At 42.5% G+C, this 144,179-nt stretch overlaps 1 protein-coding gene and 1 pseudogene across 2 annotated transcripts; one reads left to right on the top strand and one right to left on the bottom strand.

Moving 5' to 3' along the window:
• Positions 1-84,243: 84,243 nt before the first annotated feature.
• Positions 84,244-140,157, bottom strand: NDFIP1 (Nedd4 family interacting protein 1). Of its 2 annotated transcripts, none has more exons than XM_042938070.1 (8): positions 139,890-140,157; positions 108,335-108,422; positions 103,395-103,525; positions 98,963-99,050; positions 97,944-98,068; positions 95,947-96,013; positions 92,932-93,037; positions 84,244-85,368 (listed from the first exon to the last, which is right to left on the bottom strand). In XM_042938070.1, exons 1-7 carry the CDS (start codon positions 139,950-139,952, stop codon positions 92,934-92,936), a joined length of 666 nt encoding a protein of 221 aa, XP_042794004.1. In that variant the 5' UTR covers positions 139,953-140,157; the 3' UTR covers positions 84,244-85,368; positions 92,932-92,933. The 2 variants fall into 2 exon arrangements, with proteins under 2 accessions (XP_042794004.1, XP_042793993.1); XM_042938059.1 differs by lacking the exon at positions 139,890-140,157 and adding an exon at positions 117,896-118,297.
• LOC122225661 lies at positions 118,234-119,384 on the top strand (annotated as a pseudogene).
• Positions 140,158-144,179: the final 4,022 nt, after the last annotated feature.

Here is a 144,179-nt window from a genome sequence, read left to right as displayed (position 1 = left end):
ATGGATCTTACACAGCATGCTTATTTAGGAAAACTAACAGCCACAGATGGGGATTCTCTCTCCGTCTCCCTGTGAGTTAGGTAGTGAGAACATCGATAGCAACAGCATCAACAAAACATCAACAATAAGAATATCACCTAACATTTGCTGAGCACACCTGAGAATATTAACATCTTGAGAGCAGAAGCACTGCCTAATTCTCTATTTTATTTCCAGCACCTAAGAAGCAGGTGCTCAATAAATATTTAGGATTGAAAGAAGGCATTTTTTATTTGAATGTTACAAGAACCTTAAGAGGTAGACACTGTTATTGTTCCCATGCTACAGATGGGAAAGCTGAGATACAGGGAGATTAAATAATATGCCAAAGCGACATGGCTAACAGTAGTAGAATTAAAATTAGAACCCAGACTGTCTGACTCCAAACACCACCGCCAATGGCCAGAGAGAAATAGACTGACAACTTGCAGTTACCGAACCAATACCGATAACAACAGGTTGACCTGGCCTCATGGAAGGAAGAGGAGGCCTGTATTAAAACAAAAACACTGAGGGCACCTGGGTGGATCAGTCAGTTAAGGGTCTGATCTCACAGTTCGTGGGTTTGAGCCCCGCACTGGGCTCTATGCTGGCAGCTTAGAGCCTGGAGCCTGCTTTGGATTCTGTGTCTCCCTCTCTCTCTGCCCCTCCTCCACTTGCACTGTGTGTGTCTCGCTCTCTCTCGAAAATAAACATTAAAAAATTAAAACAAAACAAAACAAAAACAAAAACACTGGAGGAGCACCTGGCTGGCTCGGTCAGTATAGAATGCGTCTCTTGAACTTAGGATTGTGAGTTTAAGCCCCATGCTGGGCATGGAGCTCACTTAGGAAAAAACTTTTAAATAAAGGGAAAAAAAACCCTGCATAATCCCAAAACCTTCATTTGGCTCAGGCATATAGCCAGAGACATACTCTTGGAGAAGCAGCTACATTCAATCCATCTGGACTTGGCCCCAATCTGTAACCAAGCTTGACATTCTCTGGAAGAGGTCCTCAGAGGATCTAGCCCCTGTCCTCCAAGCTGCCCTGATAACCATCTTAAAGTGCATCTTTAAGATTCTCTAGAAAAAGAATGTCCACACACACCTCTGGAAGCCGTGTCCCTGTTTTTAAGTCACTTATCTTACTGAACTCTCATGACATGTGTTTGGCAAACAGAGTATTTCTTCTTGTTGTGGCCTTATGGAGGAAACATATTCTTGAATTTGAAAAAACAACCTATGATTCACCCTGGAGCTACTCCACGTGAGGACCAGAGAAAGGTCTGTTCCCCAACACGTGCTTGAAGGGCAAGCGGAGAGCTGCTCACGTCTCAGGACAAGATCCCAGCTCGGTGTTCTGACTTATTAAACGTATCCAACTCTTTTGGTTTGTCAGAGCCCCTCCTGCCAACTGTAGCAACCACAGGCGGATACCACTGCGAACACAGCCCAGATGTGGAAGAGTGAATGAGCAGAGAAATGTATGAAAGGCCGGCTTCAGTTTGGGACGCGTCAGTTTTCAAGTAGAAACCAGGAGCCTGAATGGTTGCAGCTCAACTCTGGTTCTGACTCAGGGAGTAAAAAGCAAGGCACCTATTCTTTCTGGACTCCGTTTCCTTCCCAAGAGCTCAAACACACATGCCGGGCCTTCCTTTTCCAAGGGGAGAGGCGAACGTGCCCAAGGGAGTGCAGTCCAGCGTGGGCACAGGGACAGGCACAACCTGGCTCTGAGGACTCCAGGGGCTCAAACTGACTTGTAGACATTATTCAATAACAACAATTTTTCTTCCCAACTTAAATTAGCTGCTAATTGTAAAAATCTACATGTTTTTACATTAAAAAAAAATTCTGATACCAAGAACTGACAACTCAGGCAATGTCAGATGGCTTGCATTTCTCAAGGGAACAGTGAACTAGAGCTGAGTACTGGCTGTCACTGACTTTAGAATGGGCAGTGTCTCTTCAGACCAGTTTGCCAGTCTATCGTTCCCTTTTTTAATTTTTTAAAAATGTTTATTTATGAGAGAGAAAGAAAGAACATGTGCATGAGCGGGGAAGGGGCAGAAAGTGACGGGGACAGAGGATCCAAAGCAGGCTCTGTGCTGACAGCAGCAAGCTCCATGCATGGCTCCATCTCACCAACTGTGAGATAGTGACTTGACCTGAAGTTGGATGCTCAACCCACTGAGCCACCCAGGCCCCCTAGAATAAAAATGTTTTAAGCACTATGCCCAACGTGGGGCTTGAACTCCCAACCCTAAGATCAAGAGTCACAGGCTCTACTGACTGAGCCAGCTGGGTATCCCAACCATTCCTTTCTTTTTAAAAAAAATTTTTGTTAATGTTTATTTATTTTTGAGAGAGAGAGAGAGAGAGAGAAGGTGAGGGACAGAGAGAGAGGAAGACACAGAATCTGAAGCAAGCTCCAGGCTCCCAGCTGGCAGCACAGAGCCCAATGTGGAGCTTGAACCCACGAACCACGAGATCATGACGTGAGCCAAAATTGGATGCTTAACCAACTGAACCACCCAGGAGCCCCTTATTCCCTTATTTTTTAAACTCTACTTCATGTTAGTAATTATGGAAATGTAATTTAAATATTTTATTTGATTTTTCAGAATATTACAACACTCATAAGTATGTTGAAATGACGAGGTTTCCCCCTAGATTTTCATTTTGTAAAAATTTGCATAGTTCGCTGAAGCTGAGTCTAGGGAGCAATTGCTTTGCAGGTCCCTTGAGCATATGCTTGGTCTGCCAGTTGGGTAATCCTGACTCCTACAAACTTTCGGGGTCTGGGGTAACTGGCCAGCCAGGAGAAGTGACAGAGCACTATGAGTAAAGAGGGTACACAGGGAATATGAAGCCCATATTGCATTCACTCTTTAAAAAAAAATTTTTTTAATGTTTACTTCTTTTTGAGAGAGAGAGGGAGAGCAAGGGAGAGAGAGCGTGCACACAAGCAGAGAGAGGGTACAGAGGATCCAAAGTGGGCTCTGCGCTGATAGCACAGAGCCCGATGCAGAGCTGGAACCCACAAACCCCAAGACCATGACCTGAGCTGAAGTCAGACGCTTAACCAACTGAGCTACCCAGGCACCTCTGTACTTACTCTAAATCCACAGTCAAAGGAGACCTGGGTTGAACTCAAAGGGACAAGGGGACATTTTCAGTCTTTATAAAGAATTAGATTCATCCACCCCAGGTCTATGTGACGCTAAATTTTTTTTTTCTTCTTTTTTTTTTTTTTTTTTTTTTAACGTTTATTTATTTTTGAGAGAGAGAGAGACAGAGCATGAACAGGGGAGGGGCAGAGAGAGAGGGAGACACAGAATCGGAAACAGGCTCCAGGCTCTGAGCTGTCAGCACAGAGCCCGACGCGGGGCTCAAACTCACGGACCGCGAGATCGTGACCTGAGCTGAAGTCGGCCGCTTAACCAACTGAGCCACCCAGGCGCCCCATATGTGACGCTAAATTTTTAATCTAGCACAGGAGTTTGGCAACTTCGTCTTGTGAGCTGGTCACCAGTTTTTGAAAAAAAGTTTTATTGCAACACAGCTATCCCCATTTATTTATATATTGTCTATGACTGCTTTTGCTCTAGGAAGGGAGCAGTGAGGAGTTTCAACAGATACTGTGTTGCAAGACTAAAATTAGGATGGCAAACTGAAAATATTTACTATCTGCCCTTTACAGAAAAAGCTGCCAATCCCTGATCTAGCACCTTGAGTTGCAAAGAAAAGAGGCCCACCCAGGTTAGCTCAAGCAAAGGATGTCTGTGGTCAGGACATAAGAGGGAATGTGCTGGATGCCAGGGATAGAAGTCACAGAGAAATCAGGCCTTGGTAGAACTGAAATTACAACTGCAGATCTTTCTTAGGGGTCTCTGTTTCTCCTTGTCTCTTCTCTGTTCTCTCCACTGCCTGCTGTCCTCAACTTACTTTGCCTTCCCTCAGCTTGCACATGGTTCCTCAGGGCTCCCTAGACTTCTACATCATGCAATCCCAAACAGCCTTTCAGCTTCGGTCCCCACTGCTAATGGCTTTGGCTTCTAAGTTTTCCAATTCTGAACTCCCACGGAATCAATCTGACTGGTTCAGACCATCTTTTCAAGTCTATGACTCTTGGAGATTCTTGGCCAGCCTGTAGTTGCCCCCTTCCCTTCAGCCAGAAGCTCACTCCTGGATCCTTTTCACGACCATGGGATGCTGTTATATGGAGCAGAATGTGTCGTCCGCTCAACAGAAGGGACACGCACAGAGCCCTCCTTTAGAAGAAAATGCAGTGGGGCAGGAGCCAGAACTTAGCTAACTTAACTTGTGAAGAACCTGGTCTTTTCTTTTTTTTTTAATAAATGTTTGTTTATTTTTGAGAGAGAGTGTGTGACGGGGGTAGGGACTGACAGAGGGGGACCAAAAATCTGAAGCAGGCTCTGAGTTGACAACAGTGAGCCAGATACAGGGCTTGAACTTATGAACCATGAGATCAAGACCTGAGCTGAAGTCAGACACTCAACCAACTGAGCCATCCATGCTCCCTGGGACCTGGTATTTTATTAAAGTCAGAGAGCATTCTTCTAGCTCTCTTATTCACAACACTGACCAAAAAGCCAAAACCTGCAATCTGAATGACTGACATGCCTGAAAGAAGAGGAAGAGATTCCACCTGGAGTTTGCTGATGGGGATAAGGTCAGCAGAGGACCAAGCCCATCCCAAGGAGAGATAAGCAGACCAACTATGGGAAATGATGAGATTTGAGAAATTTCAGCCTCTCCTACCTGGACCAGCAGGAGAAGGGACAGAAAGAAATCCAGCCTGACAGAACTTGTCCCGATTCTGCCACAAACAGACTAGGTGACAGTATACATGTTACTGTCTGTCCTCCCAATCACGCCTGGGCCTCAGCTCTCCCACTGATCAAATGACTGGGCTGAATTAGGCCACTGGTTCTCAAACTACCCCCTACATCCAAATCACCTAGAGGACTTATTACAACACAGATGACTAGGACCCACCCCCAGAGTTTCTGAGTCGGCAATGACTGGGAAGGGGTCTGACAACTGATATTTCCAGCAAGTTCCCAGATGATGCTGCACTGCTGACCTGGCACCACACTTTGAGAGCCATTGGCCTGCTCTTCACTAAAATTCCTTCCAGCTGTAACAGGCTACGAGTCTAGCCTACTCCTTGGCTTACATTGGACAGAGAGTTTGGACTGTGGGCCAGGAAACCTCTTGTTTGGGGAGGAGGTCTTTCCCGAGCCTAGCCGAGACCAGACTGTGCCCCCTCAACCACCTTGCTGCTTTTGCCACCACAAAGACCCTTTTACCAGCCAGTCCTGGGCTCCAGAGATGCCCAGCTGCTTCCCAGCCTGCTGGAAAATGTTGACTTTCTAATTTCTCTCTTGGCCAAATTCTGTGGGTAGCGTGGCTCCTCGACACGTAGGCCACACAATCGGCTCTCACAACCCACTTCCTCAAGGTGATCCCATGTCGTTCTGCTGTCCATGATAAACAGCTCCAGACTGGGCAGCCCAAACGCGGGGGAAGCCAGCCTGCCGTGGATCTGGAAAGTTCCCCAGAGGCAGAGATGGCAGCTGCTTCTTTTGCCCAGGCTGAGGCCAAGCCACAAGCTGGGAGGACATCTCAAGCACAGGCTGCCAACCAGTGATGCAAATTGCCCCTGCAGGGCCTGGCCAGGTCAGAGGGGGCCGGGGAGCTGGAACTCTGAGTGACAGCTGAGCAGGGAGACACTCTTCAGCATCCTGCTAAGTCACTAAGAGGTTTCTGAAACAGGTGGCTCAAATTTCCTTGAAAACCCAGAATAATCCCCCATTTGAAGTGTGCGCGAATCTTGTCACCACCTAGTATTAATGGGCAGGCACCGCAGAAGGAAAAAGGGGTTTTCGGCTGCATTTTTGCACACTGACTGGCCTGACAAGCTCAATAAAAGCTTAAACAAATATTAAAAAACACACAGAGAGTCAGGCTGGTTTAAATTAACTTCCCAAGCACTTCACCTACTGTAGGAAGAAATTATAATAAAATGTCAGTGCAAAAATAAACCGCGCATGGAAATAAAAATAAAACATAAAATGCCCTCTTACAACTAACTGCTCAGTATGATTTAGTTCATAACAACATATCATTGTACATGAAGTTTTCATAGTCCTAAAGTGTATTTGGGCATTAGGAATGTTGACTCTGAAAGATTCCTATTTTACACGCTGGGAAACTGTACCTTTCCCAGAAGCCTTATGGATGTAAACCATTACACACACACACACACACACATACACACACACACACACACACACACAAACTCTGTTAACTCTGAAATAATAATTTGTCCAAGTGGAATATGCTGTTTGACATATGACCCCAAATTCCATTTCTCTTAGGTATCCTCATCCTTAGCCTGCTGCTTGGGCTCCACAGTGCCCTTTTCCTCGCTGCAGAAGGACAAAGCTGGAGGCTGACCATGTGACAGGTTCATCTCCAGCCATCCTGAAGTCTCACCCAGAGGTGGACTTTCTGAAGGGAAGAGACACTTTGTAGTCCTTGGGTTCATGGGCTGTGGCCTGTCACATCCTCCAACCATGGTGCTCACACTGAGCCAGACATAATGAGAGATTAAAAGGGAGGAGGGGGGCACCTGGGTGGCACAGGGGGTTAAGAATCCTACTTCGGCTCAGGTCATGATCTCATGGTTCATGAGTTCGAGCCCCGCATTCGGCTCTCTGCTGTCAGTGCAGAGCCTGCTTTGGATCCTCTGTCCCCTTCTCTCTCTGCCCCTCCCCCACTCGTTCTCCCTCCCTCTCTCTCTCAAAAACAAATAAAAACATTTATATAAAAACAAAACAAAACAAAACAGGGTCGCCTGGGTGGCTCAGTCGGTTAAGCATCTGATTGAGGCTCAGGTCATGATCTCACAGCTTATGGATTCGAGCCCCGCATCGGGCTCTGTGCTGACAGCTCAGAGTCTGGAGCCTGCTTCAGATTCTGTATCTCCCTTTCCTCTCTATGCCCTCCCCCACTGGCACTCTGTCTCTTTGTCCTTTAATGTTTAAACAAACATTAAAAAAAATTTTTTTAAAAACAATAAATAAAAGGGATGAGTGCTTGGCCCTCTCTTTCCAAAAGAGAATAAAGAAAAAGAAAGAAGGCAGGAAAAGAAAAGAGAGAGAAAAGAAGGGAGGGAGGGAGGGAGGGAGGAAGAAAGGAAGATGGGAGGGTGGGAGAGAGGGAGGAGGGGAGGAGAAAAGAAAGGCAGGCATTGGAGCACCTCTTGCTCAGTTAGGTGATCCTGTAGAAGTTCTTTCTCAGGCTGGTTACTCCCACTTGGTTTGTTCAGCCAAGCTGACATACCCTCACTTTCCAACCGGAGACGGTGTGGGGGCTAAGAAAGACCTTGTGGGCCTACATGCCCTTCGTTCCCCTCCAGGTTTCTGTCACACCTCAAAGGTGGTTTTCTGGGAAAGCGTTTTCCTGGCAGGGCCTGTGGAGCAGCCTGGTCCAGTCCTCAGTATCTGGCTCCCAGCAAGACTTTCCGGTGGGGGGGTGCGGGGGGGGGCAGGGGGGACCTATGCTAGCCTCCCCTTCCTCCAGGGTCCTGACGAAAACTCTCACAGAGGGCTCCTCCATCAGAGAGCGGAGCCAGAGGAAGCCGGGACGGCAACGGAAAGGAAACAGCCATCTGACACACTTAAGTATACGCACGTGTACATCTGTAACTGGGACCCTCCATATGTAGACACATGTATAGAGGCATGTATATCTTTCCTGGTGAGTTAATTACGACCTTCCCAAGACACTGGGAGTTGACCCACCAGCTGGCAGAGTTTGGACAGCCATGCCAGGGATGTCAGGCCTGACCATCTCTCCAGGACGGACTGACTGGTGAGCCGTGGAGGGCCACACAGATGGAGCATGAGGAGGTCCAGTCCAGAGGGGGAACACAGACTAAAAAATGCAATTTATTCCTCTAATCTGCTTGTGCTGATTGTGCCAGAAACAAATACCAGCAGGCCTGGAAAAAATGTTTCTTTCGTTTGCCTCGGCTCTGAGCCATCCACCCCAAACTGGAAGGAAAGAGAAGAGCAATAGACTCCGGAGCTGTTTTGTCTGGCTCACTGGACTCTCTTGCCCCCTTCACCTCTGGAAGAGAGAGATGGGGAGTTCCTGGAGCCCCCCACACTGAGGACCTGAAACAGCCCCTTCAGTTTCCCACAATCAAGTTTCAGAAGCGGAAACGAGCCCTGGCTCCCCAGGGCAGAAATTGAGAGCTCCACTCTAAAACACTTCCTCTGCCTGGTAACAATGTGCTGAAGAATTTCCACAAATCCCCTTAGCTGTCATGGCTTCCGCTCCTCAACTTGGGAAAAGGCAGCCTGGGACATTCCAGGCCCCACCCCCACCCTGTTCAATCTGCTTGGTTCCTGGATGGGCCTGCAGAACTACAACATACATTTACTTTCCCTATTCTTCCTCCTGGAGATGAGAAACATCCAAGACTGACCAGACTGTGGAAAGAGGCCCGACCAACCCAGGAGCATCATCCAGAGGCTGTTCTCTCTTTTCAGAGAAGAAGGGAGGGATGGGGAGGGGCCAGGCAGTGGAGCACAGCATTAGGGCATAAACTTTGGAGCCAAACGCAAACAGCCCTGGCAGCCTCCCTGCCCCCCCCCCCGCCCCCCGCCACTACTAGCTATGTCACTACTAGAGCTGACTTGAGCTCCTATCTAACAGGGTGGGCACAAGGTCCCACAAGTTAAGTTTATAAAGCAGCTGGCACAGGCAGCACATGGCCAGAACATGATAAATGTGAGTGGCTGCAGCCAACCCAAAAGGTCTGCTACCTTGAGACTCCCCTGTTCTTTTTTTTTTTTTTTTTTTTTTTTTTTTAATTTATTTTTGAGACAGAGAGAGACAGAGCATGAACAGGGGAGGGGCAGAGAGAGAGGGAGACACAGAATCGGAAACAGGCTCCAGGCTCCGAGCCATCAGCCCAGAGCCTGACGCGGGGCTCGAACTCACAGACCGCGAGATCGTGACCTGGCTGAAGTCGGACGCTTAACCGACTGCGCCACCCAGGCGCCCCTAGAGACTCCCCTGTTCTGCAACAGCAGAGTCGCAATGCTCCCTGGTCCCTGTGAATGTCTCCCAATCCCAAGTGCATGGACCTCAGTCACCACGTGGGATCCCTTCAGCTCTTCTGCTTCAGCTCACAAAGCCCCTTGTAAAAAATGCCCAACATCCATGCCAACGTCCATGCCAACAGTGCTTCAAACAGGTGCTCCTGGAGCTTCCCACCCATCTTAGGACACAGGTGGAGTCCTGGGTTCTGAGCAGAGGCCAGGAGGTCCCTGCTAAGCTCTGGACTTCACTTAGCCACCAGGTCACCAGAGTATCTGTGCTTGTGCCCAGTGCTACAGCCTCTGGTCTAACCTTAGCTCCTGATTTCCAACATGTGCCTGAAGGAACCATCTACTTTTGAGGAGCTTCCATTACTCCATTTGGAAAACTGGAAAGTGTTATGAACTGAACTGTGTTCCCCACAAATTCCTGTTAAATCCTTAACCTCCGGTGTGACTGTACTCGGTCACAGGGCCTATAAGGAGGTAATAAAGGTTAAATGAGGCCATAAGGGTGGTGTCTTACTCCAACAGAATTAGCATCCTTGTAAGAAGAGGATGAGACACCAAGCTCATTCTCTTCCTGTGTGCACACAGAGAAGGGACCATATGAGGACACAGCAAAAAGGCTCAGGAAGAGAGGTCTCACCAGAAGCCAACCCTGATGGCACCTTGGTCTGAGATCTAGGATCTCAGCCTCCAGAACTGTGAGAAAATACATTTCTGTTGTTTAAGACACCCATTCTGTGGCATTCTGTTAAGGCAATATAAGCAGACGAGTATGGAGGAGGCAGACAGAATCAATGCTGTGGAGGCAGGGGTACATCAGAGATGCCTCACATGCTGTGCAGAGACTGGGGAGATGGGACTCCTGATCATGCATTCCTCACTTTGTTGGAACCAGCATGAACTTTAGCTGTTTTTTTCCATTGCTGTTCAAGTTTTTTTGTTTTGGTTTTGTTTTTGTTTTGTCTCAAGGAAGTTTCCTTGTTGAATAGTTTTTTTGAAACCCCAGGACTGAAGGATTTCTAAGCTCAGGCTTGCCATCCTGATAGTATTCTATCACCTGTGCTGAAGGCTTATCAACTGACAGGACTCAAGGACCTGCCTAGTTTGAAGGGTCCAAGGCTTGGGAGCAGTTCTGGTTGCCAACATTAATGGTGCATTTCCCAGGAACCAGGCTGTCTTCCAGGCTTTATATCTATTGACCCATTCAATCCTCCCCCAAACCCTATGAGGAATGTTTATCATCATCATTTTACACATGAGATGACGCTTTACATCATCATTTTACATCAATTTTACAAATGAGCCGTCATTATAGCTCAGACAAATTAAGCCACTTACTGAGGGCCACATAGAGTGATCTGCTTGATTCCAAACCCCGTGACCATCCTCCACCATGCTAGAAGAAAGGAGAGGAACTTGCAAGGCAGTCATTCTGTCAGCAAGTATCACCGCCAACTTCACTGCAGCACAGACCTGCTCTATATAGTGAAGGATCTGCCGCTACAACCTCAGGACCTAAGTCAATGGGCTGTTTGCTAATTCTGCCCAGAATTCTATGTGTTTCATAAACGGGCATTCAGATCTGTCGCTCCAAATGATTTTGGCATTGGATGCTATAAATCTGGATTAGGTCCTCTAAAATACTAAGGTGACTTTATATAAAACGGGAAAATGATCATTTTGAATTCAGCGTTACTTAGTATTTTCTTACTAGACCTGCAGGACTAACAGTGTCTCATTACACATTCCAGATACTGAAGAAAGGGTGAATGGAGTAACAATGTCATTATTTGTAGACGAAAGAATAAATGATTGGCTACATTACAATCCCAAAATAATATGCAGATATAATATTTGAACTAATAAGAGAGGTCTGTAGTATTGCTGACTATAAAAATCACACACAAAAAAATCACACATTTCTATACATCAGCAATAATCAGTTAGAAATGTAATTGTCTTAAAAGATACTCATTTCTAAAGGTCACCAAAAAAAATTTTAAGTATGTAGGAATAAATCAAGATATGTAAACCTTCTGTGGAAAACGATCAAATTCCAAATGACATTTACTTTTTTAATATTTATTTATTTTTGAGAGAGAGATAGAGACAGAGTGCAAGCAGGGGAGGGACAGAGAGAGAGGGAGACACAGAATCCCAAGCAGGCTCCAGGCTCTTAGCCGTCAGCACAGAGCCTGACGCGGGGCTTGAACTCACAAACCATGACATCATGACATGAGCTGAAGTCGGACACTTAACTGACTAAGCCACCCAGGCACCCCTCAAATGACATTTTAAAAGGTCTAAATAAATGGAGACAAATACAATGTTCTCAGGTAAGAAAATTCAAAATCATAATTACATCAATTCTTGCCAAACTCATTTATACTTTTAATGCAAAGCCTATAAAAAACCCAACAAGTATTTTTAAGGACTTGAAAAGTTGTTTCAAAAATGTATATAGTAGAACAACTGTCCAAGAAAGCCAAGACACTTTTGAAAAGGAGTAGGTTGGTGGGGACCTACCCAACCAGATACCATGATTTACTGTTAAAACTGGGATAATAAAGATAGTATTCACTGGAACAAGGACCGACCAATGAACCAACTGCATAGAACAGAGAACCTAGAACAATGTCCACGTGTATATGGAAGCTTGATTTATGACCAAGAAGTTGTATTAGATAGTGGATAAAGCCTGGACTAATAAATGGTGCTGAGAGAATTAGTTAATTACATAGAAGTAAGTGAAATTGCATCCCTGCCTCACACCATACACCAAAAAAATCCATCCTGGGACTTCAATATGAAAGAAAAAAACATAAAATCTGTATTTTTAAAAAATTTTTAAAACATATTTATTTTGGGAGAGAGAAAGCATGCATGAGAAGGGGAGGAGGCAGGAGAGAGAGAATGCTAAGAAGGTTCCATAGTGAGAACCCCAAAACCATAAAATCTTTAAAAGGCAACATAGAGAGAGGGGCGCCTGGGTGACTGACGGTTAAGTGTCTGACTCTTGATTTCAGCTTAGGTCATGATCTCACGTGGGATCAAGACCCACACTGGGCTTTGTGCTGAGAGCGAGGAGCCTACTTGGGATTCTCTCTCTCCTAGCTCTATGCCCCTCCCGCACTCGTGCTCTCTCTTTCTTTCAGGAAAAATAAATAAATATAAAAACAAAGGCAACATAGAGATATATTTTTATATGCTCAAGGAATGAGAAGATTTCCTAATCAAGAACAAAAACCCCAAACCATAAAGGAAACTGATAAATTCAACTGTTTTAAAAGGAGAAAAGATATTTGGAACAATTTAACGAAGGATTAATATAGAGAATACATAAAGTAGTCCTGTAAGTCAATTATAAACATAAGCAAAGGCCTTAAGGAGGTATTTCACAGAAGACGAAACACCAATGGCCGATCAACATGTGAGAATATGCTGAACCTTGTTAGTCATCAGAGAAATTTACATTAAAACCTGGATGAGATATTCTCTCACACCACATCTTATCACTCCAAATCCTTCACATCTACCAGACTGCCTACAATCAGGAAGGTGCTCAGTCCAGGTCCTGGAGAAAACATGGAGCATGAGGAATTGCCATCCACTGCTGATGGTAACATAAATTCGTACAACAGCTTTGAAAAAAAGTGTGGCCATACCTGACAAAAATTAATACGCACATTTTCTACCACCCAGCAATTCCACTTGTGTTATGTATCCCAGACAAACTCCTGCCTGAAGGTTCCAGGTAATGTGCACAGATATTCATAACAGGGCTGTGAGGCAGATCCAGGGCCTGAAGGAGGAAGAGAGGCTATGGGGCCACAAAAGCTCAGGCTGCTGCAATCACCCCAAGGGTTGCGGCTGTAGGCTGGTGCCTCTAATATCACACCTGTACCTATGGTGGCTCCCCAAAAGACATGCACTTGTCTTGAAACCTGTGAATGTGAGCTTATTTGGAAAAAGGGTCTTTGAAGATGTAATTTAGTTAAAGATCTGGAAATGAGATCATTCAGGATCATCTGGGTGGGCCCTAAATTCAGTGGTAAGCAACCTTGTAAGAGACACAGAGAAGAGAGACACAGGGAAAGAAGGGGAGGGTCATGTGAAGACAGAGGCAGGGCCTGGAACAAGGGAGCCATAAGCCATAAGCCAAAGCAACACCTGGAGCCACCAGAAGCTAGAAGAGGCAGGAAAGGATCCTCTCCTGACCCTGTGAAGGGAGCGTGGCCCTGATGACTTCTTGATTACAGGCTTCTGGTCTCCAGAACTGGGAGAGAAGAAATTTCTATTGTTTGAAACCATCCCATTTGTGGTCATTTACTAAGACAGCTACAGGAAAATAATAGTGTCTCTCCTGCCTGACTGTAGTCCAAGCTCTGTTGTTTGAAAGAGTAAAAAGAGGCAATAATCCTAATTTCCATTAACAGTAGAACATGTGGTGTTACCTCACAATGGAACATTATAGCCGAATGAACTGTAACCACATGGGTCAATTTGAGTGAATCACAAATGCTGAGTGAAGAAGCAAATCAACGAAAACTGTACATATGATTCCATTTACAAAAATTTCAAAAGGAAACAGTGGATTATGTAGGTTTTCATGCACCAATAGTAAAGCTATAAAGAAAGCAAGTGATTAACAAAAACAGTGATTATTTCGGGGGGACAGGTGATTGGAAAGAGGCACTCAGGGTGTCTAACATTGTGGGGTTTAAGCTGGGTGCTGGCAACAGTGGTATTTCTACTATTCTTCTTTCCACTCTATATGTACCTTGTATAGATTTTATGATATCTTTGATATCATTTATAATAAAAACTAATTAACGAAGTTTAGGCTTATGGAAATTAACTGTGCCAGTGTGCTGAGTGTTTCTCCTCAGATGAAAGATTTCATATGATATGGGCTGGCTAGGTCAAAGCCATTCAATCAGTCACAGACACATGCTCCATGCTCTGAGGAGGGCTACCACTGTGCTGGGCTTTGGGCTCCAATGTTTTTGTAGGGAAAGATGTTGAGAGCTGAGAGAAGAGAAAGAACGTGCACTGACTTGTTTGCAAAATTAATTTGCAAACTGAAATGTGTTTAAGGGCCAGGACTTACAACATTTTTGCTACCCAAAGCCAAAAAGCTTTGGATGATTGATAAAGGGATAAATCTACCAACTGGATAAATCCCACCCAGTAAAAGATGGAGGACTGAACACATGTATTTAACATTCCAAAGCCCACTCAAATAAGATGGGATTTTTTTTTGGAAATACATAAAGCTGAGGGACAACCGCAAAACAACACAAAACAACATCCCAGTATCAACAAGAAAAAGAAAGCTGGAGTACATGCATCTTGATGAGCACTAAGTAATGTATAGAAGCGCTGAATCACTATATTTTACACCTGAAGCTAATATAACACTGCATGTTAACTACATTGGGAAAAAAAAAAAAAACAAAGAAAAAGAAAGATGGAAAGCAGATGGATGAATGGTCACCAATTCAGCAGGACCCAGAAAGCTGACTCCTAAGCAGGCAGCTGGGCAAAGGGCTCAGAGGTAACAGCACCAAGTATCTCTGCAAGTAGGGGCAGAGGGGGAGTCTAAGAACTGGAGAGTGGGTTGAAAGGCTGTTGACAGTGCAACCAGACTCCATTTCCCCCTTTCTCCTTGTAGTCCAGGGTCTGCTCCTCCCTGAGGCTCCTCCTGCTCAAAGGACATTTGAGGTTTATTCTCTGAAGAGGGGAGCACAGAGACAGCAGTTCAGCTGACAACAGAGGGATTAAATGAATGTTTGCATACTGTGTGCAGAGACACCCCCCCCCTGCCCCCCATCGGTTCCCCATAAGGCTGGAAGCCAGGCAAACTAAGTGTAGTAATTAGTTCCCTGAAGAGCTCAATACTTGTCAGCTCTCATTACTGTGTCATTACTATGTCTCCTTCCCTGGGTTCCATAGCTGAAGGCCAGCACTGGAATCCAGAGAGCCACCAGACCTTCCAAGCCCATGTTCTTCCACATTTTCCCATCGGTTCCCCCAACTCACGCAGACACTCCCCTCGACCTCACCCCTCCACCCTCCCCCACCCCCCTTTCTCAATTCCAACAATAAAACACACTGGTTTAATTAGCTGGCATCCCCTTAGACAGGTCATGGGCCTGGCTACCCCGCCCTGTCCTTGGTAAGCTCAACTCAAACTCCTTCAGACTCCTAAGCCCATGCTATTTGGGGCCACAGGGGATTCCTCCCTCACCCTCTTCCAGCCTTAGAAGTCACTTAGAAGGGAACGTTTGGGGGAAATTTGGGGGAGATATGAAGAGTCTCCAGGGGTCCTGAACCCTGGAGTGAAAGATGGCACCAGAGAGCACAGTCTGATCTTCAGCAGCCACTCCTGAAAGCTTGCTGCTAATACTCAGGGTGTAGGTGAATACATATCCACTCCCCCAAACAAGGGTCAGATCAGACAAAAGCTTCAAAATCATCAAAGGAGAAGAGAAAAGGAAGCAGCTTCTGTGTCTTCTAAACTTGAAATGAAAACCCCAGCCTTGGCTGCTCATGCCACCCCATTGCTTGCAGAGATCAGGGCTCAAGTGTCTAAGAGCCTTTTGAGAGGTGTGGCAATGAAGCCGGTTCACACAAAACACAGTAGCTTCCAGACTACTGGGAGGAAAGGAATAAAGGGTTTGGATAGTTCTCAAGCCCGCCCAGGATGGGGGGCACCCAGGCCCAGCTAACCTGTCTCAAAGGGCTTCCCTGGGACTGTTGGCCCCTTCCCTGTGATTCACAGATCTGCCTGAGTGGTCTGCTCCAGAAGTCAGCAAGGGCCCTGACTTAATGCCTCACAACAGAGACCCCATAATGAGTGAGGAAAAAGAGCAGAAACACTCGTTAGAAAGCCAAGAGGAATGAAAAGATCCTCCACACCCACCCCCTCCCTGCTCCAACCCCAACTGTCATCAGCTCAAGCCACAAAGCCTTCATCCCTGGGGAGCCCCCAGTGCCATTCTTCCCTGAGGGTCCCACACAGCCAGGACAAGAAAGCATTCCTTTCGGTGGGCCAGGAGGAAGTGGGCCCAGCCCTGCCAGGCGGGAGGGGAAAAGGATTCCATTCCCATTGTTCTCACCCAGACTGCCCAACAATGGAAGAAGGAGCAGGAGGAAGGAGGCGCCTTGAGAGTCTGTCTGACCTGCTGGAGCAGCACTAACTGGGGCCTTGCAACCGCCCAACCGGTAATTCTCCTGTTTTCTCTCTCTCTCTCCCTTCCCTAGATTTCCCACACCCCTCTCCTTCCCATCCCTCCCTCCCAAGTGCTTTCAGTCTGCAGGCTGGGGGCCGAGGGGCCAGGGCCCAGCCCCAAGCCCGCCTCCTGTGACCCTGATTGCCTCGTGGGCTCTCCACGGCATTTCTTCTCCCAAAACCACAGCCACAACCAAGAGTCAAAATCTGAACTTGTCCCCCGTCCTGAGACCCCGCACCATAATTCCCAGGGCCTCAGCCACACAGTGTACACTGCTCATCAAAATCAGTTTCTCCCATTATAGTCCTCACCCCCACACACAGGCCAGGAGGGCGATAGCTACAGTTAGGTGACAATGACCAATACTAATGTGTGCCAGGTACTGGGGATGCACCAATGAACAGAGATTCCTGTTTCCTTTCTTTCTGCTCTCACCAGTGTGCCAAATCTGTGTATCAAGAAAATGCCCCTCTCAGCAAGGTAGACAGGAGCGTGGCAGTATGGGACAATAGTTAGGAAGAGGGTTTTTGTCACTAACTAGACCCGGGTTCAAGGCCTGTTTCTACCTATTTGCAAATTGTATAACCTTAGGAGAATTTTTCTTAGCCTTCTGAGTTTCCTCATCTGTAAAATGGGGTTTTATTACTGAGATAGCCAATACTGCAACAGTTAATTACCACGGGGGTTGTTATGAGGATCCGCTAAAAAGATGCAGGTCAAGGGCTTGGCCCAGGGCCAGGCATGTAATAAAGAAATGCTCCGTAAATATCAGGTGCCATCATGCGGCCGTTTCTTCTAGGGGAAGCTGTCTGTAGGAGGGAATCTCTGTCCTGGTTTACAACGTACTTACAAAAGTTCCACTTGCCCTGACTGCTCCCTTCTCTGCAACATCTGATTGTGAGCCAGCCTCCAAGCCAGAAATTCCTTGAGCTGTTTATTTTCCATGTGTCCATATGCTCATCACAAATGCAGAGGAACCTCTGGGTGAGGCTTGTACTTAGGAGTTATAATCACAACTTTGCAGCCAACACATGGAGCCAGGGGATGGGACCCAAGTGCAGACAGATTCTCCATATGGTTCAGATTTCTGAGGTCCTTGAGAAGCCCAACCCAGGAAGGTTTTTCATTAAGTCACTGCACTATCTGAGAGAACCCTTTCCGAGCTACCAAACCCACAGGGCTCATCAGCTATCTCCTTGGTGTTAGGACAAAAATACAGATCCCACCCTGAGGAGCTTCCCAACAGGGAGAACACAAGGATGTTTGAAATCATTCACTGAATACAGTACACGAGGACCAGGGTGGGGACTGTTTACCATACCGCTGCAAATAAATCTTGCCCGCAAATGATGTCCACCTCGGCACGTTTGCAGTGAGAGTGCGAAAACCATTCTCAGAGCAGATACAGAACGAGGCCCTGAGTTTATACACCCAGCTTCCCCAAAGGTGTTAAATCCTCATCTCATTTTGGGGTCATTTATACAGATATTAGAAGACTCAAGGAAACACTTGATGAGAACATGATCTAATCCTATTGTCTCACACAAATGTGCTTTCTGAGTTCTTCTCACCACAAACTTGATTTAATGAAGCCTAGTGCTGCACACAGCTTCCTGCTAAGTGTTACCACATTTGTCTCCCTGTTGTCAGTGTACCTCCGACATTTAAGGAGGCTGTGTCGATCTTACTCCTAGACACACAGAGTAGAGAAAAGGGGGCACAGCCAACATTTGTCTTGGTTTGCTGGTCTGAGGATCTGAGGCAGGCCAAGATATCCCTGGGTACAAGTCAGATTTCTCCACGCGTGTGTGCGGTGGGGTGGAGGTGGGGCAGCGGTGCTTGCCTGTCCTTCTGTGTCCACTAGTCCACTGGAACGGGGGACCCAGTATCACCTTGGAAATCCCTAAGGGGACTGGTCCGAGGTGAACACACGACGCACTCCAGAAGGGATAGGACTACGTCTGTTTTACTGATTCTGATACCCGTCAGAGTCTGGCAAAATAGTTGGCACATAGTAGCCCCTGCATCAGCTGCGTCAGTCAGAATTCTGGGAGGAAACAGGTAATATACTCAAATTGGATCAATGAACAGTTTAATAAAGGCCCTATTTACAAATGTGAAAGAAAGCAACAGAGATAGTGCAGTGTCCCAGGGCGAACCATAGTGGGGGAGCCTTCCCATCCCTAGGCCTGAAGGGGCCAGAGGAGGGAATGGTGCCCACCCAAAGCAACCCAGCTCACTCTCTCACCTCTCTCCAGTCCCCTGCTGGTGCTCCCCACTGGCCGAACCAAAGCAAAAGCCAGAGGAAGTAACCCTGAGGTGCAGTGGTCCACCCTGGTCGGCCCTTAAAGTCACAGAGAAGTGCAAAGAAGGGAGACGTTGGATCTGGAGGGGCAAACGGAAGACATCCAGCCCTCATAACAATTCTCTGGTTGACTGAGAAGCCAGACTCTGACCAAGGATGAAGCTAACAGGGCAGCTAATAATGTTATTGCTCTTTGTGGGCAAAGTTAACTCACTGAGCCCTTATGTACTAAGCACTGTATCAAGGGCATGACATAAATGATCCTACTTAACCTTCACAAAACCCCTATGAGGCAAGCACTATTGTTATCCCCATTTTACAGAGAAGAAAACTGAGTCTCGAAAGGTTTTTGTAATTGTCTCAAGGCCCATACTTAAAAATGAAGGAACAGGGCTTCAAGTCTAATCCTACTCCTTTATTTCCCAACTTTTCACTATGAAAATTTTAAGTGTAAGAAACATTCAAAGAATAAAATGAGCATCCTTATATCAACCACCTGGATTCGACAGCTGTAAGTATTTTGTCATATTTACTTAATATGTATATATAAATGTAAGATTTTTATTTAGAAAAAAATAAAATGAGAAAATATTCCCTCACGCACCTTCCAAAATAATGGCATTCTCCTCATAATCAGTCTATCACACCTAAGAACATGAACACCAATTTCCTAATATCAAGCAAAATAGTTTAGGGTCAAACTTCTCTAGTACTCCCTAAAATGTCTTTTTACTTTGTTCTTTATTTGAACCAGGAGACAAAGTGTGTACACTGCATGTGGTTATGACATATTTTTAGTCTCTCTTAATCTAGAACTGTCCCCACCCCACTCCCCAGCAAACTTCTTTTAGTTAAAGGACAGTGGCTTTTTTTTTAAGTTTATTTATTTTGAGAGAGACAGAGAGAGCAAGAGTGGGGGAGGGGCAAAGAGAGAGGGAAAGAGAGAATCCAAGCAGGCTCCACAGAGCCCGATGTGAGACTCGAACTCAGCAAATGTGAGATCATGATCTAAGCTGAAACCCAGAGTGGGCGACTTAACTGACTGAGTCACCCAGGCGCTGCGAGGACAGTGGTTTTTTGAAAAGTCCAGGCCTGCTATCTTATTGAACACTCCATATTCTGGATTTGTCTGTTTCTTCATGGTGTCATTTAAATTGTTCCTGTTTTCCTCTTATTTCTGTAAATTGGAAGTAAAGGCTTCATTCTATTCAGGTTGAACACATTTAGTAAGAATCTTTATGAGTGACTCTGGTCCTTCCTACCGCATCTCCTCAGGCTGCCTCTGATGACAAGAGACCCTCAGTGCCTGGCAACGAGGAGCTTGTTCCCCAGCCAGGGGAGAGACAAGCTTGCCTGCCCTTAGAAAAATCCAGACTACACCTGGGTGGCTCAGTTGGTTAAGTGTCCAACTTCGGCTCAGCTCATGATCTCATGGTTCTTGAGTTCGAGCCCTGCACTGGGCTCTGTGCTGACAGCTCAGAGCCTGGAACCTACTTGGGATTATGTGTCTCCCTCTCTCTCTGCCACTCCCCTGCTCGTGCTCTGTCTCTCTCTGTCTCTCTCTCAAAAATAAAATAAACATTAAGAGAGAGAGACAGACAGAAAAGTTCAGACTGGGGAATTCCTTACTGACAGGTGTCTGGATGGGAGAATGGAAATCTGTGGAAAAGAAAGAGGACAAGAAGGGAGAAGGACAGATGGCCCTGCTTTTGATCTCCACAGAGTGGTAACATATGTCATTTTCCAACTACTCCAAGGAAAAGGACAATACCCCAGTGTGAACCAAGAACATGTAACATTGTGCCTCATTCCGAGGGAACTGTCCCCTGCCCAGCAAGCCCTTATTTACAATCAAGGATGTCTGCCTTGTTTATGTGGCTACCTTTGCCCATCCAGTGATTTTTTTTTTTTTTTTTTTTTTTGTCAAGGACTGTCCTGTTCGAAGAAATAAAAATCCACTCTAAGTAACTTAAGTAAAAAAGAATATGTCAGAAGGAACTCGGTATCTTAACAAAAAGGTATCATAAAGAAACAGAGAGACTCATGGGGGTCCCAAGTTAAGAACTGTCCAGCTCCTCTCAAACTATACCGAGTGAACACGGTAGATGTTTTGGGGTGACTGGCACACCCCCTACCCCCCTGGGTTCTAAAAGCCTGGTTTTCAGTATACCCTCCTTTGGCCAATGGATTAGGATTGATGACCTGATCCACTTCGGTCCAATTCTGCCTCCCACGAATTTGAAACTGGAACTAAGTAAGAGATGTGGGTCAGTCTCTTCTAGTTCCTAGAATTGAGGTCGCATCCCTTCAGTAAAGTTGAGAAAGCCAGACAGCAAACAGTGAAGTCGACACACAGAAAAGCCAGAGGTGTGTCACGGGGTCCTGGAGAAAGCAGGCACTGCACACAGGCTTCTCCATGAGGGACCCCACTTCCTTGCACTACATCACCTTTTTGGCTTAAGCCAACTTGTAATCAGTCTGTGTGATGTGCCACTAAATTGACTTGACCAAACAGTAGCATACCAGGGCAGGGCAGAGGAGCAGCCTGCCCTGTGGGGAGGACTATTTTGTCACCGACATTGTTTAGAACTGCTGGTGTATGGCAAGCAGTCCTTTGACTCAGTTTCGTTCTTGACTTTTCATTCTCTGCAGACAATGCACCCCCCCCCCCTTATTGCCTGCAGGGAGAGGGCTCTTAACCACCCTGCTCTTAAGACACCACTGTGACAAAGTCAGAGAAGACAAAAACAGAAGGGTTTTGGAAATACTGTTAAAGCTTTTGTTTCTCTCCGACTTCTAGGCCTTAATTCAAATGTGTGTCTGGAGGGAATCTCCAAAAAGAATTCCCAAGAGGCTTGAAGTTTTCCCTCTTGCCACCCCGAAGAGGGTCAGGGGACAGCCTCTGCCATGGGAAGCTCAGCCTTGGACATCAGCGGGGCCACAGTGCAAGTCTTCTACCTGTCCACAGCTCCAGCTAAGCACCTCTCCAGGCCACATTAAACACCTGATCATGGATTTTCCTCATGCAAGGAAGATGGCTGGTGTCCTCCTCCTCCTTCTTCAGGCATTCACTCTTCTGTTTAGTCAACAAGATTCAGCTCTTCGAAGGAAGTGAGGGTCAAAGATGGCAGCCCAGAGAGCTTCCTGGTGAAGAACTTATACACAAGACCTTAAGACACAAACCAAGCGTCGCCACCCTTTCCAGAAACATTTCAAGAATGCCGGCCTACTCCCAGGCCTGCTGCTAGGCCGAGATAAAAGCTATTTCCGGGAGGGGTGCCTGGGTGGCGCAGCTGGATGAGCATCTAACTCTTGATTTGGGTTCAGGTCATGATCTCACAGTTTGTAGTTCGAGCCCCTGTGTCAGGCTCTGTGCTGACAGTGTGGAGCCTGCCTGGAATTTTCTCTCTCCAACCCCCACCCCCCACCCCCACGTATCCCCCCATGTGCTCTCTCTCTCTCTCTCAAAAGCAAATAAACAGTGGGAAAAAAAAAAGCACTATTTACTGGTAGCAATGTTGCCTAATGGTTAATAATGCGTCTCTGGGGAAGAAAAAAAAAAGGAATGAGTCTCTGGTCTGTTCTGGTCTGGCTGCTTGGGTTTGAATATCTGCTTCATCTTTTAACCGTCAATCACTTCAGGCAGGTTATGAGATCTCAGCCTTTATTTATTTATTTATTTATTTACTTACTTACTTACTTACTTACTTATATTTTGAGACAGAGCGCACATCCAAGTGAGCGAGGGACAGAGAGGGAGAAAGAGAGGGAAAGGGAGTGTGGAGCCTGAATCAGGGCTCAAACTCACAAACCGTGAGATCATGACCTGAGCTGAAGTCAGATGCTTAACCGACTATACCACCCAGGTACCCCATAGCCTCAATTTTTTAAAATAACTTTATTAAAGTATAATTTACATATCATAATATTTGCCCACTTTAAGTGTACAATTTAATAATCTTTAGTAAATTTACCAAATTGTGCAACCATCACCATAATCTAATTTTAGGACATTTCTACAACTTCATTATATCTCTTGTGCCCATTTACAGTTAATCCTTATTCCTGCCCTTAGCCTCAGGCAACCACTAATCTACTTTTTGTCTTCACAGATCCACCTTTTCTGGATATTTCATACAAATGGAATCATGCAATACATGGCCTTTTGTGTCTGGCTTCTTTCACTCAGCATATATATCAGCACTTCATTCCTTTTTATTTGCCAAATAATACTCCACTGTATGCAATATGTATATTCTCATCCATTCATCATCTGAGAGACATCTGAACTATTTCTAGTTTGGGGCTACTACCCATAGTGCTGCTATAAACATGTGTCTCTAAGTTTCTGTGTGGACACGTTTTCAATTCTCCTGGGTATGTACCTCATACCATGGGTTTATACTAAATTGTTGTCTAACTCTAAGAAACTACCGCATCGTTTCCCAAAATGGACTCTGCCTCAACTTTACCATCTGCAAAGTCAATACACTGAGTCCCACTGCATCTGGGTATAGTGAAGTCTGAATGAGTCAATGCATGTAAAGCACTTAGCACAGTGCCTGGCTCAGGGTAAGTGCTCAAGAAATGCTACTTATTACAGCTAGTATAGTTAGCTCCTGATTGCCTGACTAAACCCTCCTTGCAGGCAAGGAGTATGTCTGATCTGAGTCTTTATCCCCAGACCCAGCAGAGTCTCAGAAACTCAAATACAGGGCCAGGTGCAGCACTATTCCAGAGGCAGGCAATGCCATTTGGATCAAGAGAGAGTGAGGGAGAGAGAGAGGGATAGAGAGAGGGATTTTAGTTGAGTGTATTGGGCAGGATACTCTTCACACCTCAAAGTAAAGTATCCAAAATACCTCACCTTGGACTGAATCCTAGGGCCCTTAATTTTCTTTTGGCACAGAGGAACAATGATCAGGAACACTTTCTGCCTATTTTCTCTGCTCCCTACAAAAGCTAGGACAATGAATTCCAAGGGCATCCGAAATGACAGTTCTGTCCAGCATCAAATAACTCCCCCCCTACCCTTAGCCCCGGACTACCAACATGAGGAGCAAGTGCTGGGATACCCCTCCGTGGGGCTGGGCAACAGGCCTTAGAACTTAATGCCTGCGCCCCCTCCTCCCAGAATAACGCTTCAGCTCCTTCCCATCCAACCTCCATGCTCCAGGTCCTAGCCTCTGTCTTCTGGTAAACTCTCCCTCAGCCCCTCAGTCCCCAGGATTCCCATTCTATGCAAGCCTGTGCACATGACAGAAAGCTTGGGGCGGGGGGTGGGGGGGGGGTGTGGTGGTGATGGTGGCACTGGCAGGGCAACCAGGAGAATCAGAGTTCACTGAGGTACGTGCTCTCTGCTGGCCTTGCCCTTGCTTTCTTCCTGTTCCACTCACAAGAGCAGAGGTAGGGCAGGAGACAGAGGAGATGCCTGAGCCTCCAGCCTGATTTACAGGGGGCGGTGGTCCCAGTGCAGTGGAGCAGCTCTCCACCAGGCAGCGGCACCCAGAGCATTCCGACTACCAGCAGTCATACCTGCGGCTCACCTCTACCTTTCACATCTGCTCAAAGCCTGCCCCCCCTCAGCCCAGCCGGCCGGAAACCTGCGCTGGCTGGGGAGACACACTTCCCATCCCGGAGGGCAATTTCAAAATCAACGCATGGCCAACCCAACAGCAAGCCAAAGGCATGTTTAAGGAAATCAGTGGAATGTATGCAATTAATTAAAGGGCAAGTCTTAAGGCAGACTAAATACTGGAAGTCAGGAACCGGAGTCCAAGTCCCTTCATGATCGGAAAGGGGAAGTTCCCGATTTGATTGCAGAAAGCAATTTACTTCAATTAGCAGTGACATAAACAGGGTGATTGCTTAATAGGAGTACCGAATCTCTAAAATATAAACAGCCTGAATTGCATCCCTTACCATTATATTAGCAGAATGGGATTGCTTTTCCCAAGACAGGTTTGATTAACCCTTTCGGAACTACCCGCTCCCAAGCACAGAACTTCATATCTCTTCTAAGGTCTTTACACCGTGGCCCTAACATTTGTGGCACATTGATTCATATTGATGAATTTGCTTGTTGCTTTCATGTCTTTTAACCCCTCCAGTAGCTCTAGCTCTGGGAGATATGCTTTATTATGTCCATTTTAAAAGGTGGGGAAAATGAAGCTCAGAAATTTCAAGGGGGTGATTTTTTCAAACACAAATCCAATCATGTCATTCCCCTGCTTAAGTTAAACCCTCCAAAAGCTTTCAAACTCTATCATGGCCTCAAGAGCCCTTAGAAATCTGTCTGCTAACTGCTTCCCCCATCTCCACTCAAACCACTCTTCCACTTGCTCACCACATCTTACAATTCTGTGGCCACTGCCTGTTCCTCAAGACTGTTTCCACCTCAGGGCCTTTGCACTTGCTGTTCTCTCTGCCCAGAACGTTCTTCCTCCATTTCTGTGCAGAACTGACCTCTCACCTCCAGGTCTCAGGTCGAACATCACTTCCTCAGAGAGTCCTGCTCTGTCTGCCCATCTTTCCCGCTCCCTTTGGCTTTTGACCTGACACCCAGAATTATTTTGTTTGTCAACTATTGCTGTATCTCTGTTCATCCACCACTATCCCCAAGCTCCATGAGAGCAGAGATCTTGTCTCCTGACTTGTTCACTACACAGTAGGTAGACAGAAAATATTTGTTTAATAAAAGAAGAATTATCCCTGCTTTTATATAGATGAGGAAAGTGAGGTTCAGAAAAGTTAAGCCACTTCATAAGGTCAAACAGGTGGTAAATTGCAGAGGTGGGGTTCAGACAGCTTCTTCCCACATAGTTATACTAGGCAGCTCTTTTGACTTTTTGAGAAGCCTCCCTTCCCCTCATCTATATGATCCCCCTCCCCCCATACCTACTCCAACCCCAAGGAGCAGGTGCCCATGCAACCAGCTGGGAGAGCAGTAAAAACCACAGCCCCAGAGTAGAACCTCCTCTACCCCTGAAACTCCCTCCATCACTGGTATGTCAGTGCTGTTGCCCCTCAGGTGGGCAGTGTCTTTGTTCCAGGAATGCCAACTCTCAAGGTTAAAGACCTCAAGACCTTCTTCCTTTGCCTGCTCCCTGCCCCCCCTCCCCAACCTGGAAGAACTGAGGTAATGAACTGGGTACATTTAGGAAATGCACCCCAGCCCAGAGAATGGGGAGACCACAGAAAAGCTATTTGGAGGATCTTAAGCTTCCCAGTGACTCCCTCCCACAGTCAAATCCCACGCTTGGCCCAAGCTCCCCACACCACCGGTGGGTGGGGGCCACCTGGGCCTCATCCTCAGCGGGCTGTAACCTGGAAAGGGAAGGCTGTGGAAGCAGAGAAGTGGTCAGGAGGAGACCTGAGACAGGGCGAAGGCTGTGGGAAAAAATGGGCACGAGAGCCCCAGCTTCAGGCTGGGGGTAGTGAGAGTCCGAGCATGTGGCCAGGCAGCTGGGGTGGGGGATGCCTGCAAAGCAGAGATCTTTCCCCTACCACCACCCCTAGACACTGGCTGACTTTGGCTCTCAGGGTCTCCATCTGGTCCCTCTGCACTGTCACCCTCCGGAGAAGGTCAAGTACAGCTGTCATCAGTCCCATTCTCCCTGTGTGACCCTGAGCAGGGCTTTAGCCCCTCTGAAGCCACTTCCTGCTTGATAAGGAGATCACAATATTCACCCTGCCTACTGGCAGGGTTTCAAGAGCCTTAAGTAAGGTCATGAATAGGAAAATGCCCTGGAAAATGTAAAATGTAAAGTACACTAAGGGGATATACTCTCGTTGCAGTCTAAGTAGGAAAGGGACTTGAACACTTACTAAACATCTCCTGCCAAAGTTGTGGTTCCCTATGCCCCATATTTAGAGGAAAGTGAGGCTCACTGAGCCCCTTGCCTCCCACTACTAAGTACTAACGGCTAGATGTCAATCATTGTCGCTGCTGCATTTAGGCAGCTGGGATGTGACACTGTAGCTCAGACCTGATCCAATCAGACAGAATCCTGGGACAGGGGAGATGCCTAGGTGCAGACCCCGGCTGGATGCGGGGCCGGAGCGGGCATGAGGCACAGGGTACAAGATGAAGATGAGGAGGCAGAGGAGGCAGGGTCACAGGGCCTCCCAGGCCCAGGAGAAGGGCTTTGACTATTTGGTTCCAAATTACAGTACGAAAATATTGAAAAGTCAATGTCTTTCAAAGCACCCCTGGCAGAGAGAGGATGTGGCCCAGTGGGTAGTAGGGGCTGAGATGGGCTGGGAAGAGCAGGGGGCTAGAGGGAAGATGATGGATTTGAATGCAAAACCTACTTAAAGGTAGAACCCACAGGGCCTGTGGGGTGTGGGCCACAATGACCGAGAGAGAGCACTACAGGTTGAAAAGGCTTTGCAAAAAAGGACAACAAAAATTCACAGACTCCTGCCTTGCTGCAGACACTCAACATTTAAGGAGATCCCAAACCTAGTGGATAAACAAGGGAAAACTCTTGCAAACAAGTTTCATGCATGCCCTCAGGGACGGGAATGTATGGTGCCCCAGACCTGACTGGCTAGAACCATCTGCTTCTTTCTTTAATTAAGCTCCTCTCTTTGCCCCTTCACTGTTAATTATTTCCAGCCTCCTGGGAAGGAAGGAACAGAACCTTTACTCTTGAGATTCCTGCCAGCCACTGTCTTCAGAAATGTCTTTGAATGGTTTTCCTTAGGCTCTGGCACCAGCTGTGGGCCTCAGAGCCTCAAATTCCCCACTGACCATCAGAAAGGGTAACCGAGTCCAGTTTGAGGTCATACAATGTTTCCGAAGGAGCTCAAATGCTACCTCCTCCAGGAGGCCCGCCCTGACTATTCTAAAATAGAATTCCACCTCTGTTATTATTCATCTCTTTACCCAGAGCATTCATAGCAATTGTCCTAATTTATAATTAACAATGACTCATTTGATTTACTCTGCCATCCTTAGCCCACCAGACTGGGTTTTCCCGAGGGCAGAAAACACATCTATCTATTCAGGCTGTGTGCGCTGCCCCCAAGCACACTGTAGTCACCCAGTAGGTGTTTTTATAAGTATTTGCCCACTAAATTCAAGACACTGTGACTAGGGCTTTGAACGCTCCCAGTAAGACTCCTTCCTCTCTGTGGTCTCTCTCAAACCCCAGCCCTTTGACTGCCACTGACAACATCTGTCTCCAGCACAGAGATTCCTCCTTTCTCTTCACCTGCCCCAGTGTTTTGTTCCCAAGGGGACTCAGCCCAGTGGCTGCCATGTGTATCATGTCCCTAAGGTCAAAGAAGTTACTGATAACAGAAAGAAGCGAGGCTTCACTTGACAAAATGATGGCACCCAAAGCATCACTGCAGCTGTAAGTTGTTCAGTCTAGGGTTCTGTCATATGCCAGGTACAGTGCTCGGAGCTAGAACACAGTGGACAAAACCAACATGGTCCTTGAGCCCTCTTGAAGCTCACAAGCTAGCAGCCTCCTCAAAGTCTTTGCCAAGAACCATTTGCCTTTTGAGGTCAGGGCTCCAAGGCCAAGGAATCTGGCTATTCCCCTTCTCTAGCCCTGCATGTGGCAGCTTTCAAGTTTCCCAAGGAAGGAATCAATGCAGTAAATCCCACCTCCCCCAACTCCAGGCCCAGAAACACCAGGAATGAAAGGTTCATATCCTATGCTAGTGGCTCATTAAATATATGACTTGGAACACATGACCTCTCTGAGCCTCATTTCTTCCCCCACAAAATGAGATCAAGTGTCCTACACCACAGGACTGTTATGAGGATTATATTAGATGATGATGATGATGATAATTGCTAAACTTTTCTGAGCTCTTCACTAGTGCCAAACATTGTGCTAAGAACTTGTCCAAATTATCACATTTAATCTTCCCAAGAACCTCAAAAGAAGGGCTATTATACCACCATTTTTAGAGATGAAGGCAGATAGGTTACACCAGGGCCCAATGTCACCTAGCCAGTAATTGAGGAAGCTGGGATAAGACCCAGACATTCTCACTACCCTCCAACCCACCGCCTTCCATGCCCCCGTGTGACTTGCTGTCTTAACTTCTGTCCGGTATGCAGTAAGTGCTCCAAAACTGACACCTTTTATCCAGTAGCCAGAGGCTCCCAATACAAGGCTGCCCCAGCTCTGACAGTTCCTCAGGACTCGCCCGTGATTTCCCAGCAGTCAGAGCCTCCCAATCCTGCTCCTGTTCCAAGTTCCCGGTCTGGCTCCTTATAAAATCTCAGATTGGAACAATCATGGCGGGAAGACTGGCCTTCCCCGTCATCTCCCCGGCAGCCCAATCGCTGTGGGCCACCCAGATCTGAGCCTCCTTGAAGCAGCTAAGTGGCCGAGTTGCCTCCAGAAACTAATCTGTGCTCTCGCTGTCCCCTCTGCCCTGCCAGCAGATATGAGCCTAAAGCAAAACTTCAGGGGCCTCGGAGGAGCTCCAGGTATCACTGGAACAAGCACCACTGGCTCCCAAAGAAAATGATAGTATGAGATCATTCATTCTAATATTTAGCTCCCAGAAAAAAACCGCTGCAAGCCCCATCCAAACCACAGACAGCTTTGGCAGCCCCAGTATCCTCTTACAGTTACATAAGCTTTGCAGAGAAATAAATACCAACTCATCTCGAAGGAATTTTAAGGGCTAATAAACCTTAACCAGTCCTTGCAGAAAGGGCTCCCTTCCGAAGGAGAAGAATGAGGTTTTAAAGAGGAAGGACTGAGAGGGAGGCCTCATGGGCCTGGCTGCAGGGACATTCCTCAGAGAGGCTCAATCCCATGGCTTCACTTACAGGACAGACATCTCCAGGGCCAGTCATGCCCTTGGCCACCCCCACCCTGTACACCATTCAGAATCTACTATCCAGTTAACTCTTATAGGTGGTGAGTTCCCCATCACTGGGGGGTCTTCCAACATATTCAAACATAAACTGCATGGCTCTAAGTGACCTTCTAGTCCCAGAATTTTATTGTTATATCATGGTTTTTGGCTGTAGGAACGTACTAGTGGCATCAACAAAAGGCAGGATAGTATGGGAGCAAAAATTTATATCCAGAGACTGAAGACCTGTAATCTGGTGTTAGCTGGGTGACCTTGGGCAAGTTGCTTCACCTTTTCTTGTAAAATAGAAATAACAATTACTCTCTCCTGCCCGCCCCACCTGATTGCTAGAAGAGGCAGATAATGTGCAGGTGTATGAAAATGCCTCACATGTCCCAAAATGCTTTGCAAGGAGTGAGCTGCTGCAGACACACCAGTGTAGGAAAAGCACTAACAACCCAGACTGCCCATCATTCCTTGCATGTCTGAGACAGGTCCTTCCAGTGTCCTGCGTTTTCTGGGGGAAGCACCTCAAGTGTGTCAAGTTAGTAAGACTGTAATTTGGAGCCAGATTCCCTGGGTTTGAATCCTGATCTGCCATTCACTAGCAATGTATCCTCAGGCAGCTCATTTGATCTCTCTGTGTCTCATTTGCATTACCTTATTTGGGCATAATAATAGTACCTATCTTGGAGAGGTGCTAGGAGAATTCAGTGAAATGTCAAAAGTTTAGACAGTATCTGGCCAAAAGAAAGTGCTGGATAGGGATTTTCTGTGGTTAGTGTTAATATCTTAACTCGCTAATTCACTAGTAGTCATTGAGTAGGAAGACCAATCCTCAGGAAGAGAACATAAGATGAGCACATTCTGAAAGGAATGACAAAGATGATGACTACTATTTACTGAGCATTTACTATGTACCAAGCACTGTGCCAAGCATGTTACATACATTATCCTATCTAATCTCTAAAATAATCCTTTGAGGACTGGTGTTATTGTTCCTCTTACATAAAGGAGACTAACCCTCAGCAAGGTCACGTGACTTGTACAAGATCACAAATTGGGTGGCTTCAGGGTTAGAACCTAGGCAGTCTGGTGCTTAGGCCAGTTCTCTGGAGCTTATGTGAGGCTTGGCATATTGCCTAGGCCTCTGGGAGGTGCACCAGTGCAGGACCCTGATGACCCAGGGACCCGGCAGTGAGGGGCTATAAGGAAATGGGCAGATAATGTGTCATAAACACAATGGGTAATCTGTAGGCCACACCCCAGTCCCTGGCCATTCTCAGGATCCTAGTGTCTCTGGTTTCCAAGGAGGGGAGTAAGAGAAGGGCCTGCCTTCAGGGCCAGCAAGATAGGGAGGTATTAGGAAACAAATGTCAAGTCTGAGGGAAGTGTCAAGTACAAGAAGAGACTGACCCCCACCGCAGGCTGTGCTCAGAAGCTGGGAGACACATCCCCAGAGAGGTGAGTCTGGGTAGCAGACAAACAGCCAGGAGCCATGGCTGCCTGTCAGACCAAGTCCAGGGAGAGGTAATGAGTAACGGGGCTCACTGAGATTCAGCCTGTGTAACCAAGGCAACTGTGGGGTTAAATTATCCAGAGACGACAGAGCTGGAACAGGACCCCCCAGTCCCAGAGCTGGCAGGCCACATTCCCAGAGGGCCCGGACCAAGGCACTTGGACTCCACTGTTCTCCCCCAACCAGCAACGTGAGGCCCTGCTAGGTCCTTCAGCAAAGATCTGATTGTCCCTGAATATTAAAAGCAACAATTTTTGTCTCTGCTTAAAAGTTCTTACTGGCTGACAGCACCCAGGGAGAAAAAGAAACTGCTCGACCCGTATTCCCCAGACTACTGCACCTTCCAAAATACACATAGGCTGAGAATGCCCTGGAATAATGGAGGGTGACTCCTCTGTGCCAGGCATGTGCTAAGTGCCACCAGGCTTCTGGATATCTGGGTGCTGAAGGGCAAAGCCTAGAGAGGGGGGAGGCCTTGGAAGCCCACTGAGAACCCCAAATGGATGGTGGTGTGAAATCCTGCCTGTCTCCTCCTCATTCTCTAGCAGGCATAGTTGGTAGCTTGGTGGTTTGGGTTTCCCTCCTTGGCCTGGGGAAATGCTCTACGTAGCCAATCAGGAGGCTTTCAGACTGGCTGTGTTGGACCCTGTCAGTCTACGCAGTTCCCAGCAAGGCACCTGTCCCGCAGAGCCTGGCCCACATGGCAGGCAGGCAGCTGGCAGCTGGTTTTATGAACATCCAAAATCCAAGAAGAACCACAAAACCATGCTGGGCTACAGACAATCAATCATGAAGGAAGCTGACGCTGGGGATGCCCTTGCATTCTCCTCCCAGGCTGGGCTCACTTTGAATTTTAGAATATAAAATGATAAATACCTTCAGGTTCCTTTTTTAGCTGTGGGATTTGGATGGTGTTGAGATGGACAACGGGCTGGAACAATGAAAAGTTAGGGCTTCTCCCCACCTCTCTTGCTTCATCATGTTCACAATGATATCACAGATCTTAAAGTCTCAGCTTACATGTAACTTCTTCTGAGTGCATCTCCCTCACCATGTTGGCAGACCTTCTTTCCTCACTGTTCTTTGTAACCGTAAGGTTTTCTTTTCCTTCAGAGAACTTCATCACGATGTTAACTATGTATTTTTTGATTGTCTATGGTCTGTCTCCTCCACTAGGCGATGAGCTCCGTGACAACATACGTATCCTAAGCACCTAGTCTAATTTCCAGCACACAATGTGTATTCAATCAATACTTTTTGATTGGATGAAATACTAAGTTCAGAGAAAGATGCCAAGAGGCATAGATGGCGTACCTATTCTTGCTCTATTTAGGTAGTGAAAAAGGTAGTTATTTGGAAAAAAGTAATCAATAAATGAGAGTATTCAACATGTGGTCTTAGAATCATCGCTTCAGGCATTCATGAGCAAAAAGAAAAAAACACAAGGGTGGCTGCATGGCTCAGTCAGGTAAGTATCCAACTTTGGCTCAGGTCGTGATCTCAGGGTTCGTGACTCTGAGCCCTGCGAAGCCCTGTGAAGCCCTGTGAAGCAGACCCCGCCTCATATCTTCTGTCACCCTCTCTCTCTGCCCATCCCCAATTGTGCTTGCTCACTCTACCTGAAAAATAAACAAAAAAAAAGAAAAAACCTCAAGCTAAATCTCGTACCTTATATAAAAATTAATTCAAAATGGATCGGAGCTCTAAATATAAAATATAAAACTTTTAGAAGGAAACATGGGAGAAAATATTAATCAACTAGAGTTAGGTGAAGAGTTCTTAGATCTGACACCAAAATCACAATCCATAAAAGAAAACTAATAAAGTAGACTTCATCAAAACTTAAAATTTTTCTCTGCAAAAGACTGTTAAGAGGATGAAAAGACAAACCACAGAATGGGAGAAAATGTTTACAAATCACATTTCTGACAAAAGACTTGTATACAGAATATAAAAATAACTTTAAAAAAACCTCTTTAAATTCAGCTGTAAGAAGATGAAGGGTCCAACTAGAAAATGGACAAAAGACTTCAAAAGACACTTCACCAAAGAAAACATGCAGGTGGAAAACGAGCACATGAAAAGGTGTTCAATGTCATTCACAAATTGTGAAATGCACATTAAATCCACAGTGACATTCCTCTATACACCTATAAGAACAGCTAAACACAGACTACCAAGTGCTGGGGAGGATGTGTAGCTCTCAGACACTCGTAGTAGAAATGGAAATGGTCCAGCCAGTCAGGAAAATAGGCTAGCAGTTTCAAATAAAATTTAAACACACTTACCACATGACCCAGCAATCAAACTCTTAGGCATTTATTTATCCCAAATAAACGAAAACTTATGTTCACATGACAAGATTATAAAGATGGAGAACAGATCAATGGTCGCCAGGGATTAGGGATGAGGACATCCATAAGACATGACCATAAAGGAGTAGCTGAGGGAGTTCCTTTGGGGTGATGGGAGGGTGTATCCTCACTGCAGTGGTGGTTACACATATCTCTACAGGTGATAAAAATTTAATACAACTACGGATACATACAAAAGTGCACATAAAAACTGGTGAAATCCAAACAAGCTCTGGAGTCTAATAAAAAGTATTATAGCTGTATCTATTTCCTGGTTTAATATACTTTTTAAAAATGTTTATTTATTTATTTTTGAGGGAGTTAGAGAGCAAGCAGAGGAGGGGCAGAGAGAGACAAAGAGAGAATCCCAAGCAGCATCCGAGCTGTCAGTGCAGAGCCCAATGCAGGGCTGGAACTCACCAACTGTGAGATCATGACCTGAGCAGAAACCAAGAGTTGGATGTTTAACCAACTGAGCCACCTGGGTGCTCCTGTTAATGTACTTTAGTTATGTAAGATGCTACCACTGGGGAAGTTGGATGAAAGGTAAAAGGAATGGGCAGGACCGCTCTGTACTATTTTTGCAACTTCTGGTAAGTCTAGAATTCCAAAATTAAAAGTTTTAAAAAAAATAATAACTACAGATGTGCAGAATATATATTAGAAGCTCTAAGCATCAAGGTGAGGTATGGCTACCATCCAGTTTTCTTCAGTGGTCAAGAAAAGCTTCAATTTAATTGGTAGTTATTAAGTACCTACCCCATGATGCATGCCAGGCATCATGCCAGGCAGTAATGGGGAATTCAAAGACACTGGTCCTATTCTCAAGCAACTGTAAATCAAGAGGGTAGGAAGGCAGGGTGGGGATGGGGAGAAATGCCCACTGGTAGTGGTGGCACCCAGGTAGACCTACCATAAGCTGGATCTTGGTCAGGACTCCATTTATTACATGGACCCCTCTGCCCCCACAAAACAGGGGAACCATGACAACACTTCAAGTCTCTGGGTATCAGCAGATCTCCAACTCAGACCTTGTATCCAAAATTCTTCAAATAACTAGGTAATCCCAGTTCCCTAGTGCACAGTGACCTAAAGACATGGCCATAGGTCCTTTGAGAGAAGGACAGGGTTTTTCTTTCCTCTTCAGTCAGTGGCTTGCAGGTCAAAAAACTTGCTTAGGTCTGGAAACCAGGCAAGGAATCTTACCTTCTCATTGGACCTCAATCTTCTATTCACCTTTCCTTGATTTCTTCTGCTAGTACAAGCTGAACAGCACTCTTATCAACTATCCAGCTACCTGCCCCTAGAGACACTGTAATAACCATCTCTGTAACTTTCTGTCAGGCCTCCTTGTCTACCACTTTAGTTTTGCCAACCATCACGATCTTTGTGGTCCCTGGCTTCTGGAGGTTAAAGCACAGTCCCAACCTCTATTATTTCAGATCCTATCATCAACACTGCTAACAGGGAGACTAATTCTGTAACAATCACTCCACCCTCAGCCCTGACCTACAAAGGAGAGCCACCACTGAAATGCCTTTACACCATTGGTGAATGATATGTCCTCTGAACCCTCCTGGGGACCACATGTTTAGGCAGGCATCCTGGCTATTGACTCCATCCATTTCAGCACACCTACCTCCCAGTGCCTTTCATTCCTTCTTCCACCATCTGCCATGGCAATTCTAGCATTTCAAATTTGATCGGCATGGGATTGTTGCTTTCTCCATGCCTCCAGAAGCATCCTAATAGTGAGACAGCACCACCTCCCAGGGTCCTGCACCTCCAGAGAGCACACCAATGTCAAACTCTTTCCCACCCAACACTATGCTCTGGTGTCTGATACCTGACACCCTCATATCCAGGCCTCTGTGCACCCTTTGGCCCCCAAGGGCACTGCCTGGCTCTGTCCTGCACCCTTCGTGGGATGGTCCCTTTCCTCCCCTGTCAGGCCTATCACATCTTCAGCTGGGTTATGCTGTGACTTAACCTTAATTTCAAACCAAGTGGCCAGGAGGGAAGGTAAGGGCTGAACCTAGAGGTACGTATTGCCTTTGGGAGAGAGGCCCTTGCATTGTTAGCCAACACAAGGAGAGTGCTAACTCTTACTAGGCAGGGCTGGGCCACTTCTATGGGCTCTGACAGTTCAGCGGACTCTGTGAACACAGTCTGCTGGGGTGGCCACATAGGTGTCTGCATCCCACATGTCAGGGTCCTAGGTTTTTCCCCATTCGGGTCTCGACCTTGGCACAACAGAACTGCTTCGGTTGGTGTCTGTCCTCTGCTAAGAGATTAGTACTGCTTTGTATGTAACCAAGAAGCCTACTGGCTCTCACACCGGCCTTTCCGTTGCCCGTTACTGACTTGTAGCTGTCCATTACCTTCCTGTAGACCATCAGTGGGGCTCCGTAGAGCCATCCCACACCTCTATCCACACAGTTGTATGAACTCCATTCCTCTCCAAACATCTCCCCCATGTACCAGCGCATCCGCTCACTTCACCACCAGGTGAACTAACAGGCCACTTCATCCCAGGGTATGCCTGTGCTCTACCCCCACCCATGCTCAGCCTCGGCATAAGGGATCCAGCTCCAAACCCCACCTTATCGGCTGCTCTCTTGGATCATCCCCTGTCCCAAATACTACAGGTTGGGTTGTCCAGAAGTACATGCTGATAAGGAGTTTGGGATGTAAGGTGTTTACTGCAGATCAATGTCTGTGAAAGGAAGAAGGCAGAAGCAGAAACGGCCAGAGGGAAAAGTCAAGCTGTAGTGCAGGCCCGTCAAATGGCTGGCCAAGCCAACAGGGAGCTCTGGGGCAAATGCTGTACCCGAGCTGTCCTTGTCACGTGGAAATGACAGGGCCTTCACACCCTCGCCTCACCGGGCCACCAGATGTGGTAGCCCTGAAAAGGGCACGACCTTGGGTGAGACAAGTCCTGACAGCTGAGGCAGACTCGGAGGGAGTCGATAGCTAGACACTGCCTGCTGATGGCCCCACAGCTGGGCAGTGAGTGTTGCCCTGAAGGGAGATGAGGGTGATGAAGGAGAAATCAAACCCATTTTGGCTAATGAGAAACTTCTCCCCTAAGAACTGAAGCATGGTTGAGAATTCAACAGAAAAAAAAAAAAAAAGAAGGCAGATGCTTTATCTGGGAGAAAGCACCTGAAGGCTTCCCAGAAGACAGGAGATGGGGGTAGCTCCACAAGAGAAGCTGTCCTCTGGGCCTGGGACATGGTCTGGAGGTCCCCTGTTCCAGGGGACTGCACATTCTTGACACTCACCATCTACTTGTTTCCCTCTCTTGAAAAGTAGTTGAGACTACTGTTCTTGAGTAAACCCTACAGAGCTCTGCAGGCAGAGTCCATGGAAAGAGGACTCCCAGTAGTTCTCCAGGGGAATCCATTACACGAGCAAAGTTCTGGGGAGAAACATCTATTCGAAAATTGTGCTGGCTTGCTATTTAACATCACTACTGAAAAAAGAGAGGGAGCTGTGCCTCAACTCCCTACAGAAAGTCCTAGCACTATCGCTGCACTTCACCACTGCCGACTGGCTACAAGCTGAAGCCCTGGGGGTCTCCCCACCTCTCAGAAGCTAAGTGGGGTGGTAAAGCCTCACCGTGCTGATTAGGACATAGGGAATAGAGGGATACCAGAATAAGTGTTTGGCCATCTATATATCCCTTGGGGTGTCCTGCAAGATCTACTTTATGGCCTAGTTTTAAAGTACTAAAAACTAGGGCCCTTATAAAGAAGTAAAGCCCTCCCACCCTTAATTTAAGAAATGATTTATACAGAAGGGGATTTTCTTTTTCTTTTTGCTTACTTCCAATTACAGTTGAAGCTGGATAAACTCAGTCCCCTTGACACCCCCTTCCCCAGTTACAGTCTCCTTTCAGAGGTGACCATGGTCAGTGTTCTTTCCAAATCTGTCTCTAGGCATGCACACACCTAGATGTGTACAGATGGAAATAATTTTTGTGGAAGTATTTTTTAAAACATATGTCTACAATACCCAAAACTTGCATTTTTCACACATCAATAGGTTTTGGAAATCTTCCCCTAACAGCAACGTGGTAGCTTTGTGATGCAGCAATTTGGCAAGGCTGAAGTAGTCTCCGGATTTCCCTTCCCTGTATGTTTCCACTTAGAAAGGGCTAGGAGACATTTCTTTGCTGCGATGTGAAGGGCCGATGTGATGCAGCAACCATGTTCCTTCTAACTCTTGGAAGGTGAGAGCAGGGTCACGGGGTGCTTTTGCAAGGCGTGCACGCTGCCTGGAGCTGCTCCACCTCTTCCCCACATCCTCTACCAGCCCCTCCACCTCCGGGACCTGGCCAGCTTCTCCTGAAGGTCCGCAGTTGGAGGCAGTGAGGCTGACATGGATTTTAGTGGGCTCCAGCTGGTCCTTGCTGCTCCCAATTTACTTACATTGCTCTTCTCTGCCTGCTTGCCCTGTGGATATTCCAGCATCAGATGAGAAAAAACAGCCTTACAAAGGCTGTTCAACCAGCTCTGCCAAATGTGTAAAGTCAAATACCCATCACACACACACACGTATGTGTACGTTGTACCTCCTAGTGGTCTGTCTTCTACCGATAAGAACACATAACTATACTTCATTCTTCATTCTTTTTAACTACCATGGAAATACCAGTTTACTTAACTCTTCTATTGAAAGACCTTTGGCAAGTTATACTTTGTCACTCTTATAAACTATATGCTATAAGCTACCTCATTCACAGCCTTTTTTTTTTTTTAACTACATCTGCAATTATTCTCCAGGACAGAAAAATAAACTAATGACTCCAAAAGTTGACACATTTTACATTTTAACAGGGAGCCTATCTGTGCCTGGAACCAACACAGGTAGGGAACAATGACATGGTAATTTTGGTCTCCTCCCCAACGTGGATAGAAACACCCTTGGCAGCAATTAATCTATCAAGATAAACATGGAGTTCAGCAGTGTGACTGGCACTAACATATACTCGACATGGGAATTCCCAGGTCATAGAGTGTCCCTAGAAATGGTTCAGGCACACAGTAAGTGTAGCAAGTTCGATTACTAGTCTCAGTTCTTAATCTGCCTATAGTAGCAGTAGCATACATCCGTATCTTTGTTATGCTTTCATGGAGAGCAGAATGTGCCTTTCCACCCTTGACCCTGGGCTCAGCCCTGTGACTTGAATTAGTTTTCATACGTGAAGTGAGCAAAACTCGAAATACGATTGTGCAGTTGGGCGTGACTTGCTTTTTCATCATGAAAAGAATGGGCATGCAGTATCTCCCGATTTGAGGAGGAAGAGAGACACATGGTGCAGACCTGGACTCAACGCACAGCCTGGAGCCAAGACCAACAGATCAGCCAAAACCTGGTGGCTCAGAGACCATTCAGAATCACGCACAGTGTCACGTCTTTTTAGTCTCCTCAATTTAGAACAAGTCTTCAGCCTTCACAACCTCAACACTTTTGAAGATTACAGGTCCATTATTTTGCAGAATGATAATTTGGTCCTTATGATAAAGGTCTTCTTATGCATCTTTGTAAAGAATATCAGAGAAGTAAGGGTGCTTGGTTGAGCATCTGACTTTGGCTCAGGTCATGATCTCCAGGTCCTGAGTTCGAGCCCCACATTGGGCTCTGCTTTAGATCCTCTGTCCACCCCCCCTCTCTGCCCCTACCCTGTTCACTCTCTCTCTCTTTCTGTCAAAAATAAATAAACATTAAAAATATATTTAAAGAGAGTATCAGAGAAGTGAGGCTGTGTTCTTACTGCATTCTATCAACAGAGCATTTCATTTTGTCCCATTGCTGATGATACTCACTTTGATCATTTGACTGATGTGATGTCTACCTGACATCACTATAAAGTTACTCTTTTCCTCCTTTATACTTAAAAATATCTTGTGGAGAGAACATTTAAAACTATGTAAACATGCACTTATTAAGTTATATTAGTATGGAGTCACAGTTTCCTAATTCAGTCAGCAGCTTATAATCTCTCACTATCGTTATTTATTCCGATGTTCACATTGTCCCAGACTTGGCCAGCAGGAGCTCTTTCAAGCTGGTTTCTGTGTCCACTTGACATTTCCCAATTGTTTTTTTGAACACATCCTAGCTTTCTGTCACAAGATGTTCCAGGGTCTTCTCGTACTTTCCATACCCTAATCCAGGAATTACCATTTCTCTAAGGATGTGTAGTTCCTGCTGGTGGAAAATGATATTTAGAAGCCAAGATGTGCGTGCTAGTTGTGTTCATTGCTAGTGAGTTGTCATGGACAGTTGTATCTATAATCTACCTATGTATTGAAAGCCATGAGTTCTGATAGATATCTCCAATTCCAATCCAACACGATGGGGTTCTTTTAAGTTTCCTCCCTCTCCATAATTCTCTCTTCTCTCACAGTAAGAAACCTGGCTCTCATTAGTCCTAACATATTTACTTATTTGATCACTCTCCCTGATATCACCAATCTGTCATCACCATCCTTTCTCCTGGATACCCTTCTCACCCTCTGAATCCCGTGCTAGACAACTCCCACCCACATGAGCATGTTCCTCACTCTGCTTGGACCCTAACCCCTCATACCAGGCCCTGCATTGATACCTTCCCCACTCTATAAGCATAGCTTGGAGATACTGAGGGTGTGGATGCAGACCACTTCAATAAAGTATTACACTAAAGTAAGTCAAATGAAGTTTTTGGTTTCCTAATAGACAGAGGTTATGTTTATACTCTACTGTAGTCTGTTAAGTATGCAAAAGTATTATGTCTAAAAGAGCAATGAATATACCTTAATTGAAAAAACTTATTGCTAAAAAATATTAACCATCATCTGAGCTATCAGCAACTTATAATCTTTTTGCTAGTGGAGGGTCTTGCCATGTTGGTGTGTGTTGACTGATCAGGGTAATGTTTGCCAAAGGCTAGGGGTGGCCATGGAAATTTCTTAAAATAAGACAATAATGAAGTCTGCTGCATCACTGGACTCTTTTTCACAAAGGATTCCTCTGTAGCACGTGATGCTGTTTGACAGCATTTTACCCACAGAACTTCTTTCAAAATTGAAGTCAATCCTCTCAAACCTTGCTGCCGCTTTATCAAGTAACTTTATGCAATATTCTAAATCTTTTGTTGTTAACTCAACAATCTCCAAAGTGTCTTCATCAGGAGATTCCATCTCAAGAAACTACTTTCTCTGCTCATCCATAAAAAGCAGCTCCTCACTGTTAAAGTTTTATTAGGAGATCACACATGCAATGCAGTCACATCTTCAGGCTCCACTTCTAATTCTCTTGCTATTTACATCACATCTGCAGTTATTTCCTCCATTGAGGGCAGGAATCTCTCAAAGTCATCCATGAGGGTGACCTGTTCCCATGAATCACAAATGTCCTAAATGGCAATCCAGAATGGTGAATCCTTTCCAGAAGGTTTTCCATTTGCTTTGCCCAGACCCATCAGAGGAATCACTATCTACGGCATCTATAGCCTTACGAAATGTATTTCTTCAACAATAAGACCCGAAAGTCAAAATGACTCCTTGATCCATGGGCTGCAGGGTGGATGTTATGTTAGCAGGCATGAAAACAACATTAATCTCACTGTACATTCCCATCAGAGCTCTTGGGTGACCAGATGCATTGTCAATGAGCAATAATACTTTGAAAGGAATCTTTTTTTCTGAGCAGTAGGTCTCAACAGTAAGCTTAAAATATTCACTAAACCATGTTGTAAACAGATGTGCTGTCGTCCAGGCTTTGTTCTTCCATTTATACAGCACAGGTAGAGTATATTTAGCATCATTCTTAAGGGCCTTGGGAATTTTAGAATGGCCAATGAGCACTAATTTCACCTTAAAGTCACCAACTTCATTAGCCCCTATCAAGGGAGTCAGCCTGTGCTTTGGAGCTTTGAAGCCAGGCATGGACTTCTCTCTAGCTGTGAAAGTCCTAGATGGCATCTTCTTCCAATAGAGGGCTGTTTGGTCTAGAGTAAAACCTGTTGTTTGGTATAACCACCTTCATGACTTAGTTAGATCTTCTACAGCTTCTCCATCAGGACTTGCTGCCTCACTTGGACTTTTTATGTTATGGAGATGGCTTCCTTCCTTAACTTCCTTAAACTTCACGGACCAACATCAAACTTTTCCTCTGCACCTTCCTCAGCTCTCTCAGCCTCCACAGAATTGAAAAGAGTTAGGGCTTTGACCGAAGTTAGGCACTGGTTTAATGGCATGTTGTGAATGGTTTAATTTTCTCTCCGGACCACTAAAACTTACTCTGTACTAGCAGTAAGACTGTTTCGTTTTCTTATCATGTATATGTTCACTGGAGTAGCACTTTCAACTTCCTTTAAGAACTCTTCTTTGCATTCACAACGTGACTAACCATGCGGTTCAAGACACCTAGCTTTTGACCTATCTTGGCTTTCGTCATGCCTTCCGCATGAAGCTTGCTCACTTTGAACTTTTAAGGGAGAGACGTGCTACTATTCTTTTCATAATTAGAATATTTAGAGGTCACTGTAGGATTATTAACTAGCCTAATTTCAGTATTGTTATGTCTCAGGGAATAGGGAAGACTGAGGACAGGGCAACACATGGGTAAATGGCTGGCTGGTGCAGCAGTTAAAACCACACTGATTGATTATGTTTGCCATTTTATATGAGAGTGGCTCCTGGTACCCCAAAACAATTACATTAGTAGTAGTAATACACCAATGACCATGGGTCACCATAACAAATATAATGATAACAAAAACGTTTGAAATATTGAGAGAATTACCAAAATATGACACAGAGACACAAAGTGAGCAAATGCTATTAGAAAAATGGTACCAATAGATTTGTTCAACACGGGATTGCCACAAACCCTCAATTTGTAAAAAAATGCAGTGGCCATGAAGCACAATATAGTGAAGCACAATAAAATGAGGTGTGCCTATATTTGGACTCTAATATCCCCTATAGGCCTCTCTGCCCCATGGCATCCTTCCCTCTCCCCCAAGTTCTGTCTTCCCATCTTCTCACATCTAGGTGATTCCTGTACCATTTGGAAACCTTCTTTAGCCTTCCAAGGCTCTGACATCCTCCTCCTTAGATGACGTCTCATCCCTTTGGGTTTCGACTCCCCCATGCCAGTCTTTCTACATAGACACACTCCTTACCCCGTTCAAGCTCCAACTTTGCTGTATACCACAGCAGATCTCTCCCAAATGTCTACTTTTCTTTGTCCCACCTAATGGCTTTAGGACCAATCTGTTCAGGAAGGGATGGGAAAACAAAAGGAGGGAGGGGAGACAGGGGAGGGGAGGGGAGGGGAGGCGAGGGGAGGGGAGGCGAGGGGAGGGGAGGGGAGGGGAGGGGAGGCAAGGAGAAGGGACTCTGCCCATCTGGCTGCTGGGTGAGGAACAGACTGTAGGGATGCATGAGTAGAAGGAGGGACACCAGCTAGGAGGCTGTTACGACAATCCAAGTGAGATAATGGAGATTCTATAGCAATAGGGATGGTCAGAAATGATTATATTCTAGATAGATTTAAAGGCAAATGCAGTAAGATATGCTGATGAAATACTTGGGAATTGAAACGAGTATCATTTATTTTTCATACTGCTTAATCAAGGTTCCCTAGTTGCAAGAAGTCGAAACTCACTCAAACTAACTTACGCAAAGAGGATGAACTGATGAGGATTCAGCTATATCTTTCAGAACCCAAAGGCAGGAGGAGTGGCAGGAACCATGACCTGGAGAGCCACTCAGAAGCAGGCCAGGCACCCTTCCTCTCTCTTTAGCCACATGGTCAACTGTCCAGGCTGTTCTGTGCACATCCATTCCATTCTCCTCTCTTGGCAAACCTCCTTCCTCTGTTCTCCATGCATGCAGCAGAGGACACTGATGATGACCCGGAGCTCCCGTTTTCACACGTCCCATTCAAAAGACTAGTGGAAACCACCTTGTGTCCGGTTCCCAGTCCCAAATTCTTAGGGAGAGAATCTGAGTGGTTCACTGTGGGTCAGCAATCTACCTCTTATGGCCAGGGGAGCAGTGTTCCAGAGTACAAATATGACTCCTGGGCCCATTCTCGATGGGGAAGGGGTAACTTCTTAGGGACTAGGGGTCAATGGGTAGGTCCGACACACCCCAAAAGTATCACCTATTAATCTATCCAATGGGAAAGACGGAGTAGCTGCTTTGAAATACACAAAAACAGGTAAGACACAACCCATGTCTTCAAGCCAACAATCTCCAAAAAGAACTAAGATATGAAACCATAAGAAAATGATTCAAGACAGCCAGGTCATGTGGCAGGAGCTCTGAGAAGTGCTGATGGCCTTCAGAAATGGAAAAACCCCCACCCATCACAGGCTCCATTCAGCAGTATCTTAGTTACTGGAACAGAGGCTGGTGGGGGAAGAGAGTGAAGAGGAAAATCTTTGGTTATTTTGCACTGGATGTGACAAGCCTGACAGAGGCCCTGTGAGCCAGGCTGTCCTCAGATTCTGTAGGGAGTGGGCCTTTAAAAGACCTTGGATCCCCTCACCACTGATTTATAGCTTGTGCAGTCAGCAAATTTATACCCTCTGTGGCTTTGTTTTTATAGCATGGCTTCTCGAAGAGCTACCTTCATACCTCAGACATATAAATCTGTTAGAGGGTGGTATATAGCCCAAGAGGTCTTTCCCAGGTGGGTGAAATTTTGTTCTCATCTATAGATTCTTTCAGAGCCCTCTCAATCTGACACCCCCACCCCCATGCAGCCTGTCTTTATTCTCTGAAAAAGCCAACCCAATCTACACCTCCAGGGTCACTGGGAGATGAGGCCTAGTTCCCTCCTGAAGCCCTTAAATGTTCACAGAGCCACCCAATTGTTGTTAGCCCACAGACTTGGAGAGTCAATCCAATTTGCTAATTTTGCTAATATCCACCTGCTCTAGTTAGTTCTATCATCTCCAGGACCCTGGCTAAAGGGGCTACCTGACAACAAAACAGAGCTGAAATCCTGTTACAACTAATTCCAGTTGTTGTTCAAATCTTACAAGGCTAGAATCATATTTGCAGTCTAAGGCAACATAGTGCTAGGGCAAAAAAAGGAAATGTCATGCAAATTCTTGATCATGCTGTTCATTTTCCCCTACCCTTTCTTTTTGGACCACTGCTTTGGTTGGAGGAGAGTGAAAATATTCGATGTAGGGGTGGGTGGGTGGGGCAGTGTTGAAGGATATTTACTTCTTGTGGCTGAACAGACCCTCTCTCACATCTGAGCCAACAAGCACAACCCAACTACCTTCCCCGGGAGCGACTTACTTCCATCACAGGCAGAAGGAAGTTTGCACTGGTGCATTTGTGAGAGAGGACTTGTTGCAGCAGAAAAATAAAACACTGCTAGGCAGGCTCTCTGCGCACCATAGAACTTGGTCTGTCCTGCAGGCTCCCTTTTTGACTCAGAGACCACAGATTTCACTCACAAGGAAACACTAAGATAATAGGAGTTCGTTGTTTCCCTCTACATGGTTCAGTCTAGATCAGCACCTTGCAGAGAGGGTTCCATGCAACATCAGTTCCATGAAATGCTCACTGACACATAAGTTTGGACAATACTGTCTATAAAAGTCCCATCCTGGGATTAATACAATGGTGTGCACTGTGGAAGGTGTGAAAAGTCCAGTAGTTAAGAAGTCTAGTGAGTTCTGTTTAAACTGTTTCCCAAACCTACTTGACCATGGAACACATACCTCCTGCCACTGTTCTTTCTTTAGTAACATCTGCTCTAAGGACACATTTCAGGAAATGGCACTTCTGACAGACCTGTCCAGATAGGATGGAATTTGGGTCACCATAAAATACTGACCTATTTACTTCTATCCATGAACCAGGAACATTGTGGTCCTGAAAAACATGGCTCTCTTAATGAACGTGGCCTCTGAATCTCAAAAAAAGATGAAGACATAAATACTTGAAAACCTGTAAAAAACATTTTTTTAAATCAGCATAGGCCAACCTGTCTAAATTGAAAATTGAACATGACAGGCCAGACAGCATCAAAGAAACATGTGGTAAATCTGTAGAAGAAAAGAAATCTAAAATGGGAAAAATTATCTCAAAGTCAGTAATATTGACCATGACCTTCTTTTATTAGCCCAGCTCACTTTGACATACTCAGTAACTTAAGGTCTCAAAGCTCCAGTTTACCTGTTCACCTACAGGGTTGTTGAGATGCTCAGAATCGAGTACATATATGTAAACTTATAGTATACTGAATGTTCGAGACACCAGAGGTTAAAGACGACTATTCCGTCTTGGTTTTCTCTACAGGTCCAGTGGCTGAGAACACAGCCACTGATGCCAAGTATTCCTAAATGCCAAAGTAGGGCACTGACCCACCAATGTGAGATTTGAGAAGAAAAGTTGCCAAAAATGATTTCACAACCCTTGGCAAACATCCGCTTTAAGGGCATAAAAGGGAAAGACTGAAGAAGTTAGAAAGGACCATTTTTCTGGAGAGAATTATTGGTGTCCTGAGGCATCTCTGACTGCTGCTGACCATTAAGATGTAGCTATGAGGTTGGAGTTGAGAAAACAAATGGAATGTGGAGAAGAGAGGCCTACTACTTCTTAGCCAAAGGAGTATGGGGAAAGGACAGCGAGCAGAACTGAGAGGTACACATATAGGCATGTAAGTCCCAGTTTTCCCTCAGAAAGGTGGCAGGGGCCAAGCCAGAGGAGGAGGAGAGCAAGAGCAGAGGAGATTCTTGCCGCACTGCTGATGTGGCCTCCAGAAGGGTCCCAACACAGCACAGAGCTGAGGAGGACAACAGGCCGAGCGGTATGGCCGGGAGGAAAGGATCTGTGATGCCAGCAACAGCTACAGACTGTGGGTGCAACTCCTGCCCAGGGACCAGAGGGAAGACCAGGCAGAGACACAAGGGGATCCACGGAGGGGAAACAAGTCAGTAGGGATGTCCTGCCAGACGCCATCCGAGCTGAAGTAAAAATGGACTCAGATGCACAGCAGTCACTAGGATGGCCTGGAGATACGGCTGGGCCAACATTCCTCTGAGATACCAGCCAGCTCACACACCAACGGCCAGCGCAAGGACGGAAGGACCCTTCTTCCAGACCGTGAATTCTCCCACACTCCTCCCCCAACACCCTCTCAAACCAGAGAAAAGAGACCAAATGAAACCTCAAGAGATGCTGAAAAGATCAGAGTCTGTCATAAGCTGCGCTGGACTGCAGTGACTTTTTTCCTGCCACTCAGTCCATAGGGGTGGAGTGGGGCTTCTACCAGTTCTACCCTCCATTGAAGGTGCTATGCTTTCTCCACACATCTGAGAGCAGTGGGAACACAAATTATGGTCCCGCTACCAACTAATGGAGGTGCTTTATTAGTAGTATTAGTATTAGTATTAGTATTATTAATGATGCTACCTCTTGATGGAACACAACAAGCTAACCCAAATCAGGTCAGTAGCAGGAATCTGCGTACTAAGAACCAAGATTTTCTCTGGAAATAGTCAACTGCTCACTTTTAAAAATACTTTTATTTTGTAACAAATCGCCACAGGATGGGTGAGTGACTTCACGGTGCCAGGTGGGCAGTGGTTTGGCAGAGGACCCAGGTATGAATGCTGAGCCCCAACTCTGCAACCTCAAGCTGCTAAGTTCCTCTGTCTGGGGCCAAACGCTCACCTGTAAAATGAGCATGACAGCTCTACCTCACAGGGCCCTTTCGAGCCATCGGTGAGGTAAAGCTTAGAAGTACTTGGGACAGGGCCTGACCCCTTTGCACCACAGTTATCATTAACTGTAAGGATTATACTATAATTATTTCCACATCTCTCCCTGGCATTTTAAGGCAAGACACTACAGAGTGATTGCTTTTTCTTTTTTAAAACAAGTACAACAGAACTTGTATGTCTAAAATGAATGCCATTGATAGTCATCTCCATGGGACTCAAACCCACTTAAGGCACATTAAATAATTATGTTCCAACAGCACCCTCACCCATTCCCTGGGGACTGCACTAAGCTATGCCAGGAAGGGAACTGTGCATTATTCATCTTTATCCTCAGGGCCCAACACAAGGCCTGGAATACAGTAGGGGTTACATTAAAGCACCCCCAGCAGAGACTTGCCCTTGTTTGTGATGTTTTGGGCCACTTCTTCAGAAATGTCTTCAGCTTTGGTATAAGCGTTAGTGATGACAAGTCTTCAACACTGAGGAGGGGCTCTATCTTTAGAAACTGTGGGGCATTTGCAGCCTGGATGGCCAGTAAGGTAAAGGGAAGATGGTCAAATAATGCTTTGAAGCCGTTTTTGGTCAAACGAGCTAGGAAGCAATTCAACGCGCAGGCCTGTGAATGAGGGAGCCCCAAGGGAGGAGGACACGTAGATGTGTGTAAACCACCAGAACCCAGTGAGCATTCATGAGCAGTCAACAGGTTCACTGACAAGAGGTGAGGCCAGAATTGTTTAACTGTGTGGCCTGCACTTGGGGGTTTTAAGGTTACTGTACTGGAACATTCTAATTCCTTTATTTTTAAAAACCAATGAATAAGTTGTCATTCAGTAATATGCATGTGATACATTTTTCCATTAAAAAAAAAAAAAAGAGAGACGGCAGGGGCACCTGGCTGGCTCAGCTGGTAGAGTGTGTGACTCTTGATCTCAGGATCATGAGTTCAAGCCCCATATTGGACATGGAGCCTATTTAAGAAAGAGGGAGAGAGAGAAAGAGAGAAAGAGAGAGAGAGAGAGAGAGAGAAAGAGAGAGAGAGAGAAAGAGAGACAGAGAGAGAGAGAAAGAGAAAGAGAGACAGAGAGAGACAGAGAGAGAGAGAGAGAGAGAGAGATGGTGTGTGGGCTCTCTCAGGAAGGATGCAGTGGCAACTGGTAACAGGGACTGCCTCTGGGGTGTTGAGTGAGGCCAGGGCAGAGGTTCCAGAGACGACAGACTTTCCCACACAGCATCTTGCAACTTTCAGGTTTTACACTATTTGCACCTATTGCCCATTAAATAAGCAACAGCAATGAAGCAGGAGAAGCAGGGGGAGGGAGCAGCATCCCTCTTCTCTACAATAAATAGTTTGCCTGAGTGTTCTCTAAAAAACAAAAACAAAACAGTAAACCATGAAAGGATTAATAGGAGGCTAATGATCTCATTGGGCCTGTTAGCACATCCCAGAGTTGTTCGCCAAGCTGGGCAAAGAAGGACGTTTTACTTCTCCAAAGTCTAGGTTTGTGGTTGAAGAAAATATGCACCCTTCACCGAAACCCACACAGATAAAACTTGCAATAAAGATAATCAACTTTACAAAGACCAATTCTGTAACTGGATTGTGAAAGGAAGCAAGGAAGCACTCACTCCCCACTAGCTCCGGCTCTCCCTCCCTTCTTGGCCTTTTCACCACTCAGACATCTTCCCTTAGGGCAAGAAGGCCGGAGATGGGGTCACATCTGGCTTCTTCCTCTCTACTCCGTGAAGGGAGATAAGCGGACCATATAACCCGTGACTAAAGCCAGGCTTTGGAATCGTGACTAAAGCCAGGCTTTGGAATCATTTGTAATTGTTCTTGGACTTTCTCAAGTTTTTTGTTTGCTACCACTGGTCCTGGGAAGAGGTGAATTAGCTTTACCTGAGGATAGGTGGAATTCCCAAATCCCCCATACACACTGTAGATTTTATATCCTAAATGAATGACCGTGTTATATACGTGCACCATGGAGAAGCCAGGGACAATGACTTCTGTCCTTGACATCCCCAATGTTCTTTCCTCTGCCTTCAGGAAACAGCTCCCAGGGCTTGTTTGGGGTCCTCCCCTCCCCCAAGGTGAAGATGAGGTTCCAAAACATTGACCTCCAGGTGGAACCCATGTCACAGCTTGAGCCAGTCACTGTGCCAGATTCCCTGGGCCGTAGGGCTTACATCAGAGGCGGGAAAATGGCCATGAGGGAGCCAGCGTCAATGGGCCACAGAGGTTTTGCTGTGAATACAGAGCCAGAGGCAGGCATTCTGTCTAGCTGGACTTAGACCTGAAAGGATAAGGGACCACAGGCCACCACTGTCTTGCCTCACAAGGAGCATAAGGTATGGAAGGATATCTGAGAGACAGGTCTAGGGTTGAAGAGTGTCACCTTTGAGCCTGAACCCAACCAATTCCTATCTTCACTCCTAGGTATCTTAGTATGTGATCCAGTAAATACCTGTTATTTTCCTGCTGAAGCCAAAGTGTGGTTTGGCTTTTCTGTCTCTTATAACCAAAACAGTTCTGTGTGCCACACTCGTGTGAGAAGTCTAGGAGACCAAAGCTTGGATCCAAAGCTGGAAAAACAATGGGACCAACCTTGACCAGTGAGTGTCTTTGAATTAAACCCTGGACTGTTCCATCAAAGCCATCATTTCCTATATCCTCCTATCTTCCTTTTGTGGGAAAGTGGGAATACAAGAGGGAAAAGCCTGAAAAGTATGTTAACAGGTGGACATTAAACAGAGATTTTATTCCCTGACCTCACTACCCACAGTCCACGCCCTCCTCATTCCTACATGGGCTTTTTCAGCCCAGCAAATGGGCTCAGAGTTCAGAGCTGGCCTTCTAATTCCAGTAAAGTGCAGAACATCCTCTCACTGGGAATTACAGAGCCCTCTGAAAACCTATCTAAGTAAGTAATGAGCCTGAAGATCATACAGGGTTAATAATTTGCTCACCAGTGCTGCGAAAGCCTTTCACAGGGAGGTGGCAAGCAGTAGAGCTGCTGAATGAGGCCCTGAATCAGAGTCCTCGAGTATGGTATTGGCCCCCTCCTGATCTCCCAACCATCACCCTGTTTCTTTGATGGTGCTGTAAGCGCAGTCCCAAACTGAACTGTCAAGTATAAAGGAGAACAAAAAATAAAAAGATGCTCAGCACCACTCAGAAAAAACAAGGTATGATTTTTCACTCATCAGATTAACAAAGATGAAAATAGCTGATGATAATCCAACACCAGTGAGTACATGGAGAAACGATCACTCTTGTTCCGCACTGAGGAGGGGAACTTTGAAAAATGAAGGCAATTTTGCAGTAGCCACCCAGATCATAAGTGTGCACGGTCCTTCTAGGAATTAACCTACAAAAACACTTCCACCTGTTTAAAAAGCTGTATGAAGAACAAGGACACACACACATGTACACACGTGTGGTAGCCAGTCTCCAAAAATGGCCTCCAGCAATTCCTACCCTCCCTGGAGAGGCACACAGGCTGCTCCCACTTCAAAAGGTAGAGCTGGTCTCCTACCGCCTTGAATCTGCACTTGCCCTGTGACTGGATTTGATCAATAGAATATGGCAGAAGTGACATTCTGGAACCTAGCCCCATGCTGTGAGAAACCCAAGCCGGGTGGAAAGACGAGTCAGAGGAGAGCCACGTGTTCCTGGTGACAGCCAGCCAGCACCAAAGGCCAGCCACTCAACTGCCAGACCCTCTAGCTTTGTCAATGCTACACAAGGCAGAAGAACCACTCGATCCAGGGAAAAATGAGAAATAATAAATTGTTGTTTTAAGCCACTAAGTTTTAAGGGCTTTGTTCCTCAGCAATAAGAGAAATAATATTCACTGCCACCTTGTATGAAATAGAGACCAAGTGGAAATAACTTCAAAGGCTATCAATAGGAGAATGGTCACAAAAGTTATAGTCCAGCCACTTCAGGAATGCTGTGCAGCCATCAAGAAGAAAACTGAGACAATTCTGAATGTAACACAGAAAAAAGCCCCCAAATGGGGGGGCAGGGGGGGAAAAGCTTAATGGAAAAAAAAAGCAAATTTCACAATAATATGCCTTGTATAATTTTATATAAAACATGTATTATTTAGGTAAATGCATATACACCAAAATATCAATAGTAGTTACTTCTGGGGAGAACCACGGGTTTGACGGCAAAGGAGGATGTAAAACTTCCACTTTTTGATTTCTGCATTAATTTCTTTTTTTGGAATGAGCATGTATTCATGTATTCATTTCATAACCTAATAAAAGATGAAAAACGTACTTTTAAGCTTTTTCAACCCAGTCCATTGACGTCCTGAGAATTTAGGAGGAGCCCAGGTTCATGCAAGCTGTCATTTCACTGGGTACCTATGATAAACCAGGCAACCCATGTATTATATTATCTCTAAATTTCCAAACAATCCAGGCAGGTGGGCATTATTTTTCTTATTTCAGAAATGTGGACACACAGGTTCGGAAACGACAGGCAGCTTTCCAAGTGTCACTCAAGTGAATGGCAGAACCGGTGTTTGGACCTAGGTGGATCCCACTCTAAAGCCTGTGTACCTTTTCAGGGAAGACTGGATTCTACTCCAAGGAGTTGAAGGTCTCACTGAGGAAAAGAACTCACACATTTAAGAAGCATTCATGGACCCAAGTTCAAATTCCAGCTTCACTGCTGACCAGCTGTGAGGCCATGGACAAGTGACAGCCTCCTGTGTCTCATTCAACCTTCAAACAAGCATCTATTGAGTACCTCCTGGGTACGAGGTACTGCTCAGTCCAGGCCTCCAGCACTTCAGAAGGGAAACCCCTGCCCTCATGGAGCTTGCGGTATAATAAGGGAGCCAGATATAAAATGAGTTACTAATAAATACATAATGTGACCACAGAGAGTGGTAAAAGCTAAGAAAAGGAAATCAAGAAACGCCTCAATATCCAGGTCTATAAAATGGGATACCAAAGGTACCAACTTCACAGGACTCTTGTGCTCAATCAGTAAAACATTTCATTTAAGATGCTTATTGCCAAGCTGAATGCATAGTGATTTGCAATAAATGGGAATTACTTATTATTATTTAATATTATATGTTTAATCATGTATGCACAGGTTGTGATAAAGGCCACATGACAAATATGTGTTAAATGAATGTAACAAAGATGCAACCAACTGGGCTAGAGCAGTCAGGGAGGCCTTCCCAGAGGAGGCATCTCAGAAGATTGTGCTCAAAAGTGGACCAAGCTTTGTTTGCAGAACAAATGCCTCCACCCTGCCCTGGAGGCTCTGGAGTGGCCAAGAAGACAGAGAGGCAAGGTGATCTGCCTGCCACTCTATTAATGTGGCTAGTTAGAGCCTTCTCACGGAGAGGAGCTGGGCCTCAGACACTTGGTGGGGGCTGACCACAGGACCTGCAGAGAAACCAGGCTGGGACTAAGCCTGCTGCTGCTGCCACTGTGAGGGCAGTGGGGGGTGGGGGCGCAGGAAGGCCTGGGGGAGCACCGTATTATTTGTTATGGGGTGAAGAGGAAGCTATAAGTGGTCCTCTGTCCTCCATTAACAGCAGGATGGAGTCAGGCTGGAGCCGCCGGCTGCGGAATCAGCCTTGTTTTTTAAACACACATGGCTGGGCCAGGCCTTTTAACCCCCAAACACCCCAGGGTTCCTGCAGGAAGAAAACAGTAGCCTTTGGTCTAGAAACTCTACAGCTGGGGTGTAGCTTAGGGCATTTCTGTTCAGCTTAGAAACAAACAGAAGATAAGACCATTATGATAAAAGGAACTGTACTTTTATAATGGATTATTCAAAGTCAGGGAGTCGGGCTGGTTATAATTCTTTATACTTAAGACTACTCCCTGCACATCCTCAAAGCAAAGAGTGAATAATAAAAATGGATTACTTCTGTCTGCAAAGAAATACAAACTATTTTTTTAAGGTTATTTATTTGGGGGGGTGGGGTGGTGGGGAGGTGCAGAGAGAGAAGAGAGAGAATTCCAAGCAGGCTCCATAGAGCCCGACATGGGGCTCGAACCCACGAACCATGAGATCATGACCTGAGCCAAAATCAAGAATTGGACACTCAACCGACTGAGCCATCCTGGCACCCCAACCTATTTTATTTCTACCACATCTACTCTTCTAAGAGTGTCTCCCCACCTATCATCAAAATTTACACTCAAGTATGAGATCTAGAAGTGTTTTTAGCAAAGCCCCTCTGCACCCTCTGAACCTTACTCCCCCCCCATATTCTACTGGAACTTTTTCTAAGCACTCTTCAGTGAAATGAGGAAGGGATTAGATCAGTGATTAACTTTTTTGAAAAATCCTGATACCTTGGGAAGCTCAAGAAGGCCTCGGACCCTTGCCCTAGAAAAATGCATGTGCCCAAACCACGGAGAATTGTGCAGCTTCAGAGGTCCCAAGACTCCCCAACCCCCCTACCACAAGCATATTCTAAGGCTCCAAGGATCAGGTTAGGATCAGGTTCTGTCCTTCCCAGAACAGAGACTGGTAAGCATCTTATTAGCTCCCTTTCTACAAGTGCTTTGATTCCATTCTATACCTGAGATAATCCTTAGCAATCAGAGGCTACTAACAACAACAAAACACCCTCAGTGTCTCAGAGACGACCAGGAGAGTGCCAAAGCTCAGGTTAGCAGGATAAGAGATGTTACCATTAGGAAGATCAGGGCATTCAGCAGGCCCCTAGACAGCAGCTCTGAACCCCAACTCCCAGCTACGAGATGGGGAAGGGTCCCTGGGATTTCCTGGGGGCCCAAAAGGATTTCCATGTGCCTCAGAGACCCACTGCTAGGCTCAGGAGGAACCAATGAAGAGGCAGAGCTTCCCCAGTCCCCACTGCCCCCATCCTCTCCAGTGGCTTGGACTCCCACACTCCACGATACAGGTCTACAAACTTGTGCTGCTAAACAGAGGCAGCCCCGCCTCAGAGGGCTGGTTTGGTCCAATGTGGTTTGGTCCCCGAGGACTCAGAGAAATGGCAGAAAGTGAACATATAACATCCACCATGACTCCCATCCAGTCTTGACAAAGACCAAAGGTCTGGAGCTGCATTTCAGCCCAAACCAATCACAACCATGATGGAGAGGTGGTCTTTCCCAGAGCCTTCAGTCTTTATCAAATCAGCAGTCCATGCTACCTGCTCTCTCTCCCTGCTCCACAAAACCCATCCCAGACCTGCTAGAAAGCAGCACACAAGGCAAAACCACTGCCCCAAAGGCAGCTCCTTCAGAAACCAAGGTGATCAGGACAAAGTAACTTATGTGAGGCAAGAAGATTAGGATCCAAGAGCCTTTGGTTGGGCTCAATGGGAGCAAGCCAACCCCAAAATGCAGGAATGATTACTAACAGACCATGTCCCAACCTTACACATGTTCCACATCCACAAACTGGAAAAAATGTCGAATTAAATATGAAACAGGAAATGGAGATAAAGAGCTATGCACACAAACACACATACACACACTCTTCTAGTTAGCACGCGGATGAAAGCCAGTGGTGGTGATTGTTAATTAGAAAGGAGGACTAATAGCCGCCTCCCAAGGCCAAGTCATTCATCTCTGAAGGACCAGGCCAGAGTTAACCATTGCAGCTCCAAGGTGGAGTCCCTTGCTAGAAATGGCCCCAATGATAGCTCATCAGGGTTTTCTAAGCCTGGCTTGGTTAAGTGAAGAATCTTTAAGAAAGACAGGGAGGAAGGGGAGGGGAGAGGGAAGGAAGGAGAGAAGAGGGGCAGGAAAAGGAAGAGGCAGATGGAGGTCAAGGGGAAAAGCCAGTTGACCCCTCCACCAGTGTATGGGCGAAGGCACTTGAAGCCTGAGAGAAAGGAGTCAACTCCTAGCTCTTCTATTTATCAGCTGTGTGACCATGGACTGGTCTCACCGGTTCCCTTGGTTTTAATTTTCCTTGTCTGAGAAATGCAGAAGATAGTATGAACTTGACAGAGTGGTAGCAAGGATTAAATGAGATAATGTATGAAAAGCACTACTTTGCCTGGAACATTATAAGTACTCAAAAATGATGGTGACTGCTACTGTTCAATTAGTTTTATTATTCTTTAGTTTCCGTAACCTGTCTGAGGCAGCCATTTCCTCCAATAACATACAAGGGGATGAGCTTCATTCTGCAGAGACTAACTTTAAAGTGTGGAGGTGGCAGCAGCAGGGAGTAAGCAGTTACTTATTTCATAAACAGTTTGAAACCCCCCACCCCCACCCCATCACCTGCACTGACGCACTGAATGGGAGAGTCCAGGAGGCTGTCCTTAAGGGAACAGCATGGGGTAGTGAGGGGATATCCCTTTCCATCACTGCCCTAAGGAGCATTTGATTCAGCAAGAACAATACAGGTCCACGGTTTTCTACTTTCTCTTTCCAAGTCTTTGTGAGCAGGAAAATACGAGCCTGGTTCTTTCTAATGCAAAAAATATCACTTGAAGGTAATCATAATCAGGAAAGAGCTCTTCAGATCTCCAAGACCACTTAAACAGCTAATGCTAGCTCGGAGAACAGTGCTAGGTGCTCAATAACTATCTGTTGAGTGGCCAAATGGATAAATGTGACCTGGTCCCTACAGTGGCTACTCTTGAGTCGCTCACACTCTAATGAAAGAGATAAAAAGAAAGAAATCGTCCCCCATAGCTTACCAAGTTTCCAAATAGAGGGTAACAACAAGCAGTTAAATTATGGCTTCCAAATACTTTTGTGAATTTATAAAGTTAGTTTTGGAAAGAACTGACTTGTTTTCTCCCCACTCTCTACCTCCCCATCACCATTAGCCACTATTCTTACTAAGACTTTGGATCCAAGACCTGATACATGGCAGGTTCACAATACACATTTGCGAAATAAAAAGTAATTCAATGCATTAGCCGATGTCAAGAGCCACACTGCTGGCCCAATGCAACTGTCAGAGAAAGATGGCAGCAGAGTCTTGAGCAAGGCAGCCACGTGAATTTTCTTCTCTTAGCATCCTGTTCCAGACAGTTTCCTCCTAAATGAGATCACAGGTTCAGACCTGCTTTGGGATTGCAGCATTGCTGACTCACTCCAGCGATTCGTGCCATATGTTTTAGAAAAGAACAATCCACTTTTATTAGTAGTAGAGCAGTGCCAATACTTTACATTATGTGAGCATTTATGTGCCAGACTCCGTGGTGAATGGTTTATATTCAATATACCCTTCAATTCTCACAACAAGCCTATGAAGTAGGTTATATTATTCCCACTCTCCAGATAAAGAAACTACGGCCGAGGGAAGTGAACTCACTTGCCCACAGCCACACAGCCAGTCTATGAGACGCTAGAAGGCTTTCTTTGCCCACCTCTCTGCACTGATCTCTACAAAGTCCACCAGCTCTCTATCCCACCCAATACTGCCCATTCCTCAAACACTCTGACATCTGTTCAAGCATTTTCCTTGGCCTGGAAAGCCCTTCCTGTTTCACCCACCATGTAGAGGCCCTTCTCATCCTCTAAGACTATGCTCAAATGCTCTTCCTTTCTGAAGCCTCCCCCACCAGATCCCACAGCCAAGGCAGAACAATGGCTCCTTTCTCTGTGCCCTCGGATCAGACAGAACACCATGCTACAAACCCACTGCACTTTTGGGGCAGGTCAGGATGCAGGGCCACGGTACCTCCAGCACCTAGCATGGACACCTGCCTGCCACATAGCAAGAACACAACAAATGTCCCATAATTAGGTAAAATTAAGCCCATCGTTCCCCAAATAACAAAACAGAGAAGTAAACCCTCAACCCAGGGACATGTCCATTCTGGTCCCCTGTCTGCTCAGTAGGAAGCAGCTGACCAACAGGGTGGGGATGAGGCAGAAAGAAGACAAGAGTTAGACTGAGACTCCCCAAACAGCCCGGGCAGGGTCCAGGCACAGCATGAGCCAGCGGGCCTTGTGGTGTGTAAGGTGCCGGTCAAGCTCAGATGGTTAAACGTCATCTGGACCCTGGGTAGTCACCACCCAGCTCTGCCACTTCTGTGGGTTTCCTTCTCTCTGTAGGTTCTCCAGATCCCATTCCTTTTTTCACAAGGAAACGAAGGGAACAAGTTACCTACTGGGCTTGTCTTCAAGCCCAAGGACTTTCTCCCAGTCTGAACAAAAGGCCATTCCCTTAAGAATCCTGGATTTTCTGATCTCTTATCAGGTAATTCTGAGCAGAGAGAAGGGGAGGAAGGTGAAGAACATCTTCCCATTGAAACACCTGTAAATAGCTGGACACAGGACCTGTGAGGGAGGCAAGGGGATCTTCCTGGAGGGGCAGGGGGAAAGGTGGGGAGCTCTGCTTATTGCTTTCCAGCAGGAGAATGAATTAAGAGACTTCTGAAAGCTCTTTCAGACCCCTAATTATATGCTCTTTCTAGAGACTGTTATATATACCTGTGGTTCAGGGGGCCCTAAATTTATTGTCCAAACCAACTGGATGCTTTTTAAAATGAAAAAGGGTCAAACAGACATAAACTGGGTCCACCCCAGGCAAGCAGGGGTGCCTCATCTTTCAACCTACAGGGCTGAGGACAGGGAACACTTTCCAGAGTTCAAGTTTGCAAAACTTCAAACCTGAAATCACTGTTCAAACTTTTCCAAAAGCAACGGTCACTTCTCAAAGAGATTTTAGCAAACCACTTCTCTGAGTACATAGTAAGATACATAATAAATCATAATGTAATCTATCTTTTGCCTAATGTCTTCTGGTTTCTCCTGTAGATGCTAGGCACAGAGGGACATGCCTGGGGCCTCCTCGGCGTACAGCAGACGCTCCCAGAGGACAGGATGAGATAACACCAAATGGACTGTTCTACTGAATGGCTGCCAGAAGTACACCCCTTCTGAGGGGAAGGGGAAGGGCTGGGGGCAGGCAGGGCTTTTAATGAACTTTGCCAGCTGGGAAGGGGAAGGAGTCTAGCTAATGAACACCAGCTAGAGCCCCATTAGGGTGCCCCTCCACGCCCCAGGAAGGTGGAGCCGCTGTAGTAAGGAGGTGGTGCTTAATGTCCTTCCCCAGCCCAGAATGTGAGCCCAGGCTCTGGGATCCCCCTTCTTCCTTCGCACTGGTCCTGCTGTGGGAGCACACTTCAGCCCAGGGTTCGGCTTCCAGCCATGGGGACACAGGGGCTGCCCACCAGCACTTGCTCCATTACTTGATGAGCCTAAGCAGATGCAAGGCTCCCCTTCTGTTAGGTGAGGGGGAATCTGGGATGGGGCCTCACAACAAACTTCTGTCGTATTTCTGCAACCCCTCTGTAACCGTGGGACATCAGGGACAAGAGACTCTTGGTGATCAAGAACCCTTGATCTCCCAGGATAATTATTTCAGATGAGTGTGTGTGTGTGTGTGTGTGTGACAGACAGAGGGAGAGATCAGAGATCAAAGGATCAGATGCTGTGGGGAGTCCCTGGAGGCAAGCAGGTTTCTCCAAACTTCAGTCAGCTTTGCCTTGCACACACACCACCTGTACTCCTTTATCCCACATACTCCACCAAATCAAGTCCATTTTTAAACTTAAATATATAGTTTAGCCTTTACTAAAAATAAACACTGTAAAATAATGGATTTTATCAATATATTATTACATAAATAAGATAAAAACATTTAATGCGTGTGTATTTTAATACATGACTTTTAAACTTTAAAAAACCTTTATCCACATACAGTAAAACCTTGGTTTGCAAGCATAATTCGTTCTGGAAACATGCTTGTAATCCAAAGCACTTGTGTATCAAAGCGAATTTCCCCATAAGAAATAACGGAAACTCAGATGATTCATTCCACAACCCCAAAATATTCATATAAAAATGATAACAATACTGTAGTATAATACAAAATAATAAAGAAAATACAAAATATAAAGAAAAATAAATCAAACTGCATTTACCTTTGAAAACTTTCGTGGCTGGTGTGATGGAGACGAAAGAGGAGGGTTATTGTGTAGGACAACTTTCACTATCACTAACGGAATCACTGCTGTCTACTGACTCAGTAGAGACTTTTTCTGCATGGGGACCATTGTATTCGCTCTCACGGATGTTGACCACTGTCCGGTATCGATAAACTCTTGTCATATGCTGTATGTAATGTAACTGGCAATAAGGCAGAAGAAAGGGTCTATATCTGCAGGCAGCCTGACCTGGAATGAAGCGAAGCATTCCTAAGCTTCCTCTTGTATGGAAAAGCAAAGGACTGTCCATAGGTGCTTTGAAGTAAGAAAGGATACACTGGTGCCAATTGTGGGCACCTTCCAACGTTCTGAAAAATCACTGATTTCTGCCAAACACCACGGCCTGAGACCGAACATCTGAGCATAGGAGACAATCACCCACAATCCTGCAGAGAGAGAGAGAGAGAGAGAGAGAGAGAGACAGAACCATTGGCTCAGTTGTGATCATGTGATGTTAAGCATCACATACTACTCATATTGCAAGATGTCGCTCGTTTATCAAGTTAAAATTTATTAGAAATCTTTGCTCATCTTGCAGAACACTCGCAGAACAAGTTACTCGCGATCCAAGGTTTTACTCTATCTCCTAAAATCACTTCACCATTTGGGAAAACACAGTTGTAAGGGAGCCAGTGATCTGACCCCAGGGCCCCAGCAAGTGAGAGGAGGGAGAGAGTGGTGGGTGGGAAGTATTTTTTCTCCTGACCCCCTCCCTGAAGAGTCATCTTGGGCTGGCCAGGCCCTTCCCTCAAAGCCACTGCTCCTGTCAGGGAGCTCCCCCATATACCATCCCTTATCAGATCTTGGTACCTGCTCCTTCTTTGCCCTTTTTTTTTTTTTTTAATGTTTATTTACTTTTGAGAGAGAGAGAGAGAGAGAGAACATGCGTGGGGGAGGGACAGAGAGAAGGGGGTCAAAGGATCCAAAGCAGGCTCTGTGCTGACAGCAGCAAATCTGAGGCGGGGCTTGAACTCACAAACTGAGATCATGGACTGAGTCAAAGTTGGATGCTCAACTGACTGAGCCGCCCAGGCGCCCCTCCCTCTTTGCTTCTTGAGTCATGAGAGTGGTCAGGGCAGGCTGATGCTCAGCCAGAAGGCTGCTCTATCCTTGTGAGCTCCCCAACCCTGCCCGCACCGTTAAGAAATTCCTTGTATTAAACTCTCTGCGAACTATCCAGCCGAGTGTGCCATCTATTTTCTGTCAAGTCCTGACTCATATATATAAAATATCTCCTATAAAACATAAAACTATTACAAAGACTCCAAGAAGTCACAGGCAAAGCTTAAGAATAGACAATTCATATAGAATAAGCACAAAAAGTAGACAAAGGGTGGAGAAATATTCAAGCTACCTAGCAATCTAAGGTATAGACATTAACAACTCTACAGAACCATGTTATGCCTTGTAGGTCAGCAGAGAGTAAAACACAAGCCGAGAGACCACCCAATGCTGGCAAGGTTTGGAAAAATTGCCACCTCATCCACCATTGGTAGCAATGAATGGCATATGGTCCTTCTGGACAGCTGTTAAGTAAACTGTGTCAAATGCACAAAAAAAAAAAAAAAAAAGTTCAAATCTTTGAACGAGGTAAGCAACTGCTGGGAATTTTCCTAAGAAGGAAGTCACAAGAGGATACAAAGAAAATGGCACTGAAAATCTCACTTAAGCTTTTTTAGATAACAAAAATTAGAAACTGCCCGGATGAAACCCAAAGATATTAGTTAAATAAATTATGCTTTCTTCTTATTTCTGCAATGGAATATTATCTAGTCTTTAAAATTGTAAGTGTAAAGACTTCATGAAGGTGTTTATAACATGCATAAAGCCAAGCAAGAAAACATGAAAAATGTGCTTTGTGATTAACAGTATGTAGGACTACCAACACCCATAAGCAAAGACTAGATAGGAAGACATTTTTGAAACTGAAAATACTTTAAAGTGGTTAAAGAGATTATGGGCATATTTTTTCCTATGAAGACTTTTGTTGCCACCATAATATATTTAATACATTGCTAGTACATTATTAACAATTACATGTAAAGGGGAAGAATTAAAAATTCCAAAGTAACAAATACCTTGTGAATAATGACTATAGTCAGTCTCCTATCTTCTCTAAATTCCTGTGTCTCTTAATAACTGGTAACAGAACACCACGGTGTGGTGAATGGAGTACAAGCTTTGAGACACACGGAGCTGAGACCCTGGATTGAAGAGCTGTGTAGTCCTGGCTAAGTTATGTGAACTCTCTGAGCTCTAATTTCCTTGTCTGAAATACAGAATGATAATATCTATTTTCCAGAGATTTTAAAGCCAAGTACCTAATACAGAATAAGTGTTCAGTAAATGATTCCTACCAGGCCAGACAATCTACTAGAGTTTATAAGTCTATTTGGGCTATCACTGTTCTCTACTCCACTTCCTATGTGTGAACGCTTCTCCCCCTCCCAAACTAAACAGCGAGTTTCTTAAGGGGCATCTCTTCTGGAGTTAGTCCAAGGATGAAACCCACGGACGATGCTCCATAAATATTAGGTAAATGACATTTACCATTTAGCCCATTGTTAACCATATGGAGCAGGGCAAAAATAAGTAGTAGAAATACTCAAACATTCAGGAAGAGGCTGGTGAAATCTATGATCTCCCACAAGCACAGAGCCAGGAGGAAGAACTCTTGAGAAATAATGACACTCTTCCCTCCAAAGGCCCTCCCAGCACATTCCAAAAATGGAACAAACACAGGATCTGGAAATGAGGCTTACTGCTCTCTCCACAGCTCCCCCTCCCTCCACCTCACCCAGGGAACTCTCCTGGAATGAGAAAAATTCCAAGTAGAGGGCTCCACTGCTGAGGAAGACCTCACGGCCTCACACATGGTGCTTCCGGCCTATTTCTGAAGAAAATAGGAAATAAGAAAATCTTGTGATCTTGAGGGATCACAAGAAAAAGCACAGGAAACAAAGGAAAAGAAACCCCCAACCATCAGTCACATTCATGCTTCAGCCTCCTGAAGATGAAACAATTTCAATTCCTCACTCTGAAATGAGTAAAGAAAAGCACAGAATTCTGCATTATCCCACCTTTCCAGGAGGAACTGAGTTTCAGGGAATCAGTCCCAGGCAAGGAGGGAGAACTCTTTACAAATTCTAGATAATAAATGTAGAAGGAACAAAAATTAGAAAATCATCTCTTTGCAGGGAACATCAGTGGATGCACTGGTTTGAGGGGAACTGGATATTCAACATGGCACCAAAATACTACCCCATGAATTGTTCGCTTGCAAGAGCATAGAAAAGCAAAGTGTTACTTGACACTGGCAGGATCAGGTAGGAGCCTGTTACCCCCAGATCAAGCTCTGCCCCAAGCATTAGAGGGACCCAAAGTGGGACTACCAGACAAGATGAACCCCCTGGTTTGGGGCAATAAAAGGGGTGCAGTGTGGCCACAGGAGAATCTAATCAATTCCTAGGTTTAACCTCCACTGATGGGAAATGTAGCTGATGGGAAGCAACTTGAAACAACACAAGTCAACAATCAGACCAACCCAGACGGTGGGTTTACAGATAAGCTGCCTGGTTTCTTCAACAAGCCCATGTTATAAGGGTGAGAAGAAGTGAGAAGGAAAGTTCTAGAATAAAAATGTCTTAAAAGCCTTAACAAACAGATACAGTATGTGGTGCTGCTGTGAATAAGCCAGCTGTGAGAGATATTGTTAGGACAACTAGGGACATTTGAACATGGATTGGTATTAGATGATATTAAGGAATTAATGCAAATTTTATAGCTGTGATATACAGTGTTGAGGTTATTTAGGAATATATTCTGAATTCTTAGAGATGTATATGGAAACATTTAGGGAAATGTCATGATGTTTTTAATATACTTTAAATTTTTTTTTATTTTATGTTTATTTATTTTTGACAGAGAGCACAAGTAGGGGAGGGGCAGAGATAGGAGACACAGAATCCGAAGCAAGCTCCAGGCTCTGAGCTGTCAGCACAGAGCCCGATGCAGGGCTCGAACTCACAAACTGCAAGATCATGACCTGAGCCGAAGTTGGACGCTTAACCGACTGAGCCACCCAGGCACCCCTTAATATACTTTAAGATGTACCAGTTAAAAAAAAACAAACCTGGCAAATATAACCAAGTATTAATGACTGTTAAATTTAGGTGGTAAACTTATGTAAGGTACATAGAACATCTGAGTTCATAATGACAGAACCTAGAAGGGTGATTACCAGGGCTGGGGGGAGGGGAAAATGGGGAGTTAGTGTATAATGAACACTGGGTTACGGTATGGGATGAAGAATATGCTCTGGGGGTGGAGGGTGCTGATGGTTACACAACACTGGGAATGTACCTGATGCCACTGAACTGTATACTTAAAATGGTTAAGGGGCGCCTGGGTGGCTCAGTCGGTTAAGCATCTGACTTGGGCTCAGGTCATGATCTCACCATTCGTGGGTATGAGCCCCACGTCAGGCTCTGTGCCGACAGCTCAGAGCCTGGAGCCTGCTTCAGATTCTGTGTCTCCCTCTCTCTCTGCCCCTCTCCCGCTCGTGCTCTCTCTCACAAAAATAAACAAACATTAAAAGAAATGGTCAAATTTTACCAATTTTATGTCCTATGTACTCTATCATAATCAAAAAGTTTTAATGTTGGGTGTTCATTCTACTACTTCTTTCCACCTTTTCATAACAAACTTTTCATAATAAATACTTTTTTAAAAAGACTACATAGCCCTCTGTGGCACAAAGTCACTTGGTCTTTCCTTTATTCTTAGTTATACACTAAGTCTTTCAAAAAGCCTGTAGGAGACCAAAGCACTTTTTAAAAACTACTCCTTTTTTCCTTAAAAGTGAACCTGAAGGGGGCACCTGGGTGGCTCAGTCGGTTAAGCATCCAACTTCGGCTCAGGTCATGATCTCACAATTTGTGAGTTCGAGCCCCGCATCAGGTTCTGTCTGTGCTGACAGTTCAGAGCCTGTGTCTCCCTCTCTCTCTGCCCCTCACCCACTCACACGCTGTCTCTGTCTCTCAAAAATGAATAAACGTTAAAAAAAAATAAATAAATAAAAAATAAAAAAAAAAAAAGTGAACCTGAAAGACTAATGCCTTTCTGGACCTCCACAGAGTCCAGTTCAGAACAGAATGGAGAAGACTGGTTCTAGAAAGAGCTGTGCCTGATGAAAGAAGACAAAGGGAATCAGAAAAGCTGGAGTCCTGAGAAGGGCAGGCAGGATTCTAAAGCAGCTCCCCAGATACTGCGAGGTCAGCATCATCATCAACTCTTACAGGGAGGGGAAACAACCTCACAGAGATTAAGTAACTTGCTCAAAGCCACTCAGCTGATGTGCAATTCATTTTAAACCGGCATTTTATTTTTTTATTTTTTTTTAATGTTTATTTATTTTTCAGAGAGAGAGAAACAGACAGAGCATGAGCAGGGAGGGCATAGAGAGAGGGAGACACCGAATCCAAAGCAGGCTCCAGGCTCTGAGCTGTCAGCACAGAGCCCAATACGGGGCTCGAACCCACAGACCGTGAGATCATGACCTGAGCCAAAATCAGACATTTAACTGACTGAGCCACCCAAGCGCCCCTTAACAGGCATTTCAGAAATCAGAGCCTGAGTTAACAACTCTCTCCCCCAGCCCCAAGCTTTTCTGCCTCCTCCCCCCAAAAGAGGGTGGGGCTATAATATCCAAACCTCTCAGCCCCACCCCCATTCTTGTCACAGGGTTCAAGGCTGGTTGATCAATTTAAAGGCACTGACCACTACTTAACCATGAACTCTGAACTGAGTGAGGCTCACGCAAGGGTCACAGGAAGAAACCTGGTCTCTAGCCTAAAAGCACTTACAATCCATTTGTGAAGGCAACACTAAGAATCATAAGTAGAAGAAATAACATATTACACAGTATGGCACCTGCACCAACACTATGTTTTGCATGAGGTTCCTCCTGCTACTGTATTCACACTGCACTGTGATAACATATTTTAAGAGGGTTCTCTATAGGGGTACCTGGGTCACTCAGTCAGTTAAGCGTCCGACCAGCTCGGGTCATGAACTCACGGTTTGTGACTTCAAGCCCCACAATGGGCTCTCTGCTGTCAGCAAAAAGCCCTCTCCAGATCCTCTGTCTCCCTCTCTCTCTGTTCCTCCCCCGCTTGTGCTCTCTCTCTCAAAAATAAACAAACATTTAAAAAAAAAATTTAAAGACGGTTCTCTACCTCTGCAGTTTAGTGACTACAGGCTCCTGAAGCTCAACATCTTGTTTTTATACACTAAACACCTATCGTGCTGCCCAGCACACAGAGGGTGTGGGCGATACCAAAAGCAGACGGGAAAGAGAGTGACTAGGTATGCAGAGGGAATCACCCCAATCGCCACCTTACCTGCACAGACCTACCCTTTCCTCCCTGTACCCCAATCATTGTGGAATCCCTTCCGGTGGACTGGGTTCCCTCCAAATTCTGCCCAGCTGTGGGAGGGGGTACTATTACCCCTGACAGAGCCATGCACACAGACGCTAGGGCTCGCTGGAACCTGCTCTAACCGAAGGCCACCTCCAGCTCGTGGCCTGCCTAGCTGCTCTATCCTTAGGCAGGTGGGTACCTTATCAAGGCCAGTCGCTATTTACCCCAGCCCCTGGCTTCTAGCCAACCAATTTTCCTCTCAGGTGATGGGGACTCACCAGGCAGAAGGGATCCACTACTTACAGTCCAGCCCTTAGACCTGAGCAAGGGGACAATAGCACTAGGCGGCTCCCCAAATCAGGATAAAGCTTTGTGCGCATAACAGTGCTTCTAAGACTACCTCCTGGGTCAAGCCTGCTCCCTCAGCGAGTCCTCTGGGCTCTGGAAAGACAAGAGTGTGACACAAAGTTGGGTCACTTTCTTGGTATTCAGGTCCCAAGGACATGGGTTTCCCTAAGTGTCCCTGGTAGGTGGGTGGGCCAAATGGAGCCGTAGCAAAAGCAGCTGCTCCCAAGGAAATATCCACCCCAATGGCTGTGTCTCCGTGGGCTGGAATTTTTTTTCAATATGGGCAGGCTGCTCAGTGCCACGTTTTCCTCCCTCTTTCCCAAAGATGGCACTGAAAATGCATGATTTCCAGGCTTCAACGTGACTGTAATGACTCCACAGTTTTCTTCACTGTGTGCTATTCATTGACACAGTTTTTAGATCCTACAACATGCACATACTGCCAAGTACATTATGCCTTCCAAAGCCTTTTTTTCATGTTGGTCAATCGGAACAAAATGACTAGCATCACAGGCAGAATTCGAAGGCTGAAAATTTTTTGAAAAGCACAAAACTGGAATCCCATCCTGGGGTGTTTTTCAAGCTGTACTCCAACTTCTTTTTTTTTTTTTTTTTTTTTAAAGTATTTTTTTAACATTTATTTATTTTTGAGACAGAGAGAGACAGAGCATGAACAGGGGAGGGGCAGAGAGAGAGGGAGACACAGAATCTGAAACAGGCTCCAGGCTCTGAGCTGTCAGCACAGAGCCTGACGCGGGGCTCGAACTCACAGACCGTGAGATCATGACCTGAGCCGAAGTCAGACGCTCAACCGACCAAGCCACCCAGGCGCCCCTGTACTCCAACTTCTTAGAACGCGTATTCAAGTTTTTGATTGAAGGTTCCGTATTTACACTCACTCAAGATATTCAAAATAGCACAATCTGAAACTGCACACTACCCCAAGATACTCAAGGCAAGCTCCTTCGTCCTACTTCCTGTTGTGACAAATTCATATAAAATCATGCTGACAAGGATGCTACCAGGCCTTGCCCTCTCCACCTCCCCCCAAACCCCCTACCCCAAAGCAGAGGTAGGTGCTGCTGAGCTCACCTAATTACGCTCAAGCTAGCAGACACACCCGCCCTTTCAACCCCAGAACCAACAGTCAGGATGCTTCCACAACACAGCTTTATGAGGGGAGGGGAGCTACGGGAACTGGGACACAGCCCAAACATCGAATAATAGGAGATGATTAACGTGTGGTGCTGTCAGGTGATGGAATACGATTCAGCCACTTAAAATGATGTAACACGAGACGATGAAAAAGATGCTCAAGATAGACTGAAACAAAAACCAGGCTAAAAATAGTTTGCACCGTGGAATGCGGTTTGAAAGTTTAAAAAAAATCCTTTCCCATGCATATGTGTTTCTATATCTGACACCCACATACACATGCATGCACCAAAAACAGACTGGGAGAAGATGCACCAAGATGTTCGCAGGGGCAATCCCTGTGTGGTGGAATTAGGGGGGAAATACAGTACCTTGTTCTCGGTTTTTCTTATCAACAGTATCCTCAATAACGGCCATGCATTACATTTGGAAAGAGGAGGAAAGTAAACGTTAAGAACGGCCTCCTCTCCCGTCTCTCTCTGGCTGAGTCACACATCTTAGAAGAAATGAAGGCAGGCGGCACTACTAGGCTTCCCCCGCTGTCTTTCCCCACGCTTGCGTGCGTGCATGCGTGCATGGGGGATGTGTGGGTGTGTGCGCGGGGGGTGTGTGCGTGCGTGCGCGCGTGGGGGTGGGCGTGCACGGGGGTGGACGTGCGCGTGTGCGTGCCACCAGCTCTACTTTTCGGGGGCGGAATGTGTTTCTCGACAGCAGAGCAGGCTCGTCTCGGGGCCAGGATGGTCCTGGCAGGAGTCACTTTCTAACACGTCCCGACATGTGTTTCCAGTAACGCTGTTTGTGGCCGCTTTTTTCTCTTATCGCTCCTCCAGTGACCTTTGCTGGTTTACAGGCTTACTGGCTGGAGCCAGGTGGATTTGTTTGATTTTTGTTGATGGTTATTAGGAAGAGGAAGTGCCAGAAGGGATTACCTCAAGTTTAAACCTATTTCCAGCAGAGTCCCGGGGCCTTTAATTACACATCTCGGGTCTGTTTGGTAAAGAAGTGGTCAAAGATGTGCTTTTTATCTCCCTTGGAATCTCCTGCGACTGGCAGCATTCCATTTGTGCCTGGTGTTGCTGTAAACTCAAGCCACAAGCTCCTGGTGGGAAGAGGGGTGGGGGTGGAAAATGGAATATGAAGTTGAAAGCTGGAGAGGGACATTTTTAAAAGTACTCTACCTGGGAGTTCTTGGTCAGGCCCTGCCATTTTGGGGGGCAGACAGTAAAGGATAACTATTGCACGCCCAGGGAGCTGGAATTTTGTTTGGGGGACCAGAACTACTGCAGCTCGCACAGAAGTGTCCAGGGTCAGCTACTGCTGAACCACAAGGATGAGGACAGTCACAGTGCTAAATGCCCAGCCCAATCCAAGAGCAGACTTTTCTTTCTTGCTTGCAGATGTCTTTTCCCCACATATTGGTACTGAAATATTAACAGCTGGAATCAGCCCAGGCAGGCAATCACTGTGTCTGGAATGATCAAGATAGCAGATCAGCTGTGGGGTAGACCAGTGTCACTTTACTGCTACAAGTGGGTCTAGTCACAGAGATCTGTGGACCAGCTGGTCCTTTCCCACTGATGTCTCCAGGCCAGTGAAAGAGAGCAGACTCCCGGAATCCTTCCCCCTCAAAGCATGAGTAGGCTGCCATCCTTTGTCTTGCTTGATGGTTAGAGAGATTGCCAAATTACAAAATTGCTAAAAGTCCAAGACTGGGAAGTTTAGCACATAAAGTGCAACTTTATTGGGGCAAAAAAAGTGTGGGTGCTAGGTTACTTAGGATCTTAGCCCATTTTGAGTATAAACAGTGAAGTCAGGAAGTTAGGAATTATTCTTTAGCTGCTTGTATTAAAGACACAGCAATGTAGGTCAAATGCATACAATTTCAGACAATAAGACTCCAAATCTCTCTTTAATTTATGCCCCAGAGGCAGTAGAATTTAGGAAGGAACATTGGGTTAGGCTGGAAATAGGAACAACTGGAGTTTAGTTAGAGGCCTCTTTCATCCTCGACTGGAACCCTTTACCACCCAAACTCTGCTCATGGCAAGGCCGTGTCTTCCATAACCCCCAGTATCCCTGCACATCCCTTCAGCAGGAGCACACAGTGATGGGGTCCAGATTCTCGCCCCAGTCCCTGGAATCCTTCAGCCCCCTCAAGGCTAGCTAAGTAGTAGTCTTTTTCTTGGCCCTGTTGCTGTCTCATTAGAGCCCTGAAAGAGTGTGGTCTCCACCAGAAGAGTGCCTTCCCTGGGGTTGCCCAGCCCCCTCCTGAGGTTCCCTGCACCACTCCCCATGAGGGGGGCCGGGGCCTGGATGGGAAGGCTGCCTGGGGTGGGGTTGTAGGAGTGATTTTAGTTTGCCCACAATTCTATGGCATAGAGACATGCACCTTTACATCTTAAAGGGGTTGTTCAACATACAGTACCAAAACACTCACGGTGCCGTAGATAATGCAAGGTGGGACATAAAATCTTTCATTGTAATGGTTATGTACTTATTTTAGTGTGAACTCAAAGAAAAATGAGGTTGGCACAATGGATGGTTGTTTTGTGGATATTGTTCAGGATGAGGCTAAGTGATGATAAATTTAATAACATTTAATGTTTAATTAAATAGTAATTTAACAATATAGATGATATATAAATAGGACAAAATACATGAAGCATGCAAACAGCGTGAAGATGGCTGAAGTTTGGGATGATTCTTGCCAGTTAGAGTTAACCAATGAATGTGTGAAGCTCAGACATGTGTATTAAAACACTAGAGATAGCTGTCCACAGTGCTAAGAGCTCTGGAACTGGGAAGCCCAGGTTCAGATGGTAGCTATATCTTTAAGTTAGCTCTGTGACCTTGGACACATCACAACCCTTTAAGCCTCAGTTTCTTCATCTGTAAAATAAAAATAACAATTCTTATTTCAGGAGATTGTTCTGAGAATTAAATGAGGTAATACTTATAAAGCAGCTTGCAAAGCACTTGGCATGGAACAAGTTCCTGGGAGGAATGATTATAAATGGAAAGGACTCGTTTGTAAAGCAGGCTGCCCATATCTCTCTCCTGAAGATTGCCTTCCAAGAAAAAGCAGCCCAACTAGTACAGGAACATTTGGCCCTTTGGGTCATGGATCCACTCCCGGATAAATGTGCACGCACGCTTGCAAATGCCAAAAGTACATACAATTGTAGGTATTCATAGTGGACACCTTCTATAACCACTCCCTCGGCTGACTACAAACCTGGGAAGCTAAAATGGAGAGCCAGGGTCACAAGATGTATCTCCACTACTTCTGCCCCAGGGAGGCCTGGAGTCATCCTAGCTTCTGGAGTCCTCCCAGTTCTCTAAAGCGAACTTCGGTTCCCTGTGGTGCCACTTTTTTTTTTTTTTTTCCGACAGTGGGGTGGGAAGAGAGAATCCCAAGCAGGCTCCACACTGGCAGTGCAGAACCCAATGCAGGGTTTGAATCCACGAACCATGAGATCATGACCTGAGTCGAGATCAAGAGTTGGATGCTTAACCGACTGACCCACCCAGGTGACCCTCTGATGCCTCTTAATACACAGACCACCACACTTCATTCTCTCCATGGGCAGAATGCAGGTAAGGTCCAAGGACCCACACAAACCCCTGTATTCAGTCACTGACCTATTCTTGTTCCCCTTGTTGTACAGCCTGGCCTTGCAATTTTTAACTCAGTGCTGATGGAGCTGGGTAAACTCAAGTGACTAGCAAATGTACATGGAAAGCCATGGGCCCCGATAAGCTGCTGATACGGTGTGCCTGTGCTTCCGCCTGTTCTATTTAAACACTGATAGACCCTTTAGCAAACAAGAAACCTTTTGTGCTGAGCATCCACAACTGCCATCCAGAGTCCATTCTGCACATGGCCAAGGCTCAGAGCAGGCAGAATGGGGGGTAGGAAAGAGGCAGACTTTTGCTGCACTTTATCAAATAATGGCACACAGGCAAGACCACATTGATCTTCAATCCTGAGCTTCCAAATCTTTCTCCCTGCCCCCTGCCCCAACTCACAGAGACGTCTCAAAAAAGTGATATTGACAACATTTTTTCTTAGAAAATTTACTGCAGAACCTTCAAGCAGGACACATGGGCTGGTTCAAGCCATGACCCAAATAACATCCTACTCGTGAGAGAGGAATGACTCAGCTTACAAAGCAATGATGTGGAAACTGGAGAGTTTACCTGCATGCACTAATATAAACCAAAAAGGGAGTCAAGGTCAAGCCCAAAAAATTCCATGAAAATCAGAATGCTATGGACCCTGAGGACAGGGGTTGTTTCTAACAATCATTTGAGGCTTGGGTTATTTAGCAAACAGTTTGGAAAGTAATAGTTGAATTTGAATTTCTTTCTTGAAAATTAAGTAAGATTAGAACACTGCTCCTGCTTCTCAAAGTTTGATTCTCCTGGCCCAGCAGTTTGAGCATCACCTGGAAGCTGGTTACAAATGCAGAATCTTGAGCCCCAGACTAGACTTCTGAAAACAGAATCTACATTTTAACAAGATTCCTAGGAATTCACATGCATGTTATAATTTTGAGAGGCACTGGACAAAGTATTTACCATAAAGCTCTATTAGAGGATAGCCAACGATCAAGGTTGTTTCCCTTCACATTTGCAGTGGATCTTAACCTAAATATCGAGTCTAAAAAAGAATAAAGTTCAATTTTTTTAACTTCATTTAAAAAATTCATGGGAAAAATACTCTTCCCATGAAGGTTCACAGATGTACACATGAGAATCAGTGCCATTTTAAGAGGTTAAAGTACTCCAGATTTAGCCTTATTGACAGAAGGAAGATTTTTAAAAATCAGCATTGACATAGTTCCATAATGAACATGGATTACCTTTGGTGAGAAAAAAGGGAGAAGGGGGAAGAAGTATCAGTTAGTGGTCAAGAGTGTCTTGTTCTATCTGCTGTGTGATATTACGCAAGTTACTGGCTCCCTGAGCCAGCTCCCTCAGTGCAAAATGAGGATAATAAAATGGGGATATTTTTGTTGAATTTTTATAGTATTAAAAAGATATAATGCAAGGCGCCTGGGTGGCTCAGTCAGTTAAGGGTCCGACTTCAGCTCAGATCATGATCTTATGGTTCATAGGTTGGAGCCTTGCATCAGGCTCTACACTGACAGTGCAGAGCCTGCTTCGGATCCTCTGTCCCCCTCTTTCTCTCTGCCCCTCCCTCCCTCTCCTGCTTGCACACTCACTCTCTCTCCAAATAAATAAACATTAAAAAAAAAAAGATATAGGGGTGCCTGGGTGGCTCAGTCGGTTGAGCATCCAACTTCAGCTCAGGTCATAATCCCCCGGTCTGTGAGTTCAAGTCTTGCGTCGGGCTCCGTGATGACAACTCAAAGACTGGAGCCTGCTTAGATTCTGTGTCTCCCTCTCTCTCTGCCCACCACCCCCCTCAAAAATAAATAAACATGAAAAAAGAGATATAATGCATGAAAAGCACTATAACAGCATTTGGGCACTAAAGTGCTGAATAAAAGTAAACAGTTAATAGGAAATTAGTATCAAAATATTGTCTCAAGAGGTAATTTGCTTAGTTGGAGAGAATGAAGACCCCTGGATCTTGTCCTATCTCTCTAGCTCTAAGAGCCTGAAAAATCGTTTCATTTGAGCCATGGCTAGAAAGATTCATATCATCATCCAGGCCTGCCTCATTGGCTTAGAAGGAGAATAAATAACTCTCTGGTCCAAGCTGGGGAGTCTGAGGTCAACATTCAAAGACCAGAGGACATCTCAGGCAGGTGTGGAAGAGTAGATGTTCCATGTCTCCAGGCCAGAAGCCCCCCACTGCAACCTCCAATGAAGCCAAGTTGGCAGGCTAGGAGCTCTGGGGGAAGAGAAAGGAATAGTGTTAAAGAGTGGATCAAGAAGGAGGATAAAAAGAGGGGATAGAAGCAGATGCACTCATAGGAGGGGCAGGTATCATATCACCATATGGAGTTCATGCTCCGACAGCATGACAGCTATGCTCCGACAGCATAAACCAAATTAGTCTTGGGCTTCCCACTTAAGAGCCCTAAGGTGCAAGTCAGCTAACCTCTCTGAGCCTCCCTTTTTTAAAGTATAAAATAAGGGGACACCTGGGTGGCTTAGTCGGTTAACTGTCCAACTTCGGCTCAGGTCATGATCTCACAGTACATGGGTTCGAGCCCTGTGTCGGGCTTGTGCTGACAGCAGCCTGGAGCCTGCTTCGAATTCTGTGTCTCCCTCTCTCTGTGACCCTCCCTCTCATGCTCTCTTCCTCTCAAAAATAAATAAACACTAAAAAATAAATAAAGTATAAAATAAGGATAATAGTACTATCTACCTCAAAGGCAATTAAATGAGGTAATATGCATAAAGAATGAAGCAGCATATTTGACACATGGTAAATGGTCAATACATGGTACCCGTTACTGTCTGTGATAGGCATCTGCAGCACAATAATGTACATATTTACTGTAAGTTTAATCCCTAGAGACAAAGAATTGGAAGTGAATTTCAGATGTATGGAGAACTTGATCTCTTTTAGACACCCTGTCAATGAAAGACAAAAAGCATATAGGAAGCCTTTACTATAGTTGCTGCAAAAGCCTAGTTATTGTCCATATCAATGAAATAGTAGAAAGAATTAGAGGTTGGCTTAAAAACCACTATCATTGGGGCACCTGGCTGGCTCAGTCAGTTGAACATCGACTCTTGATTTTATCTCAGGTTATGATCTCATGGTTCATGGGATCAAGCCCCAGGTCAGTCTCTGCACTAACAGAGTGGAGCCTGCTTGGGATTCTCTCTCTCCCTCTCTTTCTGCCCCTCCCCTGCTCATATACACATGTGAGCTCTCTCTCTCAAAATAAATAGACTTAAAAAACACACACACGATAAAACACTATCATTTAGGATTCATTAGAACTTGCTGAAAAGTAGGAAAAGGCAAGAGAATCTCCAGGACAGCAAAAAGACTAAAAAATTTTAATGCCTGACATACACAGAATGGCATAATAAGCGACCTCATCTCAGTAGACTGTACTAGGCTAGGACTACACTATGTTAAAGTGATAAACTTACAAAAACCAGGCTGAAAAAGAACAAACAGTTAATTTGGCGGGGGGGGGGGGGGGGGCGGGTAGAGGAGTAGAGGTGAATTTTAGACTTGTTGGCTAATTTTTGCAAAACTTTTTTTTTAAAGTCTATTTTGAGAGAGAGAAAGAGCGCAAGTATACGCGAACAGGGCAGGGGCAGAGACAGAATTTCAACCAAGCTCACACCGTCAGCGCAGAGCCTGAAGAAGGGCTCAATCTCATGAACCGTGAGATCATGACCTGAGCCAAGATCAAGAGTCGAACACTTAACTGACTGAGCGGCCCAGGTGCCCCCAAATCAGGGTATTTTTGGAGACCCCTGTAAGATCAAGAGAGAAAAAAAAAAAAAAACAACAACTGTATGATGGTCCAACAGTTTCAGGCCAAGTGAGAGAGGAGTTGGGGTGTTCATGTAGGACAGTGGTTTTCCAGCCTTTTCTTTCAGCTGGAGAATCTTTCATAAACAAAATCTTATTGATACCCCAACTATGAAGCAGATAAAATAGTGCTTTTATTCAACTCATTTATATGTTCAATTTTAATTCTCCCTCCACTTAAGACTGTAAATAAGAGCACAGGTATCTACACCGGTTGAATACACATTTGAATAAAGGCATTTTATTCTATTTCTTAAGGATTAAAGATATTTTTAGAAGATAAAATCCCAATTAGAAGCTTGCAGGATCCCAGCGTTTCCTGGAAGGTAGTTCAGAAACATCAACAGGATTCTGCAGATTGGGGCTAGCCAACTGTCAGGTGCTTTCCATAGGGACCTCGAGCTCACCACACATTCCCGTGGAAGTCACTTCTGTTCCTGTAAAGCAAGGAAGAACATGGTGCAGAGGACACCTCGATGTCTTCTACCTAAAGACAAACCAAACTCACACAGAAGGGACATGGAGAGGTGAGCACATGGATCCTGTGACCAGGGCCATATCTGTGAGAAGCTCCCCAGATCCCAAATAAAAGGAGAAGACAGACAGGTTGTACGTGGGCAGGCCTGGGTTTACAGGGCGGAGTGAGGGAGGCACACACACACACACAGGCCAGAAGCAACCACCCTGGGAGGGGGGCTCAGGAAGGAAAACAAAGCATATGACTTTCTTGTTGGGTGGAGCAGTGCGATGGTCAGGAAGGCAGGGAGTAACAAGGCTGACGTGGCCGAGGCAAGATGCAGAGAAAAGGAGGGGAAAGGTGGCTATGGAGAAAATGGCCCTATCTATGGTCATACAAAAGAGATGTGTAGGAATTTAGAACCGGAAAAGGCCAAGAGAAGTAGTCATCTAAGAAGTACTGGAAAGCTTGTTGGGGGAGGTGCAGGGAAGCAGGCAAAGAAGATATGTGAAGAGTGGGGAAAGTAGCAAAGAATTTAAGGCAAGTGCAGAAAGAAACAAGGAGGATAAGAGGTTCAAAGGACGCTTTGAAGACCGAAATCTACACAAAGATAGTGTATGGGAAATCTTGAAATACAAATGGCCAAAGAAAAAAGGAGGCCAGAATCTCAGCCTGTAGAACTCAGGAAAGGAAATGAGAATCAGAGTTTATTGGATTTATAGAGTGTTTTGATGTGACTGAGTGTTGAAAGATTATTTGCCAGGAGGAGGGAGGTTTTTGTTGCTTGGTGGTAAAGAACGCTCAATAATCCCTTTTATGGTAATCTGTGAGGATCAAATGAACATGTACACAAATATAAGGTCCTCCATAAACACAAGATGGTATTACCAGAAAAGCAAGGGTAAGTCATAGTCTCATTTGGGCAGCAGGAATTTAGGAGGAAAAGAGTGGTCTGATTTATCAGGGATGGGCTAATGACAGCCTTTAGGAAAGAAAGAATGAGGAAAGGCAGAACTTATGGAAGCCACGTGGTCCTGAGAAGGAAATGAATGCCCTTGGTTTGAATTATAGGTTTGGATTTTTAACGTTCCGTCCTTGGACCCAGTGCTGTAGCTGGCTGAAGAGCTGCAAAGAGCTATCTTCTATGTGCTGGGCACTTTACCTACATTATCCTATTTAGAACTAAAAACAGGCCTGTGAGAAAATATTCCGGAACACAGGTTAGGAAAACAAAGCTTGGCTAAGGCAAGCGAATGACCTAGGTTGCACAGCTAGGAAATGGGGAGTGAGGGCTTAAGTCCCAGCTCAGTGCACTCAGGCCTGCACCTCCCTTTGCAGCTGGTTTTCCAGGTCCCAGACTCACAGCACCCTGAGATGCACCCTCCTCCAACCTTGTTGGCTCTTTGGGCAGCTGTGGCTTCCCCAGGTGGCAATAATCTCTCTTTCCTTGAAGGGCATTTGGTTTTATGAAGATCTTTAGTGCCCTTCTGGTGAAAACGAAATTTGAGGCAGGTAACGTATTAACAGATTCTCCCACTGCTATGCGAGTAAGGCAGAGAAAATTATGGTGTTATTAAGATTCCTGGATGGGGCGCCTGGGTGGCGCAGTCGGTTAAGCGTCCGACTTCAGCCAGGTCACGATCTCGCGGTCCGTGAGTTCGAGCCCCGCGTCAGGCTCTGGGCTGATGGCTCGGAGCCTGGAGCCTGCTTCCAATTCTGTGTCTCCCTCTCTCTCTGCCCCTCCCCCGTTCATGCTCTGTCTCTCTCTGTCCCAAAAATAAATAAAAAACGTTGAAAAAAAATTTAAAAAAAAAAAAAAAAAAAAAAAAAAAGATTCCTGGACAGGAGCCACTGTCTTGTGTCCTGCCCAGCCCTCACCGTTGGCCAGAACCTCCTTGCAACCAGGGGCTCTCTTCTACAAAGCTTGCATGTGCTATAGCCAGTGCAAGGTCATACACATCATAATCAGCTCGTAAATATTTATCAAATAAAGGCCTAAAACATCTGTATCCAAGAAGTCAGAGCACTTCAGCTATGCAAGATGACTAAGTCCTAGCCATCTACTATATAGCGTAGTGCCCAGAGTTAACAGCCCTGTATTGTGCATTTAAAATTTTGCTAAGAAGGCAGATCTTGAGGTGCCTGGGTAACTCAGTCAGTTGAGTCTGATGCTTGGGTTTGGCCCACGTCATGATCTTGTGGCTTCGTGGGTTTGAGCCCCACATCAGGCTCTGTGCTGGCAGTGCGGAGCCTGCTTGGGATTCTCTCTTCCTCCCCAACTCGTGCTCTCTCTCAAAATAAATAAGTAAACTTAAAAAAAAATTTTTTTTAAAAGGGAGACCTTTTTTGTAATCACCAAAAAATAAAAAAAGAAAGAACATAGATGGTGATAAAGAAAGCAAAAAGAAACTTTTGAAGGTGTTGGATGTTTATGGCATAGATTGACTTATCTCCAAACTCACGTTGTCTACATTAAATAAATATATATAGCTTTTTGGGGTGCCTGGGTGGCTCGGTCGGTTAAGCGTCCGACTTCGGCTCAGGTCATGATCTCGCGGTCAGTGAGTTCAAGCCCCGCGTCGGGCTCTGTGCTGACAGCTCAGAGCCTGGAGCCTGTTTCAGATTCTGTGTCTCCCTCTCTCTGTGACCCTCCCCCGTTCATGCTCTGTCTCTCTCTGTCTCAAAAATAAATAAACGTTAAAAAAAATTTAAAAAAAAAATATATATAGCTTTTTGTATGTCAGTCATATCTCAGTTAAGTGATTTAAAACTAAAAAGCCAAGGCACAAGGATTTATAATACATAAAAGTAGAACTTTGTTTTCCAAAGTAGTTTTATCAGTTTGGACACAGGTGATCATCTAAACTTCACCCATAAGTCTTTCTGAAGGGAATAAAGCCCTGTAGATGGAGGTAAAGCCAAGGCCATTTGGAATGTGAAGATGTGGGGCAGGTGTCTTGGCTTCTCTTCAGCTGTGTGATGTCACCCAAAGCAGTGCTCCACAAGGCCAGCTTGGATAAACTTATGACCTCTGCTTGGCCCTGTGTTCCTAAAAATTTTATGGGAAGGTCACTAATAAACTAAGTGTGTAAATGCTTCACCATCTAGTTAAAAAATAATAGCCTAACCGCTACTGGGACTGACTTACACTACGTATTTTCTGCAGAACACATTTATTTACCTTTCCTTCTAAGAAAATACACCTGGCAATAAATCAAGGGCAGTAAAAGTATCCATGGCTTGCTATTAAAACTTGATATGTTTTAATGACAATTTTTAGCATACTGTTTTTGGATGGATCAGGTATTATTTGAAAATAAGTACCCAATGAGGAAATGATTGGAGACTGGCACCAAGATAAAAACACAATCATTTGTCCTCAGTGTCTGTACGCAGATTAAATTCTCTGACACTTCAATTATATCTCCTGCTGAAAGATCAGATTGCACTTAAAAATGGTCAATATACTTCTACCAATCAGTTACTTGTATAAAAATGCCGCTATGCAACACAGTTGTCTTTTTTTTTTTTTTTTTAATTTAAACTACTGTCTAGTGAATTCAGTTCATCATACTCTTACAAAAAGGCTACAGTGAGGGGGAAGAGAGTCTATGGAATTTCAGGGACTTTTTTCTTTCTTTTTTGAAAAGAAAACCTCTCAAGAGGGTATCCAACCACTTCTTGGAGACATAATCATATGTAAAGAAAAGTGACCCGAATAAAGGAGGAATTAAAAAAAAAATCCTTAGTCACTCTCTAAGTTTATTCTTCAATTTAGGCCAATCCTCTTTTATAGGAGGCTCCTAGCAATTAGCTGGCAATTTTATCCTGTGAGTCTAAAGGATTAAAGCAGGAGCAAAGAACAAAAGGAACCGATTTGCTACCCTCTTCTATCAGTCCTTTCTTAACAAGTCAGACTTCATTTCCTCTAGGGCCCTCCTTACCCACCTAATCTGCTTTCTTTCTTCCTCCCATAGTCCCTTAGGGGAAGGATTCGTAAAGGTAACATTTGCTAATACCACCTAAACAAAATTCCCTCAGAATATACAAAGGTTTGAAAAATGGCTTCAGAAACTTGAGGTTGCTTTTTGTTTTCTCATTTTGGAATTCTGAGCAAAGTGTAACTTATTTGATCCTAAAACCTATGTAGTAGCAGGTAATATGCCTCCCAAGTTAGGTTTACCAGAAGTTTAGACACACTCTTCTCCCTCTTGCAGACTATCTAGGACAATGCTCCCATAAGGTCACCACATTAAAAATAAGCATGGCCTTGAGAACAGCAGATGTGACATCTGTCCAACTTACTACTCCATCTGTCACTGACATAGGCCACATACAAACCTCTAGAGCTCTTGGGGATTTTAAGGGGCCCGCTAATCCATTCCTTTTCCTTTACCCTTAAACCATTTCAAACAGACAACAATCTACTTTATTTTAAGGACATCCGAGGAAGAGTCCACAATCATTCTTAGCCAAATTAATTCTAGCAATTAATTTCTCTATGGCTTTCCCAGTTGTTCTGCAAACATACTCCTTCCCACAGTCCTGCCATAAAACAGAGGAAAGTACTGTAGCCATGAGCTTTGAGAAGACCTACAGACCTATTTTGAAGACAAACTAATTCTGATCTTACCCAGCAAACAATGCCCTGAAAATATTCTAATGAAAAATTAACTCTTACTTTTAAGTGTAGGTAGGTACACAGCTCTACAAATTTCTTCTATTCAACCTTCTATGGAAAGTGAAGGCTCAAGATGAGTACTTACCCACCATGATCCTTATTTGGAAGCTCTATGGTACTGCTTGCTGCAGGAACCAAGTCTGACTATTTACAATTCTACAAGATCGATGTTAGAGAAACAAAGTTTTGTTTCAATACCAAATCTAGGAAACTGCCAAATCACAGATGGGCTTGCGCCAAAAATGGGTGGGAGACCTACCTACAGATTAAACCCCATTTCACACATACAGCCTCAGGGAAAACATACAGAACAACCCCAAAAAAGGTTTTTCTCATATACATATGTACACAGATCCAGGGTTTGAGAGTCACTGAGTCAAACCTAGAAAAACATGGACTAATTTTGCTTCTTTCGGCCACCAATATCCACTTTTTTAAAAACTACATGCTACCAAATGATGCTCGTAATAAAAGGGTTGGTAAAAATACTGATCCAAGAAATCAAGTGGCTCACTTACTAATAATCTGAAATTCCAATTAAAATATCAACTGGAAAGAAATCATCAATGTAAAAATCGCTCAAGTTGATCATCAGAGAAGAAACGAACATGCCCAAATAACCAGAATGACATCTGAACTCAGTGACTGCCAAATACAGCCTGTGAAATGTCCCATCAAAATAAAGATGTGAAATCAGTAAGCAGATGGCAAAATTCTTTCTAAAACCTCACATAAGGGGACATTTAAGGCATTTCTAACTGTTGTGCAAAAGAAAAGAAGGAGGTTTCATCAAGTGTAACTCTAGCCAAGTTATGATAATAGGTTGCTTCAATCCTCTACTTGGCTCAGGAAGTAAGTGGCTTAAATGGGGGAAGCAGCTCTCAGTAGGGGACATGAATGCAAACCCTAACTCTGCAAGGTGGAAAATCACTGCAGCTCTGGATGAATTTCAGAGAAGAATCAGGCTGTTTCATAGTCAGAGGGCAGCCCGTGCTTAGTTGTAGTTTAGCTGATAATGCTTTGTGTCAAGAAATCACCTTTTCTATTTGAGATTTGTCTTAGGTTTCTGACCCATTTTCTTGTTTCCCAGGCTTTCTCTACCACTCTTGAAACTCCCAGACAACTAATGAACAAGGACTACTGTCTCCTCAGAGCCTCAGCATTTATCTTTGTAAGACTTAAAGGACACCACTTTGGTGTCTATAAACCTGCAATCACACATGGATGGGGAAGTTTGTAAAACATTTCATTTCCCATATAAATGGTAAAAACTAATCACTTTTAGAACAGGAAGAACAACATACAAAGCAGGATTGGGAGAGGTCTGTTTCACACAAATGCATCTCAGTTTCTGACTTGGATGAAACTGGCATATATTTCATACATTTCATATATTCTATATTCAGGTTTAAGAGATTTGCCTTTCAGTTTACATCTTAGTAATTTACCAATTGAACTTAAGAGTTAAAACTCTCACCATCAGAAAACAATGCTTTTTGGTGACGAAAGACTTTTAAGTAAAAACAGGGTTTAAACCAAAACTTGAGTGACATATCCTACAAGTTTCAAATTCTAAAAATAACAGGAGGACTGGAAGGATCAAAATGCCATGCATTAGTTGGATTACTTTGAATTTAGAGACAGGGACACTGTCCTCAGGAGATCAAATCTCCATTCACAGATTTCCCATAAGAACAGGTCTTTCTATAAGGCCATCAAGCTGTAGGTGATACAATGAACTGAGTTATAAAATAGCCTCTTTTTAGATTAGAGATGATACAAAATCAGTTTCTCTAACTCTTTTCTTCCTGAAAACCTTTTACTCTCAACCTAAACCTGTTTTGCCCTCCAGGAATTCCTGGTGTATTTCTTTGAGATATTCTCCACTTTAGTAGCAAAGCCTACAGAAAACCATGATTACTAAGAGGCTATCTCTCAAAGAACACTTCTTCTCTCTTTGTGGGCACTCTAAATGACTACAACCATACACATATACAAAGGTATACAGCTATACACAAAAGCAAGAGTACTTCAATATTGGTTTAACAAACACTCTCGCTCAATTCGCCTCATGTACCTTATAGACTACAAGTAGTATTTAGGCATTAAAAATATGCAAAACACAATTTTAAGAATGCACCAACCATCCATAGGAGCTTATCTGCATTTTGTTACGCCTCTCATCATTTCTTAAATCAAAGCCTAAAAATGTGAAAATCTAAATAGCTGAAAACAATAGCAGATTCTGAAAATTATTAAACTGCATCTTACAACTTACCTGTATCCATCACTGAGATTTCACCAAGAACCAGATTCAGGTAGGGCACAGGGGCCACAGCTTCCTGTTCATAAGATATTCCCGCACATTTTACAAGAACGTACATCTCTACGTCCAGCCTTGGCATGTCTGAAGTTAAAATTTGATTATTGGGATATAATGGAATCAGGGCCAAGTGCTTTTCCAGTATCTACCACATTAACCTTCAAGGTCGGACACAGAGAAGAGGTGGTAGGGTTGGATTCAAAACTAAAGAACGCTCCATTTGTGGGGTACATTTCTGTTGATTCTGACCTCAGAATCTTGCCACCTCAGCAACCACTTAAACTGAATTTTCACTTCTCCTGGCCCTGAAATTCCCTTTCAGTAGTTATTTCTTCCTTTAAATATAAACAATTTATGGCTAAGTAAAGTATATTCTAGTAGGAGAATATAGTGAAGGTCAAAAGAAGTTTCCTATGTACCACGAATGACTCGTGGTGGGCCAGAGCCCAAGTCATACTTAACAAGAAAATGAACAAACAAAAAATTTTAAGTATTATCATTTACTTCCTTAAAAATCTTGTTTTCTTTAAAACTGTAAACAAAATTGACCCCGATAGTAAAGATATTCACTCATAATTTTTTAACAAGATTTTAATAACTTTTTATTCCCACACAAAGCAATCTAATTTTCTGAAAAAAAGAAACTGCTACACAGAATCCTTTAAACATAGTTTGTATAATTCCAAATGAACAGAAGTAAGAGGCATGAGGGACCTCTGTGGTCATAGGTAAGCCCTAGTTGTCCCTTAGTTCAGGATCAAGGGCAGTTTATTCCATCACCTTAGCCAAATAAATGGTTCCTCAGTATCCCCTTTCAAATAGTTCATATGAAAGGGTTATTCTTAATAATGAAACTACCGAAGGGAGACAGAAAAGAATGAGAGAGAAAAACGAAAATAGTACAGTATAAATATTTCCATCCTAATAGTTAAGGACTCTAGGTATCAAATGGTACCAACTTGACATGTCTGAAAAGACCTTAATATTTAGAACATTTAAAAGAAAAAGGAGAAATCATCCTTCTAAGTACTTTGAAAGCATGTCAAACTATAGATTTACATGTGACAAAGTCTTAAAGACCACCAAATATGTAGAAATAGAAATTCCAAATGTTTTAGTCCTTTGAATATACAAAACCAAATAAGGCACAAGGACCTAAAGATTAAACACAAAGCGAGTTTATAAATGTTCCAGTTTATGTGGTTTAGAGACCTTCTATTTTGTCCTGTAAGATAATTTCAATAGTTCTCTCTTGCATGCATCCCGATTTATTATGATTGTTGGAGATATATTCATTCTTAAACTTAGAACACGATATAGGCTATAAAATTTTCCAAATTATACTGTTGGCATAATCTAATTCAAAATGTAAAAATCTTCAAAGAGATTCAAAGAGACTTTCATTAAAACCCCCTGCTTATCTACTGCAAAATATAACTTTTGAACAAGAATATATAACTATTACAAATAACAAACAAGATGGAATGATCATTGAAATGTCCATCCAGGAGGCCCTCAATTCTCCTATTTAGCTCTCAAACAACCTACACTTCTATGCATTACATATTGACACCCCTAAACAGACTTCTGAGGCTGATCCCAGATATTTGCATGCAGGAGATAAAAGAACATTTGCAGCTGCCATACACGCTGGTGATCTGTGAGTTACATGACCATCTTGCTGCATGCTGCATTTGTTCTTTATATTTTATTTAGTAAGTGGAAGAAGGAGGGGGACACATCAAATGGCTGACATTGTAAGAACCACGGGACTTTAAATTTAACACAACTGGGACAAGAATAGAAACGGAGGAATGAGGAGTCTTTCGCCTCAGCCGGGTTCTCATAGGGCTTAAACTAGTGGATAGTGCTCAAATGAGAAAAAGAGCAAAGGCAAGAAACATGCAGAAAATATTGGAAATAAACTATCTAGGATTAGGTCTAAAAAATGAAGCATAATTGGGAGTTCTGGAGTGATTTAAGATCTCTACAACTCCTCTGTATTTAGTCCATTATCTTTTGCAGAACCAATTTTCACATACATCTTTAGGAATGTACTGAGAATAACAGAAGGGAACTTTTTGTGCTGAAAAAAAAAGAAAAAGAAAAAAATTGGCTCCAAACCAATTTTTTTTTTAATTTAATGAATGATTCTGCATGACTCTGTATGAATAAAGATTAGAAAAAAATTGCCTTGGCAATGAACAAATGCAAACCAAGAAATTAAACACTAATCTACAGCAGAAGTTGCTACACAAGAGACGTTTATTAATGTTCTGTTGTATTTACAGTTTTAACATAGCAAACCAAGGTGAATTACCACTTGGCAGAAAGCACATCATTCTACATTTATAACTCATCGGTTTCTGCTAACACATTATAAAAGCAAGTAGTACTACAGTATGTTAGGGATCATCTCAAAAGTTCCAAACTAATTCTTTCTTTGCTCCTTAGTATCTAATACCCTCCCTACTCCAGCCCTTGGCCTAATCATCAGGAGACAAGAAAGAAAGAAAGAAAGAAAGAAAGAAAGGAAGAAAGGAAGAAAGGAAGAAAGGAAGAAAGAAAGAAAGAAAGAAAGAAAGAAAGAAAGAAAGAGTGAGTAGGACTCTTAATAATAAAGTATCAGCTGTATTTTAGTAATTAAGCTGCAATTGTCCTTGTCCTTTTTATTTTATAGTGACAACACCTTTACAATTTCTTAGGTACATAACACAGAACAATAAGGTACTGCAAAATTTAGAATACAGACTATAAAAAATTAATGCTTATTATTCATCAATTAAGAACTTAACTTAATCCTGACGACACCTTAAATGCATTTTGCACTATGATTTTGCTTCCAGGTGTTCACAGTACAACTGAATAAATTTCTAGATTAATTTTAACAGCAAGTATGGATTATGCGTAGAAATGCAGTCATAACAAAAATCTGAACTTTTGAGAAAATCCCTTTTAAAATGGCCAGCATTATACATATCTTACACTAAAATACTTAATTCCAAGTTCATTTTGAGATGGAGGATGAATAAAGCAAGATTGCCCCCTACTGACTACAGGGACAAGGCTCATGCTATTTAAAATAACTACAAACAATAGATAAGGCATTATTAATACATCACATACTTGATTGCGAGAGCTTTTTCAAACATTAACCACTAATGATTCAAAGTTTATGGAATTTTGCATTAACTATTAAAATTTTACACCTAGGAACAAATAAAGAGAAATGATCTTTTTCAACAGTACTTTATTTTTTTAAAGCAGGTGATTATTCCTCTGTGTTCTGCATCTTGATTCACTTCCTGCAGGTGTTCTCTTGCTTCTTGAGAGAGAATTCATAAACGCAGGAAGGCCTTTGCCAGAAAACATCTGCCAGAGAAGGATATTGAATATTGAAACTCTAGTTAGCTTGTTATTTTGGCCAAGAGAAGGATGTAGTCACAAAAGAAGGCAGGATGTTTGCAGACACAAGTAGATTTTAACATAGCTTTAAGATTACTCTACACTGACATCATACTATTCAATAAACATTAACATTTCAGTTCTTAAAGTTACCAAGGACTCTAGAACTAGGAAGAACTTGAATGCTTTCTCTAAAGCCCACGAAGCCAGGGATCGATCTGTCTCTCCAAACGTCCTAACAACATAACGAAACGCAAGTAACACTTCCTTCATCCTGCACTTAACCTCCACAGCAATGACTGAAACTTGGGGACTAAGAGACGGTAGAATCCAAGTGCACAGGTAATTTTCCTAATACACCTGAAGCTCCTGTTTACCCTGCCAATTCTGCCAGATCTCACACAAGGAAGATTTCCACAAAGGACGCCAATGATGTCATGCTGTACTTAGAGCACTGCAAAGTTAAAGAATAACTGTAAACTCACAGGTATCACAGATACTTCTTTCAATCAATCAGACAAAAAAGTCAATGTATTGTGGGGCATATATTTCTGAAAAAATTTGATAAAGAAACTAATTTTTTTAAATGTTTATTTATTTTTGAGAGAGAGAGAGAGAGAGAGAGAGAGACATAGCGTGAGCCGGGGAGGGGCAAAGAGAGAGGGAGACACAGAATCTGAAGCAGGCTCCAGGCTCTGAGCTGTCAGCACAGAGCCCGACACGGACTCGAACTCATGAACACAAGATCATGACCTGAGCTGAATGAAGTCAGGCACTTAATGGACAGAACCACCCAGGGACCCCAAAAAACTGATTTTTAAAAAGGAGTATACATGACTGAAATAAACACTCTCAAAACAATGCCCATATACTGCATATTATTTTTAAGTTTATTTATTTATTTTGAGAGAGAGAACAAGAGGGAGAGCATGAGGGGAAGGACAGAGAGGGAGGGAGAGAGAGAATCCCAAGTAGGATCTGGGCTGTTAACACAGAGCCTGACTCAGGGCTCTTGACCTGAGCCGAAATCAAGAGTCAGGTGTTTAACTGACTGAGCCACCCACGTGCCCCATATATTCTGTATTTTAAATGCAGTTTTCATACAATACTTTGAGGTATTTCTGTTTTGGCATAATTAATCATTTTGGTTTTCATGGAATTAACAGGAAAACGTACAAGTGACTCCCTACGTTAATGCAAAAAAAAAACACACAACAACACTGAAGACACACACACTACTTCATAAATATTTGAGAAACAACTGTGTGGTATCATGCACCAAGGGAGAGTTGGATGGGCTCATATGGAGACCCTTAGCTTACTTTTCTACCTGTCCAGGTTACTGTAAAAGCTAGAACTAGCCCTTTCTTTTCTATCTTTTCTGATTAGACTACTGCATAAATCTTTAAAAGGCTGACAAAATGCAGAGAAGCTACAACAGAGGAAATCAATATATGGTTTTTTAAACTGTTCATATTTTTCCAAATTCCAAATTCAGTTGGTATTCAAGTAAACCAGTAATAGTGACACAAGAACAACTTTTCTTTAGATTGAGAGACCTCAGAATGTACAGTGACAAAGACATGAGAACATAAGGAACTCTAAAAACCAAGCAGAAGCAAAAAGTGTATCAGCAGGCCTATGTCTATGTGCTGCCGAAGCGAGCACTGGCAGGCCTATGTCAAGTGGAGGTTTTTGCAATGAGGCTAGACTTACTACAATTTTAAGTAACTTCAGCTTTATTACTTTCCATTAACAGATGAAAAATGATGTAAGAGTTCTTATTCATTAAAACACTAGAATTTGCAAGAACATATGATATAGTCCAGGTAACGATCTGACCACTTGCCTTAGATCATGCTGCTTCCACAGAGGTTGATTAGATCCCTCAAAGTCAGAACCACCCAACAAACAATAAAATTCCACTAAAGGAGTCTAGATAGGTTAACAGTGGGTGATCTCAATTACTATACAGGCTCCAAATGAAAATTATTACTGCTCTCTTAAACCTGGAGGCCTGTCCAGACAGACTTGACTCACAAGATGTCACAAAAACAATGGTGGAACACAACTGGAGGAAAGAAGGCTGTTAGGGACTCTGGACATCATTACTAAACTGTAGATCGGATCACTTCAGAAACAAAAGGAACCATCAGCCTACAGATCATTTAATCTCAAGAGGAAAACCACCATTTCTTCTTGAATGTTATATGAACTTTTTTTAGCAAAAATACCACTGGGGTGCCTGGGTGGCTCAGTCGGTTAAGTGTGTAACTTCGGCTCAGGTCATGATCTCACGGTTCATGGATTCAGGCCCCGCATCGGGCTCTGTGCCGACAGCTCAGAGCCGGGAGCCTGCTTCGGATTCTGTGTGTCCCTGTCTCTCTGGCCCTCCCCTGCTTACACACTGTCTCTCTCTCTGTCTTGCTACTTGACAACATAGTCCAACAAATTTAACTTTAACTTGGGGTGAACTTCCTTTAATAAATTAAGAGAAGTATTAAGGAGGAGGGGGAAGTTTATAGAAAGGGAAACATCATAGAAAAGGAAAAATAGCATCATATGGGGGGAAATTTTACATATCTGGTAACTAATAGGTACAGGTCACAGGAATCATTATCTAATTGTAAAGCGTCCTATCTCATTAATGCCAGGGCTTACAAACTTTTCCCTCCTATTTTAATTTTTTTTTTAACGTTTATTCATTTTTTGACAGAGAGAGACAGAGTATGAACGGGAGGAGGCTCAGAGAGAGACGGAGACACAGAATCCGAAACAGGCTCCAGGCTCTGAACTGACAGCACAGAGCCCGACGCTGGGCTCGAACTCACAGACCGTGAGATCATGACCTGAGCCGAAGTCGGATGTTTCACCGACGGAGCCACCCAGGTGCCCCCCCCTCCTATTTTATATGTGGTTAAAATAACAACTTAAAATCTTTTGGGCTTCACAGGCACAAGTGCTTCTGGAGCAGCGTCTGATACCAGTTCACTGTGCTACCACATTCCAACTACTGCAGCTAAACCCTCAGTTCCTTGGCAGCATCAGAGGAAGTGGTACTCCATAAAAATTTATTTTCCAGTAAAATGGTAAATAAGAAAAAGTATGAACACAACATTTTTGACCATTTCAGATAAAGAGGTTTCTGAAAGGTATCTGTTTCTTTGGAAACAATACAGAAGGAACGTTCTGTTTTTCTGCTTCCTCACAGTCACTCACTTCTTGAGGCCACCGGGCCTACATTTAGCAGTTCCTTCTGGCTTTTCTTGCTGTGGGGCAGGAGACCAGATTTCCTTTTTAAGCTTAAATGAGCTCCAAAAGGGAACCTGAGAGCTGCCCCTATGATAGCAGTACATGAGCCTCACTGTTCGGCTTTTGTAACATCTACTTTGGCTGATTAGAAAGAGGCCTTCTGGGGTCATTTCAAGGTTTGTTTGTTTGTGTGTCCTGTATTTTGGGTCACCTGAACAGAAAAGTCACTATTCTTGTACCCTTTTCCAGAAAATGGCATACCTTAGTACAGCATGGGAATTAAGTTATTTTTCTGTTACGGCAAAGCTATTTTAAAAAGTACCTACCTGTGTCTTTCTGGCAAAAAGTAAGCCTACAGCTAGCTTTTAACTAGTGACATATATATCAAAGAAAGTTAAGAAGTCTCAGTGAAAGAAAATAAAATCTTCACATCTTCCATGATGGTTTGCTAGCACAATTTCAAACTAAATTAAATTTCCTCTCAACTAGAGAAACATTCTACATTTGGATCTAGATGAACAGTTCTTATCCCTGTCAATGGACAAAGGAAATTCAGTCCCATGGGATATTATGGCTTTTCAGATTCACTCTGGGGATACTGACAATTAGTAAGGAAGTCATTAGAATTCTAAATGCGGCTCTAAGCCTCCAAACCCCTAATTTAGAGCTCTGAATCCTCTGGGCATGTCAGAAATGATTTCAAATCAACTAGACTAGCAAAGTCAGATAGAAAAGAAAAGAAACTTAAGATGCCCTTCACCAGGAGATGCTCTAAGTTTCTGACAACTCCTAAAGCACAATAAGGCTTCTGACCCCAAAATACAGAGAATCGCAGGGGCCTAGAATGTCCCTTCACAATTCCATCAGCATTAGTACTAAGGACTGCCTACTGCAAATCATAATCCCATACTTTGCTTTACATTTAGAATACTCCTATAAAACATTTCAGACAGTTTTAAAAATCCAAACAAAACAATACCAATTTCTATGAACAAAAGCCACTCAATACAGTCTCTAACAATACAGGAAAACTGAGAAGTTCAGGCTTTCTTCCGAACCTGGCTGTTACTGGTTATGTGTTAGAAGCAAGATGAGGAAGGTGTGCAATCCCCTAATAAACATTGAAATTTCCTTCTAACTGAAGAATGAAGAGAATAGAAGTGTGATCTTGGTCCATTCAGAAATTCAAAGCTACCATTTGCCTAGACCTATAGAATCTATTATTTCTTAAAAAAGAGAAATAAGGGGGCACCTGTCTGGCTCAGTCAGTAGAACATGCAACTCTTGACTTCAGGGTTGTAAATCTGAACCCCACACTGGAAACAGAGATCACTTTAAAAGAATTAAAAGGGGAAGAGAGAGACAGAGAGACAGAGAGACAGAGAGAGACAGAGAGAGAGAAAGAAGTCTGTCCCCTCAGGATATATGGGCATCAATGGATTAGGGGAAATCTATGGGTGATTTGGGCACCCTTTGTAAGGAGAACCATGGCAACCCAAAAGAATTAACTTTTGAATCTTTGGCAGGTAAGAATTAAATGTGAGGCTTAGAAATAGTTACCAATTATATGGATATGGATATGGATATGGATATGGATATGGATATGGATATGGAGAGGAAAGAAAAAAGAGGACAATAGTAACTTCATAAAACTACACAGAACATCTGATAAGTCTCTTAAAGTTAGGATGTCCTAGACACAAAAACACATTAGGGCATTAGGCCAGCAGTGTCAACATCCATCTGAGTCCAGACTTTGTAACCTAATTCAAATTCAGGATATGCCACATACTTTTAAACACGCAATAAATGGGGCGCCTGGGTGGCTCAGTTGGTTAAGCGTCCGACTTCGGCTCAGGTCACGATCTCGCAGTCCGTGAGTTCGAGCCCCGCGTCAGGCTCTGGGCTGATGGCTCAGAGCCTGGAGCCTGTTTCCGATTCTGTGTCTCCCTCTCTCTCTGCCCCTCCCCCATTCATGCTCTGTCTCTCTCTGTCTCAAAAATAAATAAACGTTAAAAAAAAAAAATTTAAACACGCAATAAAACCTACTTCAAATGTTTTATTTCTTTTAAAAAAAAAAAAGAAAAAAAATCCAGCACATGTGGCACTCTTAAGGAACAAAGTTTTCTTTCAAATCAAAGTACAAACTGCCTTGAAGAAATTTACTTTAACCAATACAAGCCTAAGTTCTTTGCATGCTTTAACTTTTGTAAGAAATGCCTTAGGAATATACTCTACCATGCAGGTATCTGACCTCATCTATCACTGTAACTTTCTGTTATTTACATAAATACATTTAATTATACATATGAAATGCTTAATGCAATTTGTCATATTCAAGAAATTCTCATATTATTCTGTTTCTTAAAAACTTTTACCTATTTTTTAGAAGATTTTGTTTTGAAGTAATCTCTACACCCAACACAGGGCTCAAAACCACGACCCCAAGATCAGGAGGGGCATGCTCTCCTGACTGAGTCAGCCAGGCATCCCTGTTGCTTAAAAAGTTTTAATGCTGGGGCGCCTGGGTGGCTCAGTCAGTTGAGCGTCTGACTTCGGCTCAGGTCATGATCTCACAGCTCGTGAGTTCGAGCCCCACGTCAGGCTCTGTGCTGACAGCTCAGAGCCTGGAGCCTGCTTCTGCTTCTGTGTCTCCCTCTCTCTCTGCCCCTAACCCACTCGCATTCTGTCTCTGTCAAAAATAAATAACCATTAAAAAAAAAAAAAAGTTTTAACGCTGTCTCACATCACCTGGCAAATTAATTATGGTGGGTAGTTTCTTTTCTAGACGCACACATCCTGATACTATCATGAATCTTCAACACAGAGAACTCCACTCTTAGCATCTGATTACTTTTGTTAACTATGACTACCCACAGCAAATAGAGAACAAATTAATGTTCACAAAGGGTTAGCTTGCATTGAACCAACATGTCCCTGGACTTTAAGGGCTGCTCTATGCATTCTACTGTTCCACTGCAAATGGGCTTAGTGCTCAAGATATTTGAAACCATTGTCTCAAGCTGGCTTTGCCAGCCTTGACCTTCAACACTCCTTTATGCTATAATCAAACTGCTGTCCCTTGAGCAAGCTTCATACTTCCTTGCCTCTGTTACACTCTTCACTCTGCTTTAGGTGATTCTGAAATCTACCCCACCCTATCCAATTTCTGCGTATCACTTAAGATGGATGTCAACTGGTACACCCTTTAAAACAAAGCCTTGTCTGATCTTCAGGGGGTGCCTGGCTAGCCCCGTCGGAAGAGCATGTGACTCTTGATTTCAGGGTTGTGAGTTCAAGCCCCATGTTGGGTGTAGAGATTACTTTAAAATAAAATCTTTAAAAACAAAAAACACACAAAAAAAGCCCCAAAGCCTTGTCTGATCTTCAACTAACCTAGCCCCTAGGGTGGTTTGAGATTCCTCTCCACAACCCACCCATCCCAAACTTAAAGGAACAAAGTGAAGTCCAAGAAGTCCTATCAGATCTTGTTACCAGAGAGGACTCTCTCTGGTATACTCTTTCCCAAGATTCCATAGCTCTTCCTTTTTGCAGCTAAAGATGGAAGATGGAGCTAAGCTCTGGAGAAAACCACATAGGAATCAAAGAGGAGCCTTAGCAGGGCTTAGTCCTCCTCTTCTAGGCAGAGGTAAAGGTCCGTTCCCCTTCCTTTCCTTGGGTTTGACCCTCCTTACCACCAGAGTGGTAATGTCAGGGTGTGAACGTGAAGAAGGGCACCAGGAAAGTCTCCTGACTAATTTTAAGAGATGGAAGCCTTAGTGGGCTTGTAAGTAGCCTAGGCAAAAGGAGTTCCTCATGCAGACAATGGTTTCTTCCCATAGGAGCTCTGGGGATTGGGGGACCTATGTAATTACAGCCAAGTGATTAGGCCTAAAAGGCTCCTTTTCAATGCTATCCTCTGGAGGTGGTACAATAAGCAGTGGCTTCAGGATTCAGGATTCAAAGATCCTGGACCCCATAGTTACAGCCAAATATCCTAGCTTCCCAAAGACTATGAAGACCCCTGCCTCTTCTATACTGTCAGAACATGAGATAATGTTTTCTCCTATGGTAGTTTTTCCAACTTGCCCATTTCAATAGCTTTTAATGAAAACACGCCTTAACTAAACTAAAAACTGCCAAAAAGGCAAGGACTATGGCTTCCTTACCTTCTCTATATTTCCAACTACAGGGGGCGTACTCTACTCTGATCGTGGAGAAAAACTGGCAATGTATCACATGATTATACCGGGACTAGAATAATGTTTTGTGTAATACCTTTAATAAATAAAGAGAACTCTGGTCCTAGGGAGATTTGAGAACGTTTCTGGCATCTTCCGAACTTTTGCATAATTGATAAATCCTCTGAGAAACAGGAGAAAACCTGATTTAAAAAAGAAAAATCAAGAATGAATTTATAATTTCTGTATTAAGTACACCCTCCCCACAGAAATATCCCTATTGATAGCACTATTTCATCATTTTTCTGCTATAAGTTATCAAAACATGAGCAATTTCCAAAGGATTTCCATACAAAATTTTCCATTTCTCATTGAGAAGACATAATCTTGAGAGCCCAAATGAAAGTCTTTTTGCACATTCAGAATCTAATTGGTCTAAAAGGGAAATAAAAAATAAGATAGAGCTAAACCTCTATTATTTGATAACCTCACTGAAAGGCATTATGAAAACTTACCTTCTGGGTTCCAAAACAGTATTTCAATAATTAAGCCCCCCAAAAAAGACAGGTTATAAAATATTTTTCTCAAAAAAAAACCAAAAAAAAACAAAAAAAACCCCATCCCTCTTGTCAAGGTTTTTTTTTTTTTTTCTGCCAACTGTACATATGCTGTCCACTAGGTGTCAGGATCCCCTTAACCTATTACAGCAATTCTTTTTATATTTTGTTTCGTTTTGTTTTTGTTTTTACAGCAATTCTTACATTCTCAACTCTAAATTTAATTTCTCTATTCTTAAAAATATATATACAAGTAGGGTTCACTCTGCCCTTTATTTCCCAGGCACTGAAGGAGTGAGGCTGATTTTCTAAGTCTACACCGAAAGCTATTTACATTCAGTTTTCACCTCTTGTAACAACCAACCCCCTCCTCCCCCCGGGAAGGGGGTATGTCCCCTCTAATGACAGCTCACTCTCTTCTGACCTTCCTCCTTCAGAGCTCTTCCCTGAGTCTTAAGAGACATTTTAAAAACACCTTTATGGTGATATAATTCACATACCATAAGCTTCACTCATTTAATGTATACCATTCACTGGCTTTATTTAATTTTAGTAGAAATATAAAGCTGTACAACCAAAACTATTATCTTAACTTGAGAACATTTTTATGACCCCTAAAAAATCTGTACCCATTCAGCAAGCACTCCTCATTCCCAATCTGTTTGGCAGCAAAAGTAGTAAGTGACTAGAGAGCAGGGGTTACCCCATCACGTGCTGGGTTGTGGAATCCTGGTGAAATGAGTGGTTAATATGGAGTGGATGCCTACAACTCAGCTCCAGTCAAAGGGTGGGGGCCAGGTGGAAATATAGGCCTGTTTTGCTAGATATTCCAATTTTTAAGAAAAGTAAAAAAATTGAGACATTTTATATGGAAACTCCTGATTTGTAAGTGACGGCAACTAATTTTTAAAAAAAACCTCTGAAAATAACTGTAGAACAAATTATAACTACAGGCTAGATGTAGCTCATTGAGTGCCAGCTTGAGAGCTCTGTGTAGACTTGTTCCTAGCAAAACAACAAACAAAATAACAAAACACCCAAGAATTGGTTCTCTCTGCAAGAGAAATTCCCAAAATGATCTAAACATTGGATCCAAATGCACAAGTTATATCCTAAGTGTCACTGTTTTTTCGCTTACTAGTAAGCAGTAAGATAAACAGAATGACTAATTACAAGTATGGTAAATTCTTCTCCCAAGAAACTTTAATAAAGGAAGGAAATCAGTTCATTAAGTTTCTATAAATTATCTATGTTATCAACAATCAACCTAAAAATACATATTTAATGCCTCTCCTTTGGTCCATTCAGGACTTGTCTGAATTTAGGCTTGGGGGATAAAGGAAAGTCACCCTTTTTCGTAAAGATACATTTTCAAGAATAAGCAAGCCAAGAAACTATTCCTCCAAAGTAACTCTTCTATGGGTCATTTTTATTATTAAGTGCCTTAAGATTAAGGGGGGGGGGGGGGGGGTTATGATTTATCTTTCCTTAGAATTCCAAAGACTATTAGTAGAATAGATGATGCTACTGGGGAAGTGGGGGATGGTGTGATATAAGATTTGTATTTTCTAAGTAAAATTTAGGTTCACCAATGCATGGTCTATCACCTTGGGCAAAGCAGGTAGGTCCTGAATATATTAAGCACCTGTTGGGCATGGGTGCTACACTGTGCTAACTAGACCCATTAGTAGCGTTGCCACCAAGGATCTTGATTAAGAAGGTAACAAGGCGGCCCAAAACAGGAGACAGGAGAAAGCGATATCATAGAAGTGGGCGAGGCAATTATACTATCTTGAACGGGATGATCCTGCTATGGTTCTAGAGAAATGACAACAGTGATGGTGGTCAGTTATTGTATCATAAATATTTTCTTCACGAAGAAAGAAGAAGCCAAAACTATTCACCCCACTGTTCATTTCTTTGCTTTAAAATGTCTTAGAAGAAAAAATTTTTAAATACAGAGTAAAAAAAGATAATCTTAAGATGAACAACCTGAAATGCCTAGCATATTATATTCTTTTAATTGCAAAATCATTCTTATTCTCACCAGTACTGAACTAAAGAGTTCTAGAAACCCAATAATGATTCTTCCAGAAGTTATGTCTAGTAAGACTATACATTTTGTTTCTTGCTGACAGATCTGACTGAAGATTGGCCACATACATGCCTGAGTAGTTAGTTCAATTTGTTAAAATATACCTATAAATAATTTGGGGTTAAGTTTGTGAACCCTTTTGTCATGAATACTCTCAAGGGGAAAAATACTCGCAAACTATAAAGTAAGTCCTATTAGCATGCCCCACTGGTCACATGGGAAACCTGAGAAGTATATACGAATGGGTTAGGAAAAACCTACCACTGAGAGACCTTTTATTAACCTGCTTGTTACTCTAATGGTGACAACAACCTAGCCTTTAAGAAATGTTTTACAAATTATACTTACTATTGGTAATATATTACTGTATCATAAGCAAGATAAGGGTTTACTAAAAGCAATTTTACTTCTAAAATTAAAAATATCTTTTCTCTCCTTTGTCTACGTTAAAAGCACTTACCTAAAACCAGGAACACCCACCAGAGCCAGTACTGACCATCAAAATATCCAGGGAAATAGGTGGAAAACTGAAAAATAAAGCAAACAATTTTATAGCAGCTTAGCAAATACAATTTCACGTTTCAACTTAAGGGCACACAAAACACAAGACTTTTGCATACTAATGCTATCATTTAGCTCCTGCAAATTTTTAAATGAAAATATTTTATGTATTACTGACCTGAAATGGTTATGACATATGCAGACACGTTTCCTTTCATGGAAAGGCAATCTTGAGATATGATTTTGTCTTATAGACTCCTTGTTTTGCAGTGCTCAAGTCTGTTTATTTTTTAAAAGGTTTTTTTTTTTTTTTTTTTTTTTTGCCCATGTAATATTCATCCTTCTAGAAATACGTTTTGATGACCCTTTGACTTTGCTTACCCAGTGACAGAACCAATTATTTTGTTCCTATTCTTCCAGGTATGCCTTCACTTTGCAAGCTTTATCATGTACAACACAATAATTCGACTCCTTTGCCAAATAATGGCACATTCTGGCCAAAGGGAATTGAGGGCTGCTAAGGTCTTCTTGCATGTGGAGAGAAAAGCAAGAGAAGAAACAGTTGTCTTTCTTCTGCTGAGCACTGCTGTGCTTCTGCTGTGATGCCTTGAAACTGCTATGGCCGTTTTCACCCTGAGGGAGGAGCAGCTGTACTAACATGCTGAGCAGAAGTGGCAACTGTCCCTAATGATGTCAATGACACCCTGATTTAACTATCCTCCACGTCAGGGCTTGTTTTCATGGGAAATAAATGTGCTCCACGGTTTTCTAAGCCATGTTGAACCCGTTTTCTGTTACAGACCAGGCCATCCTGATACAAGTTGATTCACTCAATTCAGTTTTAAAATTTAGTCAGCTCTGAAAATTTTAGTTAAAAAAAAGATTGGTAACTAATTTTATCTCTGTTTTCTACTGGGGGCTTCAGTGTCCAAGAATTTAACACAGTCTCAGTGTTAAAATATAGCATTTTATTTCCTAATAGAATAACAATTTAAGACAGAAGGAACGAGAAACCCCTTTAGGACTCAGGCTCTTAACCTGAAGGCTTGTCTCAGATGAATATATATTAGCCATCTGGGGGAAAAGTCCTTAACTTTTACCAGACTCTCAAAGGAACTTGCAATCCTAAAAATGTTAACTGGTTAAAATAAATAAATTTGAAAAACTCCAGCTGTCAGTCAACACCCATTAATTAGTTTATAATGCCAATTTATGATGGATACATTGATTTTATCTATAAAAGCAATAAACTTATATGAAATCGCAGTATACTTTAAGAGACTAGATTTTTTTTTAAGTATAAATTACTTCAACAATTGTGACTACCTGATAACTCCCAGATCACTGATGATTTCTCTCTAATATACTGTAGAGATAAAGTCCCCTAATGGAGTAGCACTTGTTAAACAGTTTCAGCTCCCAGACATTTTGGTATAACCACTGATGCTACTGATAAACAACCCTGGAGGGGAGGAAGAGAGCTCTGAAGAGAGGGAAGAAGGGGGGAGAAACAAAGTGAAAGAAAGAGGGAAGAAGAAAGATAAACTAAAACTTTAGTAGAATTAGTGAGAGGGTGAGAGGAATGCCTATTTTTAATGAGACACCAAAGAAGTGTTATCTTTCTTTTTGTCATAAAAACAACTAATTTCAGAACAAACACACATATTATCCTATTATAAACATTAAAAGCAGAGAAAGCAACTTGTGAACAACCTGTAAGATAGATACCTTGGGGCCACCAATATTCACTAGATTTAAGTATAAGACTTGCATGCATGAACCAACTGCAAATGATTTAGGTTCAACTTCATGAAGCCAGAATAAAGACAAACCTAAAATCGTTTTAAATGTAGAGATAATGCTAAGCAACAACACATGAAAAAAAAAAGTCAAATATTCAAACTTATTCCACTTCTTGTTTCTCAAAAGGTCTATCTTTTCTGGTATACAACTTACCCTGACAATCAGGATCCACTTAATTAGAGAGAGACCAAATCCTGAAATGGCCCCATACCTTCCTGCAGCTGAGGTGGTCAGACAAAAAGACAGGAAAAATCCAATCCAGTTAAAGAGGAATGCCACTGTAAAGGCAGAGAAGAAAAAAAACAAAACATGTCAAACATGTCCTGTTATTATGGTAAGAGTGCCTTCTACACTTGCTTTTGCTTAAATGGTTTTTACCAAGGATAAAAGCCCAGCCCATCCACCATAACACTTCCCTTACCTCCTACATCCATTCTGTCTTCCTCCCAAAAGCAAACAAGAAAACATATCTATTGCTATTCACTTTCAAAAATGCCTTAACATTCACCAAACTGTATACTTATGACTTGTGCCCTTTTATGTGTTACACTTCAGTAAATAAAATAATCTGATTCAAGTTATTCATCGTCCTACTTCTATGAATCTTGACAGCTACATAGCATCGCCTCTAAAAGCACTGCATTTCCTTTATATCTAATCTTTTTAATACCGCAAATTAAAAAAATGGTTGCTCACTTCTAAGTGACACTCAGGAACAGATAAATGCAAAATAACATCAAGGAGGGGAAAAAAAATTCGGCTGACTTTGATCTGTCAGAAAATAGAAGCTTGCAAAAAAAAAAAAAAAAAAAAAAAGGCAAAATCAATCAGACTAAGGTCTTCAATTCCTACTCTACAGGTCAGGTCTGAGTAGGAGCAATGCCAAGGATCCTTGCAGACCTAAAAGATGAGGCTTACTTATTAGCTCATGTAAAAATACAGCATCCCCATAACTACTTCAGTTATATTTTCTATAGATATAAGAGAAGACAAACAGAAGGAATATTAAGAAAAATGTATACTAAGTTCCTGAACATCTCAATAAGAGGCATCAAATGCATACAATGTATTAAAATATTAGTTCAACTAGTCACTTTAATTCAGTCAGATACGGCCATACTTCAAAGCACTCTGGTTGGTGAGAGGTGGTCCTACTATGTATATTTACTTACTGAAAAAAGTTAACATGAAAATCCCATCATTTCCTATCCTCAGCTGGTCAGCATCATCAAAGTCATCCCGACCCACAAAGTCTTCATCCTAAATGAAAAGAGAAAGGTAAAATCAAGATGAATTATTTGTAGGCAAATGAAAGGCATCAAGAAAAATAAGGAAAGGAATAAAAGTGAGTACCAAGGAGAAAATTTACCGCTTTGGCTCAATTCAAAATAATGAGCATTAAGGTTCAGTATGTGTTAAAAATTTCATTTTGTCTTTTAATAAAAGATACAATTAGAGAACAGGCAAATCTTTCTTCTATCTCTATAGTTTTCTAAATGAACTGTTCATTTTATAACCCAAGTTCTTTAAGAATACACTTCAAAAATTATAAAGTTCAAAGAGAAGTATTCACTCAAATATATCTAAAGGAAAAATACATATTTGGCTTAAATTTGCCTTACATTCTAGAATCAGTAACCCAGGGCCTGCTGAGGGCCCAGATATTAGTAATCCAGGACCTTATTAAGAAGTTCAAATTTTTATAAGACATGGGAGAAAAAGAATAGCAAGATCACACATGAAGAGGCTGTGGGGCTGCCCAATGCTCAACTTTACAACCATTTTGTTCACTTTAGCATAAAGGTCTGAAACAACCTTACTTCCAAGCTTATTGGCGGAGAGGATCCTTTCCATCCTAACTTGAAAACATATTACTCCAAGTCTAGGAGGAACAGGACCCTGACCACCATTAACCATGTGGCCCACCTTTTCAACTGATGTATGTTATGTGTTGAAATACTGAAACACATATGAATATACACTTAAAAGTAAAAGCCAGATTTGTACACAGTCCAATGAAGGTTCCTCAAATGCACAAAAGGAAAAAAAGGGGAAAAAAACCCCTTAGGGACAATCCAAACTCACCCTACACAGACAGAAAGGAGGCTGGGAAATCCATAACAAGCTAGGGTTCACCTGGGGAGGGTGTACTGGAGAAACGGAAATGTAAGGGGCAGCTTCCATTTCAAACTTAACACACTTCGTCTCCTGTTAGAAATTTTTACAAGAGGGGCACCTGGATGCTCAGTCGGTTAAGTGTCTAACTTTGGCTCAGGTCATGATCTCACAGTTCATGGGTTTGAGCCCTGAATCGGGCTCTGTGCTGACAGCACTGGAACATGCTTGGAATTCTCCCTCTCCCTCTCTCTCTGCCCCTCCCCCACTAGTGCTTTCTCTCTCAAAATAAATGAACTGTTAAAAAAAAAAAAAAAAAAGGAGGGGCACCTGCGTGGCTCAGCCGGTTAAGCATCTGACTTTGGCTCAGGTCATGATCTTGCGGTTTGTGAGTTCGAGTTCTGCATCAGGTGAGCGTGAGCCCTGCTTTGGGTGAGCTCAAGCCTTGCTTCAAGTAAACCCTGCTTCTCTCTCTCTGCCTCTCGCTCACTTGCACCCTCTCTCTCTCTCAAAAGAGGAAGGAAGGAAGGAAGGAAGAAATTTTTACAAGAATGTGTTTGTTTTGTTTTTTTTTAATACTAAATACCCAGTTTCTGACTTCATATTAGGAAAAATAAGGCCTTGCCTAATTAGAAACTAATTGGGTTGTTTTGTTTTGTTTTGTTTTTGCATAAATACTCAAAGATATACTACAGAAAGACAGGGAAGTAATTTCTAGTAATACTGCAGGTGCCTTCTTTTAAAAAAAAAAAAAATTTATTTATTTACTTTTGAGACAGAGCACATGCACAAGCCGCAGAGGGGCAGATGGAGAGGGAAAGAGAATCTGCACTGTACGCGCAGAGCCTGACTCAGGGCTCGAACTCGTTGTGAGAACATGACCTGAGCCTAAATCAAGAGTTTGATGCTTAGCCAATTGAGCCACCCCAGGTGCTCCTTGTAGGTGCCTTCTAACTGTTCTTCCTGTCCTTGGTATCTGTACTATCATTCCTCCTACAAATTGCTGCTGGGTTAATGTTTCTAAAACACATACTTGTCTTATCATATCCCTGCTCAAAAACTTTCACAAAGATTCTGTGTGACCCACACATAAGCCTACATGCCTCACCCTAGCATTCAAAACATTCTACAGCCTATAGTCTGGTCACAAACTCTTTGCTCAAGCAAAATCAATTACTACATTCATAGACCCTTTCCCACACCGGCTAAATTCATGTCTGCTTTCTGGACTTTTCCTTTTGGAATGTTCTTATCCATCAAAACTCAGGATCCACTTCAAATCCCATTTCCCCCACAATCACATAGTAAAAAGTCACAGTTCTTAATGCTCACGGCACCTGTGCTGCTTAGATATTGGTATTTGGGGGCCTTTTCCCCAGCTGTCTTTAAGTTCTTGTATAGCAGGAGTACTGCCTTATTCAAAACTTTCTACCTATCCATTACAAAATACATAGCACATTGTAAAAAAAAAAAAAAAAAAAAGAAAAAAAAGTGGTCTATGCATGTTTGCTAAATAACGTTTAACAGGTTCCTAAATATGTATCCTTGTCAAATAAAAGTATTCTAAGGAGTTCTGTTATTAATCAGAGCTAATCTCCTGGTCTATTTCCATGGGACAATTACCATATAATCTAAGGGAACTACAGAATACACATAGGACTTTAGAGTCTAGAATACCTGGGTGTGACTCTCACCTGTGCTACTTATTAGCTATTATGACTGCGCAAATTACTTAATTTCTCTGGGCTCAATTCTGTAAAATGGGGATAATATAATCTCTATCTTGCAAGGTTGTTGTGAGAACTGGAAACAATATACTAGAAACTGAGTACATGCCAAGCATGTCGTTGGCTTCCAGTATTACATGAAGACTGTTTTGTCCTTAGACAATAAACTCCTTGAAGGTTGGTAGTTTCTCCCTGGAAACTACAAGAACTGAGCACACACTACCATATGGCATCAGCCTAGTCTAGGCTTATGAACTATTATTTCTATCAAGTAGTGGTTTTAGAAGCCGGACTCCTCATAGTAGGTATGGTCTGTCAACAGTCCTCTACCCTAAGGCCTGAACTTCTGGGGCCTATGCCATTGCACTGTCCCGGCTAAACCTCTGTTTTTGTTCTTATTGTTCACTCTAGTTTCCTCTCGGGATGAGTCTGGAACCCTGACTGCCCCTACTCTACATTTTCCCAATACTGGCCCAAGGCCCTACCTGCATCAGCTTTAACCTGGATGAGTATTTATGAAATCACATCTAGTCACTTGCAGATCTGACATCAAGAACAAAGAGTGCCTTAAAATCTCCCACTGGCTTTCATCACACCCAACCTACAGGATCCGAATTCACTATGTCCTCACAGACACAGGAGTGGTCTGGACTGCTGGTGACATGAGGTTCATCTAGACAATTGCTGGGGCCCTGTTATAAGTTTCATAAGTTTAATTCTATAAAGATGAACTTACTCTCTCCATAAATCTCCCTATCTACCTAACGCCAAAATATGAAATGTGTAGATCAAGGCAAAGTCAGTGTATTTCCTAAATCAGCCCCTGCTCTAAGACGTTTCAGTTAGGGCAGGAAAGTTGAGAAAATGGTGGTGGAAGGAGAGATACAGGGAAAATTTAAACTGGCCTGACTAGTGATTTTTTTTTGCTGATTTGTAACTTTTACCACATCATTTTCAGGAAGAGGTAAGAGTTTGTTATCCCAAAAGAAAATGTACTTGTTTTTTAAAAAAATAGCTGTACTTTCTCAAGAAACTAAAAATAGAACTACCCTATGATCCAGCAACTGCACTCCTACGTATTTACCCAAAGGATACAAAAATACAAATTCAAAGGAGCACATGCACCCCAATGTTTATAGCAGCATTATCAACAATAGCCAACCTATGGACAGACCCCAAATGTCCACTGACTGATGAATGGCTAAAGATGTGGTATGTGTGCATGTGTGTGTATACACACATATACACACAATGGAATATTACTCAGCCATCAAAAAGAATGAAACCTTGCCATTTGCAGTGACACAGATGGAGCTAGAATGCATTATGCTAAGCAAAATAAGTCAATGAGAGAAAGACAAATACCTTATGATTTCACTCGTATGTGGAAGCTAAGAAACGAAAGAGATGAACACATGGAAGGGGGAAAAAAGAGGGAAACAAACTACAAGAGACTCTTAATGATAGAGACCAAACTATGGGTTGACGGAGGGAGGTGGGTGGGAGATGGGCTAGACAGGTGATGGGTACTAAGGACGGCACTTGCTGCGATGAGCACAGGGTGTTGTATGTTAGTGATGAATCACTGACTTGTACTCGTGAAACCAACACTGCACTGTATGTTAACTAAAATTTAAACAATAAAAAATTAACTGTACGTTTATGAATTAGTACAATCATAAGCAATAAATCAAAAGTGGGTAATGAAGAGAACCTAATTCCCATAAAGCAGCCAGCAAGTAACATGGTAATTTGGACTTACTCTTCCAGGAACCAAGGGGATAGTAGCCTCAGCCTTTGTTCTCTCAGCTTCATCATAACTGGGCAGTGTTGTTGCCACATTGTAAGACGGAGGCTTTGGAAATCCAGACTCATCTTTGTAGTCAAAATATGCTGCAGAATAAAAAGGAAGTCATAATTAACTGACCATTAGCTAAACGCAGGAAAAAGATGATTTCTACTAACTCTGGAAAACAAAAACCAGCCATACTTCTAAGGGTACATACAGAATAATTGAACCAAACTGTTCATATAAGAATATAAGAGATTGAGAATGATTTTTAAATTCATCTACCTTTTAATTATTTAAGCAGATTCATTGAAATCACTTTGCCTTCCCTCCCAAATGCCTTGGAACACTTTTTTCAACTGTCACTTGATATGTTCACCAAAGGCACTCAGTATTAACAGTAGCATAAAGACAACATTTAAGCCAAAAATACATCACCTGTGTGTCTGTAAGCTATACCATAGTTTCCTCCCAATTATAAAGAGGAAAACCAACTTAATAAAAAAGTTAAAATTCATTTCTCACGAGTTTATTCTGGCACTTTGATTCTTACCCATTAGTTTTACCAGGTACTGTTTACTATGATGTGCCTAATCAGTTCAGGTAACTAATTCAGTTACAGGTAACTGAACTGAGGTAACTAATTCAGTTACAGAGCCATCATTTATCTGAATTAAATCTTTCATTTCCTCTTTTTAATGTATCTTCATTGTCATTAACTTCTATGATAAGGAACTCAATATTTATTAGAAAAGATGTATTTAAAAATCTATTAAATTTCTACACCATTTTTTTTAAAAAAACAAACATTTTGAAAAAAGTCCTATAGTTCATCAAGATTAACATTTTTCTCTCTTCTATTTCTTCTGGTTAATTGTAATTAACTTCCAATTTTACTGTAATATATTACTGAAATCATCAATCAATACAATTCACCTCGTTAACAGAAAAAAGAAAAATTCTATTGTATTCACATGGACACAAAAAGCGTTTTACACAATTCAACACCTACTGATAATAAAAACACTTACCAAATCAGGAATAAAACTTCCTTAATTTGATCATAAGTCTCTACAAAATACCTAGAGTCAATATCATAATTAATTGCAAATTTTTAAAAGCTTTCTCCCCTAAGATTAGAATTAGACAAAAATGCCTACTGTCACTACTTCCTATCAAACATTACCTTAAAGATCCTACTAGTTCATATAATATGGCAAGAAAAGGAAATACAAGACAGAAGTATTAGAAGAGAAGAAATAACTGTCCCTAATCATGGATGACATGATTATAGACCCAGAAAATTCAAGAGTATCTACAGACAGCCTATTAGAATTAATATATGAATTTAGCAAAGTCTCTGGATGGATATAAATCATCAATTGTATTTCCATATACCAGCAACAAACAGAAAGTAAAATTATATATGGACCATTTTTTACAACAACGTGAGAAGTAAATCTAGTAATAAATATATAAGTACTCAATGTTGAAATCTACAAAATACTACTGAGAGAAATTAAATAAGATCTTAATTACATGGAGAGATATATCATGTTTACAGACTGGAAGCAGTATTATGAAGATGTTAATGCTCTTCAAACTGATCCCAGATTCAGTGCAATTCTAACTAGAATTCTAGCAGAATTACTGTTTTCTTTTGTTACAGTTTATGGAAACTGACAAGCCTATTTAATTGTAAAATGTATATATATGCAAAAGGCCAAGAAAAACCAAAGCAATCTTGAAGAGCAGTTAAGTGTGAAGGACCTACATTACCAGATACCAAGATTATAAAGCTCTACAATTAAAATAGTAGGGGATGGGCATAAGGATAAGTAAACAGACCAAAGAACAAAAAAATGAGTCCAGGGGTGCCTGGGTGGCTCAGTTGGTTAAGCATTCAACTTTGGTTCAGGTCACGATCTCACGGTTCATGCATGGGTTCAAGCTCTGTGTCGGGCTCCATGCTGACAGCTTGGAACCTGGAGCCCACTTCGGATTCTGTATCTCCCTCTCTCTGCCCCTCCCCTGCTCACTCTATGTCGCTCTCTCTCAAAAATAAATAAACATTAGAATACTGAGTCCAGAAAGAGATCCACACATATATGGTCATCTGATTTACAACAAAGGTGACACTGTAGGGCAGGGAAGAAAGAATGGTCTTTTTAATAAATGGTGCTGTACCAACTGCCGATCCATACAGAAAAACAAATTCATCTTGACCACTATCTTACACTATACAGAAAAAAACAATATCAGATGGAATATAAATCTACATATGAAAATAAAATATTAAAGCTTTTAGAAGAAAATATAGGAAAATGTGTTATTGAAACTAAAGTTGCCACCTAACCCAATTTAAAGAACTTGTTTTTTTCCATGTCAAAATTGCTATTTAAGATACATGCACACACATACATTATAATATATACATTAATGTAATATATACATATATAATTAATGTGATACATACATTATAAAACACTGCATAATCTTCTATTAAATTTCTTTTTATTTCTCATCAAGTCAAACTAAGTTATTACAAACAGAAATGTACAATTTAAATTAGCCTACTGCCATAGTAATTCTGAATACATGAATAAAACTGATACCTACCACCTTAAGTTGAAGAAAATTAACAACATGTTTATTTCCCTATTTCAAAATATTTTGTAATGGGATCCATCAATATACATACTCACATCATTTTAAGTTACCAAGAAAAGTTTAGTGACAATCTTTCAAGTTTATTTAATATATTCAGAACAACAACAACCAATATTTGTTAGACTGTTCAATTTATATATCACAAATTAAAATAGGTAGAGTGTGCGAAATAATGACTTGTGCTCTTTTTTTTCCCTACCAACATGCATGTGTCATTTTGTTTCTCATCACTTTCCTCATAAATGGAGTAACAGGTACACATAGCATTTATCTAAAAAAAAAATTAGCAATGTTAATTTAACAACAAAGGGGGAAAAGGCCATTTAAACCATTTTAGAGGTTTCCTTTTTTAAAAAAAAGTCAAAATGGAAAACCCCAGTTCATACACAAAAAATTAATGTTCTTGAGTAACTTATGATCCCTAAAAAAGATTTCCCTGAAACTTCACTCATCTGAAACTCAAAGAGCTCAGTAGAGACTCAGGAAGTTAAAAGTTTGGTTGTTTATTTTATTTTATTTTTATGTATTATTTATGTATTTTATTTGTTTGTTTGTTTTAAAGGCTTCTGTGTAGTTAGACGAAATGCTATAAAATCCAAAGACTTTATTCATAAGAGTATTCTTCAGGCTCTATTCTAGAAGTAGTTTACCTCTACTTTATACCCAATCTCAAGAAGCTTTGTTTTTTGCCGTTGAGGCCCACAGCAAGATTAACAACAACAAAAGAGAAAGATTAAAGGGACTTCTGTAAGGACAGCTATGGGAAATACCATCTGACAGCTAAGGGAGAATCTGATTCTTGAATCAAAGTTCTACAAATGTCAATGAACAAAGGCATCACTATAGTATAGAACAGAATATCTTCCAGATAATGTTTCTGGTTGCAATCCCTAAATCATAAGAAAAAATGTAAACAAAGAATATGAGATATAAGTGAATAAGGGAGGGAAGTGTTTGAAAAAGATTTGTCTCAAAAATGGTTCTAACTTTTTACAATTACGGAAAGTACAAACTCAGATATTCAGGGGAAAAATTACCTCTTAATAATTCTGGGTAGCTAAATATAAAAGACTTTTATCATTAAAAAAACAGGAACCAAATTTCTTATTAATGAGTTAAATTTTCAGTGGATGTATTTAAAGGATAACTAGTACTTATAGTCTGGGTAGAAATGAGTAAATACGGCATGGCTTTGCAATTCTTTCCCAAGTCTTGGTGTTTTCATCTTAATTTGATTCAAGGAGACACCCTGCAATTCCTCAAAAACCTGAAGTTAGCATTCTTAGTTTTAGATGCTTATAAATAAAAGAATTTTAATACAAGGATACAGAGTTCAAAATTTGAAGCCAGAGTAGAGGGAAAAAACTTTCTGACCCATGTTCTTCTTAATTAAACAGCAGCCTCAGGGCCCCAGAGACTACCAACCAAAGTAAGCCCTCATCAACTGACAATAGCTGCCCAAATACTGTATTGAAAAGGATTATGAGGCTCTTTGGGATAAATGCTGTCTTCAATTTGCCTATCTACCCTGGCAGTAAGATGGGTTCAATGGTGGCACCATGCACGATTTCATGCCACATTTCTCTTTTAGAGAAAATGAAGAGGTTCCATCAAAACTGGTCCATTTTCAGCAATTAAAGCAGAACTGCTTATCAGGAAGCTTTAAACTACCAAAAGTCCTCAACTGTTGAGATTTTCTTTCTTTTTCCCCATCCCTTCTATGTATATATGTGAAAATTAAATAGATAATCCGGCGTAAAATGTGAAGACAAAAGATTATTCAAGGAGGGCTTGAACTATGAGGAATATTATGAAAGAACTGAGAGACTTTTAGTTTTGGTTTTGTTTTTTTTTTTAAATTAAGAATTCACTAGCACAAATCAATCAAATGTACTATGTTCCAGGTCGCAGGCACTAAAATCACAAAGAGCAAAACAATTAATGAGGAAACTACAAAAAGAACAAAAAATCAGGTGATCACCTAGTTCGTGAATTTCTACTTCCTTTTTACGAAGGGCCTATTGGAATGAAATGGAGTTCCATAAAAAAGACACACTGAGATGGAGTTTTAAGTGTTTTTCAGAAAAGTAACATGAGTTTTTTCCACTTCCGGCTACAAACTACAAACAACGTCAAAGACTTCTTAAGGAAAGCTGAAGCAAAGGCAAAGACAAACACACACTGGACAAGTCTCTGGCTAAGTGCATTTCATGAGTTCAAGAGTCACCTTGCGGGTTACCTACCTGTACTCTCTGCAGAGATGCTGCTGTAAGGTGGAGGAGCGTCACCTACAGCCTGTTCTGGCTCTCCAGGCTCTTCCTCATTCTGCAACTAAATAAAAATTGCACATTTTAATCCAAGTATAAAGCCAATTAGAGAAGAAACTGAAAACTGGAATGGCCTTTCTGGAAAGCTATTTGGCAATGTGTTTCAAAAATCTTAAAACGGACAAATCCTTTACAAAGTACTCTACTCTCAGGAGCCTGGGTGGCTCAGTCAGTTGAGCCTCCGACTTCAGTTCAGGTCATGATCTCACTCACGGCTTGTGAGTTCGAGCCGCGCATCAAGCTCTGTGTTGTCAGCTCAGAGCCTGGAGCCTGCTTTGGATTCTTTGTCTCCCTCTCTCTCTCTGCCCCTTCCCCACTCGTGCTCTTTCTTGCTCTCTCACTGAAAAAAATTAAAAAAATATATATATTTTTTAAAGCAAGAAACAAAGTACTCTACTCTCAGGAATTTATCCTAAGGAAATAAAGGGGCAAAAGGGTAGATATTAATGTTACTGCGGCAAAACAAAGAAACAACCTAAATTCCAATCATGGGGGACTTTTAAATAAATTATAGGTCATCTCACAAAGGATTACTAAGCACCCATAAAAATAAAATGTGATGGCTTGAATGGGTATTTATGCCATACATGAAAAAAAGCAAAATTTACCAAATAGCAGGCAAAACATAATTTGCTTTTGAAAGACAGTTAAGTGAAGACAAGAAAGTTAGAATGACAGATATCTACAGTTTACAATGTTTATCTCTAGCTGATACAATCATAAGGGAATTTTTCCTTTTTCTTGTTTATATGTATACTGAATTTTTGGTAATGAACATTTACCACTCGTGTAATTTTTTAAGTTAGAAAAACAATCCAATAATCATCTGTTGAAACAAAGCTAAATCATACCAAACCAAGGTTTACCATTATATTCAGTCTGCACATAGAAATTAAATCTTAAATAATTAAGACATTTACGAAAACATTAAATTCTACATAATTCTACAAATAACCTCTGTCAGTAAATCTCCCTTTTCCCTATCTCAGAGACTTTCTCGGTCAAATCTACAGCCCCAGTTACTCCAAATAACTCACAATGAAAAGGGTGTCTTCCTGTCATTGCCAGTCTGGACAATCTACTCAAACTCATCTTCATAGAACAAAGACGTTAGATTTAATTCTTATAGTGTGACAATAAAATACAGCTCATTTAAAAAAGATGAACTGGCTGAGAATGGGAGTCCATCTGTAAAGTAATAACCATATTTATCGATGTAACTGACTCAGGGGTCTGGGTCCTGCTGTGGGCCATCATGATACAGGGAACCAACTGAGCCACTCGCAAAACACACACCCTTCTAAACCAACTGCTACAAAAAACTCTACGTTGAATTCAGACAGGAAAACAGAGAGCCTGACTGGTGGTAACATGAAGGAGAGCTCCCGAATTTCTTAAATTTTAACTAACCATCTCGGTCTCCAACCCCTATGCCGTTCAAAATCAGAAGCCAACAAAAAACTTCTGATTAATACTGCAATGTATTCAGGAGTGCCTGGGTGGCTCAGCTGGTTAAGCGTCCAACTGTTTGTTTCAACTCAGGTCACAGTCTTGAGTTTCATGGGGTCGAGCCCCACATCAGGCTCCAAGCTGACAGTGAGGAGCCTGCTTGGGATTCTCGCTCTCTCTCTCTCTCTGTCCCTCCCCACTTGCTCTGTCTCTCTCAAAATGAATAAATAAAAACTTTTTTAAACATACTGCAATGTATTCAATTTCAGAAGAATTCTGGTGCCAAATTATCAACATCTACCATCTGGGCACATTTTTTTGAACCCTAGTATTCTAACGTTAAACTTAAGGCCCTCCCCAAAAAACTGTATGATAATGTAAGATGAGTTTTCCTTTTAAGGAAAGCATATAGGGCAAAATAGCTATAGTAAAGCCACATGATCCTAGGACCTCCCCACCCCCCATCAGTAAATTATTTAAATAGAGTTCCTGGGAGCACCTGGGTGGCTCAGGCAGTTAAGTGTCTGACTCTTAATTTCAGCTCAGGTCATGATCTCAAGGTTTGTGGAATGCAGTCCTGCATCAGGCTCCCTGGTGACAGCACAGAGCCTGCTTGGGATTCTCTCTCTCTCCCTCTCTCTCTCACTTTTTTGTTAAGCTTATTTATTTACTTGAGAGAGAGAGACCAGGGAAGGAGCAGAGAGAGAGAGAGAGAGAGAGAGAGAGAGAGAATCTGAAGCAGGCTCCATGATGTCAGTGCAGAGCCTGATGTGGGACTGGAACCCACTGATCTTGAGAACATGACCTGAGCCAAAGTCAGTCTGAGCCACCCAGGCACCCCTGGAATTCTCTCTCCCTCTCCTTCTGCTCCTCCCCTGCTCAAGCTCTCTATCTCACACACAAATTTAAAAAAAAAAAAGAAAAGGAAAAAAAAATGACACTGAGACACTATTTTTTTTATCTTTCACAATCTATTTTATTTTTTTTCCAATATATGAAATTTATTGTCAAATTGGTTTCCATACAACACCCAGTGCTCATCCCAAAAGGTGCCCTCCTCAATACCCATCACCCACCCTCCTGAGACACTATTTTTTAAGAACACATAAATTGAGTTCCTGGGGCCATGGTTCACTTGCAATACTTTTTTTTTTTTTAATGATTTATGTTTTTGAGAGAGAGAGAGAGAGAAATCATGCACACAAGTGGGGAAAGGGCAGAGGGAGAGGGGACAGAAGATCCAAACCAGGCTCCACGCTGACAGCAGCGAGCCCGACACGGGGCTCAAACTCATGAACTGCAAGATCATGATCTGAGCCGAAGTCAGAGGCTCAACCCACTAAGCCACACAGGTGCCCCCACCTGCAATACTTTTAACATTATATGAATCTCTAGATAGGGTATTCTCAGCCTACTCCTGCGTAACCACTTTTGTGCCCTGAAAATGCCACAAAAGAGTCAGCAGCAAAGAGAGGCAAATATGGACTTTGCAAGAATGATGCCTTAATATACTGCAGCCAGTAATGTTCTTTATTTAAACTTAGCTTGGTATTTTTGACCCGTTTTATATTTCCTGAGCTGGGTCATATAATCATGTTGTCTCTGCATAATTTAGGGTTTAGAAAAGAAGCATGACAATTCTGAGAAATACAGAAGTCCAAAGAATAAAGAGATCTTATGTGCCAATATCTGCAAGATAGGCTGCCTGTCTCCTAGCAACCTGGAAATGTGGAATTTGATCATCCCACACCAGGGGAAGAGATAACAGAGCAAAGAAATTCCAATGGTCTCAGAAACCCCCATTTTCTCTTTGGTGAGGATAAAAAAACAAACATTTCCAAGTAAAGTTTTTTGCTCCATTAAAATTCACCACTTTAGGGGCTCCTGGGTGGCTCAGTTGGTTGGGCATCCAACTTCAACTCAGGTCATGATCTCACGGTCCATGAGTTTGAGCCCCGCGATGGGCTCTGTGCTGACAGCTCAGAGCCTGGAACCTGCCTCAGATTCTGTGTCTCTTCGGTCTCTCTCTGCCCCTCCTCCATTAGGGTTGTCTCTCTCTCTCTCTCTCTCTCTCTCTCTCTCTCTCTCTCAAAAACAAACATTAGAAAATATTTTTAATTAAAAAAATTCATCACTTTAGAATCATGTATTAATACTATTTCCAACCAAAAACAAAAATGACAAAAAACACCCACTATGACTATGGAGGCTCCACACTCTGGGATGAACCCAGGACCTCACTGTTTAGGCTTCCCAACACTGGCTTATTTTCTATGTGCTGGTCTTAAGTTTAGGCTCCATCAAGAAATGTGTTTAAAATAAAATAATACCGGGTGGAAAAAAAGAGAGGTAACCACCTGCAAGAAGTATTTAGTGATCACCATCTGTGTGAAGAATAACTTGGTAAACAACAGAATCCCTAAGTATATATGTTTTTACACTTTGGGGGATATCTATGGCCATTAATGTGGCTCTGCCAGCAAACAAATCGGGCACTCGCTAACAAGGCGGAGGGGCTGGGATGCAGTGGCACCTTTGGCTCTCTCCCTACTATGCTATTCCGTGTGGTGGGTAGGGGGATCCTCTGATTGTGTGTCTATGACAGATAATAAATACCTGTTGGGACTGATTCTTTTCTTGACAATTCTGATCAATTTCACTTATCTCTAAATAAGATTTAAATGGCATTTTTTTTTTCCAAATAGAATTATACAATTACCTATGCATGCCATATAAAGTACTGAGTTTAGTACAAAACTACCTAAAACCACCCAGGTCTCCAGCCCTGAGAGAGGAATAATCCAATCATCTGAAAATCCGGGTGGCCTTTCTCTTTCCACCGCCCCCCATCCCCTCCACTGTGCCCTGGCTCCCACTTTCCTTATCACCCATGTTCCACTGCATACTCCAAGCAGACTCTGTCATGGGTCCCTAAAAGAACCCTAAAACTCTTCTACGTTCCCACTTTGCATATCACAATTTGCTGTGGTACCTCTTGGCCTTGATCACTTTCTATTTTTTTAATATGTACCTACAAATAGATGCTAATAATGTTCTGTCCTCCAGATTCAGCCAGTGAAATACAGCACATCTAACATAAAGGCTGTGATGACTCCTTACTACATTCCACTGTGTCCTATCTATACTGTTGCTATGAGAAAGAAATACATGGTATTTTACCTAAACAACAGTTTAAGGACTCTCCCATACAGAAATCATACACAGCTGTAGTTCTAAGAGAAGCAAACTTGAATTTAACAAGTTTTTTTATTAATGTTTAAAAAAAAATTTTTTTTTAATGTTTATTTTTACTTTTGAGAGAGAGAGACAGAGAGCACACACGAGTGGGGAAGGGGCAGAGAGACAGGCAGACACAGAATCTGAAGCAGGCTCCACGCTCCGAGCTGTCAGCACAGAGCCCTATGTGGGGCTCAAACCCACAAACTGTGAGATCATGACCTGAGCCAAACTCGGATGCTCAACCAACTGAGCCACCCAGGCGTTCCAATGTTTATTTATTTTTGAGAGAGAGAGAGACAGAGTGCAAGCAGGGGAGGGACAGACAGAGGAGGAGACACAGAATCTGAAAAGAGGCTCCAGGCGCCAAGCTGTTAGCACAGCTGGACACGCAGCTGGAACTCATGAGCTGTGAGATCATGACCTGAGTTGAAGTCGGACGCTTAACCAACTGAGCCACTAAGGTGCCCCTCTCTTATTTTAATGGGTAAAGTTGTTCCAACAGTTCACAGATCGAGGCACTCATTTATTCACTTGATGAGTTCCACTGTGTGCCAGACATGAGGAATATAGTGGGAAACAAGGCAGATGCAATGAGGACCTCCTCGAGCTCACATTCTAGCGAGGAAACCCACCATAAAAGTGACTCCCAGTGAAGTGAGTGTTGCAGTGAAGTCCAGGGTATCATGGGAGTTAGATAATAGGGACCTATGGGGCCTAAAAGACAGGTAGACTTCCTGGAAGTGGAATTTATATTCCTAGTGAGTAGGGAAAAGAAGATAGTTTAAAGACACACCCTGCAGGTTTAAATTCTTATGAGTTCACACCCCAGCAAAAAGGCCTCATCACTCCTCTCCCCTGAGTCGTTCTAAAGATGGTCTTCCACTGAAAAATGAGCTGGGGTTATTTATTTATTGTGGGGGGGGGGGCGGGGAGAGACAGAGAGAGAGAGAGAGAGAGAGAGAGAGAATCCAAAGCAGTGGAGCCCAAGACGGGGCTTGATCTCACGAACAGTGAGATCATGACCTGAGCTGAAATCAAGAGTCTGATGCTTAACTGACTGAGCCACCCAAGCAACCTGAAATGAGCTGTTTTTAAGCAACAGCAGAGTCAGAGCTATGATTACGCCTAAGTAAGGGGCAACATTCACAAATGTACTGGATGGCAGTACCTAAAGGCACTTAAACATCATTCTTCGGGGGGTGCCTTGGTGGGTCAGTTGGTTAAGCATCCAACTTCAGATCAAGTCATGATCTCACGCTTGTGAGTTCAGGACCCACATCGGGCTTTGTGCTGACAGCTCAGAGCCTGGAGCCTGCTTTGAATTCTGTATCTCCCTCTCTCTCTGCCCATTTCCCATTCATGCTCTGTCTCTCTCTCTCTCAAAAATAAACATTAAAAAAAAAAACTTTTTTAAAAAGTCATTCTTGGTTTCTATTTACTATGGATGGAAGAACAAAAAACCCTACAAAAGACCCAAAAAGCCTTATACATGACAGAATGTACCAAAATATACCTCATAATTCACACAAATACAACAAGCATGTGGAAAATAATGCTGAACTAGCCAAGAAACCCATAATGTTACAAGTATTTGCACCACTCATTTTTTTTTTCTTGGTTGGGTCCTATTTAAACAGCAAGAAAATTCCTTTATGTTTTAAATCCTTTTTTAGTTATTAACAGTAAGTCTCAGAAAACCCTGGATCAATGCCTAAACTCTAGCTTTAAATGTTACTTACTATTTCTAATTTTAGAGTTAAATCCTAAATCTTTTACCTTATAATGCAATTTTTAAACCTCTCATTACCAGCCCACTACTTCTGCATACTCTAAATCCTACCAGATGAGACAGTATAATTAACAGAAAATAAATAAGCACATTTCTTTAGGTAAACAACTGAGTATGCATTTTACTCTGTTATTCAGAAATAGCCAAAGTTTGTGGGGTGCCTGGGTTCCTCAGTCGGTTGAGTGCCCAACTTCAGCTCAGGTCATGATCTCGAGGTCCGTGGGTTCAGGCCCTGTGTTGGGCTGTCTGCTGTCAGCACAGAGCCAGCTTCAGAGGCTCTGTCCCCCACTCTTTCTGCCCCTCCCCTATTGGTTCTTTCTCTCATTCTTTCTCTCTTTCTCTGTCTCAAAAATAAATAAACTTAAAAAAAAATAAATAGCCAAAGTTTGTGAGGACTAGGAATTTTCTATTGTACACAGTCTTAGATTTTTAATTGTATACTGACTATAAACTTTATTGTTCTAACATCAACAAACTCTTTATATTCAAGAACAATTCTCTATTATATTGCTAGTAATTAGGGGATGATATTTAAAATAAGGTAAATACTTCTGATAAGGAGAAACCTGCCAATAAAAAAATCCAATTTAAAAACTAGCACAGAGGCACCTGGGTGGCTCACTTGGTAGAACATGCAACTCTTGATCTTGGGGTCATGAATTTGAGTCTCATGTTGGGTGTAGAGATTACTTTAAAATAATAAACAAATAGGCAAAGACTTTAAAATTTATTTTTAAGTTTATTTATTGATTTTGAGAGAGAGAGAAAGTGCATGCGAGTGAGGGAGGGGCGGGGGGGGGGGGGGGGAGAGAGAGAGACAGAGAGAGACAGAGACAGAGACAGAGGGAATCCCAAGCAGGCTCTGTACCACTAGTGCAAAGGCCAACGCAGGACTTGAACTCCTGAACCATGAGATCATGACCTGAGATGAATAGGACACTTAACGAACTGAGCCACCCAGGCGCCCCAGGCAAAGACTTGTAATACACATTTCTCCAAATAAGATACACAAATGAGCAGTGTACACAAGATGCTGAACATCATTAGTCATCACAGAAATGCAAAATCATACCAAGAGATACTACTTCTAACCCACTAGTATGGCCATAAAAAAATAAAAAAGGAAGGTAACAAGTGTTGTTGAGTACGTAGAGAAATTGGAACCCTCATACACTGCCAATAGGACTGTAAAACGGTGCAACTGTGGAAAAGTTTGGCAGTTCCTCCAAAAAAAGTTAAACAGAGTTATAAAAAGATCCAGCAATTCCACTCCTAAGTATATGCCCAAGAGAACCAAGAGCACAGTTTCACAGAAAAACTTGTACATGAATATTCATGGCAGGATTACTTACAATAGCCAAAATGCTCATCAACTGATGAACGGATAAACAAAATAGGGTATATCCCCCTTCCAAAAAAGTACTGATGATGAGGAAAACAAAAGCAAGAGAGATGTAGCTTAAATTAAATCTCCTTACAGCCTGCAGCCCAGTGACAGACACCTAAAACATGCAGAGCGTGACCTTCCTCAAGGAACTCATGGCTCCCTTAGTGCCTTAATGTTTTTTATTAAAAACTAAAAGTAATTTTATCTTTTTTACTTTTTTTTAATGTTTATTTTTATTTTTGAGACAGAGAGAGACAGAGCATGAACGGGGGAGGGGCAGAGAGAGAGGGAGACACAGAATAGAATCGGAAGCAGGCTCCAGGCTCTGAGCCATCAGCCCAGAGCCCGATGCGGGGCTCGAACTCACGGACCGCGAGATCGTGACCTGAGCTGAAGTCAGACGCTTACCGACTGAGCCACCCAGACGCCCCTAAAAGTAATTTTATCTTAACAGCAGCTAGCCCCTCAAGTTCTTAAAAGTCCTGCTTCCAAAATTCCTTAGAAACCTACTTTATCTCTACCCATCTTCCTCCACAAACTTAAAAATATATATAATCACTCACTCCTCACAATTCCAGGGCAGCTCTTTCTGCCCCCAGGTCCTGTCCCCCTATAATAAAATCACCTTTTTGCACCAAAAAAAGAGAAAGGTCTCAAGAATTCTTTCTTAGCCGTTTGCTCACAAATCCCACTTCATAATTTCATCATTGATACACGCCAGAATGCTGAGGAATCTTGAAAACAGTATGCTAAGTGAAAGAAACCACTCACAAAAGACCACATATTTTATGATTCCCTTTATATAAAGTGTCCAGAAACAGCAAATCCAAGAGAGACAAAGATTAGTAGTTGCCAGGGGCTAGGGAAGGGAAGAAGGGGGAGTAACTGACTGCTAACGGAAACTGCCAGGTTTCTTTTTGGGTGATAAAAATGTTCTGCAGTTAGATAGTGATAATGGTTTCAAACCTTGTGAATATAGTCAACATCCATGAACTGTATACTTTAAAAAGGTGAATTTTGTGGTATGTGAATTACATCTCAAAATAAAGTATTCTCTAATTTTGAAAAGGCAAACTTAATGTAATGTAAATTTTGTTTAAAACAAAACTGAAGGGGCACCTGGGTGGCTCAGTCGGTTGGGCATACGACTTTGGCTTCAGTTGTGATCTCACAGTTTGTGAGTTGGATCCCCACATGGGGCTCTCTGTTGTCAGCACAGAGCCGGCTTTGGATTCTATGTCCTCCTCTCTCTCTCTGCACCTCATCTGCTTGTGCTCTCTCAAAAATAAATAAACATTAAAAAAAAAAAACTCTTTAAAAAAATGAAACAAAACTGAAGAGCACTCTGCACACCCACTGGTCTGCTCTTGCGCCGGTCCTTCTGCCCACACTGCCACCAACACTCCCGCCAAGAGGGAGATCTTGCACTTTGCAGACAGGCCAGGGCAGCAACCACATCTGCACCAAGTTCTGTAAGGTGATCAGCAACGAGCCTGGCACGGACCTTACCGGCACTTACCACAGCCACCTCGACCTGCAGCTGGAGCAAATTTACATGTATTACAAAGAGGCCACAGGTGGCAAGTACGTGCCCCGCACTATGCTCACTGACCTGGGAGCCCGGTACCACGGACTGCATGTGCTCCAGGCCCTCCCGGCAAATCTTCAGGCCAGATAACTCCATCTTAGGTCAGAGTGGTGCTGGGAACAACTGGGTCCAGGGCCCTACATGCACTGTGCAGAGCTGGCTGACTGGGTGCTGGATGTTGTGAGGAAGGAGCTGAGAGCTGTGATTGCCTGCAGTGCTTCCAGCTGACCCACTCCCTGGGTGGGGGAGGGGGGAACCGGGTCTGGGATGGGTACCCTCCTCATCAGCAAGATACGGGAGGTGTGTCCCAAAAGGATCACGAACACATTCAGCGTGGTGCCCTCAGTCAAGGTGTTGGACAGATGGCAGAACCCTACAATGCCACCCTCTGGGTCCACCCGGCTGGTAGAAAACACAGATGAAACTTACCGCACCAATAACAAGGCCTTGCTTCTGCTTCTGTGACATCTGCTTCAGAACCCTAAAACTGACCACACCCACCTACAGGGACCTCAACCACCTGGTGTCAACCACCATGGGTGGGGGGGTCACCACCTGCCTGCACTTTCCTGGCCAGCTCAGTGCTGACTCCACACACTGGCTGTCAACATGGTGCCCCTCCCCCACCTGTACTTCTTCAGTGCAGTGGGACTTTGCCTCACTGACCAGCCAAGGCAGCCACGGTACTGGGCCCTGATGGTGCCAGACCTCATTCGGCAGCCGTTCGATGCCAAGAACATGATGACCACCTGGGACCTCCTCCACAGCCACTACCTGACTGTAACCCTAGTGTTGAAGGGCCACATGTCCATAAAGGAAGGTGGACGAACATACACTTAACGTCCAAAACAAGAACAACAACTACTTTGTGGAGTGGGATCTCCAATAATATAAAATCAGCTGTGCCACCCCACCCTGGGGGGGGGCTAAAAATGTCTGCCACCTTCATCAGCAATAGCACGTCCATTGAGGAGCTGTTCACATGTACCTCAGAGCAGTTCACAGCCTTGTTCTGGCATAAGCCCTTCCCGCACTGGTAAACAGGTAAAGGTTTGGATGAGATGGACTTTACCAAGCAGAGAGCACCATGAGTGACCTGGTGTCTGAGTACCAGGACACCACAGTCAAGGAGGAAGGTGAGTTTGAAGAGGAGGCAGAGGAAGAGGTGGCCTAGAGCTGATACCCAATAAAACGTGGACGCTGTGTGAACTCTGTATTCACTCATAACCAGTTCTCTGACAGCTACGTCTCTGTGTGTAGCCATATCTCTTGCTCTTTTTCCTGCTGTGATCTCATACGCTGTACAGACACCACCATTAAAGCATTTTCATGGGGGGGGGGGGGGCTGAAAATTAACTGCTCCAAATCATCATTCTCTTACTAAATCAATGTCTATGCTCATAAATGGGAGAGAATGGTCCTGATCCCATCAGTATCCTCAGATCTTAACATGGAACATGTACTTGCGAACAGACAAAAATAAAGAAAAGTAACACAGTAAATTACAAGCTAATTTCAGTAAAAAAAAAAAAAAAATTCTTAATGTTCTCCCCTCCTGATAAGAAAAATATTAGGATCAAGAAATCACATAGGTTTGGGGCGCCTGGCTGGCTCAGTCAGTAGAGGACGCAATTCTTGACCTCGGGGTCATGAGTTCAAGCCCTACATTGCGTGTAGAGATCACTTAAAAATAAAATCTTTAAAAAAACCCAAAGCACTGGGTGTTGTATGGAAACCAATTTGACAATAAATTTCATATATTGAAAAATAAATAAATAAAATTGTGTAGATTAAAAAAAAAACAAAAACAAAACCAAAACAGTTTGGCTAACAACCTATTTTAAGAGCTGAGAACGGATAGCATTAATTTATTTTTTTCTACTTCAAAAGTTTCCCCAAAGATAATTTTAAAAATAAACCACCAGAATTAGATTATCCCCAATAGTATGTCTCATGTCAGAAGGAAAAAATAAATGCAAATCCTCTTAATACCATAATAAAAACATAATTAAAAGTCAAAATTCAGCAAAGCAAAAGAAGAGTAATCAGAATAATGCCTTAAAAAGTCAATGCAATAACAGAGGAAAAGAAAACTAATACCACAGTAAATCCCCTTAGAAAGGCCATCAGTTCATAAAGCTTTTCACTTAAAGATTTTTGTGATGGAGATGCCTGGGTGGCTCAGTCATTTAAGCATACAAATTTTGGTTTCAGCTCAGGTCACAATCTCACGGTTCATGAGTTCAAGCCCCACATCAGGCTCTGTGCTGACAGTGTGGAGACTGCTGAGATTCTTTCTCCCCTCTCTCTTTACTCCTTCCCCGTTCATGATCTCTCTCTCTCTCTCTCTCTCTCTCTCTCTCTCTCTCTCTCTGTCTCTCAAAAATAAATAAATAGGGCACATGGGTGGCTCAGTCATTAAGCATCTGGCTTCAGCTCAAGTCCAGATCTCATGGTTCATGAATTCGAGTCTCACATTGGGCTCTGTGCTGATAGCTCAGAGCCTGGAGCCTGCTTCAGATTCTGTCTCTCTCTCTCTCTCTCTCTCAAAAATAATAAAAACATTTAGAAAATTTAAAAATAAATAAACATTAAAAAAGTAAAGATTTCTGTGATGATCACTATTATATATATAAATACAACTGATGAATAAAATTTGGATTGGAAGGAGAGAAAATACTTTCTGTATTTATGCTAGTCCTTAGAAATGAGAGCAAATATTATGAACTATAATATAACAACTTGTGCTTTCTTCTTTCTTCACCTGATATGCAAGTAACAAGGAATACCATCCAGAGAGATAAGAGGAAGGCAAGATAGTAGCCACTCACCTCCAACTTCAACCTTCCTAAGAAGCCAAGGTGCTAGGAGAAATCACTCTTCAGGACATCTGGGGGGCTCAGCTGGTTAAGTGTCTGACTCATGGTTCTTGAACTGAGTTCTGCCCCACTTTCGGCTCTATGCTGACAGCACAGAGCCTGCTTAGGATTCTCTCTCTCCCTCTCCCTCTGCCCCTCCCCTGCTCAAGCTCTCTCCCACCCTCCCTCTCTCTTTCTTAAAAAAAAAGAATAAATAATAATAATTATAATAATAATAAACTTAAAAAAAAGAAATCACTCCTCATCCACAGAGATACTAAATTAGCCAACTATGGCTATGATAGTAGCACTGTGAGATTTTTGGGTGGGACAAGAAAATTATGATCAACCTGCCAACCTCTGGGATCCAATGTCTTATGCTCAAGTATTTCCACCACTGATAGCAACACCAAGACAGCATCAAGTAAATGGTGCCTGGTGTTTTCTAGCACTTAACTTCAACAAAATCTGTAGCCAAGAGCCTTCCAAGTTAATGATACATACGCCCCACCCTCCCCATGCTTCATGATTTTATAAAGACTGGGGAAACAAGGAGGGACAACCATGCAACATTTTCAAATAGGTCTCTGTGCCTCTTTTAAGAAGTAGCAACGAAACTATTTACTAACAATGTGTCCTCCATAACATCCTGAGTCCTACCTCTTCTCCATTTCTTACTTCCTTAGAAAACTCAGGTTTCAGAGCTCTAGGGCCTACTTGGAAAAGTAATTAAAATTCCTGGCAAAGATAAGTTGAAATGGACAGTAAGCACTTGGCTTAGTCCCCTTGCTTTTGACAGGATGATAGAAACCATTCATCTTTTGTTTACAGAATAATCAACGTAAAAATAGTAGCTAGACCAGACTCACTTTTAAATAATTTATATCAAATCTAGTCCATAATTTCAATGCAAAAGTGGTGAATACTGCTCATGCTTTTATTTTTAAACACGTATGTTGTATTTAAGATATGTTACAGCTCTAAAATACCAACATGGAAGCAAAAATGAACTCCTAATTATTCACCACTTAAAATTGTACATTAAGCAATGCCTTAAAAAAAAAAGTTGTCCCAACAGAACATGGAATACAACTGACATCTATTCAAGTATGCTTTTTTAAAAAAAATGTTTACTTATTTTTCAGAGAGAGAGATGGATCACGAGCACAGGAGGGGCAGAGAGAGACAGAGACTCCCAAGCAGGCTCCGTGTTGTCAGTGCAGAGCCCAAGAGGGGGCTCAAACTCACGAAATCTAACAATATATTTAATTAGTTTGATTTGTATAACTTTCTGTAAAACAGCTCAACCATACAGGAGTACTTAAACTGTAAACACTATTACGGCACCTGACCATCTCGGTCAGCAAGAGCATGAGGCTCCTGGGCTCAGGACCGTGAGTTCAAGCCCCATGTTGGGTGTAGACATTACTTAAATAAATAAACTTAAAAAAAATAAAAAATAAAATGCAAACACTATTAATGTAGACATAAAACCTAGAGTATAATCAAATGTAAATATATTGTGATTCAAGCTTTCTGTTCTATTACCTTTTCTTCTGCCATAGCCCACAACAACCTTCTCCTCATGGAGAATCATAAATTTAAATATCTCACTCAATAAAATTTTATCAAGCACTAATACATGCCAAGATCACATCAATTTTTGATTATTATCCCCTTAATGTTCCTGAAAGAACATTTCCATTTTTTCCATTTACTAGGAAGACTATTAGTTTAAGTTGTAATAATAACTTTGGAGGTTAAAAAGTTAATTTGATGAGATGTGTTTAAGGATCCTTTATGTATAACTATGAAGACCAAGATCTGTCAGCAAGGATGAAAAAACTTTTTCATTAAATCTACCGACAGAAGCACTATTCCTATATACCATTATATTAAAATAAAATACCAAAGGAAGTAGTTTTTTAGGTCTAGCAACTGGTTTCTTCTGGGCTCTACCTTTTTGTGTGTATGTCAATATTCTCTAACCGATGGTTACCTTAGTGTTTGGGGCATCACAGGGGATGGCATATTTTTATCAGCAATTTCCTAAAGAAGTGGTACACATCGATCCTACTGCTATTCTTCAAAAGCAGACTACCAATTTCTTCCTTTACCGTTAGCTTTTTTGTGTCCAAAGACATAAAGAAGTTCACCCACATTTGCTTCTCATATTAACTTTTATTCATTCAAAAGACCCGATTAAGAAAATGAAGACAACCCAGAGTGGCAGAAGATGTATTTTTCAGACAAAAGACTCAACCAGCATACATACAGAGTTTCTAAAAAACAAGAAAAAGGAAAAACAAACAAAAAGGAAATCACCCAACTGAAACATGGTTTAAAAACTTGAAGAGACAGTTCCAAAAGAAGTTATCCAAATGGCCACTAAACTTATTAAGAAGTGCTCCACTGTATTAGTCATACAGAAATGCAAATTAAAACCATAGATGATAGTTAAAATACAAAAGCAGAAAACACCAAATGCTGATGAGGACATATGACAACCAAACTCTCAAATTGGGACTGTAAATCTGTACAACCACTTTAGGAAACTGTTCAGCAATTATCTTATTTTTTTTTAATGTTTATTCATTTTTTGAGAGAGAGAAAGAGCGCGTGCGAGTGGGGGAGGGGCAGAGAGAGAGGGAGACACAGAATCCAAAGGAGGCTCCAGGCTCTGAGCTGTCAGCACACAGCCCGACGCGGGGCTAGAACCCATAAACCGTGAGATCATGACGTGAGCTGAAGTCACCCATGACCAAGGCAATTACCTATTAAAGATGAATCTGTATATTGAGGCGCCTGGGTGGCTCAGTCGGTTAAGTGTCCGACTTCGGCTCGGGTCACGATCTCACGGTCCGTGAGTTGGAGCCCCGCGTCGGGCTCTGGGCTGATGGCTCAGAGCCTGGAGCCTGCTTCCGATTCTGTGTCTCCCTCTCTCTCTGCCCCTCCCCCGTTCATGCTCTGTCTCTCTCTGTCTCAAAAATAAATAAACGTTAAAAAAAAAAAAATTTTTTTTAAAAATAAAGATGAATCTGTATATACTCTACAACCCAGCAATTCCACTCTAGTTATATATCTAACAGAAACACATATGTTCACCAAAAGACATACCAGGACGTTTAAAACAACATTATTGTTGTTTTAATTTAACTATCTAAATTAAATGTCCATCAATAGCAGAATAGATAACTAAATTGTGGGATCTCCATACAGTGGAATACTACACAGCCATGTGAATAAACTATGACAACATACAATGCATGGGTGAATCTCCCAAAAATAATGTTGAGCAAAGGAAGCCAGAAACAATAGCATTAACTGTATGATTATATTAAATAAAGATCAAAACCAAGCAAATCTAACACGCCAGTCAATGCAGAGAAGGTAACTGGAAAGGTACGTGAAGGGGGCTTTTCGAGTGCTGATAATGTCATTTCTTGATCTGGGTACTAGTTAAAAGTGCACGTTCAACTTCTGAAAATTCACTAAGCTGTGCATTTATGATCTGTGCATTTTTCTGCATGTAAATTATATTTCAATAACAATTCAGGAAGGGGAGAAAAGGAGACTAGCAAAGTATCCATGACACAGACAGGGACCTCTGCATGGTCTATCTCTATATTCACCATAGCATTTAACACTGAGTGGCACATCACAAGTACCTTATCAGCACATGTTACCTAAAGCAGGATGGAGGTGTAGTTTTAACATAAATCTACCTAAAGAAATGGCAGCTTATCTTAATGCCCTCTTAACCGACCAGTTCACATGTACCTAAAATATTCACATTACTTTACAATCACCAAATAAATGTACAGATGAGGCATGGAGCCACATGCAGATGAGTGCTGAACTGTGGAAGGGACAGTGATGACAGGTCCATGAGTAACCAGCAGCAGATAGCATCCCTATCACTACTTAGCACCAGGAGCACATAAAACACGGAGAAAACTGATGAGAAACCAGGCTTTCTAAAGCAACAAAGACAAAAGTTATTCTCTCTTACTGGCTAGTCTAAAAGCAAGGAGGTATGACACACACACAAAAAAACCTTCCAAAAAGGACTGCCAACTCACAGGTATTTGATTTATTTGCAGGCTTTATAACCTTATGCGTTACATGTATTCCTTTTGTATGTACCGTGTTTCATAATAAAAATTAAAAGAAAATTGTGATTCTATAATTACCAATTTTAAAAAGAAATAGGAACAAAAGTGCAAGAAACACAAAGGAGAAACTGGCATCTTCGACCTTCAACTCCTGAGAAATAAGAAATGTGTAACATTTAGTATTCCACCTATAACAGCATACTGTACTAGGTACAAACAGGTATTCAATAAATGTTTGTGGTACAAGTGAAAGAAAATTAGTGTTTTAATCACACTAATTCCTAGACTGTTTTTTTCTTCTGAAAACAACTGGCATAGCAAGAAATGGAATATTCTACATTAAGAAGACAGTAAAGTCAAATGTCCACACACTAAAAGTGACAGACATGCCTAGAACTCAGGCACTAGCTCTGACTACAGCCTGCTTGGCCCTGCTGGCCCCAGGAGCAACGAGAGCTCTCTCAGGCTGAGTTCCAAAGCTATGCTTGCTTTTTACTATATTATTATTATTATTATTATTATTATTATTATTATGCCTAGACTAGAGCATGCTAGGGCACAGGTTAGGGATGGCAAAAGGTGTTCAACAGAGTCTGCCTAAACTTAGGCTTGGTCATGAGGTCCCCTTTTCCTCCAAAAACAATGAGAGCCAAGACAGAGAGATGCATTAAGCATCTCCTATCTTTCCCTCCACCTCATAATCCCAGAAAGTTCCATCATGCAAGTGTTTTAACTACTAGAATAATGTAACACCACTCAATGTGTTAACAAGTCTGGCCATGATTGGTGTGGGGTAAAGGACACAACAGCGAATGTGACTGCTGTTTTTAACCTAAGTATGCAGTTCATCAAAGAAAAGACCATCAAAAGAAGTAACTGCAATTTTAATATTCTACTTAATGATTAAACACACACATTTACTCCATAAATAATCCTTTAGTAAATGTAAATGTTAATGTAATGTCAGTAAAGTTTTGTTAATTTTAAGTCAAAAAAATATATAGAGACAAGTACCAGGAGAGGAAGCAGCAATAAAATCCCAAAAGCCAGAAGCAAGAGGAAAGGTGACAACTACCAAAGAGGACCCAAGAGGAGTGAATCCTAAACCAGAAAGCAGAAGAGCGACATGTCTTGCACTATATCCTCAAAAGGCTCAAGAACTGGTGGCAGCAGTTACTGGTAGAAGTAGGAATGAAAATGAGATTTAAAAGCAGAAAGAAAGGTGACAGACTCAGCCCAGAATCCAGTTCCAGGATCCCCACTAGAAGACTAGAGATTTTTTTTTTCTGACCAGTGTAAAAGCACAGAGTTTTGGGCTGGAGACACACAGTTTGGGAGAAAGGGTAGCATATCAGAAAAGAGTGATTGAGAGATTTATGTACCAAGTGTTGAGATCTCCGAGCTTTCTCCCCACTTAGCTCCCTTCTTTTTTTTTTTTTTAATGTTTATTTATTTTTGAGAGAGAGAGAGAGAGAGAGAGAGAGAGAGAGAGATGAGCAGGGGAGGGGCAGAGAGAGAGGGAGACACAGAATCCAAAGCAGGCTCCAGGCTCTGAGCTGTCAGCACAGAGCCCAACGCGAACCGTGTGATCATGACCTGAGCTGAAGACTGAAGCTTAACCAACTGAGCCACCCAGGTGCCCCTCAGTTCCCTTTTTACTAGCAGTCAGGCCTATTCTCTGGGGGAAACTAAGCAGCCCAGAAGAAGAGACCTAAAGACGTCCACTCAAAGAAACAGTCTAGTCAGATTCAACAAGAAGCTCCATCAAACATCCTGAGCTTTTTGAGGTGTCTGGGTGGCTCAGTCAGTTGAGCGTCTGACTCTTGATCTCGGCTCAGGTCACGATCTCACGGTTCTTTCTAAGTTTGGGCCTTGCATTAGGCTCTGCACCGACAGTGCAGAGCCTACTTGGGACTCTCTTTCTCCCTCAAAATAAATAAACATCATTTTAAAAAACAGATATTAAAAATACTGCAATGAGTTAGAATCTAAAAAACTTGTTTAAATTTACCAGAACTGATAAACATGAGCTTCCAGACCAAAAGGGCCTTCTGAATGCCTGGTACAGTGGACAAAAGTAGATCTCAAGGTACAACACAGTGAAATTTAAGAGCAGTGGGGACAAAAAGAAGCTCTTAAAAGCTTCCAGGGTGAAAGAGACAGAGAGCTGGAGAAAGTAGGCAACATCTGAAGAATCAGACATCAAAAGTGGCTTCAGGCTTCCTAACAGCAACAGAACTTACAAGGCACTAGAGTAAATGCCTTCAAAATTCTAAAGGAAAACGTTTCTGGACCAGAAGTCTAAGTGTGACAACAACATAAAACAGCCTTGGATGTGCAAAGTGTCAAAAAAAAAAAAAAAAAAAAAGGAAGGGGGTGTTAACTTCCCATGCATTCTTCCTCAGAAAGACACTGTAGGCTGTGTTCTAGGAAAATAAGGCAATAAATGGAGAGAAAGAAAGAAGTGAATCAAGGAAAGGGGCTTCAATCAAAAAGTCTGGGAAAGGAAACCCCCAGGATAACAAGGAAACGGCGGACCTTGGGAGCAACCTTCCAGAATGGGTCAAATGGCCAGAAAAGATACCTCCCCACCCTCAACAACAGCAATAAAATATCTGATATGTTTGAACATATCAAAAAAGAAAAAGAAAAACAAACAAACAAAAAACCTATGGAGAATATTAGGTCAAAGTCTGAGGATTAATTAGTGCTATTAGCAATTTCTGATATGTACATAGAAATTGAGCAAACAAAAAAGTAATTACTTTATAAAATTTATTTCAATTCTAGTATAGTTAACATACAGTGTTATATTAGTTTCAGGGGTACAATGTAGTGATTCGGCACTTCCATGCATGACCTGGGGTGTTCATCCCAGCAAGTATGCTCCTTAATCCCCATCACCAATTTCACCCATCCCCCCACTCCCAAAATAATTACTAACTTCAGGGAAAATAAAGTACTATTCAGGCAAGGACAAGTAACCACAGTACAGTACATATTTCAGCCCTGAACAGTGTTTATTTTTTTCAATTACTGTAAATGCTGAATATTGATCTAACCACATAATGGACACAACTATATCAGAAAAGTGAGAAGAAAGGAAGCAGGAGTACATGCAGCTGTGGGAGGGTGGTAAAATAGAGATAAATCCTTACCTCCCATAGCAGTTAAGTCAAATTTTTTTTAAACACTGAAAACTGAAAAATCAAGAAGTAGCACACTATAAAATGTTATGTAGCTACAAGGATAATAGCAAAACAGCAAAAGAAACAGTTAAAAGAGTTAAGACATAGGCAACTAAACAGGAGACTACTGTTTTTAGTAATAAGCACATGAGATCTATTTTACTCTAACCTATACACCTATATATAACTTTGATATGAAAACAAACAAAAAAAAAAGTTTAAAACATAAAACATGATTACAAAATGTGTCACAAAAGGGGATTCTCACTGTGCTCAGGAGAAACTAACCTATTGGGAGGAGTACTCAAACCCCCTTTTGGACAGACTACCTAAACTAAGCTGGGGGCTAGGTAAGAGGAGGCCTCCAGACCAGAGGGTGATGCACTCTAGACCTGAAACATGTTCCCCATGGGAAACAAGTCATGAGACTCCATCCTTCCCCCAAATACTTGTCTCCCCCATCTACATCTTACTCATCCTTCAAGGCCAGGCTCGTTTCACCTTCTCAGAAGCTTCCTACCTAGAACCAGGTACTAGGTACTACTCTTCCACCTTAAAATGATGTCTTTCATCTGCTATCTCATTCTCTGAATTAAAGTAATTAGTATTACACCAATACCATAATACGTTCTCTTTAGTCACTCAATAGGCAAAAATATAGAAATTGAAAATAAAAACCACAATAATCCCATCTTTCAAATATCCTTCTAGCCATTGGGTGAATATAAATAATCGAATAAGCTTTTCATTCACTGCATGGTGGAATTTTTCTTCATCATTAAATAACCTTTTCTAATATCACTATAGTATCTGAAACCCAGTGTACATTTTTTTAAAGGGAAAAAAAGTTCATTTCTCGAAGTAACTACAGCATTAACCAGGGACAATTAAATAATAATTAAAGTAATCTGGTAAGAGAAATACAAAATCAGGATTAGAAGGTATGGCCTGGTAATTGTTGAGATCCTTTTCAACACAATTACAGATTCTTACTTTAAATATTTTCACTGAAATGTGAAGTCAAACTTAAAATGGCATTTGGATTACATTAAACCTGACACATGAAGATATTTTAACCTTCCAAATAATAGTAGATGCTAACATAATAAGCCAATGATTACCTTTCACACCTCCCATAACTTTCTCCCCTTCTACTCAGCTGATCATTTTGGTCACAGCTGAAAGGTGGCAAGATGGCTGTGAAACTCACAATATCAAGTAACTGTGATCACCTCACTTAACTCAGCCACCTGAAATAAAACTCGGCCAACACGCTTAAGACAATTAATGCTGCTACATACATGACTGAGTAGAACTGATTTTAACCACACCTTAAAATACTCCATCTGTGACAATTCAGTCACAGAAGGACAAAACTGCTGAAAACAACCTAGTATCAACCATCAATCACGTGTAAGATCCTCAAGGCTACAGATTACCCTCAAATCATTCTTCTTATCCTATTTCAAGAGTAACATGACAATTTCAAAATTTCTGAAAATGCTACTACTAAAAGCAGTGAATAAGAGTACTATAACTCGGGGCACCTGGGTGGCTCAGACGGTTAAGTGTCTGACTTCAGCTCAGGTCATGATCTCACAGTTTGTGAGTTCGAGCTCCGCGTTGGACTCTTGGCTGACAGCTCAGAGCTGGAGCCTGTTTCGGATTCCATGTCTCCCTCTCTCTTGCCCTCCCCTCCTTGTGCACTCTATCTTTCTCAAAAATAAATAAATATTAAAATAAGTTAAAAAAAAAAAGAATACTATAACTCAAAGAGCCAACTTCTTTAAAAAAAAAAAAAGCTCTAGAACTTTTAAAATTAGTAGCTTCTCACTTTTACAAAGACTTTATTAAAACATCTCATCAGGGGTGCCTGGCTGGCTTAGTTGGTGGAGCACATGACCTGTGATCTCAGGGTTATGAGGTCATGTCCCACATCAGGTACAGAGATTACTTAAAAATAAAATCTTTAGGGGCCCCTGAGGGGCTCAGTCAGTTAAGCATCAGACTTTGGCTCAGGTCATGATCTTGCCATTGATGGGTTCAGGCACCATGGCGGGCTCTGTGCTGACAATCCAGAGCCTGGAGTATGCTTCAGGTTCTGTGTCTCCCTCTCTCTCTGCACTTCTCTCTCTCTCTCTCCCTCCCTCTCTCTCTCTCTCTCTCTCAAAAATAAACATTAAAAAATTGTTTTAATAAATAAAATAAAAGCTTTAAAATAAAACCATCTAATCAGTAATAGTCCAGCTTCTATCACAAAGAAGTAAAATTGTGTGACAGCAAGTGATGATTTTACTGTGAACTTAAAATTGCTCTAAAAACCAAAGTTTATTTGAAAAAATTTTAGTTATGATTTCTAAAAGCATTATTAATTATTTTCTGGGACATACAATATTTGAAGCTGACCAGAAGGGAAAGATTTACAAACAGAATGCTTTGACTAGTACTGTAAAATTACAAAATGGTATTCTATACTCAATGACCCATCTGTTTTTAAAATATACTATTAAGATAACATTTTCTATATTTTTAAACAATGTATAATTTCTTTTATCTTTTAGCATAAACTCACCATCTATATTTATTGACATCACTTTTAAAAATAATTATTCATGAGGCGCCTGGGTGGCATGGTCGGTTATGCGTCCAACTTTGGCTCAGTTCGTGATCTCACGTTTCGTGGGTTCGAACCCCACATTGGGCTCTCTGCTCTCAGTGCAGAGCCTGCTTCAGATCCACCATCCCCCTCTCTCTCTCAAAAATAAATAAATAAACATTAAAAAAAATTTTAATAATTATTACAAAAGACGTTTGCTAAATCATCAATAGAATGCTGTCTCTTTGGATCAAAGCCACCAGCTCCTATATGCAAAAGCAATCAATTATAAAGCTGGAAGGAATCAAAGTGATAATAATAGTCCAACTACTTCAATTTACACAACACAAAATAAGGCTAGAATAAGAGGTTAAAATCCTCACCCACAGTCACACAACCTCTTACTTCATGATAGAAGCTGGAGTATTACTGATTAGATGTTTTAATAAAGTTCTTTTATGTTCTCCTAACCCAGTCTCTACTTAGTGCCCAAAGTGAACCCTCCAGATATAAAGTCTACATGACCAGCTTCAAAAACTGCTTATTGGAGTGCCTGGCTGGCTGAGTTGGTAGAGCTCTTGACTTCGGGATCATGAGTTCGAGCCCCATGTTGGATATAAAGATTACTGAAAAACAACAACAACAAACCTGCTTATTAACGCAGAGGTATGTGAAGAGTTTGGATGCTACAACATAAAGCTCCTAAAACGAAAGCTTCAAAATACTAACACTGTATTCCCGATTCCCTAGTTCACAAAATTTCATCTAAATTTAACAAGGACAAAATAAATTAAGAACAATTTAGTAACAAAGAAAAAAGCAAAATAAGCAGAGAATTCTATAGAAAAAAGACCGTAGAGGTTAAAGGGACTTGGGTTTTACCTACAGTGCTTTCAGTTTTTACAGCACTGTATGCATTGTTAATCAGACCTTAATGCTTAAGATGAATGTGAGTAATAAATATACGTCTTTATTTTATACTATTTTTGCAACTTGTAAGTTGAAACTATTTCCAAATTAGTTTGTAAAGCAATTTTTTTACAAGCAAAACATGACTGGGGCACCGCCTGGCTCAATCGGTGGAGCATGTGACTCTTGATCTCGGGCTTATGAGTTCGAGCTCCACACTGGTGGAGAGAGTCCTTAAAAATAAAACCTTTAAAAAAACAAATAAAACTGGGGTGCCTGGGTGGCTCAGTCTGTTAAGTGGCCAACTCTGGCCTAGGTCACGATCTCATGCTTCATGAGTTCAAGCCCCGTGTTGTGCTCTGTGCTGACAGCTCAGAGCCTGGAGCCTGCTTTGGATTCTGTGTCTCCCTCTTTCTCTGCCCCTCCCCTGCCTGTGCTCTGTCTCTCTCTCTCTCAAAAAAAAATGGGTAAACATTACAAAAAATAAAAAACAAAAACAAAACGTATAAAAAATTTAATATAAAAAGCACATGATTATTAACAAAAATTTGGGGAAAAAAGAAATCACTCTTATCATTTTTCTTAACAATCTATTATAAATGTATGAAACAACCCCACTAAAGATGAGGGGAAAGGTACGACCTAAGCAACTTTGGAAATGAGTAGTCTGCAAACCTAAAAGCAAAGAAACTGTACATATGCCCTGTCCTCTAGTTGAGAAAACTGTTTCCCACAGAGGAATAGGTTAACATTTGTGACACCACTCCACACGTATGTTAGAATTAAAGAATTAAGTAAATGGATGGCGGGTAGTGGGAGCAAGGTTTCTCACTACTGAATGGGAATTTACAGAGGGGCCAGGGCAGGAGGCTAGAGTGATCCACATAGTAATGGGTTAGACTTGGTTAGCTTAACATAGATACAGGTGATTACATATAGAAATGCATACAGATAGGTATACACACATATATTTCTCTCCTCTGTCAACCGAAAGGGCCCAGTAGCAATGAGCACAGATCTTGGTTTCTAACACCATTCTCCAATTAAAGGAGCCAGGGCTCCCTGGAGAAATGGCTGATTCTAGGGTGGCACAGGAAATACACATGATGATCCTGGTGCCAAATGCAAGGAAGTGCTTAAAAAAACCAAAAGATGGAGCCAGGTCAGAGGGACACAAGTGCCAACTGAAAGAGTTCCAATGGCCAAAAGTGCAACAATCTGAGGCATAAAATAGTACTGGATTATAACTCAAAGAATAAAATAACCGAGTCCACACTGATATCAATGAATAAATAAATACAAAGAGATAAATGCTGCACGCAGAAAAATTCTGAATAATTTATGCAAATACTCTGCCCTCCACAAGGTGGAGCATAACTCTTCAATCCTTAAGTGCATATAGTACATAGACTGCGACTTCCTTACAAAGAGCACAGCATGAAAGGCAGGGAGTGGGGGAGTAATTTTACAGTAGAGAAATCTCACAAACACCACGTGAGCCAGGTGATCAAGGTCAACGTCAACAATGTTATGTTGGTTGTATGCATTCTTGATATGATATGATGGAAATGGCACTTTACATCTGTGGTCTTCCTCACCAAAACCCACAACCCCAATTTAATCATGAAAAAAGATTTAGACAAATGCAATTGACTACATAAGCAGATGGACGTTAGGTAAACCTATTGTAACTGCTTCAAAATATATGTAAATAAAACCACCGTGCTGTACACCTTAATCTTATACAGTGATGTATGTCAATTATTTATCAATAAAACTGCAAAAAAAAAAAATAATTTGAGGGACAGTCTACAAACACCTGATTCAAACTCCTCAAAACTGTCAAGGTCATCAAAAACAAGGCAAATTTGAGAAACCATCACAACCAAGAGGATCCTTAGGTAACATGACGACCAAATGTAAAGTGGTAACCTGTATGGTACTGTGGAACATAAAAAGATTAAAAAATGAAAATCTGAATAAAGAATGGATTTTAATTAATAATAATGTTTCCGTATTGGCTCGTTAATGTCATAAACATACTATGCTAATAAATGATGTTAATAGGGAAAACTGGTTCTGGGGTACATGAAAACTGTTATCTTCTCAATGTTTTTGAAAAATCTAAAAATGTTTCAAAAATTAAAGTTTATTTTAAAAAAATGTTTTAAAGACTTATTTTAAAAAGTAAAGGGAAGGGGCATCTGGGTGGTTCAGTCAGTTAAGTGTCTGACTCTTGATCTCAGCTCAGGTCTTCATCTCAGCGTCGTGAGTTCAAGCCCCACGTTGGGCATGGAGCCTACTTTAAAAAAAAAAAAAGGAAAAGGGACATTTTTTTTAATATTTATTTATTTTTGAGAGAGAGAGCACACACAAGCACGAGAGGGACAGGGAGAGAGAGGGAGACAATCCCAAGCAGGCTCCAGGCTCTGAGCTGTTTGTGCAGAGCCCAATGCAGGGCTCAAACCCACAAACTATAAGATCTCGACCTAAGCTAAAGTTGGACGCTTAACCAACCGAGCCACCCAGGCCTGGGGAAAAAATTTGTAAAGCCTGAAGAATGCACACAAACTTGAGGGGCAGTTACACCGGGAAATCAAGCTTTCCTTTACAAGTGTTCTGTCTGGCTCTAGTATACGAAGAGTATCTGTGTACCATTGTATAACAACAAATGTTTAATTTTTTTTCTTCTTTAATGCTTATTTTTGAGAGAAAGAGACAGCATGAGCAGGGGAGGGGCAAAGAGACAGGGAGACACAGAATCTGAAGCAGGCTCCAGGCTCTGACCTGTTAGCACAGAATCCGATGCGGGGCTTGAGATCATCAGCCATGAGATCATGACCTGAGCTGAAGTCAGACACTTAACTGACTGAGCCACCCAGACACCCTAACAAATGTTTAATTTTAAATGACACACTTAAGCACGGAATAATAAATAAAATCAAAGTGTTATTAAACAGAAGCCATTCCCTAAGCTCTTATATTTCTGTTCATAAACCATCCAATTTCCAGAAAAACCTCCAAATCCTATTCAAGCAGCTCATTAACTAGTAACTGATATTACTATAATATATGAATTTAAAAGAAAAACTGTCAATATTGCTAAGGGGGATAAAAAAATACATCCACACACACACAATACATACGTATATATATATGTATATGTGTATATATATGTATATATATATATTCACACATGTGAAAGAAATTGCTTTAATCAGTAAGAAAATATTTCACCTGAAACATTCTGAAATTGATCAGTATTTAGACCCAGTACTTATAACTTTTAATATAAATTGTGTTATTCAAAAAAAAAAAATGAGTCATCCTAATTTTTACAGCAGGATGTGCTACATGATGTCTAATAACACTCACTTTATTACTATACTTGGTGAAGGCAACAACCCATAACTGCATTTCTATCTAGATAGCTACTAGAAACAGTAGCAACTGGAGTATGTAAAGCTCAACAAATTTAATACGTGATATTTAGCAATTGCCTATAGTGGCAAAAATGATCTGAGAATAAAGATAAGATCATCAGGCTGGTTATCAACATCAATCTCTAATTAAAGTGTTAGAAGCTGCTTTATCTAAACAGGCACCATCGACTACTACAAGTATATGATTCCACTAAACAGTTGTACTTGTTCAAAGACAATGTAAGAATAAATTATTAAGAAACCAAAGCAATTATTTTAAAGCCCTAAGAACAAATAAATCAGAAGATGGCACCTGAACCTCTTCAGGCCTTCTTTTTTTTTTTTTTTTTTAATTAGTAAGAATACAAAGTCACTCTCATAGGATTTATTTCATAATACAATGTTATGTCAGGTAACATGATACATGGGTGTCTAGCATAAAGTAATGTGAAGTTATGTTCAGGCAAACCAGCCGGTGGCATCAGTTGAGATGATGCCAGGATTTCCTCAATTGGGCCTTAGTCCCTACCCAAACCAGGGAGTTCTGCCTTGTTTAAATCTGGTTAAATCTGGTTAAACCTGCCTTGGTTAAATCTCCCCTAAGAAGTGGTCACCAGTAGGACCAGACAAGAAAATAACAAGGGATCAGCAAGAATCATCGCTGCTACACAAAAAACACTCACTGCTTACCAAGAGGGAGTCAAATACCAATCATAGTTATAATCTACAGCTCCTGACACTCACAAATCCTGTTTCCATATTCATAATAAATTGCAAAAGTGCCCTCATGATATATTTCTCATGGGATACTATCTGCTTACATCTTTTAGAGTTACAAAAAAAAATTTATGGATGTAATGACATCCATTCTAGGATTTGCTTCAAAATAATGGTGGGGAGTATAAATGAAACAATATTACCCATTTGCTGATCAATGCTGAAGCTGAGTGATGAGTACAACAGATTTATTACACCATATTTTAGTATGTTTGGAATTTTCATGGTAAAAAGTTGAAAATGTAAATATTATTAAGAAATGACTCTACTACAACTCAACAAAAAGCAAACAACCCAATTCAAAAATGGAATATACATTTCTCCAAAGGCATACAAATGGCCAATAAGCACAAAATCCTCAATATCACTAATCATTAGGGAAATGTAAATCAAAAAATAAAACTTCATGCCCATTAAGATAGCTTTATCAAAAAAATAAAATAACAAGTATTGGGGAAGATGTTAAAAATTGGAACACTGCCACACCGCCCCAAAAAATAATTGGAACTCTCACACACTGCTGGTGGGAATGTAAAATGGTATAGGTACTATGGAAACAACTCTACCCATCTTCTCAAAAGTTTTGGAAAAGTTTTCTTTGATCATTGGCCATATAGGCCACCAAGACAGCAAAATAACCTTAAAATCTGGACATAACATCCTAAGAGGCATTCCAAGATATAATTGTGACTTCTGAAAATAAAAAAATAAAACCACAGGGGCACTTTTCACCCTTCCTCCAGGATCGTGACTTCATCTAACACGTTAGCATAAATATGGTTTGGCTTGGAAGAGATGAAATTCTTTCCGTGATCTTTCAAAACCTTCCTCCGCAATCCTGAAAGAATTTATCCAAAAAGGTATCATTCCCAAAGCTGCTCTACAGTGTCATCAGACGATACAAACTTATTAGTGATGCTTATAAGCGGTCAACTTCTGCAGCAGGCAATGAGTGAAGTCGAAAGCTAAACATTCCACAGTCTATTTTTAGGCCTATATGGCAGTGTCATTGTTGCACCCTGAGATTAGATTCAAATTCAAAGATCTCAAAACATTTAGGAAAGTATCTGGCAAAATTCATGATACAGGCAAAGATCCATTCTAGTGAGGCCAAGAGGTCTTAGAATGGATGAACAGGAATAAAAGTCTGCAGAGAGAGCAATACATAACAAGTTTCTCAGGCTTACCTAGACCCTCTGAAACAGTGCTTCTGAATGTTTGGATATACAATCTGTTCCAAAATGCAAAAAGGGAAAAAAAAAAAAAAAGTCACAGGGAAACTATGAGCTCAGACTTTCTGTGCATCATGATGCTAAGTTCAAGTTATGCACATGGTGTCCTACTGATAAAAAGACCATAAAGGCAAAACTGTGTTTGTATTTAGTAATGAATTTTACAGTCTTCCACTGCATTTACTTTACTAGAGGACCAGCTCAATTTGATTAACCAGATCAAGCAGAAGTCAGAATGGCCTTTTGTGACAACCAGAGTATCATGCTCCTATCAAGTTGCCTGGACAATTCACCAACATTCTATAATGCAAAAGCCTTTTAAATATGTATATTCTCTGACGAAGTATTTCCACCTCTAAAAACTTATACTAAGGAAAAAATTAAAACACAAATAAAATTTATACTAAGGAAAACAGATGATGTATATAAAAGAAACTTCAGTGAATGAAAAAAATTATGAACATACTTAGTGACCAACAGGCAACTGACTTGAACTATAGCACAGCCATAATTACATGCTTTGCAGGCATTAAAATACTAACCCACCTTATATTACCTGTATTGTGTGCCTCTGTACATAAATTCGAACATAGACACATATATGCAACTCTGTGAATGCACTTGTGTCTCAGAACAAGATACACAGGGGCACAGTCGGTATGTAAACATACACATGTGCACCTATGCACAAAATGTGTGTAAGTATAATCAGGGGCCCATAGAACAGTACATGTGTGCAAAGATGTACCTCTATATATACACATATGGGTACATGAGAAAATACATAGGCACATATATATCTGCTAATGCACATGCCTATATTTGGAACGTGAGCCTGTGTTTTAAGCAGGTGAGTGTGTATTTATCCTTGTAATCACTACTTAGAAGCTGTGACCTTGAGCAAGTTAAGTAGCCTCTTGGAGTCTTGACTTTGTCATCTATACAATCATACCAAACACTGCCTCATGGGGGTTTTATGAGGATTAGTGAAATAATGGATGTAAAGCACTTAGTCCTGTGATTGCCACAAAGTAAATGCTCAATCAATATTAGCTTTCCATATCTGTACAAATGTATACTGATTTATATTTGTGTATATTTACATACCTATAAGTCCACAAAGATACACATCAAAATACTAACTCTGGTTACCCATGGGGTATAGGTTTCATTGTGGGGTTTTTTAGACGAGGTTGACTTTCATATTTTGCAATTTTTCTAAGAAGATTATTTCTTTGTCCATGCTGTTTTTGGAAGTTATTTCTCCAAAATAATGATTTTTAAAAAATAAAATAAGGACAGCCTGTCCCTGGCATACTTCAATTCTGCCTATTTAAAGCTATTAAGTACTACACCAAGAAATATATACATAGTTTTAATACTCCAGCAGCAAAATTTTTGTATTCCAGCAATATGTCAGCATTACCTAATGGCTCAAGAAGATGGCAGTACAAAGAAAAGACACAGCTTTTTGCTTGTTTGCCTTACCCAAGGCAGGATGAAAAGAATTAGAACACACTGTGGGGTACATGAGCTTTTTGAACACTGTGGTGACAGTTAAGTGACAACTGTCACTTGTATTTGATTAAAAAGGGAGGAACCCAGAGCCATGCCCAAGGTCATACAAAAAAGCATGTACCAGACCCCAGACAGTGAGAGATGGAAGGACTAGACTGCACTGCCAGTTTGGGCGTGTTTATGAAACCAAGAAGCTAAATTCTTAACCAGTCATTTCAGGAGTCCGGCTGGAGGAGGGAGGAAATTACAACACAGGGCTGATGACAGCAAAACAAACTGGTAACTGGCCGCACTGGGTTAATCTAGATGTTTTAATCATACCGGTTCTCCTTATTTCTAAAATACAAAACTGTAGATCATCAATGATAGGACATTTAATTTCATAAAAGCACGACTGACATCTGTATGCAAATTATACCAAAAACATCTGAAAGGACAAGATGCAAGCAGTTATCTGAGGTTCCAATCAACATCAGTTACTACCCGGCTTAATTTCCACAAATACGAAGTATTAGGTTAAATACCACTAAAAACCCTGCAGACTGTGAATTTCCGAGGGGAACCCAGCTACACACACAGGCGAGTAAAACAAGCAGTTCTTTTCCCCAGGGCCTCAATTTATAAATTATGACCCAGATAATACTCCAATCATCCCCTATACATTTCCTCCCCAGCCATGCTATTAAATCTCTTTAAACGTCATTTCCAAGCTTTTAAAACACACACCCAGGCACACGCCCTGCAGCATTCAACGAAGCTCGACATTTTGGGGCTGGCCCCAGCTAAAAAAACATCGCCTTTTTCCAAATCTACTGCAAACTGTGGACTTGCCTCTCGTCTCATTTTTGACTTTTGTCTTAAAACAGAGACGAGGGGGATGGGTTTCCACAGACTAGGCTCTGAAACCCTGAGCAATCGCATCTCGCTGCGGGGAGCTATCGGCCGCAGTAGCAGCGATTTTAATCTTTTCTCTCCACCTAGTTTCCTTTTCCATCTCAGGCGTGTTTTTTTTTTTTTTTTGTTTTTTTTTGTTTTTTCCTTTTCTTTTCTTTCCAATGACATCAAACCAAAGGTGGAAAAAGGAACACTGAATGCCCCCGGGCCGATGCCTCCCGAGGGTCTCGGGCTCCGACCCTCGGGGTCCTCGGGGACCCGCCCGCTGCGGGAACTGCGGAAAACGCTGCGGGGCAGAGGTTTTCCACAGCCCGAGTGCCGCCCCAGGTCGCCCAGGGATGGGCCAGAGCCTTGAATCCGAGCCCAGGGCGCGCCCGGCCCGCCCAGGCCCGGCGCGGCCTGTCAAGCCGCGGCGTCGCGTCGGCCACAGGCTGGGCCGGAGAGGCCTGAAGCGGCCGGCGGGCAGGGCCCTGGGTCTGGGGTCCGGGGAGGGATTCGGCGCCGCTCACCTGCTGGTACCGGCTGCCGCAGGCCGGCTCCACCGCCGCCAGCGCCGCCAACGCCAACGCCATGGCGCAGCTGGCCGCAGAGAAGAAAGGTGAGCAAGCGAGCTCAAGGGACGCGGGCACAGCGGCCTGGGAGCGTGGAGGCCGAGAGGGTCGCGCCTCGGGTAGGTCTCGGTGGCCGCCGCCGCTTCCAGGCAAGCCGCTCTCCTCGGGTTGTGAGCGCCGTCGCGGAGGCTCCGACGCGGCCCCTGGGGAGGAGGCGGGGACGACGACGACGCGGCGGCGCCGCCGCCCCGCCCCCGACTCGCGCCGCGCCGCTCTGCCCGGCCCGGCCTCGCCCCGCGCCGCCGCCCTGGTCCCGCCGAGCAGCCGCTCGGGGTGGGGGCCGCCCCTCCTCCCGCGCCCGGGGGGCTGAAGCGTCCGAGGCGTAGCCGCTGAAAAGGAATTATTCACCGAGGAGCACCTCGTGTGAGCTTTGAGATTCGCCTGTGTGTTCTCATCTAACCCTCATCTCACACCCCGACATGGGGGCCACAGCCCCGTTTAAGAAGTCATTGGCGCTCGAGGAGGTTGAGAGTCTGGCACAGCAGCGGTCTGATCCCTGATGCCTGTTGTGCAATCTCCGTTCTTTTCCAACTCCCTTCTTGTCTGCCATTTTCGTAGATCAGGGGTCTGTCAACCGCGGGGCAGAGGCCAAATCCGGTCCAGTGTCGGTAGAAAGTATAAGAAATTCAAATTTCATTGTCCATCAGTTAAGTTTTATTGGAACACAGCCACTCCCATTTGTTGAGTGCCTTGCAAACCCTAAATTACGTGCCATCTAGCCCGTTACAGAAAAGTTTTCTGACCCAACATCCTCCAGAACGCTTTAGATTTCAAACAAAGCCTAGTTTAGGGTAGATGATAATAATAGCATACTCATTTTTATTCAGTCCTTTAGTATTTTGACAGCCTCATCTGTGGACATAGACATGCTATTTTTCTGAACCAGAGCGCTCTGAGGAGGTGACACGAATGGCCAAACTCTAAAGATTCAGCCATGCAGAGAGCTTTCCAGGTAACAGGTATATTTGCAAAGGCAGTGAGGGGAACGAGAGCTTGCCTAGTGGAAGAACTGAAAGGAAGCAGGCAGAACTGCCATATAGGAGATACAATTATCAGTGTTTTCCAGGTGAGGAAATTATGCTTGAAGAGCTTAAAAATCTTAACCAAGAACACAGAGCCAGTGAGAGGTAAAGCCGGAATGTAAAACCAGCGTTCTTAACCATTATCATGCAACTAAATTATAAACTCTGTGAAGATGAAAGTATGTATCTTTTAAATATTTTTCTATCTCCTATAGCACCTACCACAGTATAGCTATATACCAGGCATTTGAGGTCTGCTGTTTCTGTCACACCCAGCCATCTGGAATTGCTTCTACCCATGAGTCCAACACAGAAAAAACCGCATCTTTGAAGCTTGTTGCAATTCCCATTTCTTCTTGATTGCCTTCCCAAGTCAGTAGTCTAGGGTTGGCATTAAGATGATCATTGTTTTAGCTTCTGATTTTCAAGTTTAGTTAACTACATATTTTTTTTAATTTTTTTTAACGTTTATTTATTTTTGAGACAGAGAGAGACAGAGCATGAACGGGGGAGGGGCAGAGAGAGAGGGAGACACAGAATCGGAAGCAGGCTCCAGGCTCTGAGCCATCAGCCCAGAGCCCGACGCGGGGCTCGAACTCACTGACCGCGAGATTGTGACCTGAGCCGAAGTCAGACGCTTAACTGACTGAGCCACCCAGGCGCCCCATTAACTACATATTTTTAACCAGAGCTGCATTTGAACGTACCCTGAGGGTTCTGCATATACAAGCCGATTGTAATCAATAAAAATTCTAGATTTTTATCTTCCTCACTTTGAGTTCTCTACCAGTTTCCAAACTCCTACACATCTGTCCCAATACCCAAGTGTTAGGCTCACATATTTACACCCTGGGGGGAGCAAACAAATCCAGCAACCTGCCAATCTGAGAGTCTCAAAGTGGCACGCTTCTTATTCTGTCCCTTGTTTTTAATCCAGAAAAACAACCTTTAAATGTAATAAGGTACCATCAATCATTCCACACATAATGCCCTATCTTGTGGTCTTATATAAGGAAAAAAATGTCTAATTTCAAATGAATTGAAATCTCACCAAGAGAAAGTAGAAATCCAGATTTCTTTGCCCAGATTATCTCAATGTACGTGTAAGAGGGAATAAAAAAGATGTCTGTGCTGCCGCATATGGCGTTTGGAGCAACAGCTGCCATCTTTACGCAGGTGTACAGCGCTGTGACGTTTGTGGAAAAAGATGTTGCTACCCTTCCAGTCTACCTCTTTCCTAAATTACTTTCTCCCTCAATAGCTGTACACTCCCTGCATATGAACATAATATAAATACTGGGCTTTCTCACTGGAATATTTTCTTTTGAAAGAAAAAAAAGTTCATCTGCAGCCTCCAATCTCCCTTTCCGACTCCTTTTCTGATATCCTGAACCGAAGTGTTTTGTGTTAACAGTAAAGACTTGGTCTTTTTTTTTGCCTCCGAGTTCCCCCAAGAGCTTTTGAGAAGTAAACGGAGATGATTTGTGTTGATTCAATGGAGGGGTAAATTGGGAAATTGAGAAACTGAGTCACCACCGTATAAGGTCTCCAGTTGGCAAGCAAACTGTACAGTGAAGGGGAAAACTCTGAGTTTCTGACTCACAGATCCATGCGTGCTGCAAGCCAAGCAGACAGAGAAGATAATCCAAGGCTATAAAAATTGCACTCTTTGGCTTCATCTCGAGATGTTGTCAAAGAGAGTTTCCACAGAGAAAGTTATTAATTTCAGATTGCTGCACTTAGAGACTTATTTCCCCACAGAAGAGCAGTAATACTTTCCATGTGCAATACTTTTTATGTGAATTGCTGACTCTGAGTCATCCATCCTGAGAGAAGAGAAATATTATGGACGAGTAAAAGCGTCTGTTTCCCTCCCGCTCCCCAATTGAGATAAGAATCTCTTCCAGAATAGATGTGGTCTTCCGTCTCTCACATCCACCTGAGGCCTGTCCTAGGCAGTACTGAGCTCAGTAAGTAACCAAGAAGGGTTTGTTAAATTTTAAACAAAGCCTCCTTGGTCTAATATCTCATTTCAGGCCTTGAATGTCTCCAGCTAATCTTTACAGGGCTCCAACCGAACCATGCATTTCCATTTCCACTTACTTACTACTTCTTTCAATTCTCATTACATTACTGAGTTTCATTAAAGGCAAAGGTAGTACCTTCATATTATAAATAAAGACATTATCTACTGATAATTACCATTGTTTGTGGAGCACCTCCTGGGTCTTGGGCCCTTCCCTACATCATCTCCTTAATCCTCATAACAGCCCAATGCAGGTAGAGAGATTCAGGAGACGTACATCACTTGCTCAGCTAGCAATGGTGGAACCACAATGCAAACTTAGATCTGTCCGATAACAAAACTTGAACACTTCTCCATATGTAGAGGAGAATATAAGACATAGAGGGACCAGCCTCATCCTTGGAGTCTTCACAATGAAATAGAGAAGACGGTAAACACATATTCAAGACCTGTTTTTAAAATCTAACATTTGCAAGTTAATTACAGCTGTCTTGGGCTATATTAACTAAAGATGGTAAAAAGAATTATGGGATCAGTTGTGATAATCCGGTAAGGATGGAAGAGAGAGGGTTTTGAATGAGGAAAAGGCTTTCCCATGATGGGGGGAAAGGCACACCAGGTCATGAGTATGCTTGTACAAAAACTTAGAAGAGGGGTCAGCAAACTTTTATGTAAAGAGATACAGAGTACTGTAAATATTTGGGGCTTTGTGAGCCACAAGCTTCCTGTCATAACTATTCTACTTTGCCACTGTGTTGTGAACACAGCCCTAGACAACACCAAGCAAACTGGCATGGCTGTGTTCTAATAACATTTTATTTATGGACACTGAAATTTGAATTTCTTATTTTCACGTGTCATGAAATATTATGCTTCTTTTGATTTTTTTCAACTATGTAAAAAATGTAAAAAATTATTTTTAACTCTCAGATCATACAAAAACAGGTAGTAGGCTGGATTTGGCCCCCAGGCAGTAGTCTGCCAAACCCTAGCTTCCTAGCAGGACAAAAAAAGTTTATCCACTAAGAGCTGGAGTGGGAAATTTAAACCACAGAGTAAGGCAGAAGGCCTAATGGAGAGGCAAAGGAGAGAGAAGAGGATGGGAATTTATAAAAGCTCTTAAAATATAAATGGCTTCTG

Source organism: Panthera leo, chromosome A1 (assembly GCF_018350215.1).
Source record: "Panthera leo isolate Ple1 chromosome A1, P.leo_Ple1_pat1.1, whole genome shotgun sequence".
In the NCBI taxonomy this organism is placed as follows: domain Eukaryota; kingdom Metazoa; phylum Chordata; class Mammalia; order Carnivora; family Felidae; genus Panthera; species Panthera leo.
Note: the sequence above shows the minus strand (reverse complement) of the source record. Positions and strands in the feature narration are given on the sequence as shown.

Excerpts from the sequence above, each read along its gene's own strand:
- NDFIP1 (XM_042938059.1), bottom strand. The coding sequence starts at position 117,967 with ATGGAGTTATCTGGCCTGAAGATTTGCCGGGAGGGCCTGGAGCACATG. Across the intron at positions 98,069-98,962 it reads TTTCATGTTAACTTTTTTCA|TGGCATTCCTCTTTAACTGG; the intron begins GTAAGTAAATAT and ends CTGCCTTTACAG. Across the intron at positions 96,014-97,943 it reads AGTGGATCCTGATTGTCAGG|TTTTCCACCTATTTCCCTGG; the intron begins GTAAGTTGTATA and ends TTTATTTTTCAG.